This window comes from Engraulis encrasicolus, chromosome 2 (assembly GCF_034702125.1).
Source record: "Engraulis encrasicolus isolate BLACKSEA-1 chromosome 2, IST_EnEncr_1.0, whole genome shotgun sequence".
NCBI classification, from domain to species: Eukaryota; Metazoa; Chordata; class Actinopteri; order Clupeiformes; family Engraulidae; genus Engraulis; species Engraulis encrasicolus.
In genome coordinates this window covers 47,697,567-47,840,803 of record NC_085858.1, presented here as the reverse complement: position 1 = coordinate 47,840,803, position 143,237 = coordinate 47,697,567, and the positions used below count along the sequence as shown (strand labels likewise).

The 143,237-nt window shown below is 42.5% G+C and overlaps 8 protein-coding genes across 15 annotated transcripts in view; 5 read left to right on the top strand and 3 right to left on the bottom strand.

Annotated features, from left to right (window-relative positions):
* The first annotated feature begins 979 nt into the window (after positions 1 to 979).
* On the top strand, positions 980 to 15,619 carry LOC134464965 (cytochrome P450 2K1-like). Its single transcript, XM_063218315.1, has 9 exons — positions 980 to 1,183; positions 1,638 to 1,800; positions 1,913 to 2,062; positions 4,451 to 4,611; positions 5,365 to 5,484; positions 11,456 to 11,597; positions 13,314 to 13,498; positions 14,357 to 14,498; positions 15,302 to 15,619. Exons 1-9 carry the CDS (start codon positions 980 to 982, stop codon positions 15,487 to 15,489), a joined length of 1,455 nt encoding a protein of 484 aa, XP_063074385.1. The 3' UTR covers positions 15,490 to 15,619.
* Positions 15,620 to 21,719: 6,100 nt separating this feature from the next.
* LOC134439933 (cytochrome P450 2K1-like) lies at positions 21,720 to 42,211 on the top strand. Of its 2 annotated transcripts, none has more exons than XM_063189870.1 (10): positions 21,720 to 21,807; positions 23,808 to 24,022; positions 27,653 to 27,815; positions 30,820 to 30,969; positions 31,679 to 31,839; positions 35,084 to 35,263; positions 38,549 to 38,690; positions 39,080 to 39,264; positions 39,612 to 39,753; positions 39,911 to 42,211. In XM_063189870.1, the coding sequence occupies exons 2-10, from the start codon at positions 23,816 to 23,818 to the stop codon at positions 40,096 to 40,098; spliced, it is 1,518 nt and encodes a 505-aa protein (XP_063045940.1). In that variant the 5' UTR covers positions 21,720 to 21,807; positions 23,808 to 23,815; the 3' UTR covers positions 40,099 to 42,211. The 2 variants fall into 2 exon arrangements, with proteins under 2 accessions (XP_063045940.1, XP_063045933.1); XM_063189863.1 differs by lacking the exon at positions 21,720 to 21,807 and adding an exon at positions 21,814 to 21,920.
* Positions 42,212 to 44,954: 2,743 nt separating this feature from the next.
* alg13 (ALG13 UDP-N-acetylglucosaminyltransferase subunit) lies at positions 44,955 to 72,399 on the bottom strand. 5 transcript variants are annotated; one of them, XM_063189848.1, is made up of 24 exons: positions 72,196 to 72,399; positions 70,488 to 70,571; positions 70,331 to 70,381; positions 70,178 to 70,224; positions 69,826 to 69,898; positions 69,578 to 69,659; positions 68,515 to 68,665; positions 64,221 to 64,287; positions 63,987 to 64,095; positions 63,824 to 63,888; positions 63,068 to 63,168; positions 61,457 to 61,563; positions 59,666 to 59,903; positions 57,922 to 58,035; positions 53,065 to 53,209; positions 52,740 to 52,884; positions 50,534 to 50,569; positions 49,700 to 49,755; positions 49,501 to 49,572; positions 49,145 to 49,316; positions 48,739 to 48,858; positions 48,569 to 48,609; positions 47,342 to 47,516; positions 44,955 to 45,751 (listed from the first exon to the last, which is right to left on the bottom strand). In XM_063189848.1, exons 1-24 carry the CDS (start codon positions 72,256 to 72,258, stop codon positions 45,402 to 45,404), a joined length of 2,664 nt encoding a protein of 887 aa, XP_063045918.1. In that variant the 5' UTR covers positions 72,259 to 72,399; the 3' UTR covers positions 44,955 to 45,401. The 5 variants fall into 5 exon arrangements, with proteins under 5 accessions (XP_063045918.1, XP_063045911.1, XP_063045896.1 ...); XM_063189841.1 differs by lacking the exon at positions 72,196 to 72,399 and adding an exon at positions 70,841 to 71,095 and having other exon boundaries at positions 49,145 to 49,280; XM_063189826.1 differs by lacking the exon at positions 72,196 to 72,399 and adding an exon at positions 70,841 to 71,094.
* A 7,557-nt stretch (positions 72,400 to 79,956) lies between these two features.
* LOC134439950 (cytochrome P450 2K1-like) lies at positions 79,957 to 91,373 on the top strand. The gene is made up of 9 exons (XM_063189881.1): positions 79,957 to 80,215; positions 81,670 to 81,832; positions 82,327 to 82,476; positions 84,539 to 84,699; positions 86,045 to 86,224; positions 87,628 to 87,769; positions 88,187 to 88,371; positions 90,263 to 90,404; positions 90,879 to 91,373. Exons 1-9 carry the CDS (start codon positions 80,012 to 80,014, stop codon positions 91,064 to 91,066), a joined length of 1,515 nt encoding a protein of 504 aa, XP_063045951.1. The 5' UTR covers positions 79,957 to 80,011; the 3' UTR covers positions 91,067 to 91,373.
* Positions 91,374 to 97,316: 5,943 nt separating this feature from the next.
* LOC134439961 (cytochrome P450 2K1-like) lies at positions 97,317 to 108,799 on the bottom strand. Its single transcript, XM_063189892.1, has 9 exons — positions 108,542 to 108,799; positions 107,011 to 107,173; positions 106,461 to 106,610; positions 105,965 to 106,125; positions 102,882 to 103,061; positions 101,407 to 101,548; positions 99,995 to 100,179; positions 98,182 to 98,323; positions 97,317 to 97,798 (listed from the first exon to the last, which is right to left on the bottom strand). The coding sequence occupies exons 1-9, from the start codon at positions 108,743 to 108,745 to the stop codon at positions 97,611 to 97,613; spliced, it is 1,515 nt and encodes a 504-aa protein (XP_063045962.1). The 5' UTR covers positions 108,746 to 108,799; the 3' UTR covers positions 97,317 to 97,610.
* A 9,342-nt stretch (positions 108,800 to 118,141) lies between these two features.
* On the top strand, positions 118,142 to 124,326 carry LOC134464956 (cytochrome P450 2K1-like). Its single transcript, XM_063218303.1, has 5 exons — positions 118,142 to 118,153; positions 118,266 to 118,407; positions 119,280 to 119,464; positions 120,432 to 120,543; positions 123,919 to 124,326. The coding sequence occupies exons 1-5, from the start codon at positions 118,142 to 118,144 to the stop codon at positions 124,104 to 124,106; spliced, it is 639 nt and encodes a 212-aa protein (XP_063074373.1). The 3' UTR covers positions 124,107 to 124,326.
* A 4,704-nt stretch (positions 124,327 to 129,030) lies between these two features.
* Positions 129,031 to 137,100, bottom strand: LOC134439876 (uncharacterized). Its single transcript, XM_063189788.1, has 3 exons — positions 135,963 to 137,100; positions 134,885 to 135,016; positions 129,031 to 132,140 (listed from the first exon to the last, which is right to left on the bottom strand). The coding sequence occupies exons 1-3, from the start codon at positions 136,608 to 136,610 to the stop codon at positions 131,130 to 131,132; spliced, it is 1,791 nt and encodes a 596-aa protein (XP_063045858.1). The 5' UTR covers positions 136,611 to 137,100; the 3' UTR covers positions 129,031 to 131,129.
* LOC134439886 (RNA-binding protein with serine-rich domain 1) overlaps positions 137,101 to 143,237 on the top strand; it is a 9,579-nt gene continuing 3,442 nt past the window's right edge. Inside the window, exons 1-5 of one of the 3 annotated variants that reach the window (XM_063189806.1) lie at positions 137,101 to 137,182; positions 137,832 to 137,978; positions 139,670 to 139,858; positions 140,032 to 140,131; positions 140,390 to 140,543. In XM_063189806.1, coding sequence (XP_063045876.1) covers positions 137,181 to 137,182; positions 137,832 to 137,978; positions 139,670 to 139,858; positions 140,032 to 140,131; positions 140,390 to 140,543 — 592 coding nt within the window. In that variant the 5' untranslated portion in view covers positions 137,101 to 137,180. Of the gene's footprint in view, positions 137,183 to 137,831; positions 137,979 to 139,669; positions 139,859 to 140,025; positions 140,132 to 140,389; positions 140,544 to 143,237 lie in introns of all 3 variants that reach the window. The other 2 variants (XM_063189800.1, XM_063189814.1) reach the window with 2 other exon arrangements.

Here is a 143,237-nt window from a genome sequence, read left to right as displayed (position 1 = left end):
GCAGTGTGGTCCTGGAAGTGCCAGACAGTTCTCCTCATGGAACACAATGTCTTGGCCACGCTCCTAATGGCTCTAATGATACAGTTCAAACTCTTTTACTCTGCACCTGACAATAGGTACATTGTGTTACAGTGGGTACATATTGTTTAACTAGAGGAGATTGCTGCGCTGACTGGTTGCAAGGGCGTAGCCTACCTTCTTCCAAAACCTCTTCCATTTCTGTTTGTTGCCATCAAGAAATTGTGTTTAGCCGGATCACACCGCACTCTCGATTAAAAGGTGCCAAACATAAACAAAAACTGTGTAAAATTGAAAGAAAAATGTCTGCACACTTAAATCCCCTTTGTGTTCTTTTTAATAGGCCAAGCTTTCGGTCTACTGACCTTCCTCAGGACTGAGCCCTGAGGAAGGTCAGTAGACCGAAAGCTTGGCCTATTAAAAAGAACACAAAGGGGATTTAAGTGTGCAGACATTTTTCTTTCAATTTTACGCCATCAAGAAATTGAAATTGAAAAAGGGCAACTATGGAAAAGTGATGGCACTGATGCTTTTTTTTTTTTTTTTTAACTTATAAATGAGTGACAGTTGAGAGATGTTTTCCCCCAAAGATGATATAATATTGCATAATGAATAATTGTATAGATATGCAAATGTGATGTAGGCCTACAAGGGCAGAGTTATCGGTTACATGGATTGAGCCCTAGGCTATAGTATACACATTCTGAAATTGCTCCCCAGTGGGACAACCTGTGAACTCTGAGTGAATCAATAACTGGTGTGGTCATGCCTTGATTGGCCAGGTTTTGTCCCAGTCCAGCCCCGCGTGTGGTTAATTTCACTTTAGCCTCTTTTCAGTCTAGCATGGACATATAAATACTACACTGTATGCCGGTAGGCCTACTAAGGACTGGTGTGCATTGACTATCAGACAATATTCATCAGACAAACTGCAAGCTTTCCTTGCAGCTTTCAGGCAACTATGGATATACAAGAAAAACTTCTCCAGCTCCCTTTCACATTTCAAGTGCTCGTTGCTGTGTTTGTGTTGCTGCTGATCTATCTGAACTATACGGGTGTAAGCAAGGTGGAGAGAGGACAAGCACCTCCGGGGCCAAAACCACTGCCTGTTCTTGGAAACATGCTATTGCTAAACCTGAAGAGGCCAGATGATTCACTTTGTGAGGTCAGTGACTCGAACCATTTTGTGCTACCATGATATTACCGGGACTAGGGCTGTCGTGCAATATATCGAATTTATATCGTGATGTCAATATTGCTGTCAAACAATATCAAATTTCACAATATCGAGTTGAAACAATATTTTTGTAATTTCTCTTTACTACCAAAAAGGTAGGATACGCTAAGCACAATACATTCCCATCCACTTGAGCCATTGGAAGCACAAAGACTTGCTACCCAAAACTCATGCTATTCTTTAAAAAAAATATATCGTCTAAAAATATTGTGATATCAATATTCACTGAAATAATCGTGATATTGATTTTTCTCATAATCGAGCGGCCCTTACCTGGACTACAACAACTAAGTATACCTCATTGATTGGATGGCTTTGAATGGCCATTAGAGCAGTTGTCAGTGTCAATGTAACATATTGTGCTTGTGTCAATACCTCACAGCTTTCCAAGAAGTATGGGTCTGTCTTCACCATTTACTTTGGTCCTAAGAAAGTGGTCGTCTTAGCAGGATACAAGACTGTGAAGCAAGCACTTGTTAACCATGCAGAAGCATTCGGAGATAGAGAATTACCACCCATTGTTAAAAACGTTTTCAAAGGTCATGGTAAGAGTTTTATTGCAGTATAGCCCATTGAGTTGAATGAACACACACTAATTGATAAATACATGTGGATTAGCATTGCTAATACTAATATTGCTGTTCTGTCTTTTTTAAGGCATCGTTTTTTCAAATGGGGAGAACTGGAGAGACATGAGGCGTTTTGCCCTCACAAACCTCCGGAATTTTGGAATGGGAAAAAGAATGGGCGAGGAAAGTATCATAGAGGAAGCTCAACATCTCATCCGCTCCTTTGACAATTTTAAAGGTTAGCCCAAGTCAAACTCTGATCAAACTATGTTAGTCATTGATGCCTAACCCCTTATATCCCTTTTTCATGAATAGCCTAATGCTTACTGAAGGAAATATTTTTTAACAGAATATCAATCAGAATATCATTTTTAATACACAGAATTAATAAAAGCAGAACAGCAATCCTAACCAACCCAAATAAACTGGGACTGGGACAACTGGGAAAAAGGAAACCAGACAGATAAGGATGTAGGCTATGGTGGTAAGGCATGTGATAGTGGAAAAAAGGAATAAGGAGAGCTCGGGAGCTATTGGGCTCTGTGACATCACGTGGGTTTCATAATTTTCTTCATCATTGTTCTGACAGAACTTATCTTGTGCGCCACATTTTATATGTTCAAAACTCTTTTTAAAATGAGTGCAGGCAATAGACCCACAAAAAAATGAGACTTGTGATGTGATGAGACTATCAAAAAATCAGGGTTCCTGCATTTCTTTTTGGATGGTATTTTAGGACGATTAGGCTTCCTTCCTGCACCTGTTTTTTTTCCACTTCAAGCACTGCTGAGGACCCAATTCTGCCCCCATCCCCGTCTCCCTCAGCCAGCTGACCTCTTTGCCCGGTCAACTTCCCTGGGAGTAGTATTCCCCCTTAAGGAATACATAAATATTGACAGGCTTGCCAACATTTAGGTTTTTTTTTCGGTTTTTTTTAGCTGTTTTTATCATTTCCCTATAAATTATGTATTTTTGGCTTTTGTGAATTTAAGGGTATTTTCACACCTTGTCCCCTTTACGTGAACCAAACTCCTCTTAAAGTGAACCAAACTCCTCTTAAAGTGAAGTGATGTGAGGGGATGGCAAAAGAGCACTGCTCTGTTATTGTTCATATTCTGAGTGTATTACAAAAAGAACCGGAAGTTATTTCTGGTCCTTAGGCTTTTGTGTCAGTCCTCTTTTAGATCACACCCGGACCTCTAGAGCAGTGGTTCTTAACCTGGGGTGCGCCAGAGATGTCAGGGGGTGCGCGGAATTTTGTTTGTGTTGAGGTTGTGACCAAAATTATGCTTCTAAACATTAAAATTAGGCCAAATCAAGACCAAATTAAAACATGCTTTGGTCCCCATGTAAAGTCATGAACATATACATGTAGATTAATGTCTTAAGCAAGAATCAATGTAATTAATCACTTTAATCACAGGTAAGGGGGTGCTTTATGACAAAAACCTGGGGGACCTGCCAGAGATTGCAGGGGGTGCACGAAATTCTGTTTGTGTTGAGGTTATGACCAAAATTCTGCAAACATTATTATTAGCCCGTATTCAGACCAAAATAAAAATTAAAGGTACACTGTGCAGGAAATGGTCAAAAAAGGTAGGCCTACTGCAAATATGCTGCTCATTGAAACTGGGTTGTGTAACGGAGGCTAACTAGCACAGAGTTGGCGTGGAACGTTGGTAAAACCTCCCTCCGATAGCCTCATAAAGTCTCGTGCCGTTGGGCCGAGAGACTAGTCTCTTGGCCCAGCGGTATCGTACTGTGTCTCTCATTGCCGGACCGTTGTAGTTGAAGAGGTCGCACGTTCGATCCCAGAGGGGAGTGAACAGGTGCAAGATGACCTCGGTCACAGTTGCCTATTGCCAAATTTGATCTTTTCATGAAAGTTTACTAAGTAATAAACTAGTCTGTTCCAGTTTGGCCCAAGAACAGTAATTTTTGCAGCCAAAAATGTCTATTTCTGGAAATTCAAAATGGCGAACCATGGAGAAGATCCCCCTTTTAATGAATGAAAAGAGCAATTTTCCCAGTCATTTGATGGTGGTGGTAAGTATTCATGAAAAAGGTAGGCCTAACATTAGTGAATGGGTAGCATGAATTCTGGAAATTAACAACTAAAAATCTTGCACAGTGTACCTTTAAGGTGTTGATGAATGTCTCAAACAAGAATCATTGTAATTAATCACTTAAATAATTTTTAGTGTGCATACACAAGTAGAAATTTGGCCGTGCGCGGCTCATCTTCACCACAAGTAAGGGGGTGCGTTAAGAAAAAAGGTTGAGAACCACTGCTCAAGAGCTCTCCTTAAGTGATGACACTTAGTCACTCATAGGTGACTCATAAGTGAACTGTACAGAGATCACGTTAATAAAGGTTTCAGTACGGTTCACCTCTGAGGGGTCTAGGTACACTAGTGTTCATATGCCTTATGCACTGAAAATGCTGAATCACAGGTCTGAGTTCGCTTAAATGGTTGAAAAGGACTAAGGGAGTGACACCCTTAGACAATGCTGACAAGCATTTCTTTAAATATATAACTTCAGTATTAATAGCCTATTTCGAGGCATTGTTAGCAGAAGATGTACAAAATATGTACATAAATGTATACTTTCATCTACCACCAAGGTACAGCATTTGATACAGGATGGCCTGTCAACTATGCAGTCTCCAACGTCGTCTGTGTCATTGTGTACGGCAGGAGATTTGCATACGATGACCCCAGGTTTCAGGCCGCCATTGGCAGATGCAAGAACAACACTCAACTTTTTGGTTCTCCGTATGTGCTGGTAAGCATGTTAAATAAATTAAATTCCAATGATTGGTAGCCCGACAAGGCAGACTAAATGTGAGATTAAATGTGAATATTTAGTCTGGCCCTGATCAATGGGACATCGGAAGATTGTTAATCGGAACAACCCGTTGTTTTTTAAACTGTGTCTGTGCCTATCGGCCAACGGTTTGTCGTCACTTCCAGAAAACCCAGTCCGATTTGCATCCAAAGATTCAAAGCAAATCAAAATAAATCTCCTACGTTGTCATTGGTCTGCCAGATTCAGGGCCTGGGGCATTGTCTGAGGCTAGACCTACTCGCAGGCAAAAATAATTTTGGCCGCTGGCGGGTGGGGCTAGTTTACTAGGCTACAATGGTTGTTTACAACCTGTAGGAGCGGGAAAGGATCTGCACACTGCTTGCAAAAGACTTGATTTATTTGGAGCAACGTTTCGATCATAGATCTTCTTCAGGCATAAATTAAGTCTTTTGCAAGCAGTGTGCAGATCCTTTCCCGCTCCTACATATGATAGTTTTTTGATTTGGCACCTGCTGATGCTTTTCTGCTGGATGCGCGCGCTTACCACTACACTCTGTTCTTACAACCTGGAAATGTCACAGCATAGCCTAGAGTACAGGACAGGTACTTAACCTCTGAGCACCATTCACTACAAATTCATTATGATGACAACATTTCCTACAGACATCCTGATGGCAACAGTGTGGCTCAGTCTAACTGTGTTTGATGACATGTTGTTGTCTGTTATAGCTCAACAACTCGTATCCATGGTTGAAGCCACTGCTGAAGGATGTGCGGGACCTCATTGGTCTTACAGACCAAACCAATGAGATTCAGGGGTACATCACCAGCAGAAAGGAGACATCCGATGCTTCATAGATGCCTTCCACACTTTTTTTTTTTTTTTTTTTCTGCTTTGCTCCTGCCTAACTTCAATTTCTTTACTTTCTTTTCACACTATATCTTGGATTTTATTTACCATCAGTTATACACAGTTTTTAACAAGTTTAGAGAAGAACAACAGAGGATTTTATTCATACATACATTAGTGTTTTTCACAAGAGAACCTAGAAGTCAAAACAATTGCTGAGCTGAAACAATAACAAAATGCGACAACGACAGTCCAAAAAATGGATACTGCTGGAACAACGGATTTCTGCCCTGGAATCCTTACTGGGTGATCGCCTATCAAAGACTGAAGGAAGTCCTGAAACAGGTGCCGCAAATGCAAAAGCAGACCAACGACCGGCTGATGTGACATTTGTGACGCTGGACGAAACACCTGGCAAAAGCTTCGCAAAGCAAAATGTGAGTAGGCCTACTCACTATTGGGAAAGCAAAGGGGCTCGACCCAAAAACAGAGATAAAATACTAACTTCAACACCAGTGCGGTCTGCTGCTGCCAGACCAACTTTTTCAGGGCAGCCCATAAAACTTCAAAATCGATTTGAGTGCCTTGAACAAGTGGAACCAGTTGCTCCCAGAATAAAAACTGAACGTACACCGCATTGGAATAACAAGAACAAAGTTAGACGGCAGCTGCCTGCCTCTCCTACAACACTTGTTGTTGGTGATCTGAGTGTGAAAAATATCGGAAATGGAACTTTTAAAGTGTCCTGTCTGCCCCATGCATCCGTACGTGAGACCAAGGATAGTATCCCACAATTGGTGTCTGATCACAGATCTATTGATCGCCTTGTTGTTCACTGTGGGGCAGCGGATCTGTTCAAAGAGCAAATAATTGTCCGAAAGGATTTTAATGACTTATTTTCAACTCTAAAAGATCTGAAAATTCCATCCTTTATCAGCGGGCCAATACCAGCACCCTGCTATCGCGATTTTGCGTTCTCCAGATTAAATTCTTTAAACACATGGCTGTCAAGGACATGCAGATCCAACGGTATCAGCTTTGTTGACAATTTCGACCGTTTCTGGAAACGCTCTGTACTATTCAAAAAAAACAGTGCAGAACTGAGTTGGACCGGCGCCAAAGTGTTGACAGACCAGTTTGTTTACAGCATTGAGACCTTGGGCGCTGATAAGCGACCTGTATCTGTATCCACTCAGACACATGGGCATTTCAACAAGCCCTCTGTCCCTGCCAGTGTGCAAACTGAGCCACAGACTGGCGAAAGCACACACACAGATGACGTAGCTGCTCATGTGGAAAGAAACGACATGACTGACCCACCAACACACAGAACTCGCCACAAACTGAACCAGCTTTCGGAACAGCTGGAAGACCTGTCACAGAAACTGGCAGCAAACCGCTCGCCGGAGATCAAGTGTTCACCTCCTTGTCGGACTGGCAAAGTGCCATCGGCATCACCAATTCCACCTCCCAGGTCTGCCAAAAAGCGACTGTCAACAGAAATAGAAAATGTGGTTTCCTCAAAACCAAACTCACCCCCCAGATGTGGCGAAACGCAGCCACCAGCATCAAGCCCTGGCAACGGCGGCAAAATGCAATCACCAATGGAATCACAACCTTCCCGGAACGACGAAACATCATCTCCATCTCCCAGACTGAGATTTCCAGCAACTATGGCGAGACTACTCCCCTTTGCCAGATCTACCTTTTCTACCCCCAGACATTCCTACCAAGCCTCCTATGCGGATATTTCTCAAGGTCAACCTCATTATACCCCAAAATCTGAAAGAATACTTCCATCCACGACTGCACCCAAAAAAGGCAGAGCCCCACCACCACCTGTCTGTGCTCTGGAGTACAATAGTATCAGTGATGATGACCTTGTTGAAAGCACAGTCTGATATCAACTGGGTCCCTACCCACATAGTAACAGCGGTTTTGAAAATAAGCAGATAAGGGGACCCGTGGACAATCTTATTCCAGTTCTAACAACCAAGCAAAGCCTCTTCAGGACACGTAGGCCTATACATTACCCCAAGAAGGCAAACATGGAATACCTCAGTGCTGTCCCAAAAAAACTCACTCAAAATACCACAGTGGAAATGCCTCCAATGCTCAATGTTAAATTAGCTTTACAGAATGCCAGGTCTCTAAGGAACAAGCCTTTTATTGTCAATGAGTTTATCTGTACCCACAACCTTGATTTTTTATTTTTAACTGAAACATGGCTGGAAAAATCCACTAGTTCTATCACACTTATAGAAGCAACCCCGCCTCACTTTCATTTCATTAGTACAGAAAGGCAGAATAAACAGGGAGGGGGGATAGCAATTATTTTCAAGGCACTGTTTCAATGTCAAAAGACAGCACTAGGTGAATTTTCATCTTTTGAATACTTAGCTGCAGTTCTAAAATGTTCTTCCGACATACTGTTATTAACTATCTACAGACCTCCTAGACTTTCTGCACCACTCTTCTTAGAGGAATTTGGTGAGCTGTTGTCGAATGTTTGTGTGGACTATGATAGCCGTTTTATAACAGGCGACTTCAATTTTCACGTAAACGACTTAGAGAATGTCTATGCTAAGGAATTTTTAAGTCTTATTGACATTTTTAGCCTTACACAGCATGTAACAGGACCAACACACAACCAAGGTCACACTCTAGACCTAATAATAACAAAAGGCCTCAATGCTTGTGCTAGTGTCAAAGACTATGGCTTTTCTGACCATTACTGCATTTTTTCTGATGTTTCTATGTACCCTCATGTTCAAAGGGAATCTGTTACAGTCAAAAAACGTATAATCAACTGTGAGACAGCCTCACTCTTTCAGCAAGCACTTTCAGAGATCCAAAGTCAAACTTCAGAGAATGCAGATGATCTCATGGTTAATTTTAATGCAAGGATGACCCATATTATGGATGTTATTGCCCCCGAAAAAACCAGAACAGTGGGACATAAAAAAGCCCCTTGGAGAATGAATCCCACAGTTATATTGCTAAAGCAAGAATGCAGGAGGGCTGAAAGACAGTGGCGTAAATCCAAACTTGAAGTCCACTACCAAATCTATAAACACACACTCTCGAAATACAACCAAGAAATTTCTAAAGCTAGACAATCTTTTTTCTCTGACATAATTAACAGAAATATTAATAATGCACGCGTCCTGTTTGGCACTGTGGAAAAGCTAGCAAGGCCCCCAAATCAAATGCCCTCTGAGTTCCTCTCAGTCAGCAAATGCAATGAGTTTGCATCCTTTTTCAAAGGTAAGATTGAAAAAATACGTACAAACATACTCACACATGTGCAACCGACCCAAGATTCGGACCAACTTGTTACGGTGAAGTTAAATCCTAACCTCATGAGAAATTTTAATTTAGTTGATGTGGACATTCTTAATAGAACGGTACAAAGTCTTAGCTCCTCTACATCTGACTTAGATATTCTACCAACAGCCTTCTTCAAATCCATCTTACACCTAATATCACCAGATGTACTTCAGATCATCAACACCTCACTACAAACAGGCATATTCCCAGGCTGTCTGAAAGAAGCAGTTGTGAAACCCTTACTGAAAAAGAACAACCTGGATGCACTGGTACTAAACAACTATAGGCCCATATCCAATCTACCACTTATGGGTAAAATAATAGAGAAAATTGTTTTTAACCAATTAACTGCCTTTTTAATGTCTAATAGCTATTTTGATAAGTTTCAATCTGGTTTCCGTGCCTACCACAGCACTGAAACAGCTCTTATCAAAGTTATGAATGACATAAGATTGAATTCTGATGCTGGCAAATCATCCGTCTTGGTACTTCTTGATTTGAGTGCTGCTTTCGATACAGTTAATCATTCTATACTACTACATAGACTGGAACACTGGGTTGGTTTTACGGGCATAGTGATCGACTGGTTAAAATCGTACTTACAACAAAGAAGTTTTTTTGTCGCCATTGGAAGACATACTTCATCACCAATGTCTCTGGATTGTGGGGTCCCCCAGGGCTCCATTCTGGGACCACTACTGTTCAATCTGTATATGTTGCCACTGGGACACATTATCGAGAATAACTCCATAAATTACCATAGCTATGCGGATGATACCCAGCTCTACTTATCTATGTCCCCCAATGACTACACCCCCCTTGAATCACTCTATCATTGCATGGACCAAATTAACAAATGGATGTCTCACAATTTCCTCCAGCTGAACACAGAAAAAACTGAAGTAATTATATTTGGGAAAAGAGAGGAGAGACAAAAGATTGCTACTATCCTTGAAACGAAGGGACTGAAACCAAGGGAAACAGTTAAAAATCTTGGGGTCCTCATTGACAGTGACCTAAATTTCAACAGTCACATGAAAGCTATTACTAAGTCTGCATTCTATCACATAAAAAACGTCTCTAAATTTAGGGGCCTGATGTCTAAACATGATCTGGAGAAGCTAATACATGCCTTCATTTCTAGTAAAGTCGATTACTGTAACAGTCTGTTTACTGGCCTCCCAAATAAGACCATTAAACAGCTTCAACTGGTACAAAATGCAGCTGCAAGGGTTCTTACAAAGACAAGGAAGTTTGACCACATTACTCCAATTTTAAGATCGCTGCATTGGCTCCCAGTAAGCTACAGAATTGATTTTAAGGCAATGCTACTTGTATTTAAATCATTAAATGGAATGGGACCCTCATATCTACTGGATATGTTTCAGCTGTATGCACCGGCCAGGTCACTAAGGTCAACGGAGAAGAATTTGCTGGTGATTCCAAAAGTCAAAACAAAATGTGGAGAGGCAGCCTTTAGCTTCTATGCTTCAAAGCTTTGGAACCAGCTTCCAGATGACGTAAAAAATGCACCCACTATTGATAGCTTTAAATCTAGACTCAAGACAAAGCTGTTCTCAGATGCTTTCTTAAATTATTGAATGAAAAGACGGTAAAATAAGAGAAGTAAATTAGTAAAATAAGAATTGTTTTTCAAGGTTTTATGTTTATTTATGTTTTATTTTATTATTATTTTTACCTTATGTTTTATCTTAATGTTTTAAATGTTTTTTTTTTTTACTCTAATTCATTTCCCTGTTTTCCTTTCATTTACATTTGTTAACTTTGTGAAGCACATTGAGTTGCACCTGTGTATGAAATGCGCTATATAAATAAACTTGCCTTGCCTTGCCTTGCCTTGAGCAGAACAAACAGGTACAGGACCTGCCATTGTAGTGGAACTAGGGCTGTAACAATACACCCAACTCACGATTCGGTTCGTATCACGATTTTTGAACTACGGTTCAATACACCCCACAATTTAAAAAATATACCTTTCTGATAATGGTTTATGGCTAGAATAGGTTACAAGGGGCTACTAAATTAAAAAATGATACTGATATTGATTTGAAGCTTGGAAGCACCAGACGCACCCCTTCTACCTGGAGAAAAGACTTTAGAGTGCTTATGTTATCCTTTTCATTTTGCCATTGAGAAGTTTTCAGATTCATTTCTTTATTCCTTACTTTCATGATAAGATACTGGTAATAACCTCTCATGGTTATTAACGTTAGGCCCATTTATCCTTTTCAACTTTACAGCGACACAGTTACATCTATGTTGATTCTTTGTGCAATGCCTGGCTTTTTATCACTGTGTCTTCAGAGAAAAAAACAATTGTGTGTTCTTTTTTCCTATAATGAGTCTGGAATGGACTCATGGCCGCAACTACCATTGAGGACACAGAGGTCATGTCCTCTGTATTTTTTTTTTTCAGAAATGTAACATTTATCTATGATGAAAATTGATCTTTGATCAACAATGGTAAATTCAGTCTGTATACAAATGAGTTTGACTGAAGATTTTGAAGCATTCTAAATGTACAGTGTGCAGTATTTGTTCTCTGTATAAAAAATGTCTCGTTACGGCCCTGATCAGTTTCTGCACAGTCTGACACATTTTCATTTCTGAACCTTCTAGAAATCGGACCAAAATACTACCCCGTTCCATGACAATAACTTGCTGTTCAGTGTAGTCAATCTGTTTGGAGCAGGCACTGACTCCACTGCCACCACCATTCGTTGGGGACTGCTGCTGATGTCCAAGTATCCCCATATACAAGGTAAGGACACCAAGCCAAAGACTGTCTTTAGTAGAGTAAAATGATTCAAACACTATATGACTATTCAAACAATAGCCTGCTTTTGATCCAAGAGTGACTACGATTCGACTGCGCTTTTGGCAAAAGCAAAATGTCAATTATCAGTATTTTTTTTTCAACTAAATGACCTAGATGTTTACATAGTGTATATATTTAAGTTTCCAAACAAACAAATTGCCAAGCTTAATATTAAATCATTTGATAAATACTCTAATGAAAGCGAACATTTGCTTGATTATTTTGTCAACAGTGTTATGGACAAATACTATGTCATTTCAAACATACATAAAAATACTAGAGTTGAAGCAACATATCTGTGCAACTGATATAGAAAATGTGATTGTTGAGCTTCATAAGTAGGATTTTATGATTCACTGTGATACAGACTGACACATTTTTCATTATAAATCCCTGTAACGTCTGATTTGAATTTAGTCACCCTCCTTACACAAGACTTCTTTCTCCAGATATAATCCCTAGTGTCTGTTCATATGATTTTTCCAACACATAAGGTACAAAGTATGAATAGCACAAAAACACTTTCAAAACAGTCAGCCGTGTTACTCAACTGTGTTACGGTCAACAGTGCAGGGGAACAAGTCGGCACTTTTTTAGGAGAAAAAACAGAGCAGACAAACCCATCTCCCTAGAACACAAATTATTTTGTTTGTTTGTCTGTCAATGTGGAGATAAATTGGCAAAAACATACTCCTCCTCAACTGTCATAGCTGATGCGTAACACCATTGACGGTAACACGGCTTGACATTTCAGCCATTTTTATGGTGTTGTGCTAACTGAGGACCTCAGAAGTTCCACCACAACACCTTAATCAATTCATGTATTTGTATGCTTTATCTGTGTTTTTCTACATGTGATCTCTAATTCAGATTCTTATGAATATGTTGATAACACAGTTGACAGGCAATTTTCCCGCTATGAGAACATGAAAAAGAATGGATTAAATTATGGAGGGATGGAGCTCAAAACTTACCAAAAAGTCTTCCCATATCCTGCCAAAGAGGTTATGACATCACGTGATGTTATTTGTATGGCCTAAGACCAAACCATTACTGATTTATGCAGGGGGTTTCAGACCGTGACACGGTTAACACAGTTTTCGTGGACACGGAAATGGCAAATTTCATGTATAATGGAAAGCACAGTGGTCTTTCTGACAGTTTTGTCATATCGTGATGATTACTGTGAATCAACATTTGAAATCGTCTTGATCAAAACAAGTTTCTTTACATGCTAATATGAAGACTGAATCTGACATTTGGAAAACAGGACGGCATGAAAGCGCCCAAAACCAGTATTAAATATTCATTCTTGCTGAGGGAAATAATGTCATGTCTACACTTTCTGTATTATATGAAAGACAAATGTGTGCTAATGTCCAAACCATCATTGGATGCAGTTAATAGTTAGTGGAATTGGCAAATAAAATCCATGGACTTAAAAGCGCAGTCGAATGGTAGAATCTCTCCCAAGTACAAGTCTGTTAACTTTCCCATTACTTTAAGCATACTTACACAGAAAATTCCTTACAACGGCCCTAACTTCTACTCAAAGATACACAACATCTCAATAGATTGTTGAGTTCAAATGTTAACATTTGACAGCGTCAAGCACTGTCTATTCTATTTTCCACTTTCTTTGTTGCCCGTAACATTTAGACAAAGTCCACGAGGAAATTGACAGGGTGATCGGTGGCAGACAGCCAGTGGCGGAGGACAGGAAGAGCCTTCCCTACACTGACGCAGTCATCCACGAGACGCAGAGATTTGCTGACATTGTCCCCTTGCCCGATACACACATCACCAACTGTGATGTCCACTTTCAGGGATTCTTCATAGAAAAGGTAGCCTACAACTGTGACACTGTTGTAACTTGCAGCAATTGGATTGGACATTTTCATTTGAAATGAACGGTGTTCCAAATTGGTCATATCATATCATAATTGGATATATCAATGTCAATATCAGGTAGCCCCTTAATGCGCGCCGTACCTTCAGTGGCACGCTGTAATAGTCATTGAAATTTAACCATAGCACTACAATACTATGACACAACACAGGCCCTTTAGTAATGCACCACGACTTGGTCATTACCATACTAGTAACAACAAATTTAAAAAGCATGCGTCTTAAGGGCTTAAATCAATATCATTGAGAAGATCATTGATTAAGAAGAACAGAATTACCACTTGAAGGTTTACAGCCACTTATAGCCAATATAACAGAGCAAAGCTTCTTTCAAAGCATGGCGCACACACACAAAGACAGTTAAAATCTGCATTATATTTACGCATCCTCATGATGCCTTTCAATCTTTCAATACATATCACTTCTCAATGACATAAACCTTTATTGTGGTGGCTATGAATTCTATGAATTCTCTGTAACGCTTTACTTTACGGTACAGTTACCATATGTAATTACTGTGTACTTTCTGTGTAACAACAGGGTAACAGAGAGAAGTTACTGTAAATGGTATCTAACAGGTAAAAAGGGAATAATTACAAAGTAAATACATATTTCAAGAATTACTATGAAACAGGCTATTTCCTAACCATCTAATCATCAAACCTCTCTCTGTTACCCTGTTGTTACACAGAAAGTACACAGTAATTACATATGGCAACTGTGCCGTAAAGTAAAGCGTTACCGAATTCTCTTGCATGCATTTTTATTGTATCACCTGCCTCTCCCATCACCAGGGGACACCTGTTCTTCCTCTGCTCTCGTCAGTGTTGAGGGATGAGTCTGAATGGGCCAATCCCTACACGTTCCACCCAGAACACTTCCTGGATGACCAGGGACGCTTCGTCAAGAGAGACGCCTTCATGCCCTTCTCAGCAGGTATACGTAGATTCCTACTCGATCACACTTGGCAACAGGTGCATTTTCTTTTTTGTTTCTTTTTTAACCCCTTAAGACATGACTTTATAAATTAGCTGTTATCAGAATGGCAATGACCAAGTCGTAATGTATTACTAAAGAGCCTGTGTTATGTCATTGTAGTGTAGTACTATAGTAGTTAACTTTCAATGTCTATTACAGCGTGCCACAGGAGGTACGGCGCGCATTAAGGGGCTACAAATATTGGGGGGGGGGTTATGGCCTTTATTTTGACAGGATAGTGAAGGTATTGACAGGAAGTGAGTGGGCAGAGAGAGATGGGGAAAGGTCTGCAAAGGACCCGGGCCGGGAGCTGAAATTCAGGCATTGGCAATATGCATGATGGGATGGAGTCTCTCTCTCTTGAGTTAATCTGAAAATGTGCGAGTGAGAGGACCGAGTGGGCGCGATCATGATGGCACACAGGGAAGCCAACAAGGGGGGGACAAAGGGGTCACCTGTCCCGGGGAAATGGGGGGCCATAATTGGGTCCTCATTACATTGAATGTATTGGGTGGGGGCCCTTTCAGATGACTTTGTCCTGGGCCCAGCCAAAGCTGTCATGCTGTGACAGTCTGCACCAAACGAATGCTCACTGCAAAATTACAATACAGACCTGCCTTCTGAGAACTCTGATGTTGCGGAGGCCAGACTAGACGATAGATAGAACTAATAGGCACGCTGGCCAATGTAATCTAGTTGTACAGATGGAGTTGAACTCTGTTTATATGTGTTGGGCCTTACATTTGTACATCTGCCCTCAGGACGAAGGGCTTGTGTGGGAGAGAGTCTGGCCAGGATGGAACTCTTCATCTTCTTCACCTCTCTCCTTCAACGCTTCCGCTTCACTGCGCCCCCTGGTGTCTCGGAGGATGAACTGGACCTCACGCCAGTGGTGGGATTAACAGCTAACCCCACTCCTCATAAGCTATGTGCACTGGACCGCTCCTAAGTGTCTCATTGCGTTTTAATCAGACACGGATAACTCGATGCAGTGGTCAATAAAGAGAGGTTCCTTTCAGGAAAACCTCTTTTGGCCATAATGCGTTATGGAATGGCCTGATATGCATTATGGAACTCAATTCCACTACATATAAGGGAATGTCCCTCTTTAGCCACCTTCAAGAGTGAGATTAAAAAGTGGCTTCAAGCCCAACAAACATGTTCTCACCGATAGTTTGAACCCGTACACATGCAGACGCAGACGCAGACGCAAACACACACACACACACACACACACACACACACACACACACACACACACACACACACACACACACACACACACACGCACAGCCCTATTTTGGGGCCTTTTTCATTTTATTAATATGCCTTTTGCCTTTGTATTATGTCTCATTTATTTTGTTACTCACAGTCTATTTTGGTGTATGTTTGTGATTTTAAATTCTTTTGTTGGTAAACATCTAGCCTGCCTATTTTTGGACACCAGATGGATATTAGCCTTTGGGCTACAATCTGGCACATTTACATACAGTATGTATGTATGTAGGCCTATGTATGTATGTATGTATGTATGTATGTATGTATGTATGTATGTATGTATGTATTAGAGATGCACCGGATCCTGATTTTTAGGATCCTGCCGGATACCGGATCCACTGCTTAAGATCCTGCCGGATCCGGAACCGGATACTGGATCCTACGATAGGGTTGAAACATATAGTCTTCTCCAGGGGTGGGCAATTATTTTGGCCCAAGGGCCGCATTGGGTTTAGAATATTAACTGAAGGGCCGGATGCCACACACAACTTGCCCGTGTCAATGATAAAACAGTGTACGCTGACGTAACTTGGCAGCAATGATATTCCTGCACATTGTAATTAAATGTATTTAGATGACGCCTATATCTTTATTTCATGTTAAATTCTCAAGATTCTTGTTTTAGGAAGTATTTTAAGAACGTTGAGTAACCATTTGAATTTGGATTTAAAAGTTTTCTTTCTTGTAAAGGCTCTGGGGGCCACATGAAATGGCACAATGGGCTGCATGTGGCCCCCGGAACCGGATCCGGTGCAGCTCTATTTGCTATAGACACCTTTAGAGTTTGTAAACAGGTATGACTTAATTTGGCTGCGTGCGCACCGCTGCCTCAAAATCGTCCATGCTCCACTCACTTGTACAGAGACTCGACAGGTGTTTTTTCCGAAATAAGATAACGGATGCTCGCGCTAACCTCAGATATGCAGTGGGCACCACGGACACGGGTATTCCTGGCGATGTCATCAGTCCAGTCAGTAGTTTAATGTCTTGTAACAACAAACATCTTCTATGCTTCTGGAACAGCCTCTTCCCTCTCAAAATAGCATAACAAGTGTACTTTTCGGAATCTCTATTTTTTATCAACGTACACGCTTCAGAACGGCAGTTTTTCTCTCTTTTGTGTCTGCTCTGTCACCCAGTATTACATACAGAATCACCTCTCCAGATTTTACCCATGCCTGCAGTTCTCCTATAGTGGCCGCTGTCGAGATACGGCTCTGAGCGCAGCAGCCCGTTCTTTCTGAATGGAGTCTGCACTCCCCCTAGAGTGTAGTACCACCCAGAAAAGTGGAGTCTCTTGTAATATCCTTACAATATCTCTGGTGTGTTTGAGTCAATGATGCGCACGCATTCATGAGGACGTCGACTCTGAACGAGTCTACAATACCTTTCCAGGCTCTTGAGTCCTCACTCAAAGCTGTCTCCCTGCTCCCCCTAGAGCCTCAGAAGAGGAACTGCACCCATGCTTTGTCATGCACAGATGTTGTAATAAAGTAAAATGTAAATGTACTGTACTTGTATTGTATACAACATAGAAATAATATTAAGACATGCAAACTGGAAGTGCAACTATGTAGCTGGGTTACAGCTCTGAAACAAGCAAAAATATAGCTCAGGCCTACCTAATATGTTAGTTGAAGGAGAGGATTGTGCAGCACATCCCAGGGAAAGGTGCAGGACGAAGCTCAACTGTAGTTTTCAGAGTGAGGAGTCCGCACACTTAAAATCTTTTTTGTTGTGCTTTATTTTTTCATGGCAGGATAATGTTTCGACCTCAACAGTCAAGATTCTCAAAAAGGATTTAAGTGTGCAGACTCCAACATCGCCCTCCGCTTCCATCTATATTACTGGCCAATGTGCAGTCACTAGAGAATAAACTGGACGAATTCAGAGCTAGACTGCGATTTCACCGCGAAGTCAGAGACTGTCATGTCATCGCTTTCACTGAGACGTGGCTGGAACCCACTGTGAAGGACTCGGCTATTCTACCAGAGGGATTCGCAGTTTTTCGCCAGGACAGAACACCTGAATCAGGCAAGACTAAGGGTGGTGGTGTGTGTATGTTTGTGAATAAGCGATGGTGTGAGGATGCGCATGTGACATCAGCGGGCTGCTCTTCAAATCTTGAGTATGTTATGGTTAGATGCAGACCTTTTTACCTACCACGCGAGTTTGCTGGAGTGTTTCTGACAGTTGTCTATATCCCACCTCATGCCGACTGTACTGTTGCACTGTCTGAACTGTACGAGGTTGTCGACAGATATGAAAGCCAGCACCCAGAAGCGGCTTTTGTCGTCATGGGGGATTTTAACAGAGCTAATATGAAGAAAATGCTGCCGAAATACCACCAGCACGTATCTTGTCCGACTCGAGGCGAGAACACGCTAGATCACGTCTTTTAAGGGTGCATACAGAGCCCGCCCTCGTCCGGCTTTTGGCAAATCAGATCACGCCTCAGTGCTTTTACTCCCTGCTTATAGGCAGAAGCTAAAATCTGAACCACCGGTGACTCGCTCTGTACAGCGCTGGACGGACGAATCTGACGCCGTTCTGCGCGACTGTTTCAGCACAACAGACTGGGGTATGTTCCGCTCGGCCTCTGATAACATTAATGACTACACAGAGAGCGTCACTGACTACATCTCCAACTGCATAGATGAAGTTGTGCCAAGAGTGACTTTTAGGAGTTTCCCCAACCAAAAACCATGGGTGAATGGGGAGGTCTGCACAGCCTTAGATCGCGGTCAAGCAGCCTTTCAGTCTGGTGATGTTGCAGAATATAAAAGTACAAGGTATGAGCTCAGGAAAATCATCAAGTCGGCTAAGAGGCAGTACAGGGAAAAAATAGAAAATTACTACAGGGACTCAGATAGCAGGAATATGTGGAAGGGATTAAGGATAATCACTGACAACAAAGACAGAAACACCTGTTCAGATCAAGGCTCTGCCAATCTTGCTGAGGAGCTGAACTCCTTCTATGCCCGGTTTGAATCCAACATAAAGCCTGAAGTTCTGCTAGAGAGTGACTGCTGCCCCATCCAGTTATCTGTGACAGACGTTTACACATCGTTCAAGAAAGTGAATGTTCACAAGGCCTCCTGGACCTGACAACATCCCAGGTCGTGTGCTTAAAGCCTGTGCATCTGAATTAGCTGATGTCTTCACAGATATTTTTAACCTCTCACTACAGCAGTCTGTTGTCCCTGCATGCTTCAAGAGGACTACCATCATCCCAATCCCTAAAAAATCTACAGTGAGTTGTCTGAATGATTACCGACCAGTAGCTCTTACATCTGTAGCCATGAAGTGCTTTGAGAGGCTTATCAAAATGCATATCACATCATCTATTCCTGCTGCACTTGACCCACTTCAGTTCGCCTATAAGGTCAAAACAGATCAACTGATGACGCCATTGCCCTTGCACTAAACACCGCTCTTACTCATCTTGATCACAGTAACACCTATGTGAGGTTGCTCTTTATTGACTACAGCTCTGCCTTCAACACAATTTATTCCATCCAAACTAGTATTAAAGTTGCAAATCTCTAAACCTTAATCCCTCACTCTGCAGCTGGATTCTAAACTTTCTCACCGATGGCCTCAAGCAGTGCGACTGGGCAAGTTCACCTCCTCCACACTCTGCTCAGCACCGGCGCGCCCCAGGGATGTGTGCTCAGCCCCCTACTCTATTCCCTTTTCACACATGACTGCACAGCCACTCACAATTCCAATACCATCATTAAGTTTGCAGACGACACTACGGTAATTGGCTGCATCACAAATGGAGATGAGTCGGCCTACAGGGCTGAGGTGGCGGCATTGTCAACCTGGTGTGTGGATAACAATCTACTCCTGAATGTCAGCAAAACAAAGGAGTTGATTGTGGATTTCCGGAGGATACAACACCAGCCACACCAGCCAATTTACATCGCTGATACTGCAGTGGAGAGGGTTAAGAGCTATAAATTCCTAGGAGTCAACATCAAGGAGGATCTCAGCTGGTCTCATCACATCAATTGCATCACTAAGACGGCTAGACAGCGACTGTTTTTTCTGAGACGGCTGCACAGATATGGAATGGAGAGTAGGATACTGGCCAACTTCTATCGCTGTACAATAGAAAGCATTTTAACTGGTAATTTTTACAGCCTGGTATGGTAACACCACTGCCCAAGATAGGAGAGACCTCCAACGAGTCATCAAATCTGCTCAACGGACAATCCAATCAGATCTACCTAACATCCAAGGATCTTTTACAACCAGCGGTGTCTGAGGAGGGCCAAACGAATCATAGCTGATCCATACCACCCCAGCTACACACACTTCACCCTTCTACCATCTGCCCGGAGATACAGGTGCTTACGTGCTCACACCAGCCGACTCAGGGACAGCTTCTTCCCTCAATGTATCAGACTGTTGAATACAAAATCACCAACATAGGAAGAAATCCACTCATCACATCTCCCCTTTCTCCAACCTGCCATTTTTTCAACTTTTTAAATATATATTTTTTCTTTTTTTAACATTCTTTTTTAACATTCTTTTTAACCTTTTTTTGGGACTCCCAGAGCAGGGAAGCTTTTCATTGTATATATATGTTTCATATATATACACATGACAAATAAAATATCTTGTATCTTGTATCTTGTATCCTTACTCTGAAAACTACCTAATATGTTACACACACACACACACACACACACACACACACACACACACACACACACACACACACACACACACACACACACACACACACACACACACACACACACACATACAAGACTACCCATCTGGATAAACTGGACAGAAGAGTGAGTGCCAAGCACTGGCTTAATCCATCTCCACACAGCATATCACCCTTGGGTGTAGCCTAAATCAGAGGTTCCCAAACGTTACCATGGCAAGGCCCCCCATAGACCGACAAAATAATGATAATAGTAGTGATGTTCACAGATGCAATAGATTATAATAATGGATATTGTTAAGCTTATTTTTTGTTTATGTTGGTGTATAGGCTATTACTTATTGAAAATTGGAAATATTTATTTTGTTTTGCTATGCTTTTCCTGCCAACCTGCTGCGGCCCCCGAGCACCTGTTCGCGGTCCACCAGGGGGCCCTGGGCCTGGCCCCCACTTTGAATTGCAACTGGCTGTTATAAAACTTTGATGATCAAGTAAAGTACATTTTGGTCTTTTCATCGTGTTATAAATGTAATATGTGTGTAAACACATTTCCTAAGACACTGGTTGGAGGAGTTGTGCTGAGAGTTGAGAGTGTCAAACAGGCTACAATTTTTTACATGGGGGGCAACAGGACTACAAGCAAACTGCTTTTTATTATAGTATTATTATTTGATGTTTGATTTAATTTTTTGCAGTGTGTATTATGTCCATGTCCAAAAAATATTTAATTGTGCAGCAGGCACTAGGCCTACAATGCAGTGTTCAAAATAATGTATTAGGCCTACTGTAGGCTAACAATATTGATAAAAACACCATTACCACTTTTCACAAGGATGGGAGTTGTTGCCCTAAATGATCCTAATACACGTGTCTTGTGGCAGTTGTCCCATTTCAAGCAAAACACAGAGCTCTGCTATTACAAATGTTAGGCCTACACTTTATTTATCTGGGACAATAGACCATAGGCTACGGACCATATGGCCTACTGACCCAGAGTAAATGGGAAACAGTTCGGGTTCAGGTGAATCGTGACTCGTAGACCTAAGTCAACTGGCAAAAGTGAGGACATGAAGACAGATAATGAACCGGGAGAGGTGGTCAATATGTCCGCCAATATTATCTGTAATCCTGTGAAGTAGCCTAGGTGACCGTAAAAGCCTCATTGTTGTTGTCGATTTGAGAAGGCTGCGTTAAACTCCACCTCCAAGCTTTCGCTAAGTTATTGCCCACAACAACCATTCAGTCAGCTATTATTTCCTTCTGACCTACTCGCCAGTATTTTGCATTGAAGGAGCGTTCAAGGTAAAGTGAAGGGTAGACCTAGCTATAAGGTCAGGAAGCTATTTCTAACAAACATTTTCGCCGTGATTTCATTTTAAATCAAGTCGGTGCTGGAGGGAGTTACGCGCGAGGGAGTGAGTAGTAGAACGCGCAATGTGCCGCTGTTGGTTTTCTTTATATGACCAGTTTTGTTTACTGTGATACAGACTAATCGACTGTTATACGTTACCACTATCTGCCTCGATTTGATGGTTGCTTAATAATTTGTCCAAGGCTATATTTGCAGGTATTCGCTTGTCTGTTAGAGATGCGCATCTGGATCACAATCTGGAAAACGAAGTAGCCTATTTTCTGTCCAAAAAGATGCCCACACTTTAGCCTGTATGAAATATGCTGCGTTCAAGTTAAAGTTTATTTAGCCATATCAACAGTATAAAATACAGTTTTTTAGGAATGTTACTTGGTGTGCTCACACAACAACACAACAACCTCTGAGGTTTGCTTATGGGTTGTTATGATCGCTTAATTACTGCATGCAAAGAACTTGAACTTTGGTCATCGGATTATGTAGCGGCTTGGCCAAATAAACTCTGTAAACTTCACTGTACCTTTTATGCGCTGCGGTTTACGAGGGTGTGTTTACTGTTTTAGGCCTAGTCTAGTTAATTTTACACTTTTTTGTATTTTTACTTTTTACACATTTTAGTAACCCATGTCTGAGAAAATCCATATGCGCATCTGATCAGCTGTTTCCTGTGTGGCCAATATCATTGCACAATAACACAATAGCAATATCCTATGTAGGCCACCGTTGGCATTCGCCCAGACTACAAAATACAGCCTTTTATTCAGCTGAAACTCTATAGTGCACCACAACAATACCTCAGGATTGCTGCAGTAGAGCGTTGGACAAGAACAAAAACTGATTGGCCTACTACATTGCTCATGTACTGCATAGACCTACATGCAGGCTATTATGGACACATTTTGATCTTTTTCCAGACTTTTTCTCACTCTGAAATATATTGGACACAGAAATGTCAAAAAGGCGCACATAAGGTCCGTGTAGAAAAATGTATACTGTAGCCCAGTGGTGTCTACTTTTTTATGGTTGGTATACTGTATATTTGAACATTTGTTTGAAGTGGGTATACTGTATATATTTGAGCTATTCAAAATAATGGATCAATCAATTTTAAGTGGGTATACTGAAATCCCTGAAATTTAGAAGTGGGTATACTCCGTATACCCTCGTTCTACGTAGACTACGCCACTGCTGTAGCCGACGAGTTACAAAAGAAATGGCTAAAACTGCAGCAAGAGCCATTTCGGTTTTCCGGTCAAGCTTTCTTTAGTAGCCTAACTTTTCGGCGACAAAATACGTTTTTGCACCAGCCGTGTGTGCGCCTCCTTTTTTGTTTCTTTTAGTGATTACTACTACTTTTTGTAAGCGGAAGCGGCAAGCTCACGGTTCAAAAGTCTAGGCACAGACGCCAACCTTTTTGCTTTTTCCTGTAAACTGACATCATATCCAGGGGTTCTCAACCTTGTCCAACTTGGGGCCCACCTGAACTTTTCAGAAATGTCCATGCAGCTCTGAGCCAGTTGGCTAAACCATTAAACCCAAATAGATTGCAAACAGTAACACACAAAATATGATTTTGATTTTTAGAAAATTATTTCAAGGCCCACTTGGATAGGCCTACCTTCAGGGCCCTGGCCCACAGTCACTGAATAGGCTACTGCAGAAAAACAATTTTCCTGCCACACATTACATTTATTTATTTTTTTAAATATTTTTTTTAGGGGCTTTTATGTCTTTTTTTGACAGGACAGTCGAAGATGGTGACAGGAAGCGAATGGGACATTGAGACGGGGGAGGATCGGGAAATGACCCCAGCCGGACTCGAACCGGGGTCCCCGGGGTTGGGCATACAAGCCCAAATGTGGGGGGCTTAGCGCGCTGCGCCACAGCGCCCCCACATTGCATTTCTTAAGGGTTTGACACATGTGTTTTGTAGACTCCCAAATGGCTTTGCTGGAGGGACTTCTCCAGGTCCTGTACACATATCCTCTACTGGCTGCTGTGCTGTTGCTGGTGGCCTATCTCCACTGCTCCGGGATCGGCAGCTCATCAAATCCGGAGGGGAAGGAACCGCCGGGACCCAAAGGCCTTCCTGTTCTTGGAAACCTGCTGCAGCTTGATTTGAAGCGACCTTATGAAACACTCTGCGAGGTGAGCTCTTACTTTGACCCAGTAGTGGTGCAATTGCACACAGGGCCCCAGGGCAAACCAGTTATAGGGCCCTCTAAACGGCCTGCGGTGGTCACAATAGGGCCCCGACCACCAATACAAGAGGGCCCTGGGGCAAATGCCCTGCTTGCCCTCCCTATCTCTGCCCCTGCTTTGACCCCAAAACGGTGAGCTTATTGTCTGATTGTTTGTGTGTTAAAAATGCCCCCATAGAATTCGGGAGCCGGTTTATCAGGCTGCAACACTTGAGTAGGCCTACTCTGGGACCAAATACACTCCAGAAGGCTAGGCCCAAGTGTTGAATTAGCACTGCAATTGTACTATGGTGTCCTTTGATATGAAACCCTCAGTGGGAGGAATGAAAGGATTACTGGCACAGGTGTTGACAATCAAAGGGCATTTTCACACCAAGTACTCTTTCACTGAGCTGAACTCAGTCCTCGTTAAGTGGACCAAAAAGTGAAGCGACAGCAAACAGCAAACCGTACTGAGACCACGCACGTCAATGAAGGTCTCAGTACGGTTCACTTCCAAGGGGTCTGGGTACACTTTGGAGCATTCACATATGCACAGAAAATGCTGAGTCACAGGTCTGAGTTCGCTTAAAAGGCTGAAAGGGACCAGGTGTGAAAACTCTAAAACAGGCACACACTCCTCCAAGCAGAGGTGGAAGAAGTACTGAAGTTGTGTACTTAAGTAAAAGTAGAAGTACCCTGCGGAAAAAATTACTCAAGTGAAAGTAAAAGTTGTACACCAAAAATGTACTTAAGTAAAAGTCCTATGTACTAACTTATAAATGTACTTTTTGAGTACAAAAGTACAAGTACTTGCGCAATGGCTGTCTTTCTCCGTGTCTGTCTTTCTCCATGTCTGCCTACTTGATCCAATAGAAAAAAGTTTCTGCAACGGTTTTCGGTTCTATTTGAACAGGACTATGGAGTCCTGTTAATGTTTTTTGAAGTATCTTTTCTGTGTGGGTGTCAGTTTGGAAGAGGGGCTTGGTCCCGCCTCCCTGCCCGCAGCTGAGGCTACTCAAATATCCACGAAACACAACAGGAAAACCTAGGATAGATGTAACTAGTAACTAAGTCTTCTTCTAGAAATGTAAGGAGTAGACAGTACAAGTAATTGTCAAAAAATGTAACTGAGTAAAAGTAAAAGTTTGTATTTTTATTTTTACTCAAGTACAGTGAGGAGAATAAGTATTTGATCCCTTGCTGATTTTGTTGGTTTGCCCACTAATAAAGACATGAGCACTCTATAATATTAATGATAAAATGTATTCTAATATGGAGAGACAGAATATCAAAAAGAAAATCCAGAAAATAACTTTCAAGAATATATTTTAATTGATTTGTATTCCATTGAGGAAAATAAGTATTTGACCCCTCTAGTCAAAGAAGACAAAATACTTTGTGGCAAAGCCCTTATTTTCTTGTACAGAGTTCAGATGTTTCTTTCACTTAATGACAATGTTTGTGGATATATTAGAAGGGATTTTTGTCCACTTTTCTTTGCGGATCATATCTAAATAATTTAAATTGTATGACTCTAGCTTGGCAAATTGGAGCTTCTGTTCCCTCCACAGGATTATTATAGGGTTAATGTTTGGAAAGTGTCTAGGCCACTTCATGACCTTAATGTGCTTCTGCTTGAGCAACTCCTTCGTTGCTTGGGCTGTATGTTATGGATTATTATCATATTAGGAGGCCAATCCATGACCCACCTTCAGTCTAGTGGTGGTGGGAAAGAGGTTAGCATGCAGCATTGTACGTTTACATGTCTCCCTCCATCCATTTCTTGACGATGTGAAGTTGTCCTGTGTCTTGGCCAGACAAACAACCTCAAAACATAATGTTACCACTTTCATGTATGATGTTGGACAAGGTGTTGTTTTTGGGATCATAGGCAGCATTTCTCTTCCTCAAAACACATCGAGTTGTGTTAATGCCAAACAGTTTGATTTTGGTGTCATCTGATTCCAGCACCTCACAATCATATCCTAATCCAGTTTGATGTTCATTGGCAAACCTCAGGTGAGCCTGAACAGGTTCCTTCTGAAGCAGGGGTACCATACATGCACTGCAGGATTTTAATCCGCTGTGGTATTAAGTGTAGTTAAATAGTTTTCTTAGGGATTGAGGTCCCAGCTGCCTTGAGATAATTTACTTGCTCTTTCCATACAGTTTTAGGGTGCTTTATCTCTGTTTTTCTGGTTATTGAATACCCACAAGGTCAAATCTTGTAAGGAACCACAGACAGGCCTCAGATTGATGATTGATAATCATTTTGTTTGTCCTAAAATTTGGAAGAAATGCAACAACAGTTTGCTCCTTAATATCCAGGAGCCCATTTCAGCCTTCTTGAGTTCTAAAATCTTGTCCCTGACATCCTTTGACAGCTTTTTGGTCAGTCCCATGTTGGCGAGTTTATTTTGATTGATTTGACTGATACTATGGACTGATTCTGCATATTCAATGTGTCTTTTGTGCAGGTTACTACTAACAGTTGTATTCAATTCAGATAACAAGTTGATTGGAAGTGCCATTTGATCTGCGGGATCAGAACTCTTAATGGTTGGCAGGGGATCAAATACTTATTTCCCTCAATTAAATATAAATCAATTAATATATATTTTTTACAGTTAATTTCTGGATTTTCTTTTTGATATTCTGTCTCTCCATATTAGAATACATTTTATCATTAACATTAAAGACTGATCATGTCTTTATTAGTGGGCAAACCAACAAAATCAGCAAGTGATCAAATACTTATTCTCCCCACTGTAAGTACAAATTCCAGAAAAAACTACTTAAGTACAGTAACGAAGTAAAAATACTTAGTTACGTTCCACCTCTGCCTCCAAGAGACTGTCACACAAGCTTGCCCTGCAAAGACGGAGCACAGTAGCCTATCTACAATTAGTATGTCAATGTAGTTAGTCCACTTAGACTTTGAGTGAACTATTTTAACGGATCTTTGAAAGGAAGGAGCCACTGTGATCTGGATCCGGTCAAAGAGCCATAAATCCTATCCACAGCCTATCTAGAACAGTGATTCTCAAAGTGTGGTCCGGGGACCACTGGTGGTCCGTGACAGAGCACAGGTGGTCAGCAGGGGAGTTTCTACTTTTCCACGACAAGCTAGTAGAAGGATTTGTAACATAATTACAAAGCCAAACATGTCTGAAGTCATATTTTTACCACAATGAGACAGGCTTGTAAATGTGAATAAAAGGGGCCCTGCAAGTGATCTGCATCAAAATTAACAGTGTCTAATTAGCACCTGTCAACTGTCAATTCAGTTGACAGGTGGTCCCTGAACATTTTTAGGGGGACAAAGTGGTCCCAGGTCTGAAAAGGTTTAGAACATCTCTGTCCCATCTCAACATAATACAGTTAGACACAGTATTAGGATGCATTCCCGATGATACAACAACTATACATCAGCAAGGCTAAGCCTCAAGAATAACACTGTGCTTCAGAGGCCAACGGTGTATTTACGCGATCATATTACCAATGCCATCGGCTGTAGGTCTAATATGCTTGTGAACACACCGTCCAATCAAAGTGACTGTTGGCTTTTATATATTGTATACCATTTGTTTTCTAGCTCTCCAAGAAGTATGGATCTGTCTTCACCATTCACTTTGGTCCCAAGAAAGTGGTCGTCTTAGCGGGATACAAGACAGTGAGGCAAGCGCTTGTGAACCATGCTGAGGAGTTTGGGGACAGAGACATCACCCCGATATTCCATGATATAAACAAAGGCCATGGTAAGACAAAGCAGACAACCAGTTAGTTAGTCTTTGGTATAAACATGAAACAGCTAGCCTACATGCTATGTTTCTTACCACACTGCAATCTTCATTCGTGCTTGCTGTGGGTTGGTCTTGTGTAACATTTGCACAGCAACAATCTATTAGGCTTTCAGAGGTGGCCAAAGTAAAAGTAGAAATACATGTATGGCATAAGTACAACACTAGCAAATTATATTACATAGCGATACACTAATGATTCCATTGTACCTAATGAGGTGACTAGACGTTTTTGTTACTGTAAAAACCTAAAAAGAATTCCCCAAATCTGATCCAAGCAGCACTGATGCGGCGACGTATCAAACAAATATTAAGGGTGAATCCCATTACACCCCTTAGCCCTACGCGAACCCCTTTGCCTCCGTTTGCGCGTCCACGTGTAGGGGTAGTGGCATCCCGATTCACGTTCAGACAGATGGGTAGGGGTAGAGAAAAGGGCTTTCCACCCCTCCTCGCAGAGATTTTCCAACACCAGACTCCGCAATGGAGGGCGACGACAGGTTTCCCTGAATGCATTGCGAATTCATTTAAAAATCGGCGGCAAGCCGCGGCGCCCACAACAGCACACAAGTTTCAGTATTTACGCTGCAATTGACGGTTTTAAAGTGGTAATAATTATTCCATTGCACTAAGTTTAACATTGTCCTAATGTTGTATGGCCCTTTTCTCCGTGAAACGCACATAAAAACAATCGCTATTAACGTCAATCTAATGCATGGAATTAGTGACAGCTGTGAGTGTCATTCCGTGATTGTTGAAGGGGCATCCCAATCCATAGGGGTTGCGTTTCAAGCCCTACACCTTGCGTCTTTGTTTGAAAGCACGAGGGGCAAGAGGAAGGCAAAAGGGTAGGGGTGGAGATTAGTAATGGGAAAGGCCCTAAGTCGCCAAGTAGCTGAAAAGGTTTGCCCAACGCGCTGTTGTACAAAAGGCTCCAAGTAGATCCACGTTTCCGTTTTTGCTGGTTTTATTCAAGTTTCATCTTCGAGGTAAAAGGTTTCAATCCAGACATTGAATCGAAGACACAGGTGTGCAAACCGTCCAAGGAGTGAAAGTGCGCTGTGCAACCAAGGCTTAAAGTGCACAGAGTAGCGTGGTCATAAGCGGTTCTTACAGTTTTTCTAAATTGGTTTTGTACATTTCTCACAACAGAATAATGATTCTCAAAAGTCTTTGTTCAATTGTGACTTCCTGGTGTTAACTGTGCACATGGTCAAATCAGTTTCTCATTGTTTTCGGCATATAGCAAATGCTCTTGTCCACCATGCCATGGCTGTGTACAATTCTCAGTGATTTCGTACATTATCAATCGCTTTTGTCATATCACTCAAAAAGCTTTGTCACTGAATGCATGAAACTATCTCAATCTTATCTGATCAATGTAATATAAAGCCAAATTTACAACATTTCCCATCCAATCTAAACAACATTTCGCTTCAGAAAAGATCCTCAAGAGTGTACTATTCAATTGACAACATGAGATATTGATTTCACTAGCTTGTCCGTACACTATGACACAATGACTAACCATTCTGCTAGCGCTCATACGTTCATTGACGCAAAAAAACCTCTGTTTTGAAAGCAAACTAAGGGTTTTGAGCAAGAGACTCGGTTTTGCAGGTTATCCACAGTGTTTTGCCATTTGTTAAAGCTGTTTTGAGAATGAATATTATGTTTTGCAAATTGCGAGGGAGATTCGAGAAATGTACAAAACCAATTGAGAAATACTGTAATAAAGCCAGTGGTGTAGCGTCGCCCAAACGAGCGGTATCGTGTACAAAGAAGCGGTCAACAAAATTTAGGCTTTCCCCTAAACACCTACTCCCTACTACCAGAGATTTTTTTAGGAAGGGGAGATATGTCAGAATCGTTAGGTGTCCATAGAAATTATCGATGAAGATTCGTAACGCAAATATGGCGTCTACCCGCACATCTCCCGCCTTTCTGGCAACAAGAACCAACTGCCTGCTGAGATGCTTTGCCATTCATCCAATCATCTAACTGCATCGGCGCACGCAAATTGTTGCGCATGTTCAGTTGAGAAAAGCTGTCACTCTTGTGCCGTTGTGGAACTACTGCGCCTGCGCAGTGTCGAAAAAAACGTGAGAAAAGTGGCTTAAAAAGCTGTATTTTGACTCGCATGACACAACCAAGCAGTCTAGATAGCTCAACGTTTCACGGCGGTTTCAACCATATGGTTTTCACAATCGCTGGGTTCCCTCCCGAACCTGTACTCAGTTTCCCCATTCATTTTTCTCATTGACTCTCAGATCTGGTCTCACTAATCGCGAAATAGCACCCCGAAGTTGTCAACAAGATGGCGGCGACTGTCCCGTCTCAACCTAAACTGTCTCTGCTACTACTGCCACCATTCCCAAGTAGCCCAGGTGATATACAAAACTTAATCACCACGTGACCCACTCTACACACGTCACCAACCCAGCATGTCAATCACATTCTCAACCCAAAACTCAGTCCGCAACAAGCACATAATCAGGTACATTGCTCAAGTAACTGCAGACCAGTTACTCAGTGAAGTTACTCTTGTTGTAATAACGTTTTTTAATAGCCACCTCTGTGTATTAGGGACTTCACGATATTTCCAATAGACTTCCAGACTGAAACCCTAGCATATAATTGATGGACACACTGTATTCCAATGGTCTCCAATTATTTTTCCGTAAGGGCCAAATTATGTGGCGCAAATGAGACTGAGGGCCAAACAAATCTTCCGCTCTTGTGGCCACAGATGGCACACATAAATATGTTTTCATTTGTTCCAACCTCATGGCGAGCCAAATGTTTGCCATGTCTGGGCCTGATCTGGCCCGCGGGCCGTTGAACGTGTAGTTGTGTACAAGTAAAAGTCAGAAGTTTTCAGAAAAACACCTGACACTCAGAATGGTATGTCTCCCCCATTCTCTTCAGCAATTAAAAAAACACAATCTTATCTTTTTTCAAGGGATCCTGTTTGCTAATGGCGAAAATTGGAAGACGATGAGACGTTTTGCCCTTTCAAACCTGCGTGACTTTGGCATGGGCAAGAAAGGAAGTGAAGAGAAGATCATAACGGAGATCAGCTTCCTAATGGATGTATTTGAAAGCTTCAAAGGTAATACAACAGGCAAAAAAACCAATATGATCACAGATGAAGCAATGAACATGACAGCATTTCAGTTCTCAAAACACTCAATTGGTTTCTAAAGCTCCAGTTCAGTGGTGTAGTCTACTTTTTATGGTGGGTATACTGTATATTTGAGCATTTTTTGAAGTGGGTATACTGTATATATTTGTGCTATTCAAAACAATGGGTCAATCAATTTTAAGTGGGTATACTGAAACCCCTAAAATTTAGAAGTGGGTATACTCCGTATACCCGCGTTGTACGTAGACTACACCACTGCTCCAGTTCTAAACAACGTGGTCCTTATACGTGTAACCGGCCATCCGGGTACTTTGTTCGGGAACGGACGGTCCCGCCCCTTTTTGGGGGAAAACAAACCGAATGTCTCATTAACTTACATGCAACATCAGCTAGCCTAGATAACAGTCTATGCTTCAGCCACGGATATTATTTGAACAGCCGTCCACACAAGAGGTCTTCGGCAGGTTGAGCGTGAACAACGCAAGTCTACAGATCCTTGTGTTTCGTTTCTTCTTTCCCAACATCAACAGTGACACCCAAAAGGGGCGTAACGCACGGCACATGGCACACGTCACGCCGGTTACACGTATAGGAGTGCTTCTTTCACTTATCGTGTCAGGCAAGTGCTCCATTGAGCCAAAAATGATTCTTAATTGTTTTCTCTTGCATTATGTAGGTGAACCATTTGATACGACACAGCCAGTGAGCTACGCCGTCTCCAACGTCATCTGTGCTATTGTGTATGGGAGCAGATTTGAGTATGATGACCCCAAGTTTAAGGCCATGGTCCAACGAGCCAACGACAACATTCGGCTTTCAGGTTCACCTTCGGTGCAGGTATTACACTTGATTTATACGGCTAATCAAGGTCTGTGTGACTGAAATGCCAGTTTGTAGTTAAAGACCAGTAAATGGTTGGTTCCCTGTTGCAATGTTGCCTTGTTTAGAGTTATGCATCATTGATGTTTTAAGCAGCAGAAACCAGGTGGTGCAACCACCGTTATTATCTTTGCTGCATTATACAATTTGTTATTGTAAATTAATCATGTTGTGTATTAATTAAAGTGTATATCGCAGGTTAACCACTACTTTGGATCAATGTGTACACACTGTATTCAATAAATGATCCACATATATAAGTCCCTCCAAAAACGATGTTAAACAACGATTTTTGTTGTTTGTTGTGGCAAATGTGGGTTTAACCGTAACCTGGCGACTACGTCAGGCGAGGCCATGGGTGAACGTTCTAATTTTATTTGCCTGGAATTTTACATAGGCGAGGTGACGATCACTAATGATATAACGGCCGTGGCCTGCAGGCCTATAATAGAAATCGCAACTACCGGTAATCGTGCGGCTTTTCTCATGCAGGGCACTGTAACAACTTCTAAATGATTTAGTAACTTTTGGCCAACTAGTTTTAGTAGAAAGGCTATTCATGCAAGGTTGTAATTTCTGCTTGGACCTATAGGCTAGACTAGGCTATGCGACATGGGCTTCTTTTTTTTTTACTAATCCCTTCATATTTTTGGGCTTGCTTTTAATCATTTTTAATTAACTGCCAATATCGTGTCAGCTAAATGCAATAGGCTACCTAAATTACAAACAGCACAAACGGGTCTCTTGAAATGATCTGCGTATCCTAAAATGTGGTGCTTTTCGCCCGACTGGGGAGTGACTGTCCATGGTGCTGAAATCGCGTCAAACTTTTCCTAGGTGCAAAACAGTAGGCTAAAGTATACCACCCGAGTCATGTCGCTGTTGTAAAAATCACATGGCCTACTTCAATTCAATAGAATTACATGCAACTTTAATAAAGGTCACCCACATGCATGTCACAAATCAAGCATAGGTAACCCACGCGGCGGCGGGACTATTTCGGTTAACCTATATTCCTTGAAAAAAAAAAGAAGTCCGTGTGTCACAAAAAAAACTGCACTGTCCGTTATTATAGGCCTACCAAACGAAAGTATCCATATAGAAGAAATCAAGTCTTCAGTTTCAATAATCCACGTTGTGTGGCGCAAATCCAAGCCTTCCAAGTCTCTCGCGGCCAAAAGTGACTAAGCTCACCTCTGATGATATAGCCTACTTATGTTCCAGGTTACTCACGGCACTGAGACGATGCAGGATAATCCATGGAAAGTCTTCAAGTAATCCAAACAGAGCGGTTCAAGCAAGACAGTAAAACAACAATAGTCGCCAGATCAAATAGGCCTATAAACATAAATACCAAAACTAACCTAGGCCTATGTAGATTTGGTATGACGTTTGAAGCATCTCATTCAGATGGCCAGGGAGAGAGGCAAACAATCTTTCAACAGCGTTGGCTGGAGCCTTCGAGTAGAGCCTTTTGGTTGTATCTTTTCAGTCTCTATTTTCCTACTACGCGCGTTGGATCCACGTTTTTAGATGCGTCCCAGCATCTCTAGGGTAGGCTATGTCCGTCCGTCCGTCTGAAACGCGTTCTTCAAATTGTTCCCTTCTGTGTCCACAAGGTGGGAGAGTTGACTATTTCGCCCGGAGCACGCAGCTGATTGCATTGTGAGACAAGTGCAGCGCGAGTACAATGCAAGTGCTGGTACATTGAATAAGAAGCAGTGATAACGCGCCAGTTGCCCTAGCCAGGACAACTGAGGGGGCATTCAATTTTCGCCATTATTTTGCGTTTGGGCCGTGGGAGGCAACTTCGTTTCGTTTTCACCAACACCACTGTGAAGTGTGTGTCACTATGTTCACGGTCTTTACCCCCTTATGACACTTCGGCCCGAGGATGTCAAACGTGAGGGGGGCGCTTCATCATGTTGTGTATGATAGTGTCACGTTGTGCAGCTCAACTATGTGGTTTGTCAGAAACTCGCGGCAATGACAATGAAACGTGGTGCTCGAAACAAGTAGACAAATGCGCCATTTGGCATACGGTGTAGTGATGTTCTCGGACGTATTGCAAGGGAGGTTCATTCGTTTTCTGCTGACGGCCGTGTGGACCGCACAGGTGCCTTCCGCTGTGCCCAGACAGATTGCTTTGCAGTCGTTTGAATTTGGTAATCTCTGGCACTCCTACAATGCAGCCGACTGCTTTGCACCTTGCCGTTAAAAAGCTTGGAGCGAATGATTCACCCAAACGGTTTTATTTATTTATAATTTGTCGCTGTTTACATTCTTTCCCACTTGGACATGATGCTGAAATGGCATGATAGACCTACTAAAGGTTGATAGGCCTACTAATTATTTAATAATTATTTAATAATTTGTAGTGTAGGCCTACTTGAAATTTGAAATCACATGGTAGGACTAGCCCTTCGAGACTCGCACTTTGAGGCAAGCGCAATCGTAACCACTCAACGCCAACCCCCCCCCCCCCACACACACACACATTTTTTTGTATAGTTCGAACACTGGTAGGCTATTTTACTGCCTCACGGTCACATGGCACCCTGTAGCGGTCATGATATAGCCTAATATTGGCAATGATATTTATTTCATACCCGTACGGCATAGGCCTAATTCAATCACACACCGTACAGAATACAGGGCTACCGCTACTGCGGGCTACTGAATGGCCTCGCCTGACGTCACACAATAGATTAGAATTCTTTGAACATGTTACTGAAAATACACACTTTTCCTCATTATATTTCATTTTCTGATGCCCTGTTGCATGAAAAAAATGATGGATAATTGTTGAAGTGGTAGAACTATCAAAGGAAATCAATTATTTTGAATAAAAATTAACCTGAGATATACACTTTAATGCACCAGCTTCACACATTTCCTGTGACTGCACCACCTTGACATCAATGAGCCTTACTGTATACTGTACACAGGTTTCCCATTACAAACATTTGCTCTGTAAGGAGGGGCAAGATGCTAAGCAGCCCAACCACGTGACCACATTTTTTGAGTGACACGCGTTTCCAACAATCAGAATTTGAAGTGGGACCCCTAGCTGTGCACGCTGACAGGAATGTTTACAAACGGGAAACCCCTGTACACAAAATAATGTTTTTTTTCCATTGCTGTAGCAGTGGTGCGTTTAAAAAAAAAAAAAAGTTACCCATATTTGCTACCACACCTGCAGCTGTACAACATGTTCCCTCGTCTGAAGCCCTGGGTGAAGAACCTGCAGCAGATGCTGAAGAACAACGAGGTGCACGTGGAGGAGATGAAGAGGATCATCAGGGGCCTCCAGGAGACCCTGAACCCTCAGGAGCCGCGCGGCTTCGTCGACTCCTTCCTTGTCCGCAAGCAGGATGCCGAGGTGAGGCAGCCTCCAGCAGGGCTGGACTGGGGGAGAAATAGGGCCCAGGCACTTTTGGCTCTAGGGGCCCATGAGGATGCGGGGGCCTCTGAGAAATGCTAGCTATGCCAGATGGCCAGTCCATCCCTGGCCTCTAGTTATCCATCCACATACAGAAAACTCACAGAATTCTTTAAAATGACCATGGCCCATTGGAACACAAAATCTGCTGCAATTTCACAGATTTTTCACGCTAAAATGACTGTACTTGGGCCATACTAGAAAATATTAGGTTAACACTTTACTTAAAGCCCATATCTGTAGCGCATTATAAGCGCATTTATAACAAATTATAATGTGCATTATAATTACTTACAACACATTACGACCACATCCACGATGTTTCATGATGCTTTATGTTAACAGTCATGAATAACCATGAATCTAGCTTATAATGCTTTATAAATCCAAGGGTGTATGAGTGCTCGTGACTGTATATAAACTACAGGCTGCCTGATGTGACTTACAGTACATTATAATGCATTATAGATGTGCATTATAAATGCATTCATATGAACTTCCCTTTACTTAGAGCACACATTGACGACTTGTGATCTCACATGGAACATTATAGCATCTGATGAGTCCTTATGACAGTTTATCACCCAGGTCTGTGCACAGAGGGGTATAAGTACTCATAAAATACTATAAGCCCCATTAGGCAGCCTGTAGTTTATAACCAGTCATGAGCACTCATAACACCCTTGGATTTATAAAGAATTATAAACTAGATTCATGGTTATTCGTAACTGTTAATATAAAGCGTCATGAAACATCATGGGTGTAGTCGTAATGCGTTGTAAGTAATTACAATGTGCATTAAAATGTGTTATAAATGCGCTCATAATACGCTATAGATATGGGCTTCATAGAAAGTGTTACCAATATTAGTTTATTACTTAGTAAACTTTCGTGAAAACATCAAATTTGGCAATAAGGCAACCCAGTTTCAATGAGCAGCATAGTTGCAATACCTTTTTTTTGGCCATTTCCTGCACAGTGCACCTTAAGAGTTTAACACTCGCTGACTGAACTTTGACTCCCCTCCTTCAAGAGCCTGCAACAAGAGCACTGAAACTGAAGCTCATATACACGTTAACACAGGAGCCCCCCCCCCCAAAAAAATGTATAATAAATGCTATAATAAACAGCATATTACTGTAATTATAACATAAAAAGATGCAAGGACGCCTTTAAAGCCACTGTTTTGTTTTGGATACTTGAGATGATATCATGCTTTTTATCCTGTTTACTCAGACGTGAGCCATGGTGGATGTGTCCCCAGGGAGATCTGATTAAATAGTTTCTATGCAGACCTTGAGCAGGCTCAGGAGACGTTTGAGCTTGCCCAAGGTTTTGAGCCCTCCAGTCCCTACCCAGTGGAGAAGTTTTAGTCCTTTTAGGCCCAGTGAAATAAAAAAACAAAGCAGCGATGAGGACTGTAAAAGGACTGTTGATAATGCAGTGAAAGGTTTACATGCGTTAAATTGCAGAACAGTGACTCAGTGAAGTTGCTCGTGTTGGAAGGAAACTATGTTTTGTTTTTTTACTTTGGGCACCGCTGCTTACCACCTCCATTCGATCAGGTACTGTAGGGTTGGCTGTAGCTTGCCTAACCAATGGTTTGTTGTGAGTAATAAAAATGCAAGTGCAGTGGCGGCTGGTAGTCTGTCAAACAGGGGAGGCTGTTCAATTACAATATGTCCAGAACGCAAAAAAAAAAAGGGGGGGGGGGGCAATTTTGACACACATCTTACATTGGTCCTGAGCCACATATGGCCTCACACACTAAAGGACTCTTGTTGAAACAAATTTGTTAATCATTAATCATTATCCCCCTTGTAGCCTATTCATAGGGACATTTTTTTTAAAAATTATTATTATTATTATTATCATTAGGCCTACCTCCGCCACATAATGATGTGATTGAGTTTGCCTTCGTTGTCTTTGTTCATTACTGGGTGCACGGCTTAACTTACCACTAGAGGTCGCAAAATCTTTAATTATTTACCAGACATTGCCAACACAGTAGGAAACAAGGACTCACCACTCACGGGACTTGGCAGTTAACCAGTTGGTCAGACACCACACCACGAAAGCTCAAAAGAAACGGTTGTTCTTCCCTACCTTTTTCACCAAGTCAATATTAGGCAGTGCTCTGCTCTGCTCCTTGATATTCATTTTCTCCTCATAAGGACGACTGGAATTCGCCAGAATTTAATCCACAATGCTTGGCATTTTGCATAGCTCTCTAGCTTTCTTGCAAGCTAGCCCTAACGAAAAGTAGGCAACTTCAACTTTTGAATTGGGAGATTAAAAAGGATAAGGACGTGCCACTATTAAGACTTTATTCGCAACACTAGGTTTACAAGAATATGTACACAAAACTGGAGTACACCGCAATGAATAGCTTCCCCACTGGTTACCACGACGAAACTTCTCAGTCAAATTAATAACATATCCGCATTTCGAAATGAAATCAACTACTGTAGCCTACTGACACGGGGTTCACCCAATCACAAGTCGGAGCTCCAGTCTCCGGTCCCTCCCCCCTCCTCTCTCTTCTCCATTCACTCCCAGTGAGGCTCAGTCTCAAAATCAAAAAAATTTCACGGCAATAGCCAATGACCGTTTAGCATTTTTCCACTGAAAAAGCATACAATCCCACATGCCATTGAAGTCCATTGAGACTCGACTCGCTTGCGTTGTCTTGAGCGGAAAAAAAACTTGTGCGAGCCTCGGGATCGTATTACAGATTGGTTTCATCTCTAAGTTGAGCACATGCATTTTCTATGGAGCTGGGTCTGAAATAGCAATGTTATTAAGTCGTGTAAAGCATTAGTTTACATACTATTCTCCGTGATTTTGGACAGGAGGCGGCGCCTCCCTTGTACTCAAGGAGGAATCGCCTCTGGGACAATGTGTAGGATATTTGTACTACTTTCATACAGTGTTGCCAGATTGGGCCATTACCCGCCCAATTGGGCTGCTTACGGTGGCCGTCTGCGGGTTAAAACGGGAAAAATCGGCCATTTGGCATTTTTTCCCCCTGCAGTTTTATGCCCATAGAAATCAATGCAATTTGTTGAAATTGGGTGGAATTTAGTGCATCCTGGCGGATTTTGACCACCTTTTGGGCGGGATTTTATCAGACACATCTGGCAACACTGCTTTCATACCATCTCCATGAAACAGCTATGCCATTGCGTACCTGACCAGAAATGGCACTGTCTTTAACTCCATTAGGAGGGCGAGCAGAAGGACTCCCTGTTCCATGAGAACAACCTGACCTGCTGCGTGACCAACCTGTTCGCAGCAGGCACCGACACCTCGGGGACCACACTGCGCTGGGGCCTGCTGCTCATGGCCAAGTACCCACACATTCAGGGTAAGTATTGTAGGACCTTCTTTTTTGTGTGTCTTTATTGAAGGTAGGACAGTCAAGAGAGAGAGAGAGAAAGGGGCAGGCTCGGGACATGACCCAAGCAGGGTTGCCAGATGATTTCCAGCCCAAAAAATGCTCAAAACCCGCCTGGAAGCACTAAATCCCGCTAAAAATATGGCCATTTTTACCCGCAGGCAGCCATCCTAAGCAATCTGGCAACACTGTCTGGACCCAAGCTGAACTCACACGCGCACACCCACACACACACACACGTGTCAGGTTTCACTGTGTCACGTCGACGGTTTGTTAATAATAAGTAGGAAGTGGACTTCAGTTCAAAGCTCCAGCTGAGTAATGTTGTAATGTTTCTGTGTCTTTGTTTTGCTCTCAAGAGAGGGTCCATGAGGAGATCGACCGGGTGCTTGATGGCCGACAGCCTTTGGCTGTAGACAGGAAGAGCCTTCCCTACACGGAGGCGGTGATCCACGAGACCCAGAGGATAGCCAACATAGTCCCCATGAGCCTCCCGCACACCACCAGCTGCGATGCATATTTCCAGGGTTACCACATCAAAAAGGTCTCGATTTCTGCCATTCATACACAAAATATGTGGAGAGTAGAGTAGAGTATCATTTATTGATCGCGAGGGAATTGAAGGTGTCAAGTAGCATACATACATACAGAATAAGACAAAGACATTACACACAACATTGCACATATATTCACAAGGTCAAAACTCTCTCCCTCCCACTCACACACACAAAAAATGTTATGTTCATGGGCATTTGGTTTGTTCATTAGTTTCACTTCCTTATACATTTGTTGGTGGTGGGTAAGCGAAACAAAGTTGCTTGCATCAACTTAGGCCTACTACAGGAAACCAGGCTTTTGTTTTCACCCAAATGCTGTCTGCTTCATTTTCAGGGAACGACCGTTATTCCTCTGCTCACATCAGTGTTGAAGGATGAGTCTGAATGGGCCAATCCCTACACGTTCCACCCAGAACACTTCCTGGATGACCAGGGATGCTCCGTCAAGAGAGACGCTTTTATACCATTTTCTGCAGGTACAACAATCTTACATCAACAGTCAGACACACCCTTTTTTGGTTTTATGGCTGCCTACATCAAAATATGTATCGACTAGACCTATAAGGTGTTGAACTATTTTCAGCATTCATGTCTTGGTTTGTTTGTGTTCATGAGTTCATCTTCTTACACTAGGTCGCAGGGTGTGTTTAGGAGAGAGTCTGGCCAGGATGGAAGTCTTCCTCTTCTTCGCCTCTCTCCTTCAACGCTTCCGCTTCACTGCACCCCCTGGTGTCTCGGAGGATGAACTGGACCTCAGGCCAGCTGTGGGGCTCATACTGTCCCCCTCCGCTCACAAGCTTTGTGCGGTACCAAGGTCTTAAGCCTTGCGTTAGGGACACATACTGTACATGCGAAGTCGGCCAAGTGAAGCGAACTTCACCATTCATTCTCACGAGGGAGGTGAAGGCAAGCAAACAGGTCCGAAGCGAAATATATATATATAATAGCTGTCAGTTCAGTTGTCTTCTGAAAAGTTCCGAGTCCTGGCGCAACTAAGTTGGAAAGCCCACGCCATAAAAGCAACCATCGACGAAGCTGTGGAAGTAGCGAAGATTCCCGTGATATTATTTACTTTTAGTTAAAATAGGCTTCTTGTCATTTTGTTGCGCATGGTAGAGAACAGCTCCTCCTCTCTCCTCTCCTTTTCCTCTCATCTCTTCTCCTTCCTTGGTGTGTGCGTATGTGAGGTTTTGTAGAGTTTTGCTGTGTGCTTGGTTACTGTAGGCCTATGTTAAAGGTCTGTTATGTGAGTGGCTTGAGTGATGTGATTCAGCTGTTTTCAGAGGAGTTGCATACAAACTAATCAAATTGATTAGGCCTAAGTAATGAAAGTAAAAAATAAAGCAGAAGTTAAAAAATAATGAAAAAATATATAGCATATAATATGCTTATTATATAGGCATAGTATGCAGGCCTATAGTGTATCTGTGTTGTAGAAATAGTTGAACAAAATGACCATAATTAAAAAAAATAACTAGCCTAACGCATAGTTTATTTTGGCGAGATTTAAAATATATATATATTTTTTAAAATGGCTAGTTGAACTTCTGTTTGGCTGGTAAGAAAAAATGTCCACTAGCCAAATTGGCTGGTGGTAGAAAACGTTAATTTAGAGCCCTGTGTATGTATGTATGTATATATATATATATATATTTTTATTTTTTTTTCACTGTAAAAAAATCATTGCATACAACAATTATTGCATTAAACACAAGTCTGCCAGGGGTTTGACTCTTCTGCCATTTCATTTCATGGATCAATGAATTTGTTTTCAAATCAATTTAGAATGCCATAGAACTGGAATAACCAATTTTGACAACCTATATCAAGTAGGCAGAAATCAGATATGACCATTGCGGTGTAGTACGCTTAAAAAGGTAATGTGGACATCACACAATGGAAACCATAAGCCTCACACATGACTGTTTACTGTTACTTTGAATCTATGAACGACATTTGGTATTCAAATATGTTTTTTGGATTATGCTTGAAATGTCTCTTAAAATTCTAATGTGATCATATCCTTGGTATTTATCAAAAATAGTTATGGACCAATGTCTTTTTCATTTAAAATAAATGAATATTTTTTTCCTGCCAGGCGTTAAGTAAAAGAGTGTAACTCCGAAGATTTGAAATTTCTCTCTACTCAGTGAATTATATCTGATTGATTGTACATCAACTGTACCACAACATCTTCGTGAAAGACACCAGTTGATCAAGCCTCTGAGAATTTTCCTATTCATCCAATCTCAGCTACAGTCCTGCAGGTAAAGCTTTGCGTGTCAAGACAGACTAGATAACCATCTGGAGTTGATATATAGACAACATGACTTGGCCACTCCCTCACTCAGGTCATATTTCTGATTTTAATGTAATACAGATTCCATGCATACCACACATTCCTTTTGTTTCTTCTGGCAAAGTACAGTCAATCCGGAAAGCATTCACAGCGCTTCACTTTTGACATTTTATTATCTTACAGCCTTATTCCTAATGCTACAAATGAATCTCTGTTGTCAAGACAACTTGTTTTTCACATGGTCATAATGGAATAATTTGTGTAGGATTTTGACAGTTTTGAAAATGTATAAAAATAAAAAACAAAGAATTCCTTTTTACAAAAGAAGCATTGGAAATCTGAATTACATCTAAAGAAGCATGCATGTCAACATGCACTGTGACTACAGAAGCAGATCATGATACTCTCCATAGGATTTCATTCAAAACTCACACCCATCTATTTTAGCCATGTGCAGACTCAAAATGTACAATTTCAATGTACTGAAAGGTTGAAACACACACCGATGACCTCCCTTTTAATTTCGAAATAAAAAAAGAATGTAGTTGCTGCCAAAGGTGGTTCTACAAAGTATTAAGCAAAGGCTGTGAATACTTTTGTAAATATGATTTCTTTGTTTTTTATTTTTATAAAATTTCAAAACTGTCAAGACAACTTGTTTTTCACATGGTCATAATGGAATAATTTGTGTTGGATTTTGACAACAGAGATTCAATTGTAGCATTTGGAATAAGGCTGTAAGATAATAAAATGTGAAAAAAGTGAAGCGCTGTGAGTACTTTCCGGATTGACTGTATATAGTCTTGCTATGTATATTATGTCTTCATGATTTCATGCAGCGTCTTGACTTGCAATGTATACTACGTGTAACTTGTGTGTAAGCTGCTAAACACCTTAGTTTCCTTCAGGATAAATAAAGGAACTCTACTCTACACACAACAGGCTCTTCAACATTGTTTAATCACTCTTTCTCCCCATGCTCCCATTGTTTTAATCAACAAGTTATTGTATTATTTGAAGGTAGACTGTGTCATTTTTTTTCTAGGTTTCTTTCAGAATTTATATAACCCATTCACAAATATCATCCTCTTCATGAGTGTTTTCCACCACCACAAGTTTTCCAAGTATTCATTATGAGTGGGAAAAAATTAACCCTTTTCATACATAAAAAAGGTTGATCTTTATCACAGCCGGTCATTTTGACCCAGGTATTTAGCCACGAAGCCAAGCAACTGACTGGAACTCAAAATTTGGCAGTTGAGAATGAAACCGTCAACAAATTTCTTCTGGTCCTTCTGGTTACTGACAGTGTTGTGCACTTGAATGCACACTGCTGAGTCATTCCAGTGGCTTATTCTTTAATCTTTTGTTATTCAAAAATAGAGATGCACCGGATCCTGATTTTTAGGATCCTGCCGGATACCGGATCCACTGCTTAAGATCTTGCCGGATCCGGAACCGGATCCTACGAAAGGGTTTAAACACATAGCCTACTCGCACACTATTTTGACTGAAAAGCCTCGGCTACCAGATCCTTGATCCTGGAACCGGATCCGGATCCTGTGAAAAAACCTATTATCCTGCCGGATCCAGAACCGGATCTTGGATCCTGTGCATCTCTATTCAAAAACTATACAGAGGTTCCAATTAAAATTTGCACCAGTCAGTCAGATTCCAGACCTCTCTAACAAAGTTTCAAGCAAGTTTGTAGGTGTGAGAGGGTTTGGATTTTGATTGAACACCTCTTTTCTCACTTTACTGGCAAGAGTGGGTGACATCAGCCTGAACATTGTAGGAAGGGAAATAATAATAATTATTATATGGTTGTGACATCATCGGTCGAATGCTCCATTCATTTCAACGGGGCTCCCCAACGTTCGCACGTCTGTTATTTTTCGATAACGGACGGGTTGGTCTATAACAGACCGCTGTCAATGGCAACAAGACTTTTCACTGCTAAAGCGACTTTTCAACAAGACTCTAATCAGCTGCTGTGATAGACAACACCTGTTGTCCTGGCTACCTAGCTGTTGCCTAGCGGTGTTCCACAACGGCACTGTTTTGTTTTGCGCAGCAACAATCTTAACATTAAATAGGCCTAAAGAAATGTCCCCGCCATGTGTGAGTCATTTAAGTATATCCATATAATAAGCGGGTTAACTTTCGGCGAGTCGGTCGCTTTGTGGAATAGCAGCACTTCAGAGAGAACAAGACCCCTCCGCTCCGCGTCGGGGTCTAAAGATTCTCTCTGTCGTGCTGCTATTCCACGGTAGCAACCTTCTCGCCGAACGTTAACCCTTACTTAATATCTATCTATCTATCTATATATATATATATATATATAGTACTCTGTAGCTTCTATTAGGATCACCCGATAAGGACAACCAATCGAAAGAATCGACAAGACACGTTCTATAAAACTACCTTACAGACACGTGCCTTTCTCCGATGATATGACTGATTTAAGCTGTATCGCTGTAATTGACCGGAGTATCCTCAGTAAACTCTGAACGTGATTGAATCTCTGCCTCCATGGCCATCTTCCACCAACGAACACGATATCTATAACATTCAACCATTATTTTCAATGGGCACAAAAAAAATTGCACGAACAACAATAAAAAACGATGAGGTACGGAGACACAATCAATGTTTTAACATCTCCAAACTGGGCCGGCCGATTTAGAGTCGGTTAGAGTTGCCATCTCAAAAGCCCTAGGAGTAGGTTTTTTTTTTTTTTTTTTATACATTTTCACGATTTGTGGAAGAAATCTATTCAACCAGATCACACCGCACTCTCGATTAAAAGGTGCCAAACAAACAAAAACTGTAATATAGAAAGAAAAATGTCTGCACTTCAATCCTTTGTGTTCTTTTTAATAAGCCAAGCTTTCGGTCTACTGACCTTCCTCAGTGCGCAGTGATTTAAGTGTGCCCATTTGTCTTTCTATTTTACACCGATTTGTATAATAATAATAATAATAATAATAATAATAATAATAATAATAGGCGTGTAACTCAAAGTGCTTAACAAATGGGAAAAAAACATTGTTAGAGGTTGATTTAAAAGGAGCGGTACAGAGGAGAGTCAGAAATAGCAGGAAGGCAGATGTAGAAGAGATAGATAGAGACTGTAGAGACATAGGTCAACGTAGGTTAGGACCAGGATTCTTAAAGACGTAAGGTCCATAGTGGCTGGGTCTAGCGAAAGTCATAGATAGTCCCGCTGAATTTGGGCGCTCAGATGCGGCCCCTGGTGTATTTGTATAAGACAAATGGCTGATACAGATAACACCTAGGCAAGCCCCCTGAATTAACGCTGAATTAGACATACTTAGTACAACAATGCAATATCAAACATATCTGAGAAGTCAAAAGTGTGCTTGTAAAAAGCTTTTTAATGCTTTTGTGCAAAAGTGACTACAGTTTGTAACAACATCCTTAAATGCCATGTAAGAAAGTGACAGACAAACAAACATGACCGAAGGAAACACCAAAAACACAAAACAGGAGGTATGGAATGTTCGCGAACGGCTTCATTCCCTGACTGCGGGAGGCATGAAATCAATCAGCGATTACACGCATCAGACCAGATGTTACCGTACTCCTGTAAACCTCAACTGTGTAAACATTAACCCCTGTTCACATTAAACTGTGGTGGAAAAAAAAACAGACCCCCGTCACAAAAGAAAACAAAGCAAAGGCAAAGTGCTGATATGTCAACATAACAAAACACACAGGCAACACTAGGCCAACGTAGGGGGAAAAGGTGCGTGTCGTGGCAGGCCGAGACAGCCAGTGGCTCTTGTCTCCCTGGCCAAGGTGCTACACACTGGAAGGAGGTAGGTGGTGGGTGAGATGTGCGTGGGTGTTGTGCGGGGAGCGGGGGAGGTGCTGGGGGGGGAGGGGGCCGTAGTCTATGGGGTGGGGGTGGGGGTGGGGATGGGTGTGGGTGTGGTGGGGGTGTGCGTGTGGCCAGGGCTGCTGGCCATGGCCCCCAGGGATCCAGGTGGTGATATAGTGGTAGGTGGGCGGAGGGGAGGCCACGGGCGCCACGTACGGCTCGTAGACGTGGGGGAGGAAGGGCATGCTCATGCTCCGCGAATCCTGCAGCAGCGGGTAGAGGACCTGGCCCGGAGGGGCAGCAGGGGGGGTGTCCAAACTCAAAGGGGGCCCTGTGAGTGGTGAAGGAGCCACAGAGAGGTGAAGTGAGAAAGAGGGAGGGAGGAGAGGGAGAGATGGAGAGAGATGCGATTGTAGAATATCATAAGCCTGATTTGGACGGGACTTTTATTACCTGTGGACCCCCAGTAAGTCGGAATAATTACGGAGAATGTCGGAGAGTTCTTAGTTCTGTGCGAATGTGCCCTGTCCGTGAAGTAATAAATCCGCCGCAAATTACCTATTGTATATCGGCGAAACACAGATGTCCTGGGGTAAGTTCACATATGCGTGCCATTTGCACTCCCTTACAAAGTCTGAAATGAGTAAAAAACTGACGTTTACTTATCCTGTCCAGATGCGCCCCCCACCCCCCAAAATCATGGAGGTCCGAGGGCAATTGCGAATTACCAGGGGTCCATGGGTAATATTTATCCAGTGCAAATCGGGCTATAGCTAGCAATGCAAAGAGCAAATGACATCCTCAAGTAGTTTATATGAGGGTAAAAGCAGTCAATTTCTACAGTACACATGCTTTGGAGCAGGTAGACCAGAGACGGTCTATTAGAATTAAAACAATCTTTGGGTGGACCCAACATACAGGAAGCGATGCAGTAGAAGTAAAACACACCAGCCAAAAATGACAAAATTAACAGATTGGAAACGACATTGTCAGACATCAACACGGTACAGAATTTGCTGGTGCAGCTGGTAATGCATTAGTTGGCACCCTTAACATTTCCAGGCCAACATCTGTGCCAGTTCCCGAAACTGTATTTGTGTGTGTGCCAACAACGTAGACATCAGCATAATTATCCAGGTCACATGGTTCCACATGATGAAATAAACAATGCAGACTGCACAGAGATGTTCACCAATAAGCACTTTGATTGCCATCATGTGTTCCTTATTGTCAGTGGCACCGGTCTAGTTCGTATGAAAATGGAAGTAGACCGAAACAAAGGACTTTATGGGCGCATTCTGGCCGACTGAGAACCGTGCCGGTGCCCCTTCCCTTACCTAATCGCGAACCGGCCGTCGTGTTCACGCCACAGAAATTAGTGTTCGCGAACCGGAAAGTTGTGAAGCGCAAAATACAGGTAACACAGTCACGTGCGGAAAAAGTTCAGAGCCCAGTATGAACATGGGTGGTTCGCAGATAAGCACTTTAGTGCCAAATGTAATTGGTGCGGGCATCAGCACCGGCTCCGTCAGAGATATTCTATAGAGATATGCCAACACAATAGGTTTCTATGGGCACCTAACGCGACCAGGTTCCGGTCTGCCTATAGGGGCGTGTCATAATGCTCCTACTATGAATAGAACAGTCCTTAGGTCTGCCTAGGTCTGCCTAAGGGGGGCCATAATAGAACCAGGAAACAATGGGCCAATGGAACCTCTCTCTCTCTCTACTCTCTCTGGCTCCGTTCTGGTCAGCCTGACAACCCTATACATGTTTCTGCCCTACAGGCCTCCACTCCCCAAGCCCCCCCCCCCCCCCCTGAACCCTGTGGCTTATACCATGATGTGGCTAATGTACAGATTATTAAAAGTGTGACGTGCAGAAAGAAGAAGTGAAGGTAGCGTAAAATGCTGGGACTTACCAGGGGCCTGGGAGTCAGGCTGGCTATGGTGCCCCCCGGTGGTGGGATCAGAGAGGGACTCCAGCGCGCCGTGCTCCATCATGTTGCCATGGTATGGCTGGTAGTGGTTCTCGGCGCCGTGGTGGTGGTACACCTGGTTGGCATGCACCATGGAGTGCAGGTAGGACTGGCAACACTAATTGGTTTTAGAGGAAGTCCAGTGAAATGACAGTGCATAGCATTATTGTAATAATAGCCCATAACCCATTTTAGCCTGATGCTACGTATATGCTTAAGCTCTTTAATTGGTTTTAGAGGAAGTCCAGTGAAATGACGTGTTCAAAGCTTATCGTGATAATACACGTCCAGTTAACCCATTTTAGCCGGATGTTTATATTTGAACATTTGGCAACTGGAGCGACATATATGCTGCCTTCAGGCTCTTTGAGATTTGAATGATCTCATTCTAATGCAAGACGAGGGTCAAGGCTTTTAAATGCAACTTAATAAAAAAATGTATTTGCTTCAGAGGCTGAGATATTAACCCATTGATGCCTGATGTTGCGTTGCGCAACATTGGCCCTGGCGCCTGGAGCTGCATTACACAACATTCAGGCTCATGAGATTTGAGACAACTTTATTAAAAATCTGTTTGAGATGAAGGAGCACATTCTAATAAAATATGAGGTTCTTAGCGTTTGCAACTTGGTGCATATTTGTATGTGTCTCAGAAGCTGAGATATTTAGGTTTTTATAGGCTGAGGGCAGCTTTTCTTAAAAAGGGCTTAGACATTCAGCACCCTTTTATGCAGGTGCCTTAGGCGTCAATGGGTTAAGGCAGAGGGCACCTTTTCTCAAAAAGGGCTTAGGCATTCAGTCGCCGTTTTTTGCAGGTGCTTTAGGCTAAAATGGGTAAAGAAATGCATTCTCGCCGCAAGGATTACGTTACTCATACTGTAGATTGATAGTCTTTTGTAAGTTTCGCTGTTTTGCTTTAATGAACAACGTTTCGGTACTAGACCTTCATCAGGCAATCTCAGTACCGTAGGTCTAGTACCGAAACGTCGTTCATTAAAGCAAAACAGCAAAATGGTCAGTGTGCGGGAGTTTTTTCAAGTTGCCAGCTGCCAGCTGAGGTGTGCGAAAAAAATCCAAGTTTAACATAGTCTTCTGTAAGTAAAAAATATTTGGGCTTCCATGACCTTAGCCTTTGACACTGTTAAACAACACACTTGAAAAGGTACTCACTTGCACTCCGATGTTGTAGTAATATTGAAGAACTTTGTAATCTAAGAAAATATAGTGGGAGGAAGAAACAAACAAAAAAACAAAAAAAATCACATGGACAAAAAAACAACAGAATGTACAGTAAGCAAGCACCAATCAGAGTTAAAGTAGGAGCATCATCATACTCTTACCTTCAGGAAGATCGTTCCCATTTGGGTCACAAGAGAGGGGTGGTGGTGCGGCCACCCCCACTACTTCTGCCATCTCGTTCACATGCCATGGGTACGGCATAAACATGCCCGCAGCAACACCTTCAACAGGGAGGAGAACTCATTTATTACATTTTCAATGTAACAAAGGAAGCCACCCACACACACACACTTTTATTCATATTAACATTTTATAGAGAGAGGAACTTAAGTATGTACAGTATGTGTATCTGGCCTTGCTGTGGAGAAAAAGACCCACTTGTACGGTAGAATGTTAAAGTATATGTTCACCTGGCCTTACAAAAAGTACAAGAGTGTTTTAAGCTTTGTGTGTGTGTGTGTGTGTGTGTGTGTGTGTGTGTGTGTGTGTGTGCGTGCGTGCGCGTACCTGGCCTTGCGGCTGGGGGTTGGCCGTGGTGTGTGAGGAAGGCACCCTCTGGGTCAGGGGGAGTGTCCGAGGCCCTTGAGGAGGACGCAGAGGAGCCAGTGGCCGGGAAGATCTCAGCTGTGGGATGAGCCACGGGCTGGGAAGAGGAAATCACAGCAGACTTCACCACCACCTACAGCCAGAGGCAGGGAACAAAGGAACCGTTTCAGGTTGATTTTCCCAAAAATCACTATTTGCGCAAGTACTACTTGAGTCTTACCTCATCACTAAAAGTTTATACATACATTATTTTACCTCGCTCATGCACTTCGTGCAAACATTTTATGGGCATGTGCAAAAAAAACATCAGATTTCACCTGCTGGGAGTAGCTGTATGTGGCAGCACCGTCCTGTGCTGAGGTAGAGCACGAGCCCCCTTCTTGGATGGTCTGAAGGGGAGAACAGATAACGACAGTTGGGGAGCGAGCACGCACGCATGCACTTTTTGAAATCATAGTATTTTAATCTACAGTTTTCCACTGGAGGAAAATGGCTCCTTGAGCGTAACAGACTTACCAGGTTGGCGGTGGACTCTGCAGCCGTGTAGACAGCCGGGTTCTCAAAGCCTGCATCTACAAGCACAAGAAATAAATTATATATATATATATTTATTTATATATATATATATATATATATATATATATATATATATATATTTATTTATTTTTTTTCTCGTTTTTTTTTGTTTTTTGGTCAGAAAAACGCAAAATATGTACCTTCAGCCTAGCCTACCCTACTATACTAAAACTGCTAATTGCAAGAAGATATTTTTGCCTGGTGGGTTGGTATAGCATCACACAATTTTTTTAGTGGGCCGTAGTCGTCCTATTCAATTTTTTTTCTCATTTGAATCTGTGTAGCAAGGTGGAGAAGCATCATCATGGTGACGACATAGCTGTTCTGGCCTGTTGCGCACAGTTAAGCAGTTTTGAATGCCAACAGTGCAGTTCCAGACTATACCATCGTATGTTAGGTTGGCTTACCAGGCTACAATAACAAAATAACCCATTTCACTTGCAAGTATTAACATCATGAAATTAAACTACATGTATTGCAATATTTGCTTCAATGGTGCAACATTGGTTGCATTGCAAAATAAAACAAAAACAGTTTTGGTGTTAGTAATGAAGGTACATGATGATAAATACCAGTATTTAGCATCGTATACCAGTAAAAGGCCATGTAAGGCAAGGCAAGTTTATTTGTATAGCACATTTCATACACAGGTGCAACTCAATGTGCTTCACAAAAAATAAAATGCATTAAAATGCAAAAAAAGGTTTTTTTTTACCTCATGCCACCATGTAATGTGCCATGTGAGAAATAAGTACTGCATGTATATTTACTCACCTCCTGCTGTGTACACATACTCCCCTGAGTATTCACCTACATGAGAGACGAGATGCATTGCAAACAGTTAAGAGTTGAACATCCCCAGTGACTCACCTTATGCCTGGCCACCTTGTTTTTTTCCCCACATGATGCTCAGTTTAGATCTTACTGATTGTGACTGTGATTTATTGTCAAGTGGTCTTTGTATTTGTACTTTGTCCTCAAGTATGTCTGTCTGTGTTCTAAGGTTGAAAGCTTCTTTCAAGTCCTTTAACTTGTCCAGCATTTTTGACAGCCACCTCTGTTGTATTTTAAAGTGCTTTATAAATAAAATTGACTTAACTTGCTCATAAGTCTACATACCCGGTAGAATATTTAGTTTTGTAGCCATTTTTCAGAAAATATGAATGATAGTACAAATCTTTGTTCATCACTTATGGCTATTGTTTGAAGCCATTCATTTTGAAATAATAATAACAGAAACTATCTTAAAAAAAGCTTAATCTTAGGCTTACATACTCTAGTGATTGGGGCTGATAACATTCATACAATTTCACAACAATGCGCCTGAATGGCAATTACAGATAACCATCTTCACTTATGATCTGTTATTCTGTGATCTGTTTGATCACAAAAGGTCAATGAATAACAAAGCATACCGCTATACACTCACCGGCCATTACATTAGGAACACCTGGTACAACTGCTCATTGAGGCAAATTTCTGATCAGCCAATCAGATGGTGGCAACTCAATGCAATTTTACATGTAGACATGGTCGAGAATGATCCGATGCTGTTCAAACCGATCACAACGGGAAAGAAAGGTAATTTAAATTACTTTGAACATGGCATGGCTGTCAAGCCGAAAGGGCCTAATTTGAGTATTTCAGAAAAGACTGAGCTACTGGGATATTCACACAAAACCATCTCTAGGGTTTACAAAGAATGGTACGAAAAAGAAATTAAATGCAGTTAGCAGCGATTCTGTGGGCAAAAATGCCTTGTGGATGGCAGAGATCAGAGGAGAATGGCCAGACTGGTTTGAGCTGATACAAAGGCGACATTAAGTCAAATAACCACTTATTACAACCTAGGTATGCATAAGAGAATCCCTGATTACACAGCACATCAAATATTGAGGCAAATGGGCTACAGCAGCAGAAAACCACATTTGGTGCCACTCCTGTCAGCTAAGAACAGGAAAATGAGGCAAAAATTTGGACAGGCTCACCATAAACAACACTAGAAGATCGGAAAAAAATTGCCTGGTCCGATGAGTCTTGATATCTACTGCAACATTCAGGAGGAATGGTCAGAATTTGGCATCAACAACATGAAAACATGGGCCAACCCTGCCTTACATAAACATTTCAGGCTGGTGATATAATGGCATAAGGACATTTCCCTAGCACAATTTGGGCCAATTAATACCAATTTATCTTTGTTGGAATGCCACAGCCTACCCGAGTATTGTTGCAGGCAGTTCTGAAGGCAAAAGGGGGTCCAACTCAGCACTAGAGAGGTGTTCCTAATTAAGTGGCCGGTGAGTGTATTCTGCCATATGAGAAACGCAGTATAAGTGCAGCAGCAAAACTAAAAAATGTCACACCATCAAAGAATGAAAAACAGATAATGGCAAAATTACAATAAATCAATGTTGAAGCTTGACATTTTTGGATCCTTGAAGTGTAAAATAAAAGTGTCAAATAAAAGGAAAACACTCACAGAGAAGCCCGTAGTTGTGAGGTTAATTTGAAAAGGTCTTTAGGTAAAGGCTATGCAGTAATGAGATGTATTGGGTAGGGCTGGGTATCGCAGCCATGTTCCTGTATCGATTCGATTTCGATTCTTAGGGCTTTGAATTGATAAATCACGTTTTAATTCAATTTGATTCGATTAATTACGAATCGATTCAATCTGTTCCCTTCTTGGTGCCAGGATTTCCCCCAAAAGATGCTGTTGCCTATTTTTATATAAAAATGTCAAAGGGCTGTGACTTGACAGTGTTAACAGATTGCTAATTTGTACTAAGTAGGGCTAGGCCTAATTGACTACTGGGTATTTTGCATAGACCTAAATTAAATAAAAAGAACAAAAAAAAAAAGAACAAAAAAAACAACGATTTTGTGCCCTGTGAATCGATTATGTGAATTTTAGATTTTATTGATCGATTATCGATTACACTTATTCTTTTACCCAGCCCTAGTCTTGGGTGAATCCTACCTTGCTCTTCTCCGTTGCTGCGGTCATCAGTGTCCTCATCGGAGGTGGAGTCAGGCTGCTCCCCGGGTACGGTGGATGTACCACATGCACTCGGAGCCCAGTAGGGGGCAGCAGCTGCCATCATTGGCCGTGCCACAGGCTGGCCCTGTGAAGGACATGGAAAGTGAGCGAGGGGCAGTTTAAAACTCCAAAGTTAAACTGGGTAATGCCACATAGTTGACCCGACCAAGCATAGAAAAATTGAAGTCAGACAAATTCAAATACTGAGCTATATACAAAAGTGCTCCACGGTAAATTATGAACAGGAAAAGTCACCATCACCTACCATCAATGGGGGAAAGGCACTCTGGTTACCTTTGTCAATATCATAAAAGGCTACCGCCCCCCCCATGTCTTGTACCTCCTCTGCCCCAGGGGGAACCAAGCTGAACTGGCACTCCTTGGTGATCGTTTGCATGTGGCGTCGGACTCTGTAACAAAGCAAAACTTCCGTTTTTACCGAAATAATACTCCATTGTAAAAGAAGAACATTATTCAGGGGTTAGACAATGAAACTGAAACACCTGTCATTTTATTGTGGGAAGTTTCATGGCTTACGTGGACCAGCCTGTTAGCCGGTCTTCATTAATTGCACATTGCAACAGTAAGGTGAAGTGTGAAGGTTCAATTAGCAGATTAAGATCACAGTTTTGCTCAACATTTCGCAATGCAATTAACTCATTGGCTGCCAGCCATTTTCATAAAAGAGTACCTCGGAGTGCCAGCCATTTTTCAGCATTTTGGGTGTTTTTTGGAGGCTCACAGAAAATTGAGTTCTGTGTCTATGTCAACACCATACCTATCAAAACACAGATTAGACGCTCATCTGTCATCAGAAAAAAACGGTGTCTCTCTACCCCTTTCCGTTCTTTCATAATCATCTGTTGAAATTAAGTGGAATTCGCCAAAATGCTGCTTTCTAGCCAAAAAGCTGAGAAAACGCCATTTGAAGTAGAACTATAACTGCAAACGTTTTTGCCCGTAATGGCATCGTCCTAACAACTCCAAACCTATCAGCTGCTATTACACAGTCTTCTGTCATCTGTAGCCTGAACAAAAAGATCATTTGTATGACCTTTTCAACCTAAGGCCACACCAATTTAATTTGTTGGTTCTCGGATTTTTTCAGGAAAAAGTTGAAGCGAGAGGGCGAAAAAAAAAAAAAAAAAAAATTAGTCGTGTGTGGTTTATACCACCTGTATATCAGCCTCACATGGACCTCCAAAGGAAGGTGCAAGACAGGCAAACACCTGGACATGGAGAAGGACAGTGTAGAAGGGAATTAAGGCAGCCAAATAGACCAGGCACAAAATTAGCTCACAGGGCAATTATTATATTAATCTGGTTTGAATAAACTGAGATGATTCAACAGTTGAATAGTTGTTGTTTTTCTTTTTTAAAACTTTTATCCCACTCCACTAATTCCACAAAGAGCCATACTGTGTTTCACCGCTGCTACTGCTAACCCACAGGGGCTTCAACTTGCCATTGCATGTTTGTCTGTAAATGTTTGAATGTAACACGTTTCCTGATTCGCTAGTCGTAATCGGCATGTTGAAAGGAGTGGTTTTATTGGTTCTCTACGTCAAGTGACCTCCAACTACTAAAGAGACACCTCCCCGTTCATGAAAACATGCAGTCTTCTTTTTTTTTTAGCGATTTCATTTTTTGGGGTATTCAAACTGATTTTGTTTTTTTTTCATTTTGTTACAAAATACAAGAGGCGAATCCGAGAACCAACATATTAAATTGGTGTGGCCTAAAATACTGAAATATAACGGGGGGACTCGAAAACAAGGGTGTTTTGGTTTAGTTGCTGGCGCGCAGAATGGATCATGACAGCAGTTGCCCCTAACTCCGGTAACTCCCTACCTCTCCCTCTCCCTCTCTCTCTCCCCTCGTTGGAGAACGAATCACAGCTGGTTTATTTCCTCCAGAAATAGTACCGTGTGGAGGCAGGTAGGCAGGCAGCACCGCTTAGCGTAGCTTACTGCAGCTTCTTTGGCAGAGCGGACAATTTGCAGATTGATGATTACTGTCATCATGGTTCTGCTATAGTGATCTTGTCATATATTGTTCAATGAATTTTCTTTTGATAAAGTACTGATCACACATCCAACATTTCACAAGCCGATTGGAGTGGTGAATGCTAGCTGGTCTGAGGCTAAGTGCAATGCTTTCATGTGAGCTGAATGCATCTGACCAGACACAAAGGCTACTCTGTTCCAAGAATCTGCAACCCCCTGTGTTTTTTTTGATGATACAGTAAGCTGATCATACTATACAGATCCATAAAAATAACTGTGGATTGAGTAAAAAATAGTTGACTTACCAAGGCTCCTTTATTTAGGCTTAGTTGTAAGTTGTTAGCGATTTCGTGCTAGCTAGCTAGCTAGCTAGCGTAGCAAACTTTATACCCAAGTTACAGTTGGGACACATCACCACTAGTCCCGTGCATTCTCCTGTTAGATGATATTTTGTAAGCAACATCCTGATGTTGTGTAGGCTGATCACATTATCCAAAATGAAAGGTTGTCACACAGATCATCTCATGGTGTATTTTGGGCAAGTTAGCTACAATGCCTTCTAGCTAGATAGCAACAGGGGATTGTATTTTGGTCATGAGAGGAAGGTTTTTTTTTGGTCAGGCTCTGACACTAAAATCAGTAGCCTACCTGTGTTAAAATCAGAGGGCAAGAAAGTAGACTACTGTCACAGGTGCTTTACTTTCAAAAATGATTTTGCTATGCTACTTTTGAGATTATATTATAATAGTAAAAAAGGGGTGTTTTTGTCTTGACATTTCATCTTGCTCTGAGCTAAAGCCCTGCCTTGACTGTTCCTAAGGACACTTCTGCCACCTACAGGAACAGTTAGAAAATGCCTAGAGGCTTGAAATTCATACAGAAGATAGGTCAGACCGTCCTCGAGGCCTGGCTGTAAAAAAACGCAATTGTCGGCGAACGACGTCGAAGGTAGGGGGCGTCACTATTTGAAATGACGTCATTCGACGGCCAAGGCAGCCAATGAGTCAACATTATGGTTGACAGAGCTCAAAAACGAAAAATTATTTGTGCGCGTGTAGACAGCAAGTCTTTGTGATGTATCGAGAGCCACCGTATCCAAGGTAATGTCTGCATACCACCAAGAAAGATCATCCACATCCAACAGAATCAACTGTGAATACAAGAGGAATTCTCTGACCTGGACTGTGTCGAAAAAACATAAAACCACAACTGTGTAAATCACGGTAGAATTAAAAGTACACCTCAACTCTCCTGTTTCCACCAGAACGGTCCATCGGGAGCTCCACAGGGTCAATATACACGGCTGGTCACCTAAACATCCCTTTCAGACAAGTTAGCGTCCTCTTGCGCACACATGCACACAAAAAAAATCTCCTTTTTGAACTCTGATATGTCTCTTGCTCAAAATGTTGCAATGCACACATTATATCAAACTGTGCTCTTACCCAGCTAATTGAACCTTCACACGTCACCTTAGTGGTGCATTCACTACGGCTACATGACGTTCCAAATTCCAAATTAATAATTCCTATTTAAATAGTTCCGTCAAGTTTACTTTGATCTTTCATTTAATTCCGAATTGTGAGGTGTTTACATGACGTTTTCAAAGCGGAATTGAGCTTATGGGGCGCCGTTTGTAAAGCTGACTGTGCTGAAAATTTCAGCAACATTTTGTCACATTTAGCTGAAATTCCATCAACATTTTGTCACATTTAGCTTAAAACAGTGTTTTAAAAACGGTGTGAATTTTTCAGACTCCCCCTTTTGCACATTTAGAACAATGATCTAAATAATGATCTAAATAATGTAGCTAAATGTTAAATCTAAATCTAAATAACATATACAAATGTTACATCTAAATGTCAAGTCTAAATAATAAATCTAAATCTAAATGTTAAATATAAATCTTAAATCTAAATGTTAAATCTAAATATTAAATCTAAATGTTAAATCTAAATCTAAATGTTAAATCTAAATCTAAATAATATATCTAAATGTTAAATCTAAATGTCAAATCTAAATAATAACTCTAAATCTAAATGTTAAATATAAACTTAAATCTAAATGTTAAATCTAAACCTAAATGTTAAATCTAAATGTTAAATCTAAATGTCAAATCTAAATGTTAAGATTTAACATTTAGATTTAACATTTAGATTAAACATTTTTGTGTTTGTAACTTAACTTATCTAAATGTTAAATCTAAATGTTAAATCTAAATCTAAATATTTAGATGTAACATTTAGATTTAACATTTAGATTTAGATTTCACATTTAGATTTAAGTTTATATTTAACATTTAGATTTATTATTTAGATTTGACATTTAGATTTAACATTTAGATATAACATTTAGATTTATCATTTAGATTTAGATATACCATATAGATTCAACATTTAGATTTAATATTTAGATTTAACATTTAGATTTAACATTTAGATTTAATATTTAGATTTAATATTTAGATTTAACATTTAGATTTAGATTTAACATTTAGATTTAACATTTTTATTTATTATTTAGATTTATATTTAACATTTGCATACATTATTTAGATTTAACATTTATTGTTCTAAATGTGTAAAAAGGGCAGTCTGAAAAATTCACACCATTTTTACAACACTGTTTTAAGCTAAATGTGACAAAATGTTTATGAAATTTTTAGCACAGTCAGCTTTACAAACGGCGCCCCATATGAGCTTTATTCAGAATTAAAGTGAGTTAATTTGGAGTAAACGTAGCCAATGTCTAACCACTGTACATTACATTACACAGTACATTAGCTACATTGTCTGATATTAATTAATGACTGGCAAGTAATAAGTGGTTGTTTCATTACTTCAAACCAAGGCAAATATCCAAGTCCTTTGAAATTCCAGTCAAGACTTCAAAGGCTAGAAGTGCTATGGGTTGGACAGACCTCTAGATGCTATTTTGGTCTTTGCTTTGGATTTTCATGTTAATAAAAATTTACTTTTTAAGCTACTTTCATGATCCGAGTGACTTTTTTACCTTTTGACTACGTCTTTATGGGAGGACGGGAGACTCGTAACCAACATAATAGCACAAAAAAAAAATCTTTCAACAGGCAGTAGTGGGACATAATGAATGTTTACCGAGGTCTGAAGGAGTAGTTTTCAAAGCTCTGGTAACAGCGCCTGCCAGCATTGTGATAAAAGGAGACTTCTGGCTCAATGAAGGGATGGCGATTCACAAAGCGAGAGGCACGTCTGATAAAGAACCAAGGAAAACATGCATGCAATAAAAGAAACACATGACACAAACCAAATTACACTGACGTAAACTAGATGAGGAGCATAAAAGGATCGTTAGCCCTTGAATATCAGGCAGTTTAGTTTGTACTCCCCTTCCTCTACATAACTAAAAATCCAAATGTACACTACCCCTATGACTTAACCCTTACAGCCTAAAGCACCAGCAAAAAACGCCTGCTGAATGCCTAAGCCCTTGTTGGGAAAGTTGCCCTCAGCCTATAAAAAACTAAATATCTTAGCCGCTGATGCACATAAAAAACTGCATTTAAAACAATAAGACCTTCATCTTACATTAGAATGTGTTCACTCAGCTGTAACATACCCACATTTTTATTTTAAAAAAAGCTAAAATCTCAAGAGCCTGAACGCAGTGTGTGTGTATCCAGGCACCAAAGGTCAAACAACATACGAGTCAGCAGGTTAAAACGGGTTAAGTAAGTGAATAAATGAGTCTTCACAGACACCTCTGTGGTGGTGACTGAGTGGTAAAATGTATTCATTTTCCCTCATCCTGTGACACATTTATACAAAGTTTGTATTCCCCTTCCCCTAAACTAAACAGTTAAAATCTAAGGACCTGATGGAACCAACCATTCACAAATTGGTGGAACAGCAAAAGTAACTCACTGTTAAACAGGTCTATTAGTCAAACATGTTCGACAGTACAGTATAACAGTACATTTTGGTGCCAATGGAAGACATTTCAAGAGGAATGTGAATAGTTGTTTTGCTTAGAAAATGTTTAGCGCAAATTTCAAGTCACATGGTAAGCAGCATTGAGCATGCTCACTAACTGCAGGTCCTGAGAAGCCTGTACTCTTCAGACAGTGAAGAGGAGGACACATATTATATACTAGTGGTGTGGATCGGCACTGCCCTCACAATCCGATCACGATTCAGGAGGTAGCGATTAAATTCAATTCGATTCTAAACGATCCGATCAAATTCTACAATGAAACTTAAAATTGAAACTTGAAAAAATTGCTGGATCGATTCTGGAACTTGCCGGATCGATTCTGGATCGTCCATGCCCCGCATTGGATTGCATCACCGAATCGATCATTGTTGACACCACTATTATATACTAATATGACACTAGACACCTTTCTGAAAAAGCATATATCATACAAGGACATAAACACAAACTTATATCCCCAAACCCAGCAGGTTAACTGAACAGAGGTCTGGGTCGGACTATGAGAAAAATCACTATCACGATTGTTTCAGTCAATATTGACATCACGATTATTTTAGATGATATTTCTTTTAAAGACAAATAACTGTGCTAAACAATTCACCATCTTCCCTCCCTTCAGTAGTGCGAGTGGAGGGGCATAGAGAAACACAGTGGTGTTCTGCATGAGTGTTGGGTAGCAAGTCTGCTCTGTGCTCGCAATGGCTCAAGTGGAGGGGAACGTATTGCGCTTGGCATAACCTACCTTTTGGCAGTATAAACAAATGACAAAAATATTGTTTCAACTCTATACTATGAAATTTGATAATGTTTAACAGAAATATTGACATCACGATATAAATTTGATATATTTCCCATTCCCAGCCCACAGGTCTGGGGCCGCAGCCTGACCTGGGGGATCCTGTGCCTCGGTGTGGTCTGGGGCCTGGGCGGGCACGGTAGTGATCACAGTCGGGCATCCGGGGTGGCAGGGGGCCCCCGTGGAACCCGGCGGGTCTGATCAGGGGCATGTTCCCCGCGGCAGGCTGGAACCGGGGGCCCATGCTTGACTGGGCACGGGAACAGGGCATGGGAGATGCCACACCACGGGGCTTGCGGTAGAAGCGCCGTCTTCCACGTACCTCAAAGTCTGCGAAAACCAAACGCAGGACAAATGTGAGTCAATGAAGGGATGGTGATTCACAACGCGCGAGGTATGTCTAAAGAAGACCAAGGACAACATGATGGGTTTAAAAAATAAAATAATAATTAAAAAAAAAACGCTGTCCCTGCCGTGGCTTAACGGTAGGGCACTGGGTTACTACGCCGGCGACCCGGGCTCGGGTTATTTCTCTCTCTCTCTCTCTCTCTCTCTCTCTCTCTCTCTCTCTCTCTCTCTCTCTCTCTCTCTCTCTCTCTCTCTCTCTCTCTCTCTCTCTCTCTCTCTCTCTCTCTCTCTCTCTCTCTCTCTCTCTCTCTCTCTCTCTCTCTCTCTCTCTCTCTCTCTCTCTCTCTCTCTCTCTCTCTCTCTCTCTCTCTCTCTCTCTCTCTCTCTCCAAAAATGGCAAAAAAGCCCTACAAATATATTTTAAAAATACATGACGCCAAATGACTAGGCGTCTACTCAGTTTGCAAACAGCAAACGCAGATTACATATCTCATCTTCATACAAAAAATGTGCAGTAGTGTAATGATGTGATAGGGGAAGGAGACTTGAAGAGGGTTGGGGTGTAATGGTGTCGGCAGCACATCCTCTCTTCTAAGCGCGATTATCAGATGCGACACAATATAGGATTTTACAACCTTATTTCCCATGCAAAACATGTATTGTAGCCATCCATAAAACGAGCACTTTGGAACATTTAACACGTCACCATACTCTACCTGAATAATATTTCAATATGTGAAATGCATACTTTTATTTCTAAAAATGTAGAATGTAATGTTTTCCCAAAAAGATTTTAGGGAAAACATCGAATTTTACAAAAAATGTTGACAAACTCAAGTTCCTAGACATCAGTTTCAAACAATATGATATATGGTTCAGTGGAGCTCCGCCAAACCTCAAACTACAGGTTCATGTGCATTCCTAACCGCGCGAATAGACCAGGCGCGATGCGATTCAAGCGACAGAGTGCAGCAGCAAGCGATACGAGTGATTGAGGAGACTAGAGTATGTCCGTACAGGCAGAAGGCAAAGCATTCAAGCATTCCCATTGGCTGTGGTCACTGACCTCTATACAGTCATTGGCTGTCGCGGCTTGTCGCCGAACCGCGTCATAGAAAGTTGAAAAGATTTCAATTTCAAACTGTCGCGCTCTTTGCGCAAATCGATCTAGTCTCTAGAATCGCTTTTGTTGCGCGACTCAATACAAAGTCAATTACTTCCGTCGCTCGCCTCGCTCAGATCGCCGCTGGTGTATTTCTGCGGTTACACAGCCGATTTGAAAAGGGACTTTCACCAATAAGACATGATGGATACCTTTAGGACATCCTTCATATCTCAGCAAAATGGTAAGCTCACACAAGACTTGTGTTAAACAAAAAGGGCCAACACTTGAACAAGTGGACATATATAATTTTGTGGCACTCAATTATTTGTGCAACCCAAGTAAAAAAGCACAGAAGTATTTAAAAAGACAAAAAAAAATCAGCAGTATTTCTTCTGGCTTGCCTGTGGACTCAAAAGAGTAATCTTCTTACCCTGGTCTGCGGGATACTGCTCGGAGGTGCCTCCGTGGGTAAGAGGAGTGACCTGACACGCAGGAACAGCATTCACTGGCTTTACATTAGTCACAGACACCTGGATCCTGCAGACAGCCAGGAGAGAAAGGGTTAAATTGATTGAAGTCAACCTTACAAACAGAACACCACAACATACACAAAAAAATAGACAAAAAAAGGGGCCGACTCTGCTCTTGCAAACCGGGCAGTCATGGGTAAGCAGTTAGGGTGTCAGACTTGTAGCCCAAAGGTTGCCGGTTTGACTCCCGACCTCTAGGTTGGTGGGGGGAGTAATGAAGCAGTGCTCTCCCCCATCCTCCTCCATGACTGAGGTACCCTGAGCATGGTACCATCACACCGCACCGCTACCTAGCTAAATTAGCTGCTTTGTTGTTTTCAATGCAATATCCCATCAACAACTACCCAAGCAGCTAACTGGCTAACAAATATGCTTGCGAGAACCACAACCGTGGGGAGTATTCCAAGAACCTGGCTAAGTAGTAATCCAGATGGAGGTAGTGGTAAATCATCTAATACAAGAGCCTGAAGTCATGATTTCTCCTAACAAAATGACACCTGTGGGCTGCCCATTAGCATATTTACCACTCCATGCAGGTTAAATTAGCCAGGTTTATCACTTAACCATGTTCTTGGAATACTCCCCTAGTCGGCCTGAAAAACGCTATGTGCTCTTTGTGCTCTCGTAACCCTCATTTGGTAACATCCAATTGGTCCGACAGCCCATTTGTCCGACCACTCACGTACTATGCCCAAACTGAAACAATTCATAAACTTAAGTCATTAAAGGCATGTAGCCTGTTAGCCCAGTAGCCTGAGAGTTATGGTCCTCTAAGGCTTATTGTCGGACTTATGGGCTGTCGGACAAATGGGCTGTCTGACCAGAGCCATACAGAGGGGTGAGTTACGCGATTGGAGCACCAGGAATTAAATTGCAGCCCCGCTTTTCAACGAGATAAGGTTGTGCCTAAAGCGGCCGTCTTTCCATAGACTCAACATAGAACCACCACATTAACAGCCAAAAATAAGGACTAACGAACTATTCTGCGGGGTAATCACCACAAATATGTAAACCATCAACTGTCTCGGTGGTGATAATCACAACAGTTTTACCATCTGTGATGTTTATCTGAAGTTATTACTACGAACAGCAAGTCTTGTCATATTCCCTGCATTGCATCGCATTGCATTTGCTGTGTGCTACGCCCACTACTAGGAACTAACATTCGCAACGCTGAGCGGTACTGAGAAGCTAAAACAGCTAATTTTGCTAATGAGGAAGTCGGCCTTAGCACACAGCAGAGATTGCCCGACTCTCCCCTCTGTATGGCTCTGGTAACCCTCATTTGGTTACATCCAATTGGTCCGACAGCCCATTTGTCCGACCACTCACGTACTATGCGCAAACTGAAACAATTCATAAACTTAAGTCATTAAAGGCATGTAGCCTGTTAGCCCAGTAGCCTGAGAGTTATGGTCCTCTAAGGCTTATTGTCGGACTTATGGGCTGTCGGACAAATGGGCTGTCTGACCAATGGGCAGACTCCCGCCTCAGCAGAGTAGTCAACGTGCCTCTCTCCAAGCTCCTCACTGAACACGGTCACAACGCTGGTCTTGCTGCCCACTTCCTGGATGAAGGCGTTGTAGTACCTTCCCTTCGGTTCCAGACGTACCTTGACAAAAACAGACACAAGTCAGGTCCACAACCTTTAAAAAACATATTTTTTGGAGAGAGAGAGCGAGAGAGCGAGAAAATAAGTTGCGTCTGTGGGGTAGGTCTAAAAACTCTTCAGGTGCTCATCGGTGACCAAAAGGCAAAACTTGAGGTGAAGAGAGAGGATCCGAGGCACTCTGAAATCCTGTCCTTTATTGAGATATGGACATCAAGCCAACACGTTTCGGTCACATGCGACCTTCAATTAGGCCTGAAGGAGGTCGCACGCAACTGAAACGCGTCGGCTTGATGTCCATATCTCAATAAAGGACTTCAGAGTGCCTCGGACCCTCTCTCTTCACCTCATATTTTACAATTGGTTGGGAAGAACAGCTGTGCTTTGTTTACAATGTATTCACTGAAGTACTGAAGGACCCCTGTATTGATTTTGTACTTTTTAAATTTGATTAAAATACTACAGGTGCACAACACATAGTAATTTGAGCTGGAGGAAAGCATCTGGAAAGTTGAAAGTAATAACTAACTACACATGGACCTTTTTTGTGAAATGTTGGTTGACTGCTAAAGCTAATTTGTTGTTATTTATACATGAATAAGTATCTATCTTTATTCCATCAACAGTTCATCATAGCGAGACCAACTCATTGCATTACCTGGCATTTGTCTCCCAAGTAGTATTGTCTTCCAGCGATGACTACGTAGTCCGTCTTCCTTAATTCTACAAAGGAAAAAGTGATACATTTCTGCAAAGGCTCAGAGAAGACGATGTGAATACGAAATTCACCAAGGACTACCGTAATAATCCTTCATGCATACCTCTACGCATAAAGTGCCACATATCATACTCCACATTCCGGTATGTGTTAGGATCCAGAGATTTCAAGACTTGATAGGATATAGTGAAAGTCGCTGGTTCCTCAGTTGCCTAAAGGATTGAAGACCCAATGCAAAGCAAGATATCATAAATGCTTTAAAATCATGAAGGTCAAATCACTGTTATGCCAAGACGTTTTGTATATCAAATTTACTTCCTCTGAATTGAGAAATTACCTTTGATTCATTCTCTATTCTTACGTCGTCCTCGATGAAACAGTTGCCGTCAATATCCCACTCCTCTCTTCATGTAAGAAAACAAGACCAGACAAAATGCACTTTCAGATGAAAAACAATTTGGCCAGTAGTAGGCAGAAGGTATTTAGAGAGCAGTAATAACAAACATTTTCAATTTCATTTTTAATTCATTTAAATTATACTGATAATTATACAATAGTTAGATCCGGTCAATTTATTTTGCGATATCTGATTGGATGAGACGCGTTCTACTGGCATTCTACGCGTCGGTAAGGAGGATGATGTCTAGGTGGACATCATCCTCGGAGACTCATCACACCTAATAATCACTCCGCCGTAGATAGAATGTAACCAGGGCCGCGCATTTTGAACTCGCCGTCATTCTATCTCATAGTCTACTGCGTAGAAAGTGAATGTAACCAGGGCCGCGTAGTTTGAACTCACCATCATTCTATTCCATTGTTCTATGCTGGACTAAGTTGGGCGCACGCACGCCCGCATGACAGAGAGCGTAGGCTATCCCAGTTGGTAGCTGGATTCTGGCAGAGAGGAAAGAAGTTATCTGATTCTAGTGCAGTTGTCTGGGCAGTTGGCAGACCTCTGCGGCCGCTATTTCGTAGTCTTTTGAAGGCAATCTAACATGTAGCCTACTTTAAATATTAAGATAGTTTCAAACGGGGGATATGCGAGACAACGGACACTTTTTTGACACAGAGACAGAAAGGCTATGTCAGTCTACTGCAGTGTATGAGAACCGCTATAATCGGATCTCATTTGTGCTGCGGGAGAGGGAATGACGAGGAAGAGATGCTCTTAAAAATATAGCCTAGGCTATCAGCAATTGCCGTCCACCACGTGCAAATTAGTAGGCTACAAAGTGGGCATCTGAAAGCAAGATAGCCTACCGTGTGCCATGCGATTTAAAATCATGGCCGCTTGGAACTGGAATGAGTTGCCTTTTCGTTTAGGAGGGAAAACGCGAACCCCTTTCTCGGGTTCGCACCCACATCAGACGTTTGCATGAGAAAGTGTTTCAGCAACAAAGTAGTAGCCTGCAGTAGCCTAAACTTTAGCAGATATCGGGGTATCATAGGCCTGCAAGGGATTGATTTGTGTGGTTGTGCGTGTGAGAACAGCGCTCGGATCTCATGCGGCACTGGAGAGGAAAGGACGGGGGTGTCTTTACGCAGCTAGCAGCAAGTTTGCGGTCCACAAAAATGTGAAAATCAATATCGGCTGAAAAAGGCTTATAAAATAGGCATCTAACTAAAATGTTGAAGTTGCACAGTGTTTTCATTTATCATGCATCATTTTAGTAGGCTAAGCGAAGCCCAGTAGCAGTCCACACAGAAATGCACTTCACACCGTTTCATGGAACTTTGCGCGCTGGCGCTGTCAGCTTGTCAGCTCGTCATTGCATAGCAACCATACAATCAATTCGGAACTACTTTGCTTAGCGGAGCAGGTAAACAAAGTATGATTAAGGTAACTAATAAACACGAATTCGAACATTTATTCTGGTATTTTGTTGGCAAATGAACTATTGTATAAAAGCAATATGACCCTCGTGGTCGGGATGATGTGCACTGACATCCTCCCTGGTGTGATTGCCGACGGCACTCAGCCTTCGGCTTCGTGCCTATGGCCGAACCACACCAGGGAGGATGTCAGTGCACATCATCCCTCCCACTCGGGTCATATTGCTTAAATATATGACTTTTATTCATTGCAAAACTGCAGCCTGGAGGTAGTGATGTGACACCTTACATATTTATGCTATCACAGGGGTATATTGCTACATGGAGTTGTCGTTTTGAATCTTTATGAAATGCTCCAAGAAAATGTTCGAATTTCCGTTCCTAGTAGTAAAACCCTTTACAGGCTACTTAACTATGTTGTTCTGAGAATCCACCTCAAGATCAAAGGAAAAAGTCAGTCAAGAAACAGGTGACGCTTTATCCAACACCAGCCAATGTGAACGCAAAAGTTCAAAGACCCATGCACAGCTTCTAGGTGCTGGTAAACGCAGAAGTATGCAATACTTAAAAGGGAAAAAGTTTACCGCACATGTAACGGAGACTACAGGGCGGGATATACTTCCTGGCAGTGCCACGGAGTGAGCTTGTCGCAGCCATAATGCAGTTAATTTTGATTTATGCCCTGTTTTGAAACGCGGTCTGCGCGATGTCATTCCACGCTCAAACTGCCTTCAATACAAAGAGTAACCTGGACGTGTCGGTTGTTTTTTTAGCTTCACAGACTCGACGACAATGAAAATGAAACATTAAATCTTTGTCACGTGCATTTTTGATGGCACTGGCAGCCACCGCAGTAGTTTGAAACAAAGTGGCTCCTTTGTCGAGGATAGGTCACACGAAGTGGAATGTTTCCTCGACCTCGGAAACACTGTTGGACAACTGTCCAAATAACTTCAGCGTCGTAACTTGCAAGCGCACGTGTTGTCTTTGATTCATGTAAATAAATGAAACGATAAAAGTACGGGCAACTTATTTAATGAAGAGCTCACGCAGTCCGTAGCCCGACGAAAGTTAGAACAAGCAAGTAGCTTGTTCTCGACTCGAGGACAGAGCAGACTGGTCGAGAGGACCAATCAGAGACCTATTTTCTCTCCTTCCCGCCGTTCACTCCGTCGCTGTCTGCATCATTCCCTGCGTCGAGACACAATTTTGGGGAGGTGCCCAGATTACCTGCGTGATGGGGAGGGGGGTTGGCTTCACTCCGTTAACTGCGCCAAAGTCTGTTCCCATAAGTCCCATCACTCGGTGGCCATCTTGGCTACGCCTCAAACTGACTATTTGAGATTAGTCAGTGATGGGGTATATAAGAATGAATGGGGGAAATAATGTTGTGTGACAGTGGGACAACACAGCGATACACAACTCATATGGTTGGAATCACAATGAAAAACTGGTTTTAAAGGCAGTCTTAGAATGACCGAAACATGAAATAAACACTTTAAAACAGCGTTTTTCTTTATGCTATTTTTGATCTGCGCATGCGCCACATTCCACGACAACGTTCTGTTTTGCGGCAGGTGAGAGCAAGTTGCGTGGCGTGGACTTCACCTCTTCCGGCCGGCTGTCAAACGGGCATCCATTCTCCGGTCATCGTACAGAAAAGACACTGGATTTATTTTCTGATAGTCAAAGCAGTAGCCTAAGTACAATGGTCGTCTCTGCTCATCAGTAATAAAAAATAGGCTATTGAATAAATTGATGATGTAGCCTGCCTCAAAATTGGTGTTTTAAACTGTGATATCATTGCTGCCTAAACTGAATAGCTATGACAAACGGTGAAAGATATAAGAAAAAAAGCTAAACTGATCAAAGTTGAATGTCTTGCAGACTTGCTCCCGTTTTGCTTTTTCTTACTTATTTGTTTTCAACCATAAGAAAAACCACAACGGGTGTGCACATGTCTATGCACGGCCGTTTTTGTTTCCATGATTATAGTCCCTTTGTCCTGCACCTGCGTTTTGGATGCGCGCAGAAAGGTGATTAATGGTCGATTTGCGCTCTCTGCCCAATTCACAATGAAGTTTCCACGGACGGCAAACAAACCACATGGCCGCCAGCAAACAAACCGATTAGGTACGAGCAGTCGTAAAGGTTTACGTTTGCACTTGCGTCGAGGCATCGGGATGATTGGATTGACAGCGCAGCTCAGCAAGCAATTGGCTCTCGTTACCGGACAGGTGGGAGTGACGCCGGCAAACGCCATGTTCTCGTAGCCAAATGCTCTCGTTCATTCCTATGGAAGGTTTCATGAGTGATTCGTCTCGTATAAGACCGTCTCTGACTGCGCGGTTCACTGCATCACGACGCAGGGACGCTGGTCTCGAGGCATAAATCACCCTTTACTAGCAGAGTTGGTGTGGAACGTTAGTAAACCATCCCTCCCAAAGCCTCATACAGTGTCGATGCCGTTGGGGTGGGGGACTGGTACTTAAGTCCAGCGGTATCGTACTGTGCCTCCCATTGCCCGACCGCTGTAGTTGACAAGGTCGCAGGTTCGCAGCCCAGAGGGGGACGAACAGGTGCAAAATGACCCTTTCACACACACACTTGTTGGACTTAATGCTGTTTTATTTTATTTAACAACTCGTTTTGCCTATGTGCGTCCACGAACCTGATGACGCACAGAGGCGAAACGCATTGTTTGCTCTGAATAAAACAGCATAAAGTCGAACAAACGTGCGGTAAACTTTTAGTTTTTACCTATTAAACCAGCCAATTTGACTCAAGCCTCTCACCTCCTTTCATCGGACATGTCGTAGCCCCCTTCATCGCTGCACATCGAGTGGCTGTTGCGGCGGCGGCGGTCGTTCCACACCTCCATGGCCGCCTGCACGTCCTTGGGGTCCACTCCAAACACAGCCGTGTACAGTAACTCGTACAGCAGTGCTGGGAAGCAGAAAGAAACATGATTCCGCTACTTCAAAAGAAAGAAGTTTATCGCACACTTTCTTGACTTTATGCTTGTTTATTCAGAGCGAACAATGCATTTTGACTGTGCCAAAACATGTTAACAATCAGTGTGGGCTCTTTTCTCAAATCATCTGAATATTCCTGAGTTCTACAAGCACCTGATTTATGAACATCATGTGACATACTTCTGACATATTACCTCCTGGCACTGCATTGTCCTACTTTCCCCAATCAGTGCATTACATAAAGACAGAGGGGCAAAGTGTCTTGGGTAACACTTCACAAAATCCTTCCGTATAAATGGTTAACTAATGGTTAGCTAATGGTTTGTTGTGCATCTATAATACTACTATTAGCATTGATATGTCATTATTAACTAAAAATTGCATAACACTTAACATTTGCTGTTGACAATAATATATTAGGGCTGCACAATTATAGAAAAAAATATAATCACGATTACTAATCACGATTATGCAGAAGAGCTTATGACCCCACCCCCATAATTTCCGGGGCGACATAATACCTTACCATTACTTAACATTAGTTGCCCATTAGTTAACTAACCACCGGAAGGTTATTGTGAAGCGTCACAGTGTTTGTACAAGTCGATGGCACAACGCTCACTTTGGTAAAAGTAGAAGTCTGCACACTGCAGCTCCGCTTTGACATTTATTTACGTCATACCTTTCGACAACGTTTTGGCATCATGCCTGATGAAGACCCTGTTGGGTCGAAATGTTGTATGACCTAAATAAATGTCAAAGCGGAGCTACAGTGTGCAGACTTCTACTTTTACCACTATCAGATGCGCCTTTGTCCTCCTGCACCTGGCCTCAGAGAGGTGGGATGTGCATATTCTTACTCTTAAGAAGACACAATGCTCACTTTGACATGCTCGGGCTGCTGGGACGTAGGTCTTTGGGTAAACAATGTCATAATGCTTGGAGTTTGAATAACACAGCAAAATCTGCAAAGACGACAGACAGACACATTTAGAAATGAAGAAAGGGCAGGCATTTGGATTAATCAAAGTTCAGCACACAACAAAATTACTATAGGGCTGTGTGAAATGTAATGTGAAAACAAAATGTACACAGAGTAGGAGATTCATGATCAATAACAAGTCTCTTCACCTTGTCTTCAAAGCCATCCTGTTTTATTTCAGTTGGGGGACCACCCGGGAACCTGTAGATAACAAAGCACCGCCTGTGCCAAAACATGGCCACAATTGAAACTTCAGATACATTACAGACACCACTTTAGTTTAGGCATACTCAAACAATAGTGCTTTTAGATTGTTTTTGGTTTAAATACAGTTTTTTAAATATAGTTACTTCTGTAGGCCTAGGTGTAATCTGACGGTCTGCATTTCTTTTTTTCGGGGCAAATTTAGGACTACATGTGGAGAGTTGAGAGTGGATGTAAGGTGCACTCCATCCAACAAGACCAACTCATCAGCTCAAATGGGATACGGTTTAAACATACCTATGCAGCAGTGACAACGCCTTGATCTCGACCTGACCAGCGGTTTCCTGTTAGAGAGAGAGAGAGAGAGACACACACACACCTTAGTCCTACAGGCGGGCAGGTTCCACAAATTTACCGGGAGCGCAAAATCATTGAATTCAGTTTACGCACCATGGGGTCCTCAAGTCGTTCCAAGTACTTCTCGAAAGACCCTTCGACATACTGAAGAAAACAAATAATTCGTATTTGAGGGAGTTACATAAATTGCTACTAGTTATTATAGCCTACAAACGTTGTAAGCATCTCGGTAAATAGCAACACAACTTGCCGTCTCAAAGATGCTTTTGTTGCTTCTCATGAAGTTCACACAGTCGGTCCTGACTTGTTGGTGATAGAACTGGGTGTAGTATAACTTTGGGACAAGGAACAAAATGGTTAGAGGAGTCCTGAAAGTGCACACGATACATCGGTAACTGGACGGAAGGTAAAACGTAGTCGACATAAAATTAATGAATAGCATTTCAGCCGGCTGAAAATTTGACATGGGTCAATTTGGGAACACATTTCTATTAAAATGGAAAAAAAAGTTTCAACGGCATTAGGCAACAAGCTGAACCGTCATGAAATAATTTCGGTAACATGAGAGAGCATGACATATGATTAGCTAGCCCAATTTAGTACCTGTTCAGAGACTGCTCGAAATAAGCAAGATGCATCTCGAGCAACCATTTTCCGATATAGACCATTTCTGGCGAAATATTCATCCATGTTTGCAAAATATTTCCTCAAACTGTTCTTCATTGTAATATAATCACGCGGACATACTAAATGAACAGTTGTCAAGTAAAAAATGTAGCTTAAACGAAAGGCACCGAAAGTGTTCCTTTCGTGAGGTAAGAGGAACAGGTGCCTCCAATTTGGCTCGATGATGAGGCTCTCGCCAGCCACCGCGCACGTGACGCGCTTTGTTTGTCGACGGTTTAGGTTGGTAAATTATATTTATTGGAAAGCCCAATGACATTTTGTACAATGAGATCATTTTCACGAGGAGACCCGATTTGTTTTCAGTGCTATGGGACAACATTGTCGTAGTTTTTGGCAACAAACCGTCTACGAGGGAATTGTTATCCAAATAGTAGGCCTAAATATTTCAAAAGGTCAATAATTGTGTGCTCTCCTAGTCTAAAGCCTACAAATAGTATGTCCTAGATTTTTGAGTAGCCTATAGAACCTCGTCTAGCTAGGGAAGCAGGTGCGAAATGTTTTACTAATTAGGCCTAATGAGAGTGTTTAATTTGCCACACCTGTAACTTCAAACCAAGGTCAATTGGATCAGTATGGCTAAATGTAGCCTATGCTATATTTGAATCAGCCTAATCACAAGATACATTTTATTAATGATGATAATAATAATAATACTCAATGACAGGTATATTGAAGTAAATTAATTAAAAATAAATAAAATAAAGTTACTAAATATAAAATTACAATTTAAGAAAGCGTGGGCTTACATTTTGTATTTGAGACCATTCGTTTTGAACATTGAATACCCTATGCCTATTTAATATAATTAAGCCAAATACATACAGTTACACAATATCATATTTAAAAAACAGAGACCTTGCTATACATACTAAATTACTATAAATCAAGCACTATAATTTTGCTACAATAAGTTGTTTTCTTGCAATTTGTATAGGCTATGTAAAAAGAAAAACTGTTTAAATATTTGCATTGGCCTAACTGGTTATAGTTGCCATATGCCTATGTTCATGCAGTCATGCATATCGAAGTGCTGTACAACTCGGCAGCAACCCAAAGACTGGCAGGTTTTGAGACATGCCAAGTGCCCGGGTTAGTGTCCATGGTACGAGATGGGGAAAAAACTACAGAAATTTGGACCAATAAGAAAATCAATGCATGATAAACATAAATGTAAAAAAAATAACCTGCCCTAATGAATTTGTATTATCTCTGTAATTTGAGGTGGGCATATGCAGCATGTATGAGGTGGGCATAAGAGAAGAGAGAGATACCTTACTGTAGACAGAAGACTGCAAAATTTGGCCATCCACCACTTGGCTTTCCACCAAGGCCATTCAGATGAGACGTGTTATCATGCCCACTAGGACAGGGGCCTGTTTTGATGAGGACTCCAGGCTCTTCTATATTTACCTCTTAACTTAACCTGGGTAAGTGGTTAGGGCGTCAGACAAAGCCCAACGGTTGCCGGTTCGACTCCCGAACCGCCAGGTTAGTGGGGGGAGTAATTAACCAGTGCTCTCCCCCATCCTCTTCCATGACTGAGGTACCCTGAGGATGGTACCGTCGTGCCGCACTGCTCCCTTGGGGCACCATTGGAGGCTGCCCCCTTGCACGGGTGAGGCATGAATGCAATTTCGTTGTGTGCAGTGTGGACTTGTGTGCTGTGGAGTGCTGTGTCAGAATGACAATGGGCCCCTGGTCACATGCTGGTGGTAGGCCTACAGTGGGACAGAAGTTGTGAAAGCGGGACAGAGTTGGGCTGTTTGTTGACATCGTCACGTCATCACCAAGGTTCTCTGTAGAGCAGGGGTGAGCAGTTACCTACTGCCTATTCATGTGGCTCTCCTGTCATGTGACTCTCCACAGTGTCGTTTATTGACATTCAAGCCACACCGGCAGTTTGACAGGATGCGGGCTGTAAGAGTCTTTACTAAATAGAATATTTATTTGGGGTAGTGCAGACCAAGGTTGACTATAGTTTGTTGTTCACTTGTTCTTGGCTGCTCATCATTTTGACATGGCCCGTCCCTTGGTAGATTATGAATATCTTTATGGGGCCAAAAAATAATAAAAGTTGTGCCTTGTGTATCCAGCAATAACCCTGTCTCAGTTAAGCAGTGGGTTAAATGTTCCACCTCAACCTTGTCCCAGAGAGACTGTCGACTCAGCAGAGATGATTGTGGAAAAGAAAAAAATGAACCATTTCCACACTAGAATTTTCACAAATGGAGATGAGCTTTGTAGAGGCTGAGCATGCTCTTGCCAATTTAAGACAATTGGAGACACATTTTGCCAAAATATGTCATCATTCCTCTCCAAACTCTCAGTTACAAGTGGCTGGCAGCAGCAGTCATCTGAAGCGTTCAGATGTTTTTAATGCAAATAACAGGGAATGCATGCATATTTTATATGTTTATTTAATAAGGTTATGGAAATTCAAAATGCACAGGGCATTGTATAGTTTTGGCCACCTTGAGCCTATTTAAAATCATCCACACCGCATATGTTTACCTTTCTAGGTAGGCCGCATGCTTCACCTCTTCCATTGGAGCGAGGCCAGCTTCCCTCACGAACTCTGTCCTGGTGGAAGAGATAAGGCTGCTATCGACAGTAGCAACACCTTACACACAAACACACACAAGAAGTGCATGCATGTCTTAAACTCTCCTCCTCTCTAACCTGATGACCCTCAGTGGCTAGCCTCGTTCAGAGTTACAAGGTAAACACGGTACACAGACTGAACCGAAGTAGCTTACCGTACCTTCAAAACATTCACCATTACACATATGTAGTGAAACTAGTATGTCATGCAAAAAGGTGCATGTCAAAAATATTATGCTTAGGCAGACATTAGTGATGTGTCACCAAGTATTCATTTTGACATTGAAGTCGAGGACAAGGCAGAGGATATACCAGAATTTGCCATTTCAATAGTATAAGCTTAGTTCAAACAGACAGTTCAGTAAGCTTAATATGCTAAAACTATATAAATTTTAAAGGAAAAATAGTCATATAGTACTAGTAGGAGAGGTGTTGAGCAGCAGCACATGATGCACACATTGCTCAAAACCAAAGTGTCCCTCATTCACTACGTTTACATGACGTATTTAATTCCGAATTCATAATTAAAAAGTTCCGTCGCGTTTACTTTGATCTTTCATTTACAGTAATTCCAAATTGTGAAATGTTTACATGACGTTTTCAAACTGGAATTAAGATTTATTCAGAGTTAGAGTGAATTAATTCTGAAGTAAACATCTCATGTAAACGAGGCCATGGACATCTACATCCTCTACACCAGTGGTTTTCAAAGTGGGGGCCCGGGACCCCTGGGGGGATGCCAAGGGGGTCTCGTCAAGTTGGCAGGAAAAATATAGCAAAATAAAATTAATAATTTAATAAATTGAATAGCTTAAGAAGCCAACATAAACAAAAAATAAGCTAAACAATCTTCTTTACAATGCAGGCTATATGCTTTTTGTATTACTTGTATGGGTTTAGGAAACCTGGTGCACAGAAAAAATAGCGTGTCAAGGCCCATGGCAGGGTTTTCTTGGCTGGAATCTGGGGGGCCTTGTCATGGTAAAGTTTGGGGAGCCCTGCTCCACACCTCATTCATCCTCTGAATGCACATATTTAGAATTCATTCATAAATCAAATAATTCAAAACCATGCGGAAGGCCTAGTTGAAATGAGATGCAGTGCAGAAAAATAGACTCGAGTTGAGTTCTCTTTCCAAGTTGAAGGTGGTGTGATGTCTGTCCCATTATTGATAGCAATATCAATGGCCTCCTCAACACTGTTGAATTGGTTGGGACATGTTGCCATCAGCCTCGCCACTCTTTGCCCCCATGCTTTGCCCTGCAATGTGTGGACCACAGACTTAGATTGCACAGTCTAGGTCTGTGGTGTGGACTTTTCTGATTCACTGAAATCATCCGCCATCATGCTGTTGTCCTGCATGTTCTTGTCCACCTCCTTCCCCATATGCCTCCTTATTTATTTTAAAGAAAATAATGTGGAGAAGACAAAGGGAAACATTATAATAATGCAAAATACAACAGGCTTACTTTGGTTTGATGAATGCATAGTAGTGTTAATGGTTTTTGAGCGTTGGCATTTCCACTCCAGTTCTGAAATTATTGTCAGAAGTTTGAGTTGTGGGTAAAATGTGACATGACAGTAAAATGTGACATCAAAGAGGCACAGAGCTATGAAACCCTTACCCTTGGCTTTCTTTTGTTTATTACCATGGAATTCATGTGCTGTTGTACGACATAAAACAACCTGCTGCTGGCACGATTTCATTTAGGGGAAGTGACACTGCTATAATTTCGCAGGAGAAGCACTGCAGGAAGGTTTCTTTTGTGGATCGCCATGGAATTCATGTATTGTTGTACAACATAAAACAACCTGCTGCTGGCACGATTTCATGTAGGGGAAGTGGCACTGGTGTAATTACACAGGAGAAGCAGGTAAAGGTTCAGTTAGTTGTTGTCATTTGTGATGGAGGAGGTGCTCCCTTTCCTGTCTGGGAGAAAGGTAACAACAGAAATGGTCCTGCTGATTGGTCAAGGACTGGACAAACCCTGTGCCACACAGCGTAATCATTAACCACTTCTTCAGAAGCTAGTGCAGCATTAAAACGATGTATGCACTTTCCTCACTTATCTCCCACAGAGGGAAAACAGACAGAAATTAGGCTTTGCCACTTGTGCAAAGTAATCAAAGATATAAGAGACAAAACACAGCAAAAAGCACCAGAACACCAACAAATAGCACCAAAACACATAATTATATGTCTCTATTATGACTGCTGAGGGCCCCATGTTGATATTTCGGCTAGGGCCTCAAAACAATAATAATACATTTATTTTGAGCGCCTTTCAAAATACCCAAGGACACTTTACAATCAAAACAAATACACAACAGAAGAGAAAGTATAACAAAGCTTCAGTGAATTAACAATAGGAGAAATATAGCTGCAAGCAGCAATGCGGGGCCAAGCAGTAAACTTGCCAAAGTTGCCATGGCAACAGAAGGAACTGCAGCGCCCCCTTTGGCCCAAATCTCGACAATGTTGGGGTGCATTCCTTGGAGGGAAAAATGGGGATAGAGACGGGGACCTGGGCTGGGAATCAAACCCGGGTCAGCCGAATGATAGACGGGTGCCCTACCGGTTGGCCATGGCAGGGCCTGTGCTGCCCTTGATTTATATTGAGTAACACATTTCCATTCCCTCTCAAATTAGTCTATAAAATATCAGCAAGTCATTTCTATACTTGAGAGGCTTGCTTTTTGGACAGCAATTATAATCCTCTGTGATCATTCTATTTAGTAAAATTGTTTATATGACATACAATATTATGGAAAAGAATCGGGAGCCTACTGAAAATAGATATGTCCTTGAAATACTAAACATAAGAATCCTATAGGCTGCAATGTAATATTGGCCAGCCTTTTGAGAGACTGGTCTGAGGAATTGGTGTATATAGAAGCAACGTGTGTGTGTGTGTGTGTGTGTGTATGTGTGTGTGTGTGAGACAGAGGAACCGAGAGAACAACAATGGTCTCTCTCGCTCTCTCTCCCTCCCTCCTTCCCTCTCTCTCCCTCTCCCCCTCCCTCTCCCTCTCCCTCTCCCTCTGTCTGTGTGTGTGGGGTGGAGGTGGGGGGGTATGTGCAGGGGCTGGGGCAGTGGGGCTTTGGTTGACACTAGAGCAATAGCAGACTACGCACACACCTAAGCTCTCGTCTCTTGTGTGTCCAGAGACCCCCTGCCGAGAATGGTGTCAGTGAACGTGCGCAGGTGCCGTTGGCAAAGGGGACAGAGAGATGAGAAAAATCCCTCCATTCTTTCCACAATTTTGAATGGCTGCTGAGAGCTGATAGTTTTTTCAATCGTTACGAAAATCCATACCTGGGTGCAGCATAGTGTGAAGATGACCTGTGTACCAATATTTTGAAAATTGGGAGTACGGTTCAAAAGCTACAGGCAAAAATGTAGCTAAAATTTTGACCTGCTGGTGGCGCTACAGAGTTTGAGCTGGGGATCTGATTTTTTTTGTGGTAGGTCATGGGATAGACTACTATGTGTGTACAAAATCCCTGCCCAATTCGACAAACGGTTGCTGAGATATGACCTCACTTCCTGTTTCGCCACGTTTACGACCATTTTGATTGGCTCTCACGGCTAAACGATAAAAGATATCCAATATTCCTGAAGACCCCATGTGTAGCTCAGTACAGAGATACTATATACCGAATTTCGGGTGAATTGGTCAAAAATTGCCGAAAAAATAGCATTTTTATTGAATTTTACAAAATCCAAAATGGCGGGAAAACTATCCTGGCGGAAAATGACATAGTGTGCGTTGGATTCGTCTTGGCCCAAGGATTCCAGGGATACCAAGTTTATGAAAATCGGCCCAGCGGTTCAAAAGTTACAAGCAGAAATGTACCTGCAACTTTGACCTGTTGGTGGCGCTAGAGCGTTGGGGCTGGGGACCTATAAATTGCTGTGGGTAATGCTGAGCCGGGCCCGAATGTGTGTGCCGATTTACAGCATTTTCCTACGTACGGTTCTATGGGCTGCCATAGACTTGCAGAGGGAGAGGAATGGTGACTAGAGAATAATAATGAAGAAAACCTACTAACTCTATAGGGGCCTTCGCCAGCTTTGCTGCTTGGCCCCTAATAATTAAAATGCAAAAATAAAATAGAAATCTAAAAAAATAAATAAAAACAACAACAAATATAGCTGCAAGCAGCAATGCGGGGCCAAGCAGTAAACTTGCCAAAGTCGCCACGGCAACAGAAGGAACTGCAGCGCCCCCTTTGGCCCAAATCTCGCCAATGTTAGTGTGCATTCCTTGGAGGGGAGTGTGCTCACATGAACCAAGTTTATTTTGAATCCCTTAAAGGGCTGACAAATATAAGATCACTTCCTGTTACCTGTTGGTGGCGCTAGAGAGTTTGAGCTGGGAATCTGGATTTTTTTGTGGAAGGTCATGGGATTGATTAGTATGTGTGCAAAAAATAGCTAAAAGAATCTGACAAACGGTTGCTGAGATATGACCTCACTTCCTGTTTTGCCACTTTCACGACAATTTTGATTGGCTGTCTCCTCCAAACGATAAGAGGTATCAAAAAATCTTTGGATACCCTAATACCTATCAGTCTGAAGATGATGTGTACCTTTTTGCTGGTCATTCTGACAAAAATTTTGTGACAAGTAGCATTTTATTGAATTTTACAAAATTCAAAATGGCGGAATTTCCCTTCTGTGTTTACATAACATTATATAGGGCGTTGGATTCGACTTGGCCCAAGGATTCTAGTGATAATAATATATTTTACATTGTGCACATGGTTAAAAAGCTAAAGGCAAAAATGTAGCTAAAATTTTGACCTGTTGGTGGCGCTACAGAGTTTGAGCTGGGGGTCTGAATTTTTTTTCAGTAGGTCATGAGATGGACATCTATGTGTGTGAAAAATCCTAGCCAAAACCGACAAAGGGTTGCTGAGATATGACCTCACTTCCTGTTTTGCCACTTTTACAACAATTTTGATTGGCTGTCACGGCTAAACCATAAAAGATATCTAATATTTCTTGAGACCCCATACAAACCTCAGTACAGAGATACAATATACCGAATTTCGGGCGAAATGGTCAAAAATTGCGGGAAAAATAGCATTTTTATTGAATTTTACCAAATTCAAAATGGTGGGAAAACTATCCCGGCAGAAAATGGCGTCATAGGGTGCGTTGGATTAGTCTTGGCCCAAGGATTCCAGGGATACCAGGTTTATGAAAATTGATCCAGCGGTTCAAAAGTTACAAGCAGAAATGTACCTGCGACTTTCACCTGCTGGTGGCGCTAGAGTATTGGGGCTGGGGACCTATAACTCGCTGTGGGTAATGTTGATGCTGCCTCAAATATGTGTGCCAATTTACAGCATTTTTCTATAAATGGTTCTATGGGCTACCATAGACTTACAGTGAATTTTACAAAATTCAAAATGGCGGAATTTCCCTTCTGCATTGACATAACTTCATATAGTGCGTTGAATTCGGCTTGACCCAAGGATTCTAGTGATAATAATATATTTTACATCGTGCATATGATTTAAAAGCTACAGGCAAAAATGTAGCTAAAATTTTGACCTGCTGGTGGCGCTACAGAGTTTGAGCTGGGGTTCTGATTTTTTTTTGTGGTAGGTCATGGGATGGACTACTATGTGTGTACAAAATCCCAACCTAATTCAACAAAAAGTTTCTGAGATATGACCTCACTTCCTGTTTCACCACTTTTACGACAATTTTGATTGGCTGTCACGGCAAAACTATAAAAGATATCTGATATTCCTTGAGACCCCATGTGTAGCTCAGTCTAGAGATACTATATACCAAGTTTCGGGCGAAATGGTCAAAAATTGCGGGAAAAATAGCATTTTTATTGAATTTCACAAAATCCAAAATGGCGGGAAAACTATCCTGGCGGAAAATGACGTCATAGGGTGCGTTGGATTCGTCTTGGCCCAAGGATTCCAGGGATACCAAGTTTATGAAAATTGGCCCAGCGGTTCAAAAGTTACAAGCAGAAATGTACCTGCAACTTTGACCTGTTGGTGGCGCTAGAGCGTTGGGGCCGGGGACCTATAAATTGCTGTGGGTAATGCTGAGCCGGGCCCGAATGTGTGTGCCGATTTTCAGCATTTTCCTACGTACGGTTCTATGGGCTGCCATAGACTTGCAGAGGGATAGGAATGGTGACTAGAGAATAATAATGAAGAAAACCTACTAACTCTATAGGGGCCTTCGCCAGCTTCGCTGCTTGGCCCCTAAAAATGGCTAGATCTGCCCCTGATCACCCAGTGAGGGTGAAAGGGCTACTTAGGCACATGAGCAACAATCATAAATTCATAGTGGGAAAAAAGGTGGACAACTTAGTCATAAGACTCCTCCCATGATGTCTAAATTCCTATAAAAGGAGACACCTTGTTGACCATGCAGCATTCCTTCGAACAGGACAATAACTGACTGCACTATTGACCATTTTTTTGCCCCTATTCTCTCTCTTCGCCTCATGGCTTTACTAGAGGGGCTTCTTCAGGCCTCTGGCTCTTCCCAGCTGTTGGTCGCTGCTCTGGTGCTGCTGCTGGCCTATCTCTACACCACGAGCAAAGGCAACACACGGAAAGGCAAGGAGCCTCCGGGACCCAAGGGGATCCCTATTCTGGGCAACCTGCTGCAGCTCGATCTGAAGAAGCCATACGAGTCACTTTATGAGGTGAGGATACTTTACATTACATGACAACACATTGACTGTAGTGGTAAAGATCAAGAAATGAATTCTTTTTCATTTCCATTTCATGTGAAATCAGACAATTTGGGGCCCGACTGTCATGTATTTCAATGCATTTTAGTGGTGATGTACGTAGAAGCCCAGAAATGCAGTAACATGAATCTGGCACTAATATTAACGGTGAGACACAGACTGAGAATATTTTCATGATGATATTATAGCCTAACCTTAGGAACAAAATGGCAAATTTTGAAATATAAAATATTCCATGCTGTTTAAGTATTTAGTATTACATTATTTAGTATTTATTTTGTGTACTGTAGCTATGGCTTCATTTGTTGGGGAGGGGGACATAAGATCAGAGGGATGCAGGTTCGAAACCCACCCTTGCCTTACCCTTTCCCACTCCATCCGTAGCTGAAGTGCCCTTGAGCAAGGCACCTACCCCCAAGTTGCTACAGGGACTGTAACCAATACCGTACATATAACTGTAACTTGTTTTGGATAAAAGCGTCAGCTAAGTGCAATGTAACGTAATGTAATGTGAAATGTTGTGGAGCCAGAACAACATGACGGTCATGTCTGTAACTGATATGATCAAATATGAATGTATAGTGGTCTACCCTCTTATCTAACACTTTCTCAATCTGTTTTTCCCTTAATATTGGTGCCAGATTCATGCAGTTCTTGTCACTAAAAAGGCACACTAAGTTTCATTAAAATCTGTGCCGGTCTGGCACAGTGTGTAATGTCATGTGAAAGGACCCCAATGTCAAGTTGAAAAAAATGTTAAAAATAATAATAAATAAAATAAATTAAATAACATTGGCTATGAAGGACCTTTCATGTAATGCAAAGGACTTTTCTCTCACATGCAACTAGATTTTACAGATTTAGAGAACCAAACTAAAGCCAAACCAAACCAAAGTAAACTAAACGTATCAAATGCTTTAGTTTACAATTTCTCATGTGATATAACTTTTTTTTTACATATTTCTCAGAAATGCAACTGCTGTGACAACCATGACAATATAGGCCTACTTAGAAATGTTGGCCTACTTCTGCATACGTATATTACATGGAATCTCTGCAAACCACTTAGTTGTTTAGTTAATGCACAGACAATAGTATGAAGTGTGAAGTAATAGAAGTCTGACCTCGGTATTAACAATATGTGTGCTTGTGTGTGGGTGTGCTTTCTGATCATGACTCCTTGTGGAATACTTCCAAAGACTCTGAAAACAGCTTGTATTTCATGTATGCAATGACGCACCATTGAACAACTATCATTATTTACAATACCAAAACTTATTTGTCTTTAAAACCACAACATATATTTAATTCTAAGTGTCATCACAGTTATTTCCATTGCTATTCTAACAACATATTGTATATACATAGTAGGCCTACATATTGACTGTTTTTAATTTGTCACACAGCTCTCCAAAAAGTACGGAACTGTCTTCAAAGTTTACTTTGGACCTCAGAAGATAGTGATCCTGTCAGGATATAAGACGGTGAAGGAAGCGCTTGTCACTCGGGGGGAGGAGTTTGGGGACAGATCAATCGGCCCAGCAGCCAGGGCTATAAACAAAGGACATGGTACAGCATCAGTTTCTTCGTTTTTTGTCCTTTTTTATTTTCTAGTTAAAATTAGTTATTAATTTAGTTTCTAGTCCACTTAAAATCTGTTCACAGTAGCACATCACCAGATGACGTAAACTAAAGTGGTCATTTGTTTCAGTCAGAATGCATTAAAAAAAAAAGAACAATTGTGTTTCTGTATTCTGTTCTTTTTAACCCATTGTGTCCTGGAGACACAAATACGCTGCATTCAGGATTTTGAGAATTTACCTGTTTTATTAAAAATGTGGGTAGTTAGAGTTGAATGAACACATTCTAAGGCAAAACGAGGGTCCTAGGCTAGCTTTTAAATGTAAGTCATTTCATGTTCGTATGTGCTTCGGAGGCTGAGCTATTTAGGATTTAATAGGCAGAGGGCACTCTTTCCCAAAAAGGGCTTAGGACAAAATGGGTTAAAGAACAACACAAGGTACTGAAATGTCTTGTTCTTGTTCTTGTATGTCCTTCCAAAGGAATCATCTTCTCCAATGGAGACCAGTGGAAGGAGATGAGGCGTTTTGCTCTGACCAACCTGCGGGACTTTGGCATGGGGAAGAAAACCAGCGAAGACAAAATCATTGAAGAGACGCAATATCTCTCAGATGTATTTGCCACCTTTAAAGGTACAGTAGGAATGAAATTAATTACACCGAATGGCTACGTTTACATGGGACATTTAATTCTGAATTAACTCACTTTAATTCTGAATAAAGCTTAAGGTAACGGTATGCTTGCTGCAGGATTCGCGAGCGTGTGCACGATTTGTTCATGAACGCGTTAACATGCGTATTTAATGTCAATTTTGCGCGCGTTGGACACGGCAGCCAAATGCGTGTGTCAGGTGCAATATCTTCAAACTCGCTGGGGGCAATCGTAAGAAAGACTGCGTAGTTCCACGCGTATGCTTGATATGAAAACGACAATGGCAGCAACTTTTAAGAGCGTCTCATTGAGTTTGTCCGAAATTTCAAACATTTGTGATCATACTTCCTTGTTGCACTTTGAAAAAGGAGCATGCACATACAGGAGTAGTAGCAGTATTCTTTCCTTGCTCAGGGAGTCCCTCTTTTAGTTTTGTTGTTTTCCTTACCATCTGTGTTCCCAGTTTCCACATCCTGCGTGCTCTCTGCCCCCTGGATGATACCGCCAGTATTTTGCGTCTTGGTCAAGCAAGCATGTGCTGTCGGTTGCTCGCGGTGACGCGTAATTTACAGCTCGCAGCAAGCATACCGGTGTCCTGTCTATATGAGCGACCTGTCGAGATGTGATTCTTTTCGCTACTGAGCATGCGCACGCATGCGCACACCCTTGCGGCGGTTTTCGCGGGTGATTGCCCATCGAATTGTGCGACTGCAGATTACGATAGGATCCCCTGAGACTGTCAACTTTAGTGACTCAAACTGTATCTCCTCCTGAGGTTACCACCAGTCATCCATAGTCTAGTTAGCCTATAGCCTGTCCACCGACTGAAAGTTACGATATATCCCCTGGGGGGAAAAACGGGAAATAGCGTGGATCATCCAGCAGATCATACACTTGTGTGTAGTAACTGAGACTTAACTTGGTTCTCCAACCCAGCAACGCTTTTTGTAGCCTACCCGGAATTATATCAGGCCTACTACATGCACTCAGTTTTGAAAATCTGCGAAATAGCGTGGCCTTGAACATTTGCTACTTTGTTGCCTAACCGTAATCGCTCACACACTCAGCCCCGAACATTGTAACATCGATCAGAAAAGACTATTAGAGGAGGCGTTCTCATTGCAAAATGGAAAAAATCGCCACCTCTGATTGAGCTGTCAAAATGCTCCCTCCACCCTTTTCACTCAAGAATTTGAATCGACTGCATTGTAAAATGCCTGAACATGGTAATAAGAAATGGACTGGTGGGGATGTTTTGAAAATGATTGCGGTCATTAAAAGACAGACATCTGACAAAACAAAGCCATACGACGCTATCTGGGAATCTCTAAACCGTGCTTGTTTATCCCCATAGCACGTAATTTCATATGACAATTTGCCTTGCGAGCCCATTTCGCATTGAAACCAAACCAACAGCAAATGGCTGCATTAAACAACCCGTAGCCAGGCCCTGATCCCAAACACTTTCTCCAGTCCTGTATTTGCGCAAACTCATCAGTTTCTTTCATATGGCACGTTTCTTAACTTGCTCAAACGAGAGGCTCACGGTTTTTTTTTTAGTGGTCAGCAGCCTCGTTCTTATTAAACTCCGCACGAACGATTGCACACCCCTGTCCGTGAAGTAATGGTTAGGCCTATTAAAACAGTCCAACGTGGACCATGGCTGATTGAAACGTCTTCCATGGAAAATAAAGGTCGCTCATTTAGATGAGGCAGCGCAAATCGATAGAACACCACTATCGAGTAAGGCTACCGGTTGCTCATCTCGACGAGGCAACATATCTCGACAGAACACCGGCACCTTTAATTCCGCTTTGAAAACGTCATGTAAACACCTCGCTATTCGGAATTAAATGAAAGATCAAAGTAAACTCGATGGAACTATTTACTTCTGAATTATTAATTCGGCATTAAAAGTCATGTAAACGTAGTGAATATATACTATACATAGTTTCAGTTAGCTGGTGCTGACATATGGGCACAAATGTGTGCACTGCACTATGGACACTGCATTATGATTGTCCCTTTTGTACTGTCTTGCAGGTAAACCATTTGATACGACACAGCCAGTGAACTATTCCGTGTCCAACATCATCAGCGCTATTGTTTACGGCAACCGGTTCGAGTACAGTGACCCCAGGTTTACAGCCATGGTGGACAGAGCCAATGAGCAGATCAGACTGGGGGGATCTCCCGCTGTCATGGTGGGTCTGCTGCTACTGACATTTAGTGGGTGACGTAGTGGAAAGTGTTACATTAAAGGATAGTTCCGGCGTAAAATGAAAGTTTCACCATCGCTTTCCCATGCCACATAATGTATCTAATGATGAGCCATTCCGGGCAATGCCGCGCCGTTATGGAGTTAGCTAATTTTAAGGTTTTTGGTGAAAAACTCAGCCAATGCATCACAGTGGGGCCAATTATAGGCCTATTATTTTCTGATGTTTCCCCGCTATAAACAACTTCAAAAACGCTACACACTTCATCACAAAGGTCTCGTCAATCAAACCGAGGCACAGAGAAGATCATCGGACCACACAGTCTTTCACTGGCCAGTGTTTTCAGAGGTGTCTCACTGTTGCAACTCTCTGACCCGGATGCAGGCTACTCAATCAGGTGGCTAGGTAGGCTAAACATGGTCCGCGGTTCTTACACCGGCTGCGACCGTAAAATGAAAAGCTGGAACCCCGACCGTTTTCACCGACTGCCACTGTCTAAACCAGCCATATTACGGGAATGGCTAATAGCATTAGAAGTGGACGAAACTGACATAAAAACCCTGAGGGATTGATTGACGAGACCTTTGTGATGAAGTGTGTAGCGTTTTTGAAGTTGTTTATAGCGGGGAAACATCATTGGCCGTGATGCATTGGCTGCGTTTTGCACCAAAAAGCTTAAAATTAGCTAACTCCATAACGGCGCGGTATTGCCCGGAATGGCTCATCATTAGATACATTATGTGGCATGGGAAAGCGATGGTGAAACTTTCATTTTACGCCGGAACTATCCTTTAAGTTGTCATTGGTGTGTAGTGTACTGTGACAAACTCGCAATGTGAATGGCAAAGGTGCAGTAGTTAAGTAGAGGGTAGAGTACAAAGTATAGAGAGAGTAGATAATTAATTTGTTACACACAACAGTATACCCCACATTAGGTCTATAGCTTGCAGTGAAACGTCTAACTTCAAAATATGCAGAAAGGTTTATAAATGTTAACGTAAAAACACATAGCCTTTAGGCTGTAAATAAAATATATATTTTTTAGAAAAATGTCCAGATTCCTCTCTATTGAACTTAGTGTCCTGGTTGGTGCATATCTCTGAAACATATCGAGTAGATAGCTGGGACCCATGATATTTAAAGACTTAAAAATAATTAGCAATGCCTTAAAATCAATTCCGTAGCTCACTGGGAACCAATGCAGCTCAAAATTGGAGTTATGTGTGGTCAAAGTTCTTTGTTTTCTTAAGAACCATTGCTGCAGCATTTTGGATTAATTGAAGTTGATTGCCCTGTGTCTAATGCCAGACATTGTTCACTGTGTTCACAGCTCTACAACCTGTTCCCCTTCCTTGGCCCCGTGCTGAACAACTGGCGAAAGATCAAGAGCAAGTCCCAGGAGCACATTGCGGAGATGAGGAAGCTGATCAACGAGCTTCAGGACACAATGAACCCTCTGGAGCAGAGAGGATTTGTGGACTCCTTCCTTATGCGGAAACAGGAAGTTGAGGTGTGTCTAACCAGAGAAATTAGAACACAGGGAGAAGGCTCAGTCTCATTGGTTCCCATTGTAGCCAGTTAGCTTTGCATGCATACTGCAGTAACGAGCGTAGGCCAGTCCTTCATGTGGGAAAATGTATGGAGTGGAAAGGGGAACCCATGCTAAATACATTGCTACTGCCATTTCCAGTCACAAATATTATCAACAAAACATTCCTGGTAAGCACTATGACTGTTGTTTAACAATAGGCTGTCTTGACAAATCGTTCAGGTGTGTAGTTTTACAGCAGGTTAGAAGATTTCAACCTGTACTCGCTAGCATCGTGCTAATGTTTATGGGTTTGGCCCCATAAAAATTGAGCTTTGTGACCCAGTATATAATAATTTAGTGGCGCAAAATGATCGAAACGCTACTCAAATGGGGTCTTATTATTTCTAGCTTCGAACTTCATATTAATATTTCAGGACAAAAAATTATTAAAAATCACAAAAATTATAATGGTAGAAAACTCCATTGACACCCATTCATTTTGCACTGGCCCGTGGTTAGGGTTAGCCAGTTGTGGCTAGTAGCTACTTCCTTGAGTGAACAGCCCCTGGTCTAACTTAGCCTGGTCCTGACCATTCCATAATACTACCATTTCATTTCGTATTTATGGTCTGGCATTTGTTTGAAGCGATTGCGGGTAGCAGGAAGTTTGCTCTCAGTTATGGTTTGAAATTATTGGACACCTCTCACCCAATCGCCGGCAGTTACTCAACAACAACATAGCGCAGGCCAATGTCACTGGCGCAGATGTGTACGTCAGTGTCACTAGCGTCCTCCCCCTTTCGCCCCCACGTGGGACACTTATTCGCTTATTGGCTGTTTTCTGGGGGGGGGTGTTGCGATCAAAATCCTACTGCTCCAGGCACTCCACAGAGAAGCACGGCCAGACTACCGTAGTGGAGGCAATCCTTTGGCGGAAGTACGTAGGATGGCTCGCGAGGCTATGTCTAACTACTACTGATTGTAATCTTTGTTAAGGGGTATTATTCCAGGAACGTGATTAAGTGGTACACCTGGTGGTGTTGACCTATTGTATTATTCCAGGAACATGATTAAGTGGTACGCCTGGTGGTGTTGACCTATGGGAAGTGGTAAACCTGCTAATAGATATCCCACAGGTGTCATTTAGTTTTAAAAAAATAAGGACTCCCAGCTCTTCTATTAGATGATTTACCACTACCTCGAGGTTCACTTAGCCAGGTTTAAGTCTTTTGGAATATCACACCATCTCCTACCACCTCAATAACTATAATACATACAGTATATGGAATTGACTGGTGACTGACTGAGCAAGGGTGGACTGTTAATTGTGATAAGTATTCCTTTATCATTACTAACATCGTATTGGACTTGTGGTTTGACAGGAATCGGGACAGAAGGACACCTTCTTCAATCAGGATAACATGGTCTTCTCTGTAGCCAACCTGTTTGCAGCAGGCACTGATACTACTGGGACCACGCTGCGCTGGGGCCTGCTGCTCATGGCCAAATACCCACACATACAGGGTAAGAAAGACGGTTACATCCCATTGGTCCGACAGCCCATTAGTCCGACCACATACGTACTACTGTATGCCCAAACCAAAACAATTCCTAACCCTAACTGTCATTTAAGGCATGGTCTGTCAGTGTACAGTTATTTTAGCGGCATAATTTTGTAAATATTCAATTTTAAGTTAACTGAAAAGTTAAAAATATGCCTAAACCAAAACAATTCCTAACTATGCTTCTCTATGCTTATGCTTTGCTTATTGTCTGACTTATGGGCTGCCGGACTAATGGGCTGTCTGACCAATGGGCAGACCCCAGAAAGACAATTAACCAGTGACCAGTTTCACAAGAGGTGTCGAAATTGGTAGACACTGATGATATGGATGGAGGATGACAAACTTTTACTAAGCGTCAATGCTGAAATGTTTGCAGATCGGGTCCATGAGGAGATTGACAGGGTGATCGGTGGCAGACAGCCAGTGGTGGAGGACAGGAAGAGCCTTCCCTACACTGATGCAGTGATCCACGAGACCCAGAGGATAGGCAACATCGTGCCCATGAGCATTCCACACATAACCAGCTGCGATGTTGACTTCCAAGGATACTTCATCAAAAAGGTGTGTTTCCTCACATGTTGCTCCCCCCTACGTTCAATATGTAAGGGATAACGGCCGACGAGTTGACCGGTTATATGAGGTTAATGGCAAGGCGGTGGCTCCGAACTCTGGCAACGTGCGCAGCACGGAGACAAAGTTGCTTCCACCAGGCCATTTACCTCGTATAGTGGGTCAACCTCAAAGGCCGTTATCCCGCTTATCTGCCATTAGGGTAGGGTACTTTTTTTGTAAGTTGTAGAAACCATGTGAACTGCACCAGAATCTTGTGAGCAAGATAGACGCATCACTATGCGGGCGTCGCTTTGAGAATATTTGTTTGGTATAAAGACGTTGTGATTATTTAATTTTCCGTAGGCGATGTGCATGGTTTCCTTAGATACCGTCGGCATTCCAAGTGAAGGTTCTATGAGCGTCTAATGCTTGATGCACGCTTGACGCCTGACTGGCTATCAGGGATTAATGGCCACCCCATCAGCCAATCAGAAAAGAGAATTCCGTTGCGTAGGCAGATAATTACCTCCGTCAAGGAGGTTATGTGTTCGCCTGGGTTTGTGTGCTTTGTGTGTTCGGTCACTGGACCTTGTGTGTTCGCATGCTATTTCACAGCCTGCCACAAGGCGGCCCGCGGTGAGCACTGAGCACCAGCGAATAGGCTATTCCACACACCGGCGTGCCTTTGGCCCGTGGTGAGCACTGAGCACCAGCGAATATTCGGGTGTGCCATCAAGTGCATTTCACAGTTGCTCATCAGCAGGCATTTTACACAATCCTGTCAAATTAATTACTGCCAAAAATGTGGAATTTGTGATTGTGTAAGTTCATAATCCTGTAGCGAGATGGACAGTGACCACCGCCCGCGTTGATAATGCTGTCGAGTTAATTACTGTTGCCAAAAATATGGAATGGTTTAAGTTCATAATGCTGTTGCGAGATCAACAGTGATCCCACAGATCGTTTAGGTTCGCAATGCTGCTGAATTAGCCTACTACCGTTACAAAAAAACCCATGGAATTTGACTGTGTAAATTCACAATGCTGGTCAAATTCATCACACCCCCCTTCGCTACATCTAAAGTTGTTTGCGAGATGGACAGGGACCACACGGCCCGACAGCATGCATAGCCTAGGCTGCTGCCCAAGAACCGGCGAATATTCCACACTGTGCCTGCACCATTCTCAGTAAGGAACAGGGAGGAAATCCCTGCGCCATGGGACTCTCTCCTCTGCCGCCAACTCCAACATTCAATTGCATTTCACCTAAAAAGTTGCTCATTGACAGGCAGCCAATAGGCTATACCCTCGTTGTTGAAGTTTACAAACAATCCTGTCAAATTACTGCTGCCAAAAATATGTGTGTCAAGTTTAAGTTCACAATGCTGTTGCGAGATGGGCAGTAGGGTAACCCCCGCAGATCATTTAGGTTAATGCTGTGGAATTAATATTAATAAATAGGCTATGTAGGCTAGGTATAGCCTAATTTGTGACTGTGTAAGTTCACAATATTAGTTAAATCCATTACACCCACTTCCCTTTTAACATAACCCCAAGTTGTTTCCAAGATGGATATGGACTAGACAGCCCGACAGCATGATGCCCGTGCAGATAAACAACGGTGAATAGTGATTTTCAATGAGCAATGCAGGGAAGGAAATGTTGCTTCAGCCGACATCGCCAAGACGTGTCTAAAAACTACATGCACTTCCTTGGCGGAGGTCTGCACACTCTGTGTGCATTTCTAGCTAGTTATAACAACAACAACAGTAACAAAATATGAAAGATCACAATAAAGATGTGCATATACGCTGTAGATTATGTTGATGCATCACAACAACAATTTTCCAACAATGAAATGTATTAAAATTTGTGTTTGTCTCTTGACATTTCAATTGTAGGGCACAACTGTATTTCCTCTGCTCACGTCAGTGTTGAGGGATGAGTCTGAATGGTCCAATCCCTACACGTTCCACCCAGAACACTTCCTGGATGACCAGGGACGCTTCGTCAAGAGAGACGCCTTCATGCCCTTCTCAGCAGGTACAGACACACATTCCTAGTCTGTTGCTCCTAATGTATGTCCCACTGAGACTCCTATGGAGAGTGAGTTGTATGAAGCTTTGACTCGGTATATTGCTGAATGCATGCCTCTTATCAGGGATGATCTGGGGGAGAGAAATAGGGCACTTTTGGCTTAAAGGGGCCCCCATAATTAGTGGCACAGAACTGACTCACCGGTGGGCCCGGCACCCTCGTGCCCACCACCCCTTATTTTCAGAAATGTTAAAAAAAGGAAAAAGATCTTTAAATAGGGGCCCACGAGGGTGCGGGCCCCATCGGGAAAGTCCTGCTCTGCCAGGTGGCTAGTCCAACCCTGGCCTCCATGTTGGATTACCTTCATTTCTTTCGTAATGAAAAAAACATGGGATGGAACTCAGTTGAAGCGTGCATCTTTAGATATATTTACATACTACATCATTTTTTTTTTAAAAATGCATTTTTGTCCTCACTCAGGTCGCAGGGTGTGTCTGGGAGAGAGTCTGGCCAGAATGGAACTCTTCCTCTTCTTCGCCTCTCTCCTTCAACGCTTCCGCTTCACTGCACCCCCTGGTGTTTCAGAAGATGAACTGGACCTCACTCCAATGGTGGGATTCACACTGAACCCCTCTCCTCACAAGCTCTGTGCAGTGGAACGCCTTTGAGGTTTGGCATGAAAAGAGGAACCTTTTCTTTCCACATGTTGGAGAGTGAACACCCTTTTACAACACTGATATGACGAATGTACATAAGTATTTATTTAAATAGTGCTTTTATTCTGTCCTGAGGATCGGCACATTTACAGAAAGAGATTCTTTCTTGATACTATATTTTGTCAATGAGTCTTTTCTTTCAAAATCTGAGTTTACGTAACTAAGTTATGAGCTGCTCCCTATTTTGTTAATGATGTGTTTGTGTAGGATATCGTGTTATCATACCTTTTGTAATAAAACAATCAAACAAAAGTTTTAAACAAACAAAATGTTGGGTCATTTGTGGAGGATCTTATTCACTTGCTATCAGTTCAGGCAATGATCATGGATTATACTATATACAAAGAAAGGGGTGTTCACCTTATATTCAGGGCCATCCAATATTCGGGTCAATAGGATACGAGACCTATTTTGTCATTTGGAGTTCTGACCCCTTTAGTGTACTCACTGTTCAATGATGACTGCACAGACTCACTTAAGCCCCAAATAGACACCATGACTCCTAATCTTCACCAATGGTGGTGTACATAAAAGCTTTTTGAGCAATGTTGCCAGGCACCTTATTTTACAGTACTTAAGTATGACAATGATAATCAAATGCGTGAGCTCTGGACCCAACATGCCATTTGTCTTGAAACAAAGATTACATTTGTAGGCTCCTGATGATCTAGTTTGATGACACTGCAGGTATCACAAGCAGGGGTGTCGACTCGTACATGGGGGGGTTAAGTGTGACTGAGTCAGCAGGGCCCCATGTATACAGGGGGCCCACAGAGTGTCTGATGTATGAAGACATACAGTGTAGCTGGGGGGGGGGTCCATTGGAGCTGATTATACATAGGGCCCATAATTTGCTGCTACGCCCCTGATCACAGGTGAGAACCATCAGTTTGTTTTCTTGTAGGGGAACTTCATCTAAAGGAGGGGTGTCAAACATACGGCCCACGGGCCGCATCCGGACCGGCAGAGGGTTCAATCCGACCCGGATGTTTAAAAAATCGAGACCTGCATGACATTAACTCAATGGTCCTCTCTCTCTCTCTTATACATATGTAGTAAAGTGCACATCACATCACACTTGGTGAATTTGTACTGTGACAGGCATTTGATAAAGCTCATATATAGACCTCATATACATATATAGAGATCAAATATTAATACTTCTTATTAATATTGTATTGTATTGGTTATGATTAAATAATAAATATAATTGTATTTCTATTGGTTCGTATTGAGCTGAAATGGGAAACAGAATGTTAAAATGCAGTAAATTATATAAATATATATATTTATATATAATACAAAAATGTCTGGGGGAAGACCCCAGTCACTTTTAAAACTAATCCTCTGTTTAAGGTTTTTTTTTTTGCAATGATGTTACTAATACGGCCCGCTTGAGGTCCACATGGGTTGTATGCGGCCCCCGGACCAAAATGAGTTGACACCCCTGATCTAAAGCTTGATGGAAAGCTGTTTTTACACCTGGTGATGACCGGTCGGAACTGCAAACAAATGACAAGCCGTGTGTCTCATATTATGTTTGCATTCCAATATGCACACTCCCGTCCTCCACTTGTTCTTGTGGCTCCTGGCCCAGCCTCCGTGGAGTAAACAGTTAAGTTTCCCGGCCGTCAGCCTAGCCACAACAACTTTTGGAGAACTGTTTATCATTCATCATCCCAATTGCAAATCAGAAAAGGACATTAGATTTGTGCTTTTCTGTCGTCAGTGACATCATCATGAGGTCACAAGTAGGCAAGTGAGCGAGGGAGGACGGAAGTCTGCATATTGGAATCCAGCCTATGTCTTGCATTCACTCTTCGTTCTGTGGTTGGGATCCCAAATTCAGGCAAAGATTTTAGTGTGAGTTTCCATGCTGTTCGTCAAAAAAAAGGGCCGACTCTGTTCTTGCAAACCGGGCAGTCATGGGTAAGCAGTTAGGGTGTCAGACTTGTAGCCCAAAGGTTGCCCATTTGACTCCCGACCTCTAGGTTGATGGGGGAAGTAATCAAGCAGTGCTCTCCCCCATCCTCCTCCATGACTGAGGCACCCTGAGCATGGTACCGTCCCGCCGCACTGCTCCCTAGGGGCACCATTGAGGGCTGCCCCCTTGCAAGGGTGAGGCATAAATGCAATTTTGTGGTGTGCAGTGTGCACTTACGTGCTGTGGGAGTTGGAGTTTCCCAATGGGCTTTCACTTCGCAGGCTGACTGAGAACTGTGCCAATGCCCTTTCCTGCACATACTGTAGGTAACCAGTTCATTTCAGAACACAACTGGGGTGAGTTTCTCAAAAGAGTAAAGTTGTTAGCCTGTTAGCAACTTTGGTAGTTGCCAATGGGAAAATGCATTGAAAACAACAAAGTAGCTAATGTAGTAAGCAACTTTGGTTTTGAGAAATTCACCCCTGGTGCGGAAACAGGCACCAGTACCAATGCAATATCCCATCAACAACTACCCAAGGAGCTAACTGGCTAACAAATCTGCTTGCGAGAACCACAACCGTGGGGAGTATTCCAAGAACCTGGCTAAGCAGTAATCCAGATTGAGGTAGTGGTAAATCATCTAATACAAGAGCCTGAAGTCCTGATTTCTCCTAACAAAATGACACTTGTGGGTTGCCCATTAGCAGATTTACCACTTCATGCAGGTTAAATTAGCCAGGTTTATCACTTAACCCATTTTAGCCTGATGACTTGTATATGTTGTTTGTCATTTGGTGCCTCGAGACACCAATTGAGAATTGGTTTCTCATTACACCCTCTCAGATGACTTCATGCCTGGGCCCGTCCAAAGCTGTCAACGTCCCTGCTGAGGGCACTGTACTCAAACTGACCACAAAAATGTCAATTATTGGTGCAAATGAATGTTCATTGTTGTCAAGTCAGTCACATTCTCCATGCACAGAAGCCTAGGCTGTAACCAGAAGCTTTCCGTTGGCTCAGGCCCTATTTCCCAGGCCAGTGACTTGCCTTTTGGCAGCCCAGTACAGTTATTGGTAAGGTAGAGGAGGCCAAAGTAAAAGTAGAAGTAAATTCACGGTGTAAGCTATACCAGTGGTGTAGTCTACTTTTTTATGGTGGGTATACTGTATATTTGAACATTTTTTGAAGTGGGTATACTGTATATGTTTGTGCTATTCAAAATAATGGATCAATCAATTTTAAGTGGGTATACTGAAATCCCTGAAATTTAGAAGTGGGTATACTCCGTATACCCGCGTTCTACGTAGACTACACCACTGAGCAGCGCAACACTAGCACATGATATTACATAGCAGTTACACCAGCTATTCCATTGTACCTACTGGCGGCTACATGGTCTCATAGGACTTAATGTTAACTGCTAGCTTGGAGGTAAAATTTGCACTGCCATACTCAGAGAACAGTTGAAAGTACAGGAGAAAGGTAGAACTCAACCATTTAATTCAAGGAGAGGTGTAAATGACCCGGACGTTCAGGCTTGCCGTTCATCCACTACTGGACTGCAAGTGCGGGAGGTGGCATTCGATGACGCTGGTTTGTGACATCTCCATGGGCTCTCCTAGGCCTGTTGTGAATGGGAAGTGGAAGCGGCCTGTTTTTGACGCCATCCATGGCCTCTCACACCCCGGTACAAAGGCCTCATAGAAGCTGGTGTCAGCCAAGTTTGTGTGGCACAGACTTAAAAAGGATGTGAGGAAATGGGCGAACAGCTGTTTGGCGTGACAACGTGGCAAGGTACACCTCCACACCAAAGCGCCACTGGAACAGTTTCAAGTGCCAGAGAGATGTTTCGACCACGTCAACAGCGACCTTGTTGGCCCACTTCCACCCTCGCAGGGTTACACTCATGTTCTCACTATGGTCGACAGGACCACACGGTGGGCTGAGGCTGTTCCTCTGTCGTCCATAACGTCATCTGACGTGGCACGGGCATTTATTGGCAACTTGGTGTCCCGTTTTGGCACCCCATCGGACATTTCCTCAGACCGTGGCGCCCAGTTTACTTCTGAACTTTGGAACGCTGTCACAGGTAGCTTGGGAGTTAAACTTCACCGCACCACAGCCTACCACCCCCAGAGCAATGGCCTCCGTGAACGCTTTCACAGGTCAATGAAAGCCTCCCTGCGTGCCAGCCTGAAGGACAGCTCCTCGGCTGACAAGCTCCCATGGGTCATGCTGGGCCTCAGGACTGCACCAAAGGAAGACCTCCAGGCCTCCTCCGCAGAGCTAGTCCATGATCAGCCACTACGGGTTCCCGGGGAGTTCGTCCCCAGCACAGCGACCCCGTGGTCCGCCACACTCCAGCGCTCCAGCCTGTTGGACAATGCCAGGTTGTTTGCTCTGCCTACCTCCTGCCATGGTTTACCCACCTCTCACATCCCCAGTGGTCTTCAGTCGGCTGGCTATGTTTTCATTCGGGTTGACAGCCACCGCGGACCTCTCCGTCCGCCTTACGAAGGCCCTTTCCGCGTCTTGGAAGCAGGGGACAAGCACTTTGTGGTAGACAGGGGGGGGCAAGCCGGAGTGTGTATCTGTGGACCGCCTTAAACCAGCTCACCTAGACCTGGCCAGGCCTGGTGAGGTGGCGCAACCCCCGAGACGGGGACGGCCTACGACTAGGCCCCCTCTTCCCGCTCTTCCTGCCCCTCGGCCATGCCGCAAGGGAGGCCTACAGACAGACACAGAGGGGGCAGTTCCGCCTTCTCTCATTTGGCGGAGCCGCACTGGACGTTTGATTCGTCCCCCACGCCGTTGATAACCTTTTCTCTCTCTCTCTCTCTCTCTCTCTCTCTCTCTCTTTCTCTCAGGTTTTCTGTTATGTGTGGTGCTGCTCCCAACAATGGCATAATTCACCAACTATGTGTTCCGTTAAATTGTTATGTTGTTTGGTCCGTCATCTTCACGGTTGTGATACATGTTATTGTTGTGGTCCCTTTAAGAGTTCTGATGACGTTCTTTGTTGCCGGCTTTTCTGTCATGCGCGGCGCCATGTTTTTAGTCAGTTAAATTAACGTAATAAACGTGACAGTCTTCATGTGAGAAGTTGTACGGCTCGTTTCTTCGCCTTAAGGCACACAGTGTCAATTTAAGTAAGTCTGTGCAGTCATCACTTAACAGTGAGCACACTGATGGGGTCAGAACTACAGAAGTACACGAGGCACTATTTAACCCAGGACAGAAGCTGATGAGGACACACAACAGTCTCTCTCTCTCTCTCTCTCTCTCTCTCTCTCTCTCTCTCTCTCTCTCTCTCTCTCTCTCTCTCTCTCTCTGTCACACACACACACACACACACACACACACACACACACACACACACACACACACACACACACACACACACACACACACACACACACACACACACACACACACACACACACACAGTTTACTTCTTTATTTTGCCCACAATTCAAAATTGAGTTTCCATAGACACAAATTTACCATCAAGTGAAGAGAAAATCTGAAGTGCTCAGGGAATTGTTCAGAAAAAATCTTGAAGGTGCTCTTTGGTGTTGGGGAAAAAACAATATCTTGTCAAAGGGAGTTCAAGGCACTCTTCTTGTGGAAAAATATTGAAACATGGCTAATAAGTTTAAAAACATGGGATCAGACAAATTTACCAGTTGCAAAAATACTCGGACATGAACTAGATAAGTGGCACGCACGCACGCACGCACACACACACACACACACACACACACACACACACACACACACACACACACACACACACACACACACACACACACACACACACACACACACACACACACACACACACACACACACACACACACACTTGCTGCAAGCTTCACCCATGACAGTCCCATCTGTTATGGAAGGCTCACATCAAGCATGACTTTATATTTCTCTTAGCTGAGGCTATTATCCAAAGCGACGTACAGGGTATTGTATTACAAGGTATTGGTAACAACCTGGAGCACAACATACTGTGGGACAGGGGTACTCAATTAGAAACTGAAAAGGTCCAATTGACAAATTTCTAATGTTTTCAGGGTTTGAAAAAGTTGCAGTGTATTTCAAACTCCAAATGACAAAATAGGTCCCGTACCATATTGATCCGAATATTAGATGGCCCTGGATATAATGTGAACACCCCCTTTTTTGTATATAGTATAATCCCATGATCATTGCCTGAACTGGTAGCATGTGAATAAGATAATGCACAAATGACCCAACATTTTGTTTGTTTGAAACATTTTTTTATTACAAAGGTATGAGATAACACTATCTCCTACACAAACACATCATTAACAAAATAGGGAGCAGCTCATAACTCAGTTACGTAAACTCAGATTTAGAAAGAAAAGACTCATCGACAAAATATGGTATCATAAAGAATCTCCTTCTGTAAATGTGCCGATCCTCAGGACAGAATAAAAGCACTATCTAAATAAATACTTATGTACATTCGTCATATCAGTGTTGTAAAAGGTTGTTCACTCTCCAACATGTGGAAAGAAAAAGTTCCTCTGTTCATGCCAAAACTCAAAGGCGGCCCACTGCACAGAGCTTGTGAGGAGAGGGGTTCAGTGTGAATCCCACCAATGGAGTGAGGTCCAGTTCATCTTCTGAAACACCAGGGGGCGCAGTGAAGCGGAAGCGTTGAAGGAGAGAGGCGAAGAAGATGAAGAGTTCCATTTTGGCCAGACTCTCTCCCAGACACACCCTGCGACCTGAGTGAGGACAAACATAAAAAAAAAATGATAAAGTATGTATGGCATAGCGGCCATCTGGCATAGCGGGCCTTTCCCGGTGAGCCCCCGGCTTTTCCCGGCGGTCCCCGCCCCTATTTATTTTTATTTAATTTCTTTACATTTCTGAGAAAAAGACCCCCGAGGGTGCCGGGCCCACTGTTGAGTCAGTTCTGCGCCGCTAGTTATGATGAGGAGCCCCATTAAGCCAAAAGTGCCCGGGCCCTATTTCTCCCCCAGATCATCCCTGATAAGAGGCATGCATTCAGCAATATACCGAGTCAAAGCCTCATACTACTCACTCTCCATAGGAGTCTCAGTGTGACATACATTAGGAGCAACAGACTAGGAATGTGTGTCTGTACCTGCTGAGAAGGGCATGAAGGCGTCTCTCTTGACGAAGCGTCCCTGGCCATCCAGGAAGTGTTCTGGGTGGAACGTGTAGGGATTGGACCATTCAGACTCATCCCTCAACACGGATGTGAGCAGAGGAAATACAGTAGTGCCCTACAATTGAAATGTCAAGAGATAAACACAAATTCTTCTTGTGATGCATCAAAATAATCTACAGCGTATAATATGCACCTTTTTATTGAGATCTTTAATATGTACCTCCGCCAAGGAGGATTTGTTTTCGGTCCCATTGGTTTGTCTGTCTGTCTGTCTCTCTGTCTGTCTGTGTGTTTGTCTGTCTGTCTGTCTGTCTGTCTCTCTGTCTGTCTGTCTGTCTGTCTGTCTGTCTGTCTGTCTGTCTGTCTGTCTGTCTCTCTGTCTGTCTGTCTGTTTGTCTGATTGTCAGGCCCTTGTGACCGCAAATTGAATTGTGGGACAGGGCGAATTTTGACATTCCAGTTTCTATCTCCACAAAAATAAGGCAGAAAGACTTCAAATAAAATAACATTCTCAAATGTTCTACAAAACAGCTTCCTTGGCGGAGGTCTGCACTCTAGTGCATTTTTATTTTCTAGTTTGTTACTGTTGTTTTTATAACTAAATATTGAACATCGAGGGGAGCAGTATGTGAGGACACACACCAGGGATGGAAATAAGCACCCATCCACCTGCCAATGACGGGTGAATTTGGCATTTGTCGGGTGAAATATGTCCACCCACCCGTCACCTTGACAGGTGAAATTTTTCTTCAGACGCCCAGGTTAATGCTGAATTATACGCAGCATCCAACATCAAAGGTTTAAGCAAATTGTTCATGAAAAGAGTTATTGGCATCACAATAATTGAATTCATGACCTCTGAAACAAAAATATTGATCAGAAAATGGTTTTAGTTGGCATTAAAATGTTTGGAACGGTTGAAGAACTGGTGAAAATAGTGACTGGTAAAAATTGTGAGTGACTGGTGGGGAAAATGTTTAAAGATGGCCTCTCAACGTCATTTAATTAATATTGCCGTGTTCCCCATTGTTATTGAATGTGTTACGCGTTGGTCCTGTTTTAAAAAACGTTCTGGTTGCTTTGTTTCAAGACGTTTTTGCAAGCTGGCAAGGTGGCTTGTGGAGAAACGAGAGAGTGTTCCGTGTTTCTCGGAGAAATGCGTCTCTGATTGGCTCACTCCTCCTGCTCTCGAAGAAACGCGTCTCTGATTGGCTCACTCCTCCAGTTCTTGGAGAGAATGTAATGGGAAACAGAGTCGCCACTTCCCCGGGTGGTACTGCACTATAGGGGCGCCAGCGGAGGCGTGCAGGCTCCATTCAGGGCTGTGCTCTTTCGACAGCGACCCCTAGGCGAGCTGCAGGCACGGAGCAACCAGAGTGAGCTGGCTTTATGTATGAGGCTTTGTGCTGTGTGTGTACCTGAGAGTAGCAACCAGCTGATAGCTAAGCTAAGCTATGTTTCGGGCCACCAGACGTTGCTTGTTTTGAAAACAAGCAGAAAAAAATTACTCGACATGTTTTTAGATAAATGGGTCGATATAAACCTTTGCGGGCAACGCCTTCTTTCGACGTGACGAAACACAGAAAGGCTTTCGTGATTCGCTCGTTTCTCTGCATTATTTATGTAAATTGGGAAACACCGGGAAACACAGCCAGGAGAGTTGACGCACCGCTATGAGAGCCTTGCAAGTGAGTTTAACTTGGGGTGACCGTCCGATCTTCGAAAGGAGTGAGTAAAACTGAGTTTTATCGGAAGTTGGCCTTTAAGTTCCACCCTTGACACGCACCTTTTTGATGAAGTATCCTTGGAAGTCAACATCGCAGCTGGTTATGTGTGGAATGCTCATGGGCACGATGTTGCCTATCCTCTGGGTCTCGTGTATGACTGCGTCAGTGTAGGGAAGGTTCTTCCTGTCCTCCACCACTGGCTGTCTGCCACCGATCACCCTGTCAATCTCCTCATGGACTCTATCTGCAAACATTTCAGCATTGACGCATAGTGAAAGTTTATCGTCCTCCTCAGTCTGTGTGTGATGTCATCAGTGTCAACCAATTTCGACGCCTCTTGTGAACAGGGCCGCTCCTAAGCTTTGGAGGCCCTAAGCATAACTGGTAAGGAGCCACCACCCCTCATAATTAAATAATAATAATAATAATAATAATAATAATAATAATAATAATAATAATAATAATACTTTTTTAGTCAATCTTAATTTAGGAAGCCCCAATTTTGGAGACAAAGTGGTTGAGGCCCTAAGTGCTCTGCTTACTCTGCTGATGCCTAGTGGCGGCCCTTTTTGTGAAACTGGTCAGTGGTCACTGGTTAGTTGTCTCTCTTCTTACCCTGTATGTGTAGGTAGACTACTTGGTTAGTTGTCTCTCTTCTTACCCTGTATGTGTAGGTAGACTACTTGGTTAGTTGTCTCTCTTCTTACCCTGTATGTGTGGGTAGGCTACTTGGTTAGTTGTCTCTCTTCTTACCCTGTATGTGTAGGTAGACTACTTGGTTAGTTGTCTCTCTTCTTACCCTGTATGTGTGGGTAGGCTACTTGGTTAGTTGTCTCTCTTCTTACCCTGTATGTGTGGGTAGGGTACTTGGTTAGTTGTCTCTCTTCTTACCCTGTATGTGTGGGTAGGCTACTTGGTTAGTTGTCTCTCTTCTTACCCTGTATGTGTAGGTAGGCTACTTGGTTAGTTGTCTCTCTTCTTACCCTGTATGTGTAGGTAGGCTACTTGGTTAGTTGTCTTTCTTACCCTGTATGTGTAGGTAGGCTACTTGGTTAGTTGTCTTTCTTACCCTGTATGTGTGGGTAGGCTACTTGGTTAGTTGTCTCTCTTCTTACCCTGTATGTGTAGGTAGACTACTTGGTTAGTTGTCTCTCTTCTTACCCTGTATGTGTAGGTAGGCTACTTGGTTAGTTGTCTCTCTTCTTACCCTGTATGTGTAGGTAGGCTACTTGGTTAGTTGTCTTTCTTACCCTGTATGTGTAGGTAGGCTACTTGGTTAGTTGTCTCTCTTCTTACCCTGTATGTGTAGGTAGGCTACTTGGTTAGTTGTCTTTCTTACCCTGTATGTGTAGGTAGGCTACTTGGTTAGTTGTCTCTCTTCTTACCCTGTATGTGTAGGTAGGCTACTTGGTTAGTTGTCTTTCTTACCCTGTATGTGTAGGTAGGCTACTTGGTTAGTTGTCTTTCTTACCCTGTATGTGTGGGTACTTGGCCATGAGCAGGAGGCCCCAGCGCAGCGTGGTCCCAGTAGTATCAGTGCCTGCTACAAACAGGTTGGCTACAGAGTAGACCATGTTGTCCTGATTGAAGAAGGTGTCCTTCTGTCCCGATTCCTGTCAAACCACAAGTCCAATTCGATGTTAGTAATGAAAAAGGAATATCTAACACTGTGCAGTTCGGTTCTCGATTCTGATTGGCTGATAACTGTGGTAAATCAGGCGTAAACCTACACTTTCCAACTGTTAGACCGGGGGCATCTACGTTGGTAATGAGAATATGTTGCAGTTGGGGTAGGGTGTTTGATAGAAGAGCACATCTTTGTACCATCTGTGGTTGGGGTATCAGTGTGATTGCAAAGACGTTTCATTCCTGCGGTTTTTATTGCCTCTTGCTGAGTTTGTGTAGCAAAGTGTGTGTCTGGAAGCGCGACGAACTCACGCACGACCAGTAGAGGTTGCCGGCAATCACTTCCTCAACTTGTCAAGCGAACGACGCGGGGCAGATTAATTGTTATTAAAGCGTTTTTAAAGAAATCTGGTCAGTTGGTTAGCGATTAATTGTAACAGTGTTAGATTAGCAATAAGCCACTTTAGCACTTTTTCACTCTGCTTCACATCGTGCCCCACTCCCTTTACCCGTGGTAAATCAAGCACAACCCACTGCCTCTCATGGCTCATTGCTTAAAATTATCACAATTAACAGTCCACCCTTGCTCAGTCACCAGTCAATTCCAGTCACCAGTCAATATACAGTAAGTAGCCTATGTATTATAGTTATTATGGTAGGATATTGATATCATCTGTATTGATGGAATGATAAGCCTATATTGTTTTTTTTTTTTCATAGTTAACTCTGCCAAGGAAGTTATGTTTTCGGTCTTGTTTGTTTCCAAGAGACTGTCTCATTAGTAGTAAACCTGGCTAAGTGAACCTTGGGGTAGTGGTAAATCATCCAGCAGAAGAGTCTGGAGTCCTCACTAAATGACACCTGTAGTAAATCAAATAATAGAAGAGCCTGGAGTCCTCACTAAATGACACCTGTGGTAAATCAAATAATAGAAGAGCCTGGAGTCCTCACTAAATGACACCTGTAGTAAATCATCTAATAGAAGAGCCTGGAGTCCTCACTAAATGACACCTGTGGGCTTTCTATACATGGGTTCTAAATTTTGTTTATAACCTGACAGCGCGAACCCAGCTGCGCACAACTCAACCTCTGATTGTTGGAAACCGCTGTCGGTCAAAAAAATAGCTCACGTGGTTGGCTGCCAGTGTCTTTCCCCTCCTCTTAACATCGTGTTGATAAACACTGAGAACCCATGTATTAGCAGGTTTACCACTTCCCATAAGTCAACACAACCAGGTGTATCACTTAATCATATGCTCTTGGAATAATACCCCATTAATAAACATTACAACATTACAATCAGTAACTAGTTAGACACACCTCAACTTTCTGTTTCCGCATAAGGAAGGAGTCCACGAATCCTCTCTGCTCCAGAGGGTTAATTGTGTCCTGAAGCTCGTTGATCAGCTTCCTCATCTCCGCAATGTGCTCCTGGGACTTGCTCTTGAGCTTTCTCCAGTTGTTCAGCACGGGGCCAAGGAAGGGGAACATGTTGTAGAGCTGTAAACATAGTGAACAATGTCTGGCATTAGACACATGGCAATCAACATACAGGAGTGGGGAATCTATGTCTCGAGGGCCGTTTACAGCCCTGGTGGCCGTTTTATTTTAAAAGTAAAAATAATAGTGGAGATACAAGGTTTCTGCTGGACAGCAACGTTATCGTTTCCTGGGCCTACAGAAGGTTCCCCACCCCTGACATAGAGGCAATCCACCTTATTATCCACAGGTACAAGAGCGGCACCCTTACTACTTGGGTAGTAGTTGCTACTCCTAAATCATTCATATGACCAGAACAGTGACCGATTATCCTGTGGTAGCACGAAAAAAACGTTGAAATTAAATGAGAGAGCAGGGTTAGTGGGCATGGTAACAAGGTGGATACTCACAAGGACACTAACTTCCCAGGGCCATTATTGTAGTACGGCCATAGGTGTGCACAGATAGGGGCGAGGTGTTGCTAAAGCACCTGCACCCTTTGCCCTACTGGACCAAAAATGCATTTTTTGTGTTCCATATTGACACGATAATCTACCAATCATTCATGATCAAAAGCATGTGAGAATAATGCCCCAAAAAACACAATATAGCTGGTAAAACTTTAGAATAACTACCTGTTCACAGCTTTAAGTGTTTATAAAGCTGTGAATAGGTAGTTATTCTAATCTGTTACCATATATCCCCTAGTAAGGCATATTAAGAAAGGCAGCCTCCCTTTAATCTCACTGGTAGCCTCCGTAGCCTGTAAGGCATATAGCAAGGCAGACTCCCTCCACCCAGCTTCAGCACCTGCCCCCCAAAATGTCTGTGCACACCACAAAGTACAACACTCAGTAAAGTAGATGCACAAGAAATAAAGAACAAAAACAGGGCGCCGTGGATCAGTGAGACTGAGGGACCCAGGTTCCAGTGCGACCCCAGGTAATATCCTGATCCTTGCCCCATATACTCTATCTGCTACTCATTTAATCTCTTCTCTCTCTCTCTCTCTCTCTCTCTCTCTCTCTCTCTCTCTCTCTCTCTCTCTCTCTCTCTCTCTCTCTCTCTCTCTCTCTGCCCCATCCAAACAAAAGTCCAAAATTATCTTTAAAACATGTAATTGTGTAATGCTAGGGCTTTCTTGTTATAACACAATGTGCAGAACACATACGGCAGACTTCCAAAGACATAAGGGTTGGGTTCAGGACAAAGCACTTACACACTCTTAATATTGGAATAAAATAGTTGTAAAATATGAAAACAGGGGCTACGTTCAGTGAACAGATACTGACTCAAACATGCTGACATTGTGGTCCTCTCAAATGTCAATGTCTCAACTTACATAACCAGCCCTATCTATTTAGTCAGGAACGTGGAGATATTAGCTCAAATGATTGCACAACATGGTTTCCCATATCAGTAACCATGACCATAACATGTATCATGTAATTTTGCAGCAGATTATTTAGTGGGTGTAAACTGAACCAGAAAATCAATTATATTTTGCTTCAGTGCTTGCAACTCTCCTTTGCTGTTGCTGTGTTCCAGCTGAAAAAAGGGGTGAAAGTAGCTTTCATTTCTTACCGGTGCTACCCCCCCACCACCACCCGCAAACAAACAATAAACAAACAAAATGAACATGAGCATTACATATCTTTAATCGCTGCATGATTATTTTGTGTGTTTCTTCATAGGAGGAAACTTGTCTCAAGTAGCATAGTATGGTGGTATGTGTTTTGTACTGAAACAGCAGACCTTAGATTTTCTTAAATGTGGGAGTTTGGACAGCATTAAACCTATTCTCTTACCAGTACTGTGCACCAGCTGTATATTTTATACCGGTGCTGTGCACCTGTGCGCACCCATCATGGGCGTTTTTAGACAGGGGCCAGGGTGGGCCTGGGCCCCTGTAGAATTGGTCCCGGCCCCCCCGAGGGCCCCTGCGCCAGCCAATTATATAAAAAAATATATATATGTCTAACCGCTGGCGCGAAGAGCGGAACAGGTTTGCAACGTGCATTGACAGATTCCAAGCACAACACACACAGGAAGGGACTATGAGGGTCAGTTGTCCCAGGCACAGGCACAGAGGGGGTTAAGAATTAGGTCCTAGGTGGGCCCCTCTCAGGCCCCTGTGGTAATTTTGGGCTAGAAACGCCACTGGCACCCATCTACTTTCACCACTGGCTGACAATCACAGGAGACGAGAGCCGTTAATAAGTCTGCATTCTACCATCTAAAAAAACATCTCTCAACTTAGAGGCCTTATGTCAAATCATGACCTGGATAAGCTAATGCATGCCTTCATTACTACAGTAGGGTTGATTACTGCAATAGCCTTCTTACAGGTCTCTCCAAAAAGACCATGAATCATGCTTCAATTAATCCAAAATGCTGCAGCAAGGGTTCTAACCAAAACAAGAAGTTTGACATCATAACTCCAATTTTGAGATTGCCGCATTGGCTCCCAGTGAGCTACAGAATGGATATTAAGGCATTGCCCGTTGTTTTTAAATCTTTAAATGGGGTGGGTCCCAGCTATCTACTCGATATGTTTCCGAGATATGCACCAACCAGCACACTAGGTCAATAGAGAAGAATTTGGACATTTGCATCTTTTTATATACAGCCTATAGGCTACTGTGTGTGTTTTCACGTTAACATTTTTAAAATCTTTCTGCATGTTGTGAAGTTAACCAGACACTTCACTGCAAGCTATAGGCCCAATGTGGGATATAGTGATTGTAACAAAATAACTATTCTACTCTCTCTATGCCTTGTACTATACCCTCTACTTCACTACTGCACCTTTGCCATTTTACATTGCGAGTTTGTCACAGTACATTACACACCATAACGATGACTTAATGTAACATTGCACACTATAGTCGCCCACTAAATGTCAGTACATCAGACAGACCCACCTGGACAGCAGGAGATCCCCCCAGTCTGATCTGCTCATTGGCTCTGTCCACCATGGCTGTAAACCTGGAGTCACTGTACTCGAACCGGTTGCCGTAAACAATAGCGCTGATGATGTTGGACACGGCATAGTTCACTGGCTGTGTTGTATCAAATGGTTTACCTGCACGAGAGGACAAAAGAGTCAAGCAAAATGCAGTGCCCATATATTGCAGTGCCCACGGTTGTGCCCATATGTCAGCACCAGCTAACTGAGACTATGTACAGTATATATTCACTACGTTTACATGATGTTTTTAATGCCAAATTAATAATTCAGAAGTAAATAGTTCCATCGCGTTTACTTTGATCTTTCATTTAATTCCGAATAGTGGAGTGTTTACATGACGTTTTCAAACCGGAATTCAGCTTTATTCAGAATTAAAGTGAGTTAATTCAGAATTAAATGTCCCATGTAAACGTAGCCACTGTGTGTAATTAATTTCATTCCTACTGTACCTTTAAAGGTGGCAAACACATCTGAGAGATATTGCGTCTCTTCAATGATTTTGTCTTCGCTGGTTTTCTTCCCCATGCCAAAGTCCCGCAGGTTGGTCAGAGCAAAACGCCTCATCTCCTTCCACTGGTCTCCATTGGAGAAGATGATTCCTTTGGAAGGACATACAAGAACAAGAACAAGATATTTCAGAACCTTGTGCTCTTCTTTAAAAAGAACACAATTCATGGGTTCACAGTGTTTGTAAACACTATATTGTGAGGAGTGGCAAGACACTGGCAGCCAACCACGTGAGCTAATTTGTTGACCTACAGCGGTTTCCAACAATCAGAGGTTGAGTTGTGCGCAGCTAGGTTCGTGCAGCCAGGGGAAAACAAAAATTAAGAACCCGTGTATACAGAAGTACAATATTTAAAAAATGCATTCTGACTGAAACAAATGACCACTTTAGTTTAAGTCATCTGGTGATGTGCTACTGTAAACAGATTTTAAGTGTCAGAAAAACGCTAGAACGTGAAAAAGGACAAAAAAAAGAAGAAACTGATGCTGTACCATGTCCATTGTTTAAATCCCTGAATACTGGGCCGATTCCTCTGTCCCCAAACTCCTCTCCCCGGGTTACAAGCGCTTCCTTCACCGTCTTGTATCCTGACAGGATCACTATCTTCTGAGGTCCAAAGTAAACGTTGAAGACAGTCCCGTACTTTTTGGAGAGCTGTGTGACAAATTAAAAACAGTCAATATGTACTATATACAATATACAGTATGTTGTTACAATAGCAATGGAAATAACTGTCTAATGACATTTGGAATAAATACATGCTGTGGCTCTAAAGACAAATAAGTTGTGGTATTGTAAATAATGATTGTTTGCAGAGATTCCATGTAATATATGTATGCAGAAGTAGGCCAACACTTCTAAGTAGGCCTATATTGGCATGGTTGTCACTGCAGTTGCATTTCTGAGAGATGTGTAAAAAAAAAAGTTAGGCTAAATCACATTGTGAACTAAAGCATTTGTTACATTTAGTTTAGTTTGGTTTGGTTTGGCTTCAGTTTGGCTCTCTAAATCTGTGGAATCTAGTTGCATGTGAGCGAAAAGTCCTTTGCATTACAGGAAAGGTCCTTCATAGCCAATGTTTTTATTTATTTTTTAATTAATAAATTAACTTTTTTAACTTGACATTGAGGTCCTTTCACTTGACATTACACACTTTGGGGCCTGACCTGCATGGATTGTTAATTAAACTTTGTGTGCCTTTTTAGTGACACAAACTGCATGAATCTGGCACCAATATTAAGGGGAAACAGATTGAGAAAATGTTAGAAAAGAGGGTAGACCACTATACATTCATATTTAATCATATCAGTTACAGACATGACCGTGATGTTGTTCTGGCTCTACTACATTTCACATTACATTACGTAACATTGCACTTAGCTGACGCTTTTATCCAAAACAACTTACAGCTATATGTACGGTATTGGTTACAGTCCCTGTAGCAACTTGGGGTTTAGATGCCTTGCTCAAGGGCACTTCAGCTACGGATGGAGTGGGAAAGGGTAAGGCAAGGGTGGGTTTCGAACCTGCATCCCTCTGATCTTATGTCCCCCTCCCCAACAAATGAAGCCATAGCTACAGTACACAAAATAAATACTAAATAATGTAATACTAAATACTTAAACAGCATGGAATATTTTATATTTCAAAATTTGCCATTTTTTCCCTAAGGTTAGGCTATAATATCATTATGAAAATATTCTCAGTCTGTGTCTCACCGTTAATATTAGTGCCAGATTCATGTGAATGCATTTCTGAGCTTCTACATTGGCACTAAAATGCATTGAAATACATGACAGTCAGGCCCCAAAGTGTCTGATTTCACATGAAATGGAAATGAAAAAGAATTCATTTATTGATCTTTACTACTACAGTCAATGTGTTGTCATTTCCATGCATGTGCCGTGCTCACCATGCACAACTATTGGTGTTGAAATGGAACAAGCCCAAGTATTTTTCTCCTTGTAAGTCGCTTTGGTCAAAGGTGTCTGCTAAATGCTATGTAATGCCAAGTATCCTCACCTCATAAAGTGACTCGTATGGCTTCTTCAGATCGAGCTGCAGCAGGTTGCCCAGAATAGGGATCCCCTTGGGTCCCGGAGGCTCCTTGCCTTTCCGTGTGTTGCCTTTGCTCGTGGTGTAGAGGTAGGCCAGCAGCAGCACCAGAGCAGCGACCAACAGCTGGGAAGAACCGGAGGCCTGAAGAAGCCCCTCTAGTAAAGCCATGAGGCGAAGAGAGAGAATAGGGGCAAAAAATGGTCAATAGTGCAGTCAGTTATTGTCCTGTTCGAAGGAATACTGCATGGTCAACAAGGTGTCTCCTTTTAAAGGGATTTAGACATCATGGGAGGAGTCTTATGACTAAGTTGTCCACCTTTTTTCCCCCTATGAATTTATGGTCGTTGTTTATGTGCCTAAGTAGCCCTTTCACCCGCACTGGATGATCAGGGGCAGATCTAGCCATTTTTGGGCCCTAGGCGAAATATCAACATGGGGTCCTCAAAAGTCATTATAGAGACATATCATTTTGTGTTTTGGTGCTAGTTGTTGGTGTTATGGTGCTTTTTGCTGTGTTTTGTCTCTTATATCTTTGATTACTTTGCATAAGTGGCAAAGCCTAATTTCTGTCTGTTTACCGCAACTGATGTGAGAGTTAGGGCCCCTATAGAAGACAGATTTGGCAATTGCCTAGGTTTGCCTAATTGAAAGTCCGCCTCTGTGGGTGATAAGTGAGGAAAGTGTATACATCTTTTTAATGCCGCACTAGCTTCTGAAGAAGTGGTTAATGATTACGCTGTGTGGCACAGGGTTTGTCCAGTCCTCGACCAATCAGCAGGACCATTTCTGTTGTTACCTTTCTCCCAGACAGGAAAGGGAACACCTCCTCCATCACAAATGCCTCTTCAAGTTGAACTAACTGAACCTTTACCTGCTTCTCCTGTGTAAGTAGTGCCACGTCCCCTACATGAAATCGTGCCAGCAGCAGGTTGTTTTATGTTGTACTACAGCACATAAATTCCATGGCAATAAACAAAAGAAAGCCAAGGGTAAGGGTTTCATAGCTCTGTGCCTCTTTGATGTCATGACACATTTTACCCACAACTCAAACTTCTGACAATAATTTCAGAACTCATCTTGCATTGGAGTGGAAATGCCAAAGCTCAAAAACCATTAACACTACTATGCATTCATCAAACCAAAGTATGTCTAATGGGACAGACATCACACCACCTTCAACTTGGAAAGAGAACTCAACTCGAGTCTATTTTTCTGCACTGTATCTCATTTCAACTAGGCCTTCCGCATGGTTTTGAATTATTTGATTTATGAATGAATTCTAAATATGTGCATTCAGAGGATGAATGAGGTGTGGAGCAGGGGTCCCCAAACTTTACCATGACAAGGCCCCCCAGACTCCAGCCAAAAAAAACCCTGCCATGTGCCGTGACACGTTATTATTTCTGTGCACCAGGTTTCACAACTCGATGAAGTTGATACATTCTGTTGAAGTTTACCGTCTTGGTCTAGACTTCTTGCATGTTCAAAATCCGAGTCAAAGGAATCAAAAACTCCAAAAGCCAAATTAATCTATTTATTTTCTAAAATTACCAAATAACAAAATGACCACCACTGGTAATATCCAGAATACCAGCAATGGCCCATACACAGTAAACACTACAGCTTTCCAGAACTGCAGAGTCTACATAAAAATGACAGTGACAATGAAAGCATTACGGAACGTTCCGGAGATCCTAACCTTCTCTCGCCCTGACCGATAACACGTATTGAGTTCGGGTGGGACAAAATTAGGAACTGCTTGAATATCCCTATCTGTTGGTATTTATGGTTTGTGGGTGTATGGGTGTGGTTATGTGTAAGCAATTACGTGATTTGTTAGTTAACCCAGAATATGCCTAATCTGTGTCGATTGTAAGCTGCTGTCTTCATTTCCAGGTGGGCCTTGATTTCATCACTCTAGGTCTTCATGACCTCATCTGTGGACTTCCTGAGTTCTGTAGCTTTAATCAAGTAATACACATACAACAGCACATTCTTTTGACATATTTGAGGGTCCTTGGTTCTGAAAAGATTGAATTCAATGTTATTCGTTTGCCCATTGTCACCTACACCTGGCCTCCTAAAAAGGATTAAGTCAAATAGTTTCGCTTCTGAGTGACATCACTGTATCCTGTGTCCTAGAAAGAATGATACTTCAAGGAGTTTGGTATGGACTTCAGACTTATTCAGAAAATAAGCAATCAGTTAATCAAACATCACATGACAGGCTTTCAGCTCGTCTCACAACAATGTTTGATGACCTCTGTAGGCTCTCCTAAAAAGAATGGGCAATTACTCAACATCCTCAGCTCATGATTGTCACATGGGGTCATTGGGCCTACTCAATGGTTTGAGTGGCCATCAACAGAAAACAAGACACATTTATTTTAATGTTTTAATTATACCCAAATATTGTAGAATTTCCTTGCAGACACAAATGAATTAAGCCAATGCATTAATTTTTAGCACCTCAGAATCTAGCCTATTTTCCAACAATTCCTAAACCCATACAAGTAGGCTACTACAAAAAGCATATAGCCTGCATCGTAAAGAAGATTGTTTAGCTTATTTTTGTTTATGTTGGCTTCCTAAGCTATTCAATTTAGGAACTTATTAATTTTATTTTGCTATATTTTTCCTGCCAACTTGACGAGACCCCCTTGGCATCCCCCCATGGGTCCCTGGCTCCCACTTTGAAAACCACTGGTGTAGAGGACGTAGATGTCCATGGCCTCGTTTACATGAGATGTTTAGTTCAGAATAAACTCACTTTAACTCTGAATAAAGCTTAATTCCAGTTTGAAAACGTCATGTCAACACTTCACAATTCGGAATTACTGTAAATGAAAGATCAAAGTAAACGCGACGGAACTTTTTAATTATGAATTATGAGTTAGGAATTTAAATACGTCATGTAAACGCAGTGAATGAGGGACACTTTGTGCATCGTGGTGCTCAACACATTAATTTTCCACTGGGATCAATAAAGTTATTCTACTACTAGTAGTATATTTATCATATGACTATTTTTCTTAAATATGTATATAGTTTTAGCATATTAAGCTTACTGAACTGTCTGTCTGAACTAAGCTGATAGCCAGCTGAAACGGAAAATTCTGGTATACTCTCTGCCTTGTCCTCCACTTCAATGTCAAAATAAATACCTGGTGACACATCACTATAATATTTTTGACATGCACCTTTTTGCATGACATACTGTATTCAGAAGGCAGGTGTCTTGACCTCTAACTATGGTTTCACTGCATCTGTATAGTGGTGAATGTTTTAAAGGTACGGTAGGCTACTTTGGTTCAGTCTGTGTGCTGTGTTTATCTTGTTACTCGGGACGAGGCTAGCCACTGAGGGTCACCAGGTTAGAGAGGTGTGTGTGTGTGTGTGTGTGTGTGTGTGTATGTGTGTGTGTGTGTGTGTGTGTGTGTGTGTGTGTGTGTGTGTGTGTGTGTGTGTGTGTGTGTGTGTGTGTGTGTGTGTGTGTGTGTGTGTGTGTGTGTGTGTGTGTGGGGTGGGGGGTTGTGTGTAAGGTGTCGCTAAAGTCGATAGCAGCCTTATCTCTTCCACCGGGACAGAGTTTGTGAGGGAAGCTGGCCTCGCTCCAATGGAAGACGTGAAGCATGCGGCCTACCTAGAAAGGTAAACATATGCGGTATGGATGATTTTAAATAGACTCAAGGTGGCCAACACTAAACAATGCCCTGTGCATTTTGAATTTCCATAACCTTATTAAATAAACATACAAAATATGCATGCATTCCCTGTTATTTGCATTAAAGAAGCAGCAAGGAGGAACTCGCACAACACTGGTGCCGATGCATGAATGATTTTAATGCATAAGGAAAATAAAGAAGGTGCTACCCAGTGAAGTGCAAAACGTTTTTGGTCCTTCAGAGCATCATCAGTGCCAAACTTTTCAAATAAAAACTTTGCATTAAAAACATCTGAACACTTCAAATGACTGCTGCAGCCAGCCACTTGTAACTGAGAGTTTGGAGAGGAATGATTACATATTTTGGCAAAATTTGTCTCCAATTGTCTTAAATTGGCAAGAGCATGCTCAGCCTCTACAAAGCTCATCTCCATTTGTGAAAATTCTAGTGTGGAAATGGTTCATTTTTTTCTTTTCCACAATCATCTCTGCTGAGTCGACAGTCTCTCTGGGACAAGGTTGAGGTGGAACATTTAACCCACTGCTTAACTGAGACTGAGGGTTATTGCTGGATAGGCCTACACAAGGCACAACTTTTATTATTTTTTGGCCCCATAAAGATATTCATAATCTACCAAGGGACGGGCCATGTCAAAATGAAGAGCAGCCAAGAACAAGTGAACAATAAACTCTAGTCCACATTGGCCTACACAAATAAATATTCTATTTAGTAAAGACTCTTATTGCCCACAACCTGTCAAGTCAAGTCAAGTTTATTGTCAATTTCTTTACATGCACTGGTCATACAAAGAATTTGAAATTGCGTTTCTTGCTCTCCCATGCAGACATAGACTAATCTAGGTAAGGACATAGACAGTATAGACATAGACAGTACTCATACATGGACATAGACAGTATGGACGTAGACATTGCTCATACAGACATTTAAAGTGCAAGACTGGACAACAGAAGACTTGTAGAGAACATACATTAAGAGGAGGTATTTTGTTGTTCTTTTTCTAAAAGTCCTTTATAGCGTTCTGACATAGTAATAGTAGCATTTGAAGAAATAAATAATTGAAAAAGGTTTTTATTAAATACACCAGCAGCAGTATGTGTGTGTGTGTGTGTGTTTGTATGTGTTTTGTGTGCGTGTGTGTGTGTGTGTGTGTGTGTGTGTGTGTGTGTGTGTGTTGTGTGTGTATGTTGTGTGTGTGTGTGTGTGTTTAGTGCAGGTAGAAAGTGCGGTGTGCGTCTGTGTGTGTGTACCTGTGTATGTGTGTGTGTGTGTGTGTGTGTGTGTATGTGTGTGAGTATGAGTTGTGTGTCAGTTATGGTGCTTGCAGTGAATGAGGGACACTTTGTGCATCGTGGTGCTCAACACATTAATTTTCCACTGGGATCAATAAAGTTATTCTACTACTAGTAGTATATTTATCATATGACTATTTTTCTTAAATATGTATATAGTTTTAGCATATTAAGCTTACTGAACTGTCTGTCTGAACTAAGCTGATAGCCAGCTGAAACGGAAAATTCTGGTATACTCTCTGCCTTGTCCTCCACTTCAATGTCAAAATAAATACCTGGTGACACATCACTATAATATTTTTGACATGCACCTTTTTGCATGACATACTGTATTCAGAAGGCAGGTGTCTTGACCTCTAACTATGGTTTCACTGCATCTGTATAGTGGTGAATGTTTTAAAGGTACGGTAGGCTACTTTGGTTCAGTCTGTGTGCTGTGTTTATCTTGTTACTCGGGACGAGGCTAGCCACTGAGGGTCACCAGGTTAGAGAGGTGTGTGTGTGTGTGTGTGTGTGTGTGTGTGTATGTGTGTGTGTGTGTGTGTGTGTGTGTGTGTGTGTGTGTGTGTGTGTGTGTGTGTTGTGTGTGTGTGTGTGTGTGTGTGTGTGTGTGTGTGGGGGGGGGGTTGTGTGTAAGGTGTCGCTAAAGTCGATAGCAGCCTTATCTCTTCCACCGGGACAGAGTTTGTGAGGGAAGCTGGCCTCGCTCCAATGGAAGAGGTGAAGCATGCGGCCTACCTAGAAAGGTAAACATAGTATGCGGTATGGATGATTTTAAAATAGACTCAAGGTGGCCAACACTAAACAATGCCCTGTGCATTTTGAATTTCCATAACCTTATTAAATAAACATACAAAATATGCATGCATTCCCGTTATTTGCATTAAAGAAGCAGCCAGGAGGAACTCGCACACCACTGGTGCCGATGCATGAATGATTTTAATGCATAAGGAAAATAAAGAAGGTGCTACCCAGTTGAAGTGCAAAAACGTTTTTGGTCCTTCAGAGCATCATCAGTGCCAAACTTTTCAAATAAAAACTTTGCATTAAAAACATCTGAACACTTCAAATGACTGCTGCAGCCAGCCACTTGTAACTGAGAGTTTGGAGAGGAATGATTACATATTTTGGCAAAATTTGTCTCCAATTGTCTTAAATTGGCAAGAGCATGCTCAGCCTCTACAAAGCTCATCTCCATTTGTGAAAATTCTAGTGTGGAAATGGTTCATTTTTTTCTTTTCCACAATCATCTCTGCTGAGTCGACAGTCTCTCTGGGACAAGGTTGAGGTGGAACATTTAACCCACTGCTTAACTGAGACTGAGGGTTATTGCTGGATAGGCCTACACAAGGCACAACTTTTATTATTTTTTGGCCCCATAAAGATATTCATAATCTACCAAGGGACGGGCCATGTCAAAATGAAGAGCAGCCAAGAACAAGTGAACAATAAACTCTAGTCCACATTGGCCTACACAAATAAATATTCTATTTAGTAAAGACTCTTATTGCCCACAACCTGTCAAGTCAAGTCAAGTTTATTGTCAATTTCTTTACATGCACTGGTCATACAAAGAATTTGAAATTGCGTTTCTTGCTCTCCCATGCAGACATAGACTAATCTAGGTAAGGACATAGACAGTATAGACATAGACAGTACTCATACATGGACATAGACAGTATGGACGTAGACATTGCTCATACAGACATTTAAAGTGCAAGACTGGACAACAGAAGACTTGTAGAGAACATACATTAAGAGGAGGTATTTTGTTGTTCTTTTTCTAAAAGTCCTTTATAGCGTTCTGACATAGTAATAGTAGCATTTGAAGAAATAAATAATTAAAAAAGGTTTTTATTAATACACCAGCAGCAGTATGTGTGTGTGTGTGTGTGTGTTTGTATGTGTTTTGTGTGCGTGTGTGTGTGTGTGTGTGTGTGTGTGTGTGTGTGTGTGTGTGTGTGTGTGTGTGTGTGTGTGTGTGTGTGTTTAGTGCAGGTAGAAAGTGCGGTGTGCGTCTGTGTGTGTGTACCTGTGTATGTGTGTGTGTGTGTGTGTGTGTGTGTATGTGTGTGAGTATGAGTTGTGTGTCAGTGTGTGTATCAAACTGCCTGTGTGGCTTGAACGTCAATAAACGACACTATGTGGAGTCACATGACAGGAGAGCCACATGAATAGGCAGTAGGTAACTGCTCACCCCTGCTCTACAGAGAACCCTGGTGATGACGTGACGATGTCAACAAACAGCCCAACTCTGTCCCGCTTTCACAACTTCTGTCCCACTGTAGGCCTACCACCAGCATGTGACCAGGGGCCTATGCAACAAACCTGGTTCAGGAGTAACACAGGTTAAATTAAGAGGTAAATAATCTAATATAAGAGCCTGGAGTCCTCATTAAAACAGGCCCCTGTTGTAGTGGGCATGATAACACACGTCTCATCTGAATGGCCGGTTGCAAGTTCAAATCCCACCTGACCTCTCTCTACATCTCCATCCATGACTGAAGTGCCTTTGAGCAAGGCACCAGACCCCACATTGCTCCAGGGACCGTAACCAATACCCTGAAAAATAATAACTATAAGTCGCTTTGGATAAAAGAAAGTGTCAGCTAAGTGTAATGTAATGCAATGTAATGTAATGTAATGGCCGTGATGGAATTCCAAGTGGTGGATGATGGAATTCCAAGTGGTGGATGACCAAATGTTGTAGTTTTAGGCTATCTCTCTTACACGCCTTTGAGCTGCATATGCCCATCTCAAATTACAGTGATTGTACAAGTTCATTAGGGAAGACTCTTTTTTGCATTTATGTGTATTATGCATAGAATTTCTTATTGGTCATCATCATTTCTGTAGTTTCTTCCCCATCTCGTACCATGGAGAAACTAACCTGGTCACTTGACATGTTTCAAAACCTGCCAGTCTTTGGGTTGCTGCCAAGTTGTACAGCACTTCGATATGCATGACTGCATGAACATAGGCATATGGCAACTATAACCAGTTAGGCCAATACAAATATTTAAACAGTTGTTTTTTTCTTTTTACAGGCCTAGCCTATACAAATGGCAAAAAACAACTTATTTTAACAAAATTATAGTGATGTATAGTCATTTAGTATGCATAGCAAGGTCTCTGCTATTTAAATATAATATCACGTCATTGTAGGCCTATGTATTTGGCCGATGTCTAATTATATTAAATAGGGTGCTCAATGTTCAAAACGAATGGTCTCAAATACAAAATGTAATCCCACACTTTCTTAAATTGTAGGCTAGATTTTATATTTAGTAACTTTATTTTATTTATTTTTAATTAATTGACTTCAATAAACCTGTCATTGATTATTATTATTATTATTATTATTATTATTATTATTATTATTATTATTATGGACTTATTTGGCATACGCTTAAAATGACAACACGTGTGATGTTTAAATAGACAAAATAAGAAAATGAGCTCTTGTAAATCCTTATCAAAGCATGCATTGTACTCCTCAAACCATAAGCTTTCAAATAATGTATGATTTAGTGTTGACTATTTAAACATCACACGTGCTGTCATTTTAAGCGTATGGGGAATGGGCCGGTTCGCACAAATCGGGCCCTCATCACCCCAAAGGCGAATGATGTTGTGTAAATCATACATCATTTTAAAGGTTACTGTGTGAGGATTTGAGGATTTAAATGCATGCTTTGATAAGGATGTACAAGAAGTAATGTTCTTATTTTAGCTGTATAAACATCACACACGCTGTCATTTTCAGCGTATGCTGAATAACCCGGTTTGCACAGATCAGGCTCCCATCACCCCAAAGGTGAAGAAAGTTGTCTAAATCATACATTATGGTACAAGAGCTCATTTTCTTATTTTGGCTATTTAAACATCACAAGTGCTGTCATTTAAAGCGTATGCTGAATAACCCGGTTTGCACAGATCAGGTGGTGAAGAATATTTAAAAAAACGCAATGGTGAAGAATATTTTAGCCCTGGTTCGGGTTCGTGATCCGGATCACAACCAAAATGTAATCAGTTGTTCCTTTCGTCATTTCCAATAACTCCACAAAGTTTCATCCAAATCCAATCATAACTTTTTGAGTTATCCTGCTGACAAACAGACAGACAGATAAACAAACAGACAGACAGACAAACAAACAGACAGACAGACAGACAGACAGACAGACAGACTAACACGACCGAAAACATATCTTCCTTGGCACCACAGGTAACTATGAAGAAAAACAACATAGGCCTATCACTCAATCAATACAGATGATATCAATATCATACCATCTCCTCAATAACTACAATACATACAGTATTATGGAATTGACTGGTGACTGAGCAAGGGTGGCAGTTAACCCATTGATGCCTGAAGCACCAGCAGACATGGGTGCTAAATGCCTAGCCCTTTATGGGAAATGGCACTTTCTGCTTATATCTCAGCCCCTGAAGCACATAAAACATGAGATAAGTTAAAGTTTAAACTCTAAGACGCTCATATTGCATTATAATGTGTTAAATTAGCTCTAACATGCCAACATTTGTAATACAAATATCTCAAATATCATGAACCTGAATGTTGCATCATGCAGTTCCAGGTGCAAGGGTCAATGTTGCGCAATGCAACATCCAGCATCAATGGGTTAATTGTGATAAGTATTTGTCTTTCAGTTTCATTACTAACATCGTATTGGACTTGTGGTTTGACAGGAATCGGGACAGAAGGACACCTTCTTCAATCAGGATAACATGGTCTTCTCTGTAGCCAACCTCTTTGCTGCAGGCACTGATACTACTGGGACCACGCTGCACTGGGGCCTCCTGCTCATGGCCAAGTACCCACACATACAGGGTAAGAAAGACAACTAACCAAGTAGCCTACCTACACATACAGGGTAAGAAAGACAACTAACCAAGTAGCCTACCCACACATACAGGGTAAGAAAGACAACTAACTGGTGACCAGTCTCACAACAAGGGCTGTTACTAGGCATAAGCAGAGTAAGCAGAGTGCCTAGGGTCTCAACCAGTGTTATTATTATTATTATTTAATTATGAGGGGTGGTGGCTCCTTACCAGTTATGCTTAGGGCCTCCAAAGCTTAGCAGCGGCCCAGTTCACAAGAGCCGTCGAAATTGATTGACACTGATGACATCACACACAGACTGAGGAGGGCGATCAACTTTACTAATGGTGCATTCCCCAGAGGTAGGAGCTTCCTAGTAGGCAACAAGAAGGCAGCTACCTCCAACTTGAAAGCGTTCCAACCAGCAAGTCAAACAAACTACAAACATGGAGGGACAAAAACTACATATCCACTTCTCAAAGATGTCAGTAATGTAAACAACATCATGCGTTATTTTCATTTAGCCGCATTTCATCTTTGAAATACGCAATGTCAATATAACTACACCTCAGAAAAGTTAATAGGCTGTTTTGCAACCGTTAACCTGTCTGAATCAACTTTATTTGTCCATAGAATGGTGATGTGCAACATAAACTATTACTGTGATACTGTGTAATACTGTGCGCTGCCATTGCTGTGATGACATCACGATTGTCAATGGGGCGAAGTCGGTTTGCTTCGCTTTTGCCCCAGCTCGCGACTTGAACATTCCACTTCAACAGGCGTTCCAATGCATTTCAGCAAGTAGGAGGTCAGAAACATTCCATCTCCCAACCCTGGGGAAGGCACCATAAGCGTCAATGCTGAAATGTTTGCAGATCGGGTCCATGAGGAGATTGACAGGGTGATCGGTGGCAGACAGCCAGTGGTGGAGGACAGGAAGAGCCTTCCCTACACTGATGCAGTGATCCACGAGACCCAGAGGATAGGCAACATCGTGCCCATGAGCATTCCACACATAACCAGCTGCGATGTTGACTTCCAAGGATACTTCATCAAAAAGGTGTAGTTAAAAAAGTACATTTGGAAACTCCAACTCCGATTGTCATTGTGACACAGCACACAAGTGAACACTGCACACAACAAAAAAATGCATTTATGCCTCACCCGAGCAAGGGGGCAGCCCTCAATGGCGTCCCAAGGGAGCAGTGCGGTGGGACCTTACCATGCTCAGGGTACCTAAGTCATGGAGGAGGATGGGGGAGAGCACTGGTTAATTACTTCCCTACTTCAAAGTGGCTTTCAATAATTTTCTGTGAGATTTTGACAAATCGTAACATCTATATTGTCACTCCAGGAAAGGAATCACCCTCACTATAATAGACTCAGAAATTGAGCAGTCTTGCCAGATCGGACGGTTTCTCGCCAAATCGGGCCGTTTAGGAAGGCGGTCTTCGGGTAGAAAAGGGCACACGATCATCATCTCATCTGGCAACCCTGCCGAGACTCTATTCGTTGCAGCAATGCAGGTTACGGTTTGAGGATATTTTGTGATACTGAATCGGTCATGCTTGTGTGTGTATGCAACTTATTTGGTATAATTTACTCGGAGTTATTGACAACTATGTACATAGGTGTGTATATAACCCGCACGTTCAGTAAAGCAGACTGTGCAAGCTTCCCAGAAGACGCTGATGGCAATCTAGCAACATCACAAGCCCAGACAGAAAGATATTCAGACCCTCGTCTTCGCGTGTAATGGCATTGTACAACATTATGCTGTGTTGTATTGTGTTGTATTATATGATGTTGTGTTATATATTATTATAGATACACAACACATACGGCAAACGAAGCATCACATTATTTTTGACACTTTTAGAAGTTCATTTCACATACAGGAAGAACTTTGCTTATGGGCTGATGACGTCATTACGTAAAAGTTTGTGGTTACGGGAGTCTTCACCAAGATGGCGGTCTGCTTTGGTCTGACTGCTGAGTAATCCGAAAATTTTGAGGCCCATTGCCAGTCTAGGTTAATCTATGTCTATGGGTCCAATCCCTACACGTTCCACCCAGAACACTTCCTGGATGACCAGGGACGCTTCGTCAAGAGAGACGCCTTCATGCCCTTCTCAGCAGGTACAGATCACAGACCTAGATTAACCTAGACTGGCAATGCCCCTCGAAATTTTCGGATTTCTCAGAGCCTCAGAATCGTAGTCCGCCATCTTGGTGGAGACTCCCGTAATTACGTAATGACGTCATGCACCGATGGGTTTTTTTTTAAGATTTTTTTTGCAACACTGGTTCAAGCACAGACCTAGTTTTACGGAATCCTGAGAGATCTTTCAAGTTGTGGCTTTCTTCTGGCACATTAAGTAGGCCTAGTAAAGTTGGACCAGGCCATGTGTAACGTCTTTAGCTCTAGTATAAATTAATGTTCTAGAAAAGTCTCGCTCTCAAGTGGCTCGTTATTTTCACAGCTGCAATGTGTTTGGTAATGAACAGCTGTGCCGTGTTGTTGCTAGGTTACCTTCAGCGTCCTTTTGGGGGGGCTATTAATAATAGCACAGTTAGCTTTACTGAAAACGTACGGCTTATTTAAGAAATATACATACCTATATACATAGTTGTCATTACATCTGAGTAAAGTACATAAAATAAGCTTCATACATGTAAGCATGGCCGATTCAGTGTCACAAATATCCACAAACCTGCATAAGCGGCAACGAAAACAGTCGGCTTCAGGGTTGCCAGATGATACTGATTATTTTTGCCCATTTTTACCCACAGACCGCCTTCCTCAACAGCCCGATTGGGTGGGAAACCGCCCGATCTGGCAAGATCGCTCAGCTTCTGGCTCTCTAATAAAACGTTTGGTGGTAGTGAGGGTAATTTCATTGGTGGAGTGAGAATTTAGACGTTACGACTTGTCAAAATCTTACAAAAAATGATTGAAACCCACTTTGATAACGTTGTAATCACCGTTTGAAATCGTATGCATTCCTATGGCTCACAGCTGCGATAGTCTCCACTAGGCGGAGCTACGTCTGTGGGAGGAGCCCACAGGGCGCGAAAAAAGCAAAGATGGCTGCGCCCAGTCAATCCGAAAAGCTGCCACTGGCTAGAACCGCCCATTGCCAGTCTAGGTTAATCTAGATCTGTGGTACAGATACATAGCCAGGCTGTACCCTCCTAGTGACGCAACACTTTCAGCGTTGCAACTAGCCAGGGGTCCGTATCTCGAAAGCGTCTTTGCTAACGACGGTAGCAACATCTTTCGTAAGTGCGACTCAACTCTCTCTCGACAGCGACGCTCACCACTAAATCCAAGGGAATGGTGTTACGTCTTAAGACGGTCTTTAGACGGACGGTTAGCAACGACAAGAATCGAGAAACAGACCCCAGGTCAAGAACAATACAAGTACTTTCTGAGTTCCCGAAAACATGGGAACTCCTCCCACTTTGTCGGTAAGCAAACAACCGTAAGCAAACCAAGGGAGGCGGGTCAACCATGCCGTTTGGGAAATGTTAATTGTTGTGCTCTTGGTCAGACCAAGTATCGAAAAGATTTGAACGTCGATAATAATCAGGCTAACAGATACATATTCCTAGTCAGTTGCTCCTATGTAGGGTTGACAACTGTCACTAAAAAAAATACGAGACACTTCATCTTGGCGGGGGTTCTGGGGCTCCTCAACCAGAAAATTTCCCATTTCTTAGATGTAATTTCCGGAATTTTAACGCATTTCAACGCCCCGTGTCCCGTTTCAGTTCAATACGGAACCCATGCTTTTATCTCGAAATACGGGACGATTCCGTATTTCAAGGGACGGTTGGCAACCCTACTCCTACGTATGTCACACTGAGACTCCTATGGAGAGTGAGTAGGATGCTTTGACTCATTACTGATATTGCAGAATGCAAGCCTCTATGTTGCTCTTGTCTGATTTTCATAGACTTCAGATCACGTACCGCGATTCTGGTCTGACCAGGTCTATTAACGAAGCGTTTCCATACAGGAAGAACTTTGTTTCCATGGCCTGGTTAACCCGGGACTCACTAGTTTGACGCCGTGTCGCCCAAGAGGGCTGTACTTGCGCCTTATATCATTCAGAGTGACAGCTGCCCCACGGTACAGAAAAGCAAATGGCGCACTTCTGCACTTCATGCACTATGTTTCAGTGCGTAACTAATACGGGCAGACGCACTGAAACATGAACGCTGAAGCGCACAAGTGCCCCATTTGAGATTCAGCCGTGTTTTCCGTTGATGTAGTAGGCTACACATCAAATGAACTAGTGGACCTAAAGTTATTTTTTTAACAACACATTCAAGTAATTTTGCAAACGACACCCTGATGCAACCGCATTTTTATTAGCAACTAGGCCTAATTATTTGTTAAACGTAGCTGCGTTGAGGTCCCGTTATTGCAATCGAGGCATAGGCCTATTAGAAGCATTAGAGTTCTAAGTTTGCTCGCAGTTGCCTTGAATCGTGAATTAACCTTAATAATTATTTTTGTAGGTGGCCAACATGTAACCTAATAATAAAAAAATTGCATACCCTAGGCCGATGCCACTTTATCTTGACAAGATCTTTACAAGAAGCTCGCCGTTGCTTTGAGTCCAGAAGGTCCGTTATTGCTGGCATATTAGACGCATCAGCGCTCTAAGTTTGGAAATTGGCTCGTAGGCCTAGTTGCTTTGAGTCAAGGTCCCAAGCCAAGGTTTGTGGATTAACCTAAATAATTATTTTTGCAGGTGGCCAACATAACCTAATAATAAAAAAACCTTGTTACCGTTTAAGCCGTATGCCATAATAGTCTGGCAATGCAATTTATTAGACCGTTACTAATAGCCGAACAGTTTGCCGTGTGCCACTGATTTAGAATTGAAAATGAGGCGTATTAGAATTGAGGCGTAAGATTGAGAATTAAAGAATGTTTTCGTGCACGCCGATTGAGAATTAAAGTAGCCTAATGTTTTTGTGTATCGACAAAACCACCCAGCACTACAGCTGTGCACGAGCTCCCAAATCCACGAGTACGCACAACCCAAATCCCGCCCATCCGCACAACCCAAATCCCGCCCATCCTGGCCGACACGGCGTCAAACTAGTGAGTCCCTGGTTAACCCGCCTCCCTCGGCTTGCTACTGGTTGAGGGCTGTGCCGAAGTTTAAACCAAACATTTCTTAGCCCAATAGAACGTCTCTGCTTAAACCACGTCACTGCTTTGAACACGCCTCTACCCAGGACGGTTGGAAATGCTCAGTTGATTGGTTCCAGACAAAGTGGGTGGAGATCCCGCTGTAGCGGGATTGAGCAAGCTCCTGGCCCTACTGTGTGTAGCTGAGCCGAAAGCGTTGCGTCACCAGTAGGGCGGAGCCCGGCTAATGTTGCTCTTCCTTCGTTTCTTTCGTAATGAAAAAACACGGGATATAACTCAGTTGAAACGAGCATCTTAACATACATTTACATACTAGGCTTATATCCTTTTTTTTATGTCCTCAGGTCGCCGAGTGTGTCTGGGAGAGAGTTTGGCGAAAATGGAACTCTTCATCTTCTTCGCCTCTCTCCTTCAACGCTTCCGCTTCACTGCGCCCCCTGGTGTCTCCGAGGATGAACTGGACCTCACTCCATTGGTGGGATTCACATTGAACCCCTCTCCTCACAAGCTCTGTGCAGTGGACCGCCTTTGAGTTTTGGCATGAACAGAGGAACTTTTTCTTTCCACATGTTGGAGAGTGAACACCCTTTTACAACACTGATATGACAAATGTACATAAGTATTTATTTAGATAGTGCTTTTTTTCTGTCCTGAGGATCGGCACATTTACTGAGGGAGAGTCTTTTCTTTCTAAATCTGAGTTGACGCAATTGAGTTATTAGCTGCTCCTTATTTTGTTAATGATGTGTTTGTGTAGGAGAGTGATATCTCATACCTTTGTAATAAAAATAGTTTCAAACAAACAAAATGTTGGGTCATTTGTGCAGGATCCTATTCACATGCTACCAGTTCAGGCAATGATCATGGATTATACTACATACAAAAAAGGGGGTATTCACATTATTTTCAGGGCCATCTAATATTCGTGTGTGTGTGTGCCAACGTTGTGCCATTTTTTCCACATTAAATCACGTCAAGGGAGCTTTTGCGTTGTACGAATATTTCTTCTCTTTTTTTTTTACTCCTTTTGAGTACCGTGCCCTCAGCAAGGACGTTGACAGCTTCGGACGGGCCCAGGCACAAAGTCATCTGCGAGGGTATAATGAGAACCCAATTCTGGGCCCCCCTCTCTCTCTGAGCCCGGGACAACTGACCCCCTTTGACCCTTGGACTTTTCAAATTTCAAGACAGTTGTGTTAGTGTACACTGTACAGTGCGCAGTTCAGTTCAGACAGGCTTAGACTTGTTGGAAGCATTGCGCTTTATACATACATTGGAGATAATTTCAACACAATAACAAAGCATACTGCACCATGCATGTCACTGCATTTGTTTATTTCACATAGGCCTATAGGCCTACTTATGTCACCATTATGATAAAACAATATGCATATATCTATTTTTTTAGGAATGGTTGAGGTGGAGGCAATGATGTAGAGTAGACCTCCTTGGGTGGAGGCATTGACTCTCAATGGGTGGAGGTGATTAAGAGAACATTATGTTTCCTCATGTCGGCACCTTGGGCATATTTTACAGCCAGGTGTATTGAAGATGACTAGCTAGGCTATTTGATGAGTCATAAATACAGAAGATAACGGTATTACACATTGATAAAAGCATTGTGCAAGGCTGTGGCAATCAGTTGGAGAAAGTGCCAAGACCAGTGTCGTGCACAGACATTTTGAGGGGGGCAGGTGCTCGAAGGGGGAGGTGGGGGGCATGTGGAACGTCTAGCTGCCTTAAGGTCAGATTAGACTTCAGCAACTGCGAGCGTGAAAAGTCGCGTGGGAGTGGCCACGAACCAATTTTGTATTCATGCATCTGCGAGCTCTGCGAGGTCCGAGGTCTCGTTGCCAGCCACATTTGAAATTGCGCGATTAGGCTACTTTCACTACATTGTAAGCACTGCGGTCATTATTAAGCAATGTTGCTTTCTATCCCGGTTAGCTAGGTATTTTCACACAAATTGCAAAGGCAATGCAGTGGTATCATTATTTGACATACCCAGTCTGTTTTCACGAGCAGAAAATGCAAGCATGTAAAGATAGGTGATTCTGCCGATGTGTGTTTACATTCGGTGGAGGAACGGTAGTAAAACCGCAGGCATTGTGCCACGAGTGTTCAACTGATGCATTGTTTGTTACTTAGCTTAGCTTCGTGTATTTACACACATTTACACACAAGGCATTAATAAAGTTTTTAACAGAATACAGCTCTGCTCTCGCAAACTACTGGCATTGCGCTGCCACAAGAACAGAACAAGGAAGTAGCGAGACGACCAATCATAGTGCCTTTTTGTCTGCGTACTCCGCGTCCGTCCGACGGATAGTTAGATTTTTTTCGAGGCGCTAGACGACGGGCGCAGAGCCTCTGAGAGGGGGGCGTGGACTCGCATAGACAGAAAACGGACGGACGCAGATTCTATGCGAGCGAAGCATAAATCTAGCTTTACAGGCTATATCTGCTATATTGACGCATTAGTATGGCATGCTTTTCATAGTCAAGTATTTCTAGATGATCATGTCAACATAGAACACAACACATTGTGGGAAAAAAACTGTAAAAAAATAACTTTTAAAAGGCCATTATTTGTCCAGAAGTGCAAAGGGGCAGGTGCTTTGGCACCACTTCATCCCTATCTGTGCACACGTATGGCCAAGACTGAAAGGTAATTGATAAGGTCGATATGGATGTCTAACTCTGGGCCTTCATCACAGGTGCTGCATTGATAAGCAGGCTGACGGTGCAAACAGTTGAAGATAGAGAGACTTGTGATTGGCTTCTTTGTAATTGTATCCACGTCAGGTGCTCTATTTGTCTATATGGTTGCCCTTATCAAAATGAGATGTCAAAAATAAGAAAATCAGATGTTTCAAAAGTGTCACAGTCGAAACATGTCAGTAGAAGATAAAAGCTTTTCCATGTCTGAAACAAAAGAAACTTTAAAAATTGATTTAACTCTTAGACATGACGAACGTCATACATCTAGAATCAGATGTTTTCCCCACTGCCTTCTGTACAGGGCTGGACATATTATATTATTCATTGACTCACCAGAATATGCACCATATGAGAGCATTCCTTTTTCATTTCTGAAAATAGGGGCCCACAAGGGTGCGGGGCCCACCGGTTAGTCAGTTCTGTGCCGCTTATTATGAGGTGTGTGTGTGTGTGTGTGTGTGTGTGTGTGTGTGTGTGTAGGGGTGGGGGGGGGCTTTAATCCAAAAGTGCCCAGGCCCAGTCCAGCCCTGCTTCTGCACATAGCCTACGGTACACACCTGTTGAGTGGTGTACAGCTGCCTGACTTTTCCTGCATTCTCTGTATGAATAATTCTGAAGACATTTTGCTTACATCAACATCAACCATTGATCGTCTGTGACTATCGAGCATTTTCTTAACACAGAGAGGTGTCTCATATGGTGCATATTCTGATGAGTCAATGAATAATATTCTTATATCGGGCTCAATAAAATACTGTACTTTTTTGCCAAACTGTGTGATACGTTATTTGGTCCTATGTAGATGTAAATAGCAGGATGAAAAACCAAAATATCTGGAAAATGTTCTATTCACTCAATTAGGCAAATTTATTGTTAAAAATGTTCAAACATGTTAAAAAACATATGCACATAAAATACACACTGAAGTTTTTTGTTTTTTTTGTTTAAAGCACTTCATACACAAATAGACAGAACAGAAATGTCCCATATTGTGGTGTCCACTTTTGGAAAGTTATTGCAACAGGCTTGTGGCAAGACTGAAGAGAGTCACAGAGTAATGGTGGAACATGAGATATAGAGAATATACACGTATATATATGTTTTTTTACGGGGACTGTTTATGCATCCTTATGGAGAAATTAAGGCAATAGCCCAAACAGTTTTGTGCCTTCATTCAATGTGATCATATTTAGTCTTGGCATTAACGTCAAATCACAGGTCAAATCACGGTAAACATAATACTTAACAAAGGCACAATAGATTAGTACAGTATGCCCATGGAAAACATCCAGAATGAAATGACTGGGGGATGGTTCTATCGTTAACCAGCTAGATGTCACTACTACAAACACTGCCTCTGTTATAAATTAGCTGTTCCCAGAATGGCAATGACTAAGCCTTAATGTAGTGGTGTAGTAGGCCTACTACCTAACAGTTTTTCAGTGATTATTACAAAGTTCCAGTGTTGGAACGGTGAGAGTAAAGGACAGAGAGGTGGACAAACCCGTTTGAGACAGTTTGAGAAGTTTAGCCATGCATTTCTTCCCTCTGAAAAACCAGTGGAAGACTTGACTAATAGGGACCAGGCAGTTTATTGAATTGGTCTTTCTTGCATTGACATCAAATAAGTTTTGTTTTGAAGGGAAGCCGGTATAATAAAAAAGACTACCGGTTTCAGGTAGAAAACAGTGGAGTGCATGTTTGTGTCTATAGTAGGCTATACCACCAGATGCAACTTGTGCCTGCTTTGAATGCATTGAATTACCAGTAAAAGTGTGTGGTGTCACATGAAAAAGGGCTCATTGGGTGGAACAAATCTCTTTACATCTGATGCCCACAATCTAATGGGCAGTCATGGGTAAGCGGTTAGGGGTCAGACTTGTAGCCCAAAGGTTGCAGGATCGACTACCGACCAGCCAGGTTGGTGGGGGGAGTAATTAATGAGGGCTCTACCCCATCCTCCTCAATGACTGAGGTACGCTGAGCACGGTACCGTCCCGCCGCACTGCTCCCTTTTGGGAGCCATTGCGGGCTGCCCCCTTGCACGGGTGAGGCATACATGCAATTGCGTTGTGTGCAGTGTGCACTTGTGTGCCGTGGAGTGCTGTGTCACAATGACAATGGGAGTTGGAGTTTCTCAGTTGGGCTTTCATTTCTTTCTTTCATTTTCTTTTCTAAATGTGAACACCAACAGAAAGCCACAACATGCACACTCTGATCTTGCACATTGTGTGATTATGTGTTTTTAAAATTATGTGAGGACTACTTCAAGGTCAAGTTGAAGGTGAAAGCTCGCACATCCAGGCGTCTGACCTGGGAGCAGGACCAATTAATAGCCAGATAGAAAAGGACAGAAAAGTCCGCTACAACCAGGATTTAATGCTCCCAATTATTTTTTTTATTTTTCCGTGACGTTTCGGGCAGAAGAAGGGTTCTGAAGAAGGGTTCTGCCCGAAACGTCACGGAAAAAAAAAACAAAATTGGGAGCATTAAATCCTGGTTGAAGCGGACTACATTACATTACATTACATTACATTACATTAAGGTACCAGAGTGGGCAGAACGTGAAGGCTAACAAGGGGCTGGTAAAGTCTACATGTGGCAGCTGATACTGCACACGTAAACGCTTGGAGAGGACTTGGGCACTTGCTTGGAAGTTTTTCTTGTATGGTCTTTGAGGATATCAAGAAGCTGCTATATAGTACAGTATATGGATATTTTTTTTGGGGAAAAAAAGGGTTTTGGCCTCTCGTTTACATGTAAACAGAGTTTTAGGGAACACATTTCAAAATATCTCGTTTAGAAGGGTAAAACGCTACTGTCACAATGGAGGTTTCACTTTTATCCATATGTTGTGGTTATATGTAAACGGCTAAAAAAATATCTGCCTTTGAAATATCAGCATACGCGTAACCAGCACTTTAGTCTTTCAACAAGGGTTCACTTCTGATTTGTAATACAACCTAATTGTACAACAACTTTTCTCACAAGTTACATAAATACACAGTTTCCTCACATCAATTGCGTGCATGACACTTAAACTCTGATCTAATAATATTCAATTCAAGACAACAGTAAACCAAAGTTCCCATTTCAAACTTCTAAGGTAAGAATGTGCATTGTTTTTCTCTGCTAGGCACCACTTGCAGTGAAAACTTGAAAGTGAATATTTCAAAGCACAGTGTCCGGCAATGTGAAAAAGGCCCCCAAATAAAACAAAGGCTTTGGTTGATAACAGTCGAGCCATTCTAAAACAGTGGCACACATACGCACATCACATACAGATCTATCACAGGGTTGACTGGAGATGGCAAGTTGTATGTTCAGGCAGAATTCCAGACTGTGTAAGTACAGCATATGAGGTCATGCATATACACATGTAGGCCTACACCAAAGAATGTGGAGCTAACAAGTAGCGAAGGACAGGTACTTTATGGGAAACAGTCAATAGGGGGCGTTGTGGGTCAAATCCGCCATTCTGAAATGAACAGGCAGTCACGTAAGGCTAGGCCTAATATGGCTTGCTACTTTGGCAACTTCAGCCTTATAGAGATAACTAAATTCTGCACCGATAGTGCAGGAAAAAAAACACATGAGATGGTATGTGCATTGGTAAATTAATAATTTCCCATAGCTACAAAACATATTTTTACCCTATTATGTAGAAATCGTTTATACATTTCCAATGCATTCCAATGTAATTTGGCCGATGTTCATTCCAGAATGGTGGCCACGCCAGGAAATCATGGGGCGAACTGTTGCTATGGAACCTTGTATTGGCCTTCGCTACTTGTTAGATCCACGTTCTTTGCATACACATCTTTTTTTTTTTAATCAACATACCTCCCTCCTCTATGAATTTCCTTTGATACCAAATCCAGTAATATAATTCTCATAACTTAAAATTTTCAGATAAGCATTTAACCTCCTGAAAGCTTTTTTTCTAAAAAAGAAGAAGAAAAAAGGGAAACTGCTTCAAACCTCATGTTTAAATATCAAAATAAAACTGTATGGAGTTCCTTATCTGATTACACGGCATCTACTCATTATAATATGGAGTTCGGCAGTAAAACAACAACAACAACAAAAATAACACTAATTCTTATTATTGAACAGGACAGTGGAAAGGAAAACCTTCTGAGTTTTGGGTTTTTAAGGTCCAGTTTATAACGAGTCATTCATGATTAAAATGTGTGTTGCTCATTCACAAAATCTGCACCTTTGCCATCACCCTATTTCCCACTTCACTTTCATATTCAGAATATGAAATATTAAATTACATTATATCACAATTTCATCCTCAGTAATTGATAATTAGTTAGGTGCAGTGTATCGGTCTCAGTCCCTAGAGCCCTATGGAGCTAGTCAGATGTCTTACTCAAGTCCCTTCAACTCTGACTGAGGGCTCAGACTGAGAGCCACTCATTTTGTTCCTTTCAATATTGCTATGACATTCAAACCTGCAGCCCCAGGATCCCAAGAATAACTCCCTAACCATTCGACCACACTAACTCTATGACAGCAAGTGTAAAATGACAACAATGACGTTTTTCTGATCGAGAGTATGGCGATGTCTCATAGGGTTTAAACACTTTGATAAGACACATCCACAATGATGGGAACAGTATAAGTCAATACAGACAGTAAAAAATAAGAAATAATAATAATAATAATAATGCTGATAATATAATAATTATTAAAATGTGATAATAAAACCACAAAAGTGTCATTCACATCACAGAAATCGTTGTCCTATGTATGTCCCTGGAGTAGCTCTTATCGTAGAAACCCTTCTATGCAGTCTCTTTCCTATATTGTCTTTCCACCGAAGGCTTCAGACATTCTCCACTTTGATGATATTAAGATGCCCATCCTGTGACGACAGACCGAGCGGGGACATGGATGTGCTACAGTTCTGAAGGTTTCCATCCACTTGGCCGGTGGAGAAGTCCGTGTTCTTCCCTTCAGCAAACGCGTCTGCATGTGCGTGTCCCTGCCCCAGGATAGGACTCTGCATGTGTGCGTGCGACTGCACGAGGCTCGAAGTGTATTCCGTAGGTGTGTGAGACGTGAAGGCCTGCGAGGAGTACGGCGGCGACAGGTGTGTATTATGCGCCACAGCTGCCTGGTGGCCTTGGAGACCTTCTGGGCTGCCAAAGCCATTCATGCCCGCAGAGCACATCCCGGGGGGCATGGAGAAACCGTCTGCGCTCTCCAGCCCGACGGAGTTGTCCGCCAGAGGCAGCGTGCCGCCCTGGGAGAAAGTGCTCTGCGTGGAGATGCCAAAGTTACTCTGGCTGAACGTGGACACGGCTGGCAGGGTTGGCTGAGCTGAGCTGAGTGTTGGGGCGTGTGTGTGGGCGTGTGCGTGTGCGTGGGCGTTGGTGTTAACGCAGGGGCCCAGTCTGGTGGCCAGCAGCTGCAACGTGCTGAGGATCTGCTTCTGCACCTGGGTCTGCTGCGCCTGCTCCCTCTCCAGCCTGCCTTGCTGCTCGGCCAGCATCCTCACGGCCAGGCCCAGGCTACGCACCTCTGAACCCAGGGACTGCATCTGGTCGCCCAGGCCCTGCCGCAGGGCCTCCAGCGCTCCTCCCAGGTGGAAGCTGGGCGACGGCTCCCTCCTCTGGGGCTGCTGCTGCTGCTGGTTGGCTGCGGCTGGGTGCTGGATGCGGATGGTGGGGTTGGTGGTGACGGCGGGGGCCTGTTGGGCCGTGGGGCTCGGGGGCAGTTGAGCCGAGGGGCTGGGGAGACGGACGCCCACACGGGGAGGAGGCGGGGCACCCATGCGTGGCTGTAAGCCTCGTCTGGCCAGGCTGGCGTCTGGAAGGCCGTCCACAGCTCTCCTCTGCAGAGTGAGGACAGTGTTAGTTTACATCAGAGGTGGAACGTAACTAAGTATTTGTACTTCGTTACTGTACTTACGTATTTTTTTCTGGAATTTGTACTTACTTGAGTAAAAATAAAAATGCAGACTTCTACTTTTACTCAATCACATTTTTTGACAATTACTTTCTTCTCCTTAAATTCTAAGGAGGATCTGAGAGATCTAAATGAAAAGAGCATGTTAATAATGACCAATCCAGGCCCTTCTTAAAATGAAATATAAATGCATGGCCCTATAGCAAAGACGGTAGCTCTAACAGAAGGCGACACTCAGGTCTTTTATGGGGAACAGTCAATAGAGGGCGTTTTGAGTTAGTTTTGAGTCAAATCCGCCATTCTGGAATGAACAGGTAGTCGTGTACGCCACTCTGTTATGACCAGTAGCCATAGCAACGTTCTTTGGCCATAGGAAAGACCGCGGATCTAATGCTAAAGTTAGCACAATATGGCTAGCTACTTTGGCAAATTTAGCCTTATAGATACTCAAGTTCTACCGTATTATGTAGAAATCCTGTACACATTCCCAATGCATTACAATGTACAGTGGCTTCAAAAAGTCTACACACCCTCTTCAAATGTCAGGTTTTTGTGATGTAAAAAAATGACAGAAAGACAAATAAATTCACAGCTTTTTCCACCTTCAATCTAAACTATTAACCTGTACAATGCAATTGAGAAACAATCATAAAGCTTTAAATGGAAACAATAGAAAATAAAAAGCTTCAATTAACATGGTTGCATAAATATACACACCCTTAAATTAATACTTAGTTGCAGCACTGTTGGCTTGTCTGGGCCATTCCAAAACCTCAAAATTATTCTGGTGAAGCTATTCTTTTGTTGACTTAGGCATGTGCTTGGAGAAATTGTCGTTCTGAAAGATTAGTTCCTCTGCATCTTCACCTTTCTACCAGGGGGCCGAAGGTTTTTTGCCACTACCACGGCCCCTGTGGAAATTTTCATAATTCCCTCCTCCATAATGAAGGCCCCAGTTACAGCTGAAGAAAACCAGCACAAAAGAACAATGCTGCCACCACCATACTTCATGTTAGGTATGGTGTTATTGGGGTGATGTTTTGTGCCAAATATACCCTTTGGAATTATGACCAAGTTCAATCTCTTGGTGGAGTAAATCTAGCAAAAATACTTCTGTAATCTCCCAAATGCATGTGAGAAGATATGTTATGGTCAGGTGAAACCGAGGTCGAACATTTTGGACATAATTCCAAGCGGTATGTTTGGCACAAAAACAACACTACATTGCCAAGGTAACGCCATGCGTAAAGTGAAGCATGGTGGTGGCAGCATCATGCTATGTGACTGTTGTTCTTCTGGGGCTGGGGCTTAAGTCAGGGAGGCAGGGTTTATGCACAGTTCCACAGAGGCCATTGTAGTGGCACAAAACCTTCTGCCCCCTGTTAGAAAGGTGATGATGCGGATGAACTTAATCATTCAGAACGACAATTACCTCAGACACATGCCAAAAATCAACAAAAAATGCCTTCATTAGAATAAGCTTGAGGTTTTGGAATGGCAGACAGAGTTCAGACCTGTATGACACGGAACATCTGTTGGGCGATCTGAGAAGGACTGTGCAGATGAGATGCATTCGCAATCCGTCAGATTTGGAGTGCTTTTGCAAAGATAAGTGGAAAAAAATTGGCACATCAATGTTCGCTATGCTGGCAGAGTCTTACACAAAAAAGACTGAGTACTGTAATAGAAGGAAAGGTGCTGCAACAAGGTATTACTTCAAGGGTGTGCATATTTATGCAACCATGGTAATTTAAGTATTTTATTTTCTATTCTTTCCCTTTAAAGCTTTGGGTTTGTTTTTCAACTGCATTGTGCAGGATAATAGTTTAGATTTAAGTGGGAAAAGTTGTGAAATTATTTGTCTTTCTGTCATTTTTTTACATGACAAAAACCGGGAATATGAACAGGGGTGTGTAGACTTTTGGGAGGCACTGTAATTTGTCCGATATTCATTCCAGAATGGCGGCTGCGGACGAAAATCATGGGGCCGAATGTTGCAATGGACGTTGTATTGAGTGTCGCCGCTTGTTAGATCCACCAGGGGGTGTTCACTCACGGAACTAGCTACTAGCCACAACTGGCTAACCATAATCCTACCTAAGTGCAAAATGAATGGGTGTCAATGGAGTTTTCTACCATTATAATTTTTGTGATTGTTTACAATTTTTTGTCCTGAAATATTAATATTAAGTTCGAAGCTAGAAATAATAAGACCCCATTTGAGTAGCGTTTCGATTATTTTGCGCCACTAGATCATTATATACTGGGTCACAAATCTCAATTTTTATGGGGCCAAACCCATAAACATTAGCGGGATGCTAGCGAGTACAGGTTGAAATCTTCTAACCTGCTGTAAAACTACACGCCTGAACGATTTGTCAATACAGCCTATTGTTAAACAACAGTCATAGTGCTTACCAGGAATGTTTTGTTGATAATATTTGTGACTGGAAATCGCAGTAGCAATGTATTTAGCATATGGGTTCCCCTTTCCATTCCATACATTTTCCCACATGAAGGACTGACCTACGCTCGCCAACTAGTGGACACTCCATAGTTACTGCAGTATGCATGCAAAGCTAACTGGCTACAATGGGAACCAATGAGACTGAACCTTCTCCCTGTTAGAGATTCTCTGGATCCACCTACTTTGCTTATGAACACACTCACCACTTGCTGTGGTCTGGTTGTAGTGAGGTCGATGGAGGAGGATGTCTGGGGCAACACCATGCTGCGCCATGCCTGATCCCTCCTCGGAGCTGGCGCCATCTGCTGGCCAGGTGTGGGTGCGCCTTCTCTGATCTGCAAAGACCAAACAACGAGTGCGTTTTAATATGAGACCTTGCCTCCTCCACTTGCTTCTCGTCATAATGACATCACTGACAACAGCATTATATTTCAATATCTTGCAAAAGCTCAATTGAGTCTTTTTCTCATTTGCAATTGGGATGGTGAATGAAAAACAGTCCCTCAAAAGTTGTTGTGGCTAGGCTGACAGCTGGGAAACTTTATCGTTTTCTCCACGGAGGAGGGGCCAGGAGGCGGGACGAGGAGACAAGCGCAAGTGGAGGAGGCAAGGTCGTATATTAAAACACACTCATTGATGTATAGGTGTAGGAAATCCAGGGAAGGGTGTGAAATGATGACCCCTGGTGTCTTCCGAATAGGGATGCAAATCATCGATTTATTCATTAATTGTTAGCTGATTGACCTTATTGATCAACTTATGATTAATTGATAAACGGTGTTTCCCCCCCACCAATCGCAATGCCTAAAGTCTTAAAATCAAAATTAAAAATGAGATAAAATGCTACATTTAAGTCAATTTCTAAGTAGGCCCTATTCTTTAATCGAAAGGTGATTGGAATGTTTCCACTTTTCACGCGCAATCTGACATGCCCATTTCACCTGGGTCTCTGGCCAGTTGAGTTGGCGATTACAAGTAATTTTATGTAATTAATTAATAACTGTTATACAGAGCTATACAGTAACACGGACAACCTAGATTCAAAAACTGCAATCCAGTGCCACATTCACAATGACCTTGATTTACTGTCCAAATGCCTTCATTGGACAGGTAAAACCAGGTTAGGCCTATGTTAGTCCAGTAGAGTTACATGGATTCCCAGGGGAATCAGGTGATTGTGAATGTGTGACATTGGAACCGTTGGACCCAAATTGCCCATCACTGTAGCAAACCAAAAGACATATACACAAACTACAAGGTAGTGAGTGGAGGACTACTTACGCGTGCTCTGTGAAGCAGAGCTTTGTCCAGTAGCCTCTTGCGGGCTTGGAGAACCGGGTTGGTGGTGGCTGGGGAGAACGTCAGGCGTCTGCGAGCGAAGATGCCCGCCATGGCTCCAACACCCGTGTTCGGGTTTGCCCGCTGGTTCTGGACTCCCGCCCTCTGAGCCAGTGAAGTGACGCTGACGATGCGAATGTCCTCCTCGTCGTTGTCATGTCCAGCATCCTTTTGCTCCTCTCTGCTACCTCCATCGGAGGAAGCTGCTGTCGCGCTGGGCAAGGTCCGCCTGTCATCGGAGGATGGTCCACCTTGCTGGGGAGGGTCTGGGGACGTGGAGTACCCAGCGACACGGGACGCCTCCCGCATCAAGTTCCCCAGCTGTCGGTCTCTCCAGCTGTTGGTCCTGCTCAGGTTGCCCAGGCTGCTGGCTGCCATGCCCTGGACACTGGCTTGAACACCTGTCAGGTTACCCCCAACCTTCTGATTTGTCCCGTTCCTGACATTGAATTCTTTGAGGAACAAGTAGATGGCTTGAGCAGACACCTTGATATTCTCCAGCTCCAGAACTGCCTTTATTTTTCGGAAGCTCAAGCCAGCCTCTCGTAGCTCCACTACTTTACGTTTGGCAGCTTCATCTAGTCGGCCCATGATCACCGATTTCAAAGATGATCACCTTTTCACGCCTTGATCAAACGAGGAAAAAGCTCACCACTGGTCCCAGAACTGTTGACACTTCCTTCATCAAATAATTGCCAGCAGGGTCTGAACCAGCGACCACAGATGCACACACACGGCGGGTATGTTATCTCTCATCGCAAATCCACAGAACACCTCAAACTCGTATGCCGTTTATCTGAAGAGAAAGTCTTGCTAGATGCAACGTTAAACCTTTGCTGCCTTGCTATCGGTGGCTAACGTTAACCAATAAAATATGAACTACAGTAGGTAGGCTACATTATTGCCAGTGCAGAGGAATAGACAGAGCTTACCAAAAGCGAAAAACCTATTGGCTAAAAACACGACTTTTCATACAACCTCGGTGAAGTTGTACAAGCACATCTTTTACAATCATATCTGTGGCACTATTTCTTTTTTCCGTAATGTAAACACTCGTCATTCACGTCGAATACGTGATGATATCATAGTCGCGCAACGTCATACGCATGCGACAGACCACCAGGCCAGTGGGAGGGAGTTGTTTGCTAGCCTGCTGCGAAAATGTAAGTATTGCAATGTAGAATCTGTTTAAATCCTTTTAGATACTTCATTATATGTATGCCCAGACATCATAAATAAGACGTGCACTTTATTGGTAATTGAATATGATGATATTAGTGCGATACGTTAAACATACACACAATACAAAATGCATTAGCTTTAGAAGAATCGGCTTCATTGATTCACTGTTGGCTCAAATGAATCAGGAGTTGCAATGCAAACCTCAACTGGTTTAACGTCAAAGCAGGATTAGATTGAATTTAACAGGAACATTGATATAGTGCTCTACAAGACGAAATTCACCCTGACACTCTGGTCTTGTTTGAAGCCCAGTTATTTCTGTTTGGCACAGTCGTTGTTGGTCGTGGGTTGGGTTTGTTGTTGTGTTGATAGTCCATCAGCTGGACCAAACCTTTCGTCGCGTCCAAGGTTAGCGACCCATACACACAGGCTTGAAACTACTATGGCTGCACCCGACGTGCCAGTCAACAGTAGTAATTGAACGTCTAATTATCGTTTCACCTTGCAAGTGTGGTGGAATAATATACATGTTTTATCGCTCTGCTTGTGTTGTTCTTCCACGTCGCCAAATGTCAGCTGGGTGAAGGGCCATTACGATTTTGGTGATGGTTTGTTTCTGTGAACGTTCAGGGCACCTTCACCCACTAAACGGAAAGAACGTTCTGATGATAAAACGAAGGAGCGAAGCAAAGAGAAATCTGGAGCCAAGCATGGAGCAGAGAAAGACCGTGGCCGAGACAAGACGCGCAAACGCCGCAGTGCATCCACCGGCAGCAGGTTAGCAGGCTTTCACTTCAGATAATTAACGTAATATGTCAACGATATGCTGCCCGGTGTGTCGTACTCAACCGTCGACTGTGATGCCAAAAGGCTGTTCTGAACGTTTTAGAGTAACAATCATGCCAATAACGAGAAGCATTCACTACCCCCTTTTACTTAGGGGATAGGTCTGTAGGCCATCTATGTTGCAATGGGTTGACTGCGTTATCGGGGTAGTAGTGTTTGACCTGTGTATACGCAGAGTTGAAAATCTGGTATTCCGTCTGTGCTATGATGAGTGTGGTTATCTCTTCCATTATGCCATTATGTCTCTAGAATTCTGAAGAGGTTTGGCTTGTTATCCCTGAACAACATCATCGTGCATGTGTCAAATAATTTCATCCATACCAGACTCTGTCATCCTTTCAGTTAGTGCACTGGTGCACAGTCATGTTGGAAGAGGAAGGGCCCCGGTCCAAACTGTTCCCATAAGGTTGATTGGGAGCATGGGATTGTCTTGTTGAAATTCCTTTCACTGGAACTAAGGGGCCAAGCCCAACTCCTGAAAAATAACCCACAACACAATTCCTCCTCCTCTAAATTCCACACTGTGCACAAGACAGTCCGAAATGTACTGTTCTCCTGGCAACCTCCAAAGCCAGACTTGTCCATGAGATCGTCCAATCGAAAGGTGTGATTCCATAGAATGCTGCATCTCAACTGCACTAGATTCCAGTGGTGGTGTGCTTTACACCACTGCATCTGTCACTTTGTATCCACTTGGTGATATATGGCTTGGATGCTGCTGCTTGGCCATGGAAAACCATGCATGAAACATTCTGCCTACTGTACTTGGGCTATTCTGAAGACCACAGGCAGTTTGGAGCTCTGTGCCAATTGACTGTTCAGAAAGTCGACCACCTCTTTGCACTATGTGCCTCAGCATCCACTGACCCCTCTCCGTCAAATGTGGCCTACCTCTTCGAGTTGCTGTTCTCGAAATCTTGTATTTTCTCAAAGCTGACTGCATAATTTAGAATGCTTAAGAGTGAGGAAAATGTATGACTCAGTTGCACAGCTGACACCCTATGACGGTTCCACATTTGAGTTCACTGAGCTCCTCCTGACAGTGGCCCATTCTTTCACAAATGTTTGTAAAAGCGGTCTACATGCCTGGGTACATTATTTTTACACCTTTGGCCAGGCAAAGTGATTACGACATCTGAATCTGATCAGTTTGGATGGGTGAGCGAATGTTTTTGGAAATATAGTGTATTCATGAATCATTTTAAAACCCAAATTACCGTATTGCTTGCCATAGTTTTTCATTCGCTGGAAGGCTCATGTTGTTGAATGGGCTCTACAGCCTACAGCCAGGGTACTTAAGCAAGAAGAACATTTGAAAATGACCCTGAAAATGACCCTAAGTAGGTCAGAACTCAGAAGTGGCATATTTGATAAGGCAGCCTTGCATTAATGGACAAATATAAATAAATTAATCTCAGACCCGCTCAGCGTTATCAGCGTTGGTTCCAGTTGACAATTTTATGCCACTATTTTACACTCTCCATGTAGCTACCATGTAACTAGTGCCATATTTCTCCCCAAAAGGATTTGTGGAATTGCATTGCTTATTCCGTTCTTATTGAACATCTCCCCACTTCGGCCTTTCTTCCCCCCCCCCCCCCCTCTCTCTCTCTCTCTCTCAGGTCTCGTTCCAGTTCCTCCTCCAGCAGTAGTTCTGGCTCCAGCTCGGGTTCCTCCAGCGGCTCTAGTTCGTCCTCTGGCTCCAGTCGCTCTGGTTCCTCTTCCCGCTCCTCTTCCTCCTCCTCATCTTCCTCGGGGTCCCCCAGCCCCAGTCGACGCCGCCATGACAACAGACGCAGGTCTCGCTCAAAGTGAGTAGAATGTTTTTACCTACACTTGTCTGTCAACTGTAAGTCGTGAGTTAGGTCGATACATTTAATGTGCAAAAACACTCTTGTTGTCTCTCTGTGCTATATTGTGCTGCCACTTTTATCCTGTGTCTAAGAAAGCTGCATCACTATCAATATTTTCTTATGAGGTCTAGATCACAGAAAAGAGGAGAGGAGAAGGAACGGAAGAAAAGATCTCCGAGCCCGAAGCCCACCAAGATTCATGTGGGAAGGCTCACTCGCAACGTCACTAAGGTATGACTTGTTGGTTGTATGCTTATAAGTTAACACTGTTAGGACAGAATTCTGGCCAATTTTAACATGTAGATCTATCGCTTCACATGGCAGTACCTGGTGACATAGCTATCCTGAAAGTTGTCTGGAATTCTTCGTTAAATAATGTACTTGCAACAGACAACAGTGACGCGTATCCAACTTTCTATCTTTCTCAACTTTCTCAGCTCTGACTTCAAATAAATAATGGTTACTCTCCCACTGTGTTGTACACTACAGGATCACATCCAGGAGATTTTCTCCTCCTATGGGAAGATAAAGCTGGTGGACATGCCTTCGGACCGCCTGCACCCCAATCAGTCTCGCGGCTACGCCTACGTGGAGTACGAGACCCCAGAGGAGGCCCAGAAAGCCCTCAAATACATGGACGGAGGTAGAGTAGAGTAGGCTGACATGTTGCACAGGTGTTAAAACGAGTAAATCTATGCACATGCATTGGCTACATTGACATGACGGTTTTAATTCGGAATGAATAATTCAGAATTAAATAGTTCAGTTGAGTTTCCTTTGATCTTTGATTCAATTCCGAATTAAGAAGTGTTTACATAACGTTTTCAAGGCGGAATTAAGCTTTATTCAGAATTAAATGAAGTTAATTCCAAATGTAATGTCTCATGTAAACGTAGCCATTGTATGCACATACAAAAGGGTAATCTTTCCTGAGGGAGACCCTGATGGGTCGACAGGTACATCATATCCCTTTCCTGCAGATGGGATTTGCTGAAAAATCGTAACAACAGGGCTATGATATTGCCAAGAGTCGTACGTAATAGATTAAGACATGTCCTATAGTATACCATTTAGGTGACACTTATAACATAATTATAACAAAACTACATGAAAGGGTTAAGTAAACCTTTCATTTGAATCAAAAGGCTTTTTTTATGTCCACAAAATTGTGTGATCACTGTGTTCACAGACTGATACAACAAGACAAAAACAAACAAAGGGGCGCATCTTGCATCCAGTGTCAAGGTGGATGCAAGGTGCGGTGCGCCCCCCCTTTTTTTTTTTATCTGAAGTTTTCATTTGGGCCAGCCGCACCCTCAAAGTTAAAGGATTTATCCGGAGTTGGAACAAGTTTGCCTCATTTTTGCATGTTTGGGATGAAATGCAGTCACTCTAGAGCAAAATCAAGGCAAAAGGATGCATTTTGAGAAAGTTTGATAATATCACGTTAGCCTCATTAGCCATATCAGCTATGCAATATGATAGAATGGGGGCATCATATCTCGGCGATTACTAGTGGTGTGGATCGGCACTGCCCTCACGATCCGATTCGATCACGATTCGGGAGGTTTCGATTTGATTCTATGCGATCCGATCCGATCTGATTCAATTCTATTCTTCATTGCAATGCATTACATTTCTACTGAAAGCAAAGCAAATGTTTAATCAGTCATGATGAGGCAATACAAGTAGTCAGATACTGAGCAACAATTTATTGGCTGTTTTCTGTATCTGTCTTGCGATGTTTTGAAGTGCTTTTATTTAATTTAACATTCATTTGCTCCGGAAATATCCATGGAAGTAATTGAAACTTTAAAAAATTGCCGGATCGATTCTGGAACTTGCCGGATCGATTCTGGATCTGCCATGGCCCGCATTGGATTGGATCTCCGGATCGATCATTGTTGACACCACTAGCGATTACACACATTTCAAAAACACAACATTTTTAAGTCTTGCACAACTCAAAACGACGTCACACTTACCTCGTAATATGTTGTGGGTATCCACACACAAACCGTCCCAAGCCCTTCATGTATTCTTGAAAGGTCTGCAGAATGTGTTTTGTGAAGCCAGAACCTTGACAATATCTACAGTTACGGTCAAGCCAACTTTTTGACACAAAAGTCCATAAAAGTAGATTGCCTAGTGCGTCGCATCATCATGATATGAGCTGTGGTTACGCGCTCTGGAAATCATAGCTCCTAATAAGCACGGACTTAGCACATTTAATGTGGACAAGTTATTGGGTGGTATTGTAGATAGTAACCTATTGATGTGAAGGGTGTAGGCATAAACACTTAAACATTTGATCATGTGTCAGTGCATGGCAAGTCATAGAGAGATGTGCACGAACACTTGTGTAGCCTATTAACTGTTCTGTTCAACTTTGGACCGAGAGATTCGAGGCGGCTGCTCAACTGCGGAATCTCGAAGTGAAGCCCCCACCCTCCCCTCTCTCTCGCTCTGCCCGCATGATTGACAACCTAGACCAAGCTGCGTGAGCAAGCGGTCTCACGTGCAGGATGACTCGAGTTGGTGGGATTACAGGGTTGAAGTAGGCCTATGGCCCCAAACAGTAGCTCTAGCCTAGACTATTTCAAAACGTGTTTTTATTTTCCCAAAAGTAAACATTCTTGTGGACACCGATGAACAATTAAACAAACCGCTGCATTTTTAGGGCGGCGCGCTCCAGTTTGACAGCTGATAATGCCGGTTGGAAGAAAATAGGCTACATTTCACTTCGAGATTCCGAAGTTGAGCAGCCGCCTCGAAGCTCTCGGTCCAATGTTAGTAGGCTAGTTCGTGCACATCTCTCTGTGCCTTGCGAAGCACTGACACATTACCAAATGTTCAAGTCGACTATGATAGCGAGCGAAACAGCTGGATGGGGCGCCCTGCGTTGGGCACGGTGACCGCGATTTCCTCGGGTTACCTGAACGACATCGCAAAGTTGGTCCTGAATCAACATCTGGTATGTTAGCCTATTCTAGGTCTGATTCCAAAAATTAACGGGCATGCCAAGTGCCGTCACGGTGGTATACGGCTCTGGTTATGGCTAGATAGGCTATTACAGTGGCTATATGTGGAACTGTGCCTAAACCAAAACTAATTCGTAAACATAACCTGTCAGTGAAAATGTGTGCACCAACCTAACATGCCAAATTATGCCTTTACCAAAACATATTCCTAAACTTAACCTGTCAGTGAATAATTGTATTTTGTAAGCACGTCTGCATAACTGATCTTAATCCATAAGCTACAGAAGACGTTACTGGCGCGAAATCTGACATAGATAACCACTCAAACCAGATGTTGATCCAGGACCAACTTTGCG

What these genes read in the sequence shown, in the direction of transcription:
- LOC134464965 (XM_063218315.1), top strand. Translation starts at nt 980, where the DNA reads ATGGATATACAAGAAAAACTTCTCCAGCTCCCTTTCACATTTCAAGTG. An exon ending in GCAGAAAGGAGACATCCGAT is followed by an intron (nt 5,485 to 11,455) that starts GCTTCATAGATG and finishes TGAACCTTCTAG; the next exon opens with AAATCGGACCAAAATACTAC. An exon ending in CTTCATGCCCTTCTCAGCAG is followed by an intron (nt 14,499 to 15,301) that starts GTATACGTAGAT and finishes ATCTGCCCTCAG; the next exon opens with GACGAAGGGCTTGTGTGGGA.
- LOC134439933 (XM_063189870.1), top strand. Translation starts at nt 23,816, where the DNA reads ATGGCTTTGCTGGAGGGACTTCTCCAGGTCCTGTACACATATCCTCTA. An exon ending in TGTATTTGAAAGCTTCAAAG is followed by an intron (nt 30,970 to 31,678) that starts GTAATACAACAG and finishes TGCATTATGTAG; the next exon opens with GTGAACCATTTGATACGACA. An exon ending in TCCGCAAGCAGGATGCCGAG is followed by an intron (nt 35,264 to 38,548) that starts GTGAGGCAGCCT and finishes TAACTCCATTAG; the next exon opens with GAGGGCGAGCAGAAGGACTC.
- alg13 (XM_063189826.1), bottom strand. Translation starts at nt 70,960, where the DNA reads ATGAAGAACAGTTTGAGGAAATATTTTGCAAACATGGATGAATATTTC. An exon ending in CGAGGCACAGGATCCCCCAG is followed by an intron (nt 58,036 to 59,665) that starts GTCAGGCTGCGG and finishes GTTCTTTATCAG; the next exon opens with ACGTGCCTCTCGCTTTGTGA. An exon ending in CAGAGTCCACCGCCAACCTG is followed by an intron (nt 49,573 to 49,699) that starts GTAAGTCTGTTA and finishes TCTCCCCTTCAG; the next exon opens with ACCATCCAAGAAGGGGGCTC.
- LOC134439950 (XM_063189881.1), top strand. Translation starts at nt 80,012, where the DNA reads ATGGCTTTACTAGAGGGGCTTCTTCAGGCCTCTGGCTCTTCCCAGCTG. An exon ending in CATACGAGTCACTTTATGAG is followed by an intron (nt 80,216 to 81,669) that starts GTGAGGATACTT and finishes TTTGTCACACAG; the next exon opens with CTCTCCAAAAAGTACGGAAC. An exon ending in GGGGATCTCCCGCTGTCATG is followed by an intron (nt 84,700 to 86,044) that starts GTGGGTCTGCTG and finishes CTGTGTTCACAG; the next exon opens with CTCTACAACCTGTTCCCCTT.
- LOC134439961 (XM_063189892.1), bottom strand. Translation starts at nt 108,745, where the DNA reads ATGGCTTTACTAGAGGGGCTTCTTCAGGCCTCCGGTTCTTCCCAGCTG. An exon ending in GGATTTAAACAATGGACATG is followed by an intron (nt 106,611 to 107,010) that starts GTACAGCATCAG and finishes GTCCTTCCAAAG; the next exon opens with GAATCATCTTCTCCAATGGA. An exon ending in GGGGATCTCCTGCTGTCCAG is followed by an intron (nt 103,062 to 105,964) that starts GTGGGTCTGTCT and finishes CTATGTTTACAG; the next exon opens with CTCTACAACATGTTCCCCTT.
- LOC134464956 (XM_063218303.1), top strand. An exon ending in CAAGTACCCACACATACAGG is followed by an intron (nt 118,408 to 119,279) that starts GTAAGAAAGACA and finishes AAATGTTTGCAG; the next exon opens with ATCGGGTCCATGAGGAGATT. An exon ending in AAGGATACTTCATCAAAAAG is followed by an intron (nt 119,465 to 120,431) that starts GTGTAGTTAAAA and finishes GCCCATTGCCAG; the next exon opens with TCTAGGTTAATCTATGTCTA.
- LOC134439876 (XM_063189788.1), bottom strand. Translation starts at nt 136,610, where the DNA reads ATGGGCCGACTAGATGAAGCTGCCAAACGTAAAGTAGTGGAGCTACGA. An exon ending in CTCTGCTTCACAGAGCACGC is followed by an intron (nt 135,017 to 135,962) that starts GTAAGTAGTCCT and finishes TGGTCTTTGCAG; the next exon opens with ATCAGAGAAGGCGCACCCAC. An exon ending in CAACCAGACCACAGCAAGTG is followed by an intron (nt 132,141 to 134,884) that starts GTGAGTGTGTTC and finishes CTCACTCTGCAG; the next exon opens with AGGAGAGCTGTGGACGGCCT.